This window comes from Sorex araneus, chromosome 5 (assembly GCF_027595985.1).
Source record: "Sorex araneus isolate mSorAra2 chromosome 5, mSorAra2.pri, whole genome shotgun sequence".
Taxonomy (NCBI): Eukaryota; Metazoa; Chordata; class Mammalia; order Eulipotyphla; family Soricidae; genus Sorex; species Sorex araneus.
Window position 1 is genome coordinate 16374939 of NC_073306.1, and position 144179 is coordinate 16519117.

Here is a 144179-nt window from a genome sequence, read left to right on the forward strand (position 1 = left end):
AAAAGACTGATAAACCACTAGCAAGGCTCACAAAGAGAGACAGAACTCTAATAAACCGAATCAGAAATGAAAAGGGGGCTATCACAACAGAAACCAAAGAAATTCAAAAGATAATCAGAGACTACTTCGAAAGGCTGCATGCTACTAAACAAGAGAATCTAAAAGAAATAGATAATTTCCTGGATTCCTATCATCTCCCAAAGTTGAACCAAGAAGATCTGGAATACCTGAATAGACATATTAATACGAAAGAAATTGAAACTGTAATCAAAAGTCTTCCAAAAAACAAAAGCCCAGGTCCAGATGGATTCACTAGCGAATTCTTTCAAACATATAAACAGGACCTATTGCCAGTTCTTCTCAAGCTTTTCCAGGAAATTGAAGAAAGAGAAACTCTCCCAAACAGTTTCTATAAGGCACATATCTCCCTAATACCAAAAGCAAACAAAGACACCACAAAAAAAGAAGACTACAGGCCGATATCACTGATGAACATAGATGAAACAGATGACAGGTTAAGGAAACTTTGGTACATCTACACAATGGAACACTATACAGCTGTTAAAAAAATGGAGTCATGAAATTTGCATATAAATGGATCAACATGGAAAGTATGTTAAGTGAAATGAGTCAGAAAGACAGAGATAGGCATAAAAAGATTGCACTCATCTGTGGAATATAAAGTAACAGAATGGGAGATTAACACCCAAAAGTAGTAGAAATAAGGATGAGGAGGTTTGCCCCACAGGTTGGAAACTGGCATCACATGCTGGGGGAAAAGGCAGCTGAGATAGAGAAAGGAACACCAAGTAGAGGATGTTGGGAGGACGAATTCTGGATGAAAGATGCGTGCCGAAAGTAGACTAGACACCGAACATGATGGCCACTCAATACCTCTGTTGCAAACTACAACAACCAAAAGGAGAGAGAACAAAAGGAATGCCCTGCCATAGAGGCAGGGTGAGGAGGTGGGGGATCAGGTAGGGGTGGTGGGAGGGATACTGGGAACATTGGTGGAGGAGAATGGGCAGTGGTGGAGAGATGGGTAAATGATCACTGTGTGACTGAAATGCAAACACGAAAGTTCATACGTTTGTAACTGTACCTCACGGTGATTCACTAATAAAACATTAAAATTTTTTTTAATAATTAAAAAAAATTTTAATTATAAAAAGAGGGTAGGGCTGGATGAGAAAGGGGCCTAGAGAATGAAATGTTACAATATCAGGCCCTAAAGCTAAGACTTACAACACAGATGTTCAAGAGAGAACCATGTTGACATCCTCCTTTCATCAAGATCAAAGTGATTAGCTCTGCCTTGTAATCAGAATCATCCTAAAAACTAGCTGTACCTACACTTACTAAACAGAGAACAGAGTCGTTGTAAAATACAAACTAATATTTTTTCTTGACTTTTGGAGTTCATTCCAGCTATCATCTAACTTAGGTAAAAATTGTTTGCTGGGGCTGGAGCAATAGCAAAGTGGGTAGGGCGTTTGCCTTGCATGTGGCCGACCCGGGTTCAATTCAGTTCATAAGTTTATAACTGTACCTCACGGTAATTCACTAATAAAAATTAAAAAAACATATTATAGACACTTTGTTAGCAGAAAAAAATCAGGAATCAGCTTTATTCTTCTTTCTCATGATTTCTATGTCTATTTGGAATACTTTGTGGATCAGCATAAATTTTAATAAATTTTTATTAGTTAAAATCAATGCATTGATATTTTGCTTACTTTGAGTAGAGTGGGCATAATAATAGTAGTTATTTGTGTCACAATCACAATCATGAAATCCCTTTAATCACCGATTTCTCGGGCGGGCTCAGTAACTTCTCATTTAGTCCTTTCCCTGATATCTTAGAAGTCTATCTAGACTCAGCCTTCCCAGTGATGTCGCACTGGGGGCTCTTTCAGGGGAATGAGATCCAGCTTGTTACTGGACTTAGCATATGAATACACCTGGGAAGCTTGCAAGGCTGTTCCATGTGGGCAGGAAACTCTCAGAAACTTGCCAGTTTCTCCCAGAGGGAGAAGTAGGCTACAAGATATCGCACGGGCGGAGCTTCTGAGAGCTTGCTTTTAAGTCTCTCTCTGGATGTTGGCCGTTGATGGGATTACACACACCTGGGTTCCTCTGCCGGTACCTTCATGCATGAGGCAGGTCGGAACGTGTGGAGGGGGACCTCGAGCATGGCTGTAGCTAGGTTCTGGTGGTCTTTGGCTGCCGGGAGCTCTGCTCCGGGTGGGGAGGGATGCTGGAGCCCATCCCCTCTGAAGGGCCCCGGGGAAGACAGCCAGGCATGAGGGCAAGAGACTCCGTAAATTTGTGTATTTACTAAAAATAAATTACCAAAGGGGCCTCATGCCTCAGCTCTCTATCTCTCTCACCACTTTCAGTAGTCTCAGGCCGCTTCCCCCACCCTGGGGAGGTCGATGGCGATAGGCAGCGAAGGAAGGAATGAGGGCCAGGCTGGTTGGTCTCAGTTGCAGTTTATTCACTCCCATCTCCATTCTACTCTGATTCTCCTCCTGCTTCTTCCTCCCCCATGCTACTTCCTTCTCCTTCTCGATCCCACTTCATTCTCCTTCTGCCTCTCTCATTCTTCTCCTCCTGGCTCTGAATCCCCCCAGCTCCTTCTTAAAGTCTAATTAAATCCCCAAGCATGAGGGGTTGGGGCTTACACATTGATGTGGTCACAATTAATAGGGGTAAAGTTCTTTCCCTCAGGAGATGCTTCTTTTAGGACAGATCCTCTTTCAGCAGGATGACCAACCCAAGAGCAGAATCCCATGGGTTCGTTTCTTCTCTCCTTGTCCAACTAACATGTAGGCATTCATAATATTAATTATTTTGTATGGACCTAATAAGACATACACTAAGCTTATAGAATTGCTCTCCTGGGGTCATCTCGATCTCAGACTACAGTGCTCAGGCCAAATTAGTCTTTCCTATCCCTAGGAGGGTCCTTATCTCGTCCTTACTCTTGGATCACGACAGCATTTGTCCATGACCATGATCTCAGAATATAGTTGAGTATCGTGGCATTTTGGCCTGGCTCATTTAGATGCCAGGGTAGCTCACAGCTTGCCCTGGGTCTATTCAGTCCCTCGTCGGGACCCTGCTTTGAAGTGCTAAAGGCAACTGAGGCTTAAGTCAAGGAAGCAGATGTCCCAGAGTGCAGTGTTTGGAGGCAATTTACTCCCAAGTTTCAAAAGCAAAATATTAACTGTTTTCCTGTGTCTATACAAAAAAGACATTGCTTTAAAGTAAATTATTCAAAAGACATAAGGAGAGGAGAAAGGCAATATTTCACTCATACATATAAAATCATAGACTTCTGAGGAATCTGACCTTACAAGTTAACAGAGTCTTATTAGGGGAAAAAGCTGATTAACTGGTTGGTGAAGAGAGCACAGAGAAGCGGTTACAGATTAAAAAAATGAATGGGAGTGACTCAGGAGCACTGTGATGGATGCAACCCCAAAAACCTAAGCTCTCTGTAGCAAGGGAGAAAGGACAAACCAGTGTTAACCTACAGTTATTGTCTAATAATTAATGTCATATGTTTTTCTATTTATTTGTTTCTAATTTCATTTCTTTCAAACATAGTTATTTGCAATAAGGTCTTTTGTGTCTTTGAATTTTTGTTCCTATGTATTTTGTCTTTCTATTGTGTAACTAGTTTTATTTTATTTTTTAAAAACAAAAGATATAAAACAAATAAGATAAACAAAAAAAATAAACTATAAAACAAAGCTCCTGGAAGCCCGTGGCCGCATTTGTGGCCTCGCGAACTCTTATAGTCTAGCCCACTGATGTACCTAAAGTAGCAAATATGTGTTTGGTTTTAACATACTTTCTTGTATTCTTTTATATACATTCTCCATCCCTCTTGGAAAGCCTGGCAAGCTACTGAGATTGTCCTGCCTGCATGGCAGAGCCTGGCAAGCTCCCTGTGGTGTATTCCATATGCCAAAAACAGTAACAACAGTAAAATTCCCATGACCCTAAATAGTCTGCAATAATGCACTATTGGGAAGGACAAGTAAGGTAAGGCTGCTAAAATCTCAGGGCAGGGACGAATGGAGACATTACTGGCACCCGCTCCAGCAAATCGATGAACAATGAGATGACAGTGATATAGTGATAGAGTGATTGTGTAACTAAACATATCTCTAATAGAAGATGAAATTGTTATATAAACCCTAGAGATTGCACACACAGCTTAAAAATTATCAAAACTAATAGGTGACTGCAGCTAAGTTGGAGGGCATAAACATGAACAATTGTGTTTCCACACATTAATAGCAATCTGAAAGAGTTTTAGGATTTTTATCACTCTGGCAGAATATGTTAGTGTATTGGAATCTTAATACTTAGTGATTGTTGACAAATTGATATACTTAGCTATACATATATATGTATATATATATGTTACTGTTCTCTATTCACTATTCTTGATTTTTGTTTTCTTTTGTATTATTCACTCCTTTTTCTGCCTTCTCTAGTTTAAACAGAGCATTTTTTTTTGCTTTTTTTTTGGGTCACACCCAGCGATGCTCAGGGGTTACTCCTGGCTTTGCACTCAGGAATTACTCCTGGCAGTGCTTGGGGGACCATATGGGATGCCGGGGATCGAACCCAGGTCAGCCGCGTGCAAGGCAAACGCCCTACCCACTGTGCTATCGCTCCGGCCCCTAAACAGAGCATTTTATATTGTTCCATTTTTTCTATCTTAACATATTAACACCAACAAGATGGTCAGACTTCTTCGTCAAAACCCTGAACGAACAGTTTGAGGCTCTTCCTGTTCCTGGAGCAAGCAAATATCATTGGGCTACACTAGCACTCGACAGGAACAAATGGAGATGTTTCTGGTGCCTGCTTGAGCAAATCGAAGATCAACGGAATGACAAGTGATACAAGTGACAAGTGAACACATTAATTTTATTTCCTTTTTTACTTAATTGGCTGCCCTGGAATTTCCAACATTCATTCCTAACTAGCCCAAACCTACCTTCAGACAAATGTGTGACTTCATTCGTCTTGCAAGTTTGTTATAGATCTTTCTCTAATTTGCCCCTTTTTATCCCGACATTCGCATTATTTTCATTTTTTATTCTTTTATAAGTTCTTTCATAATTGATTTTATGTTTTTTTTGTCTTCAATTCTATTAATAATGCTTTCTCATGAGCATAACCCCAACAGAGCACCCATCACCAGTGCACCTTACTCCCTCCCCCAAAGCTTTTTAAAAATGAATGATTACCCGTTACCTGCAAATGGAAATGAGAGACTAGGATAAAGAGATAAAGCTTGGGGCGTGCAGTCCTTATGAGTTCACAGTCACTGCATGAAACTTCTGCACTCACCCCCAACCCAAGTCCCCAGCACTGCAGTCTGGCATTGTGGGGTCATCGCCCCTGCACAACTCCAGCTCCTCAGGCCCTGACACTGAGCAGTGAGTCCCTGAGTCTTGCTTGGGAGCTGCCTAGTCCCTAAAGTAAAAAAAAAAGTATTTGTTTTTATTTTAATTTTTTCTTCTCTGACATTTTTCTTGTTTTTATTTAGATATGAATTCCTGACATACATTTTCCTCCATTCTGATGAATTTCTCTCAAAATCTCTGTCATACAGATCTGCTTGGCAATAATATCTTCAGTTATACTTAAAAAAAGTTCTTCCTTGGCTCTTTTAAAAGCTTAGTAATATAGAATTTGCATTTATAAAAACATGTTGGCAAATATCAAAATGACGGTTTAATTGTATAGCATGAAAACAAAACAAACTATCCGACATGAATAACATACCTCTTCAGAACTGATTCTTTTCTTCTTTTATATTTCTTACTGTGAATTGCTCAGCTTATTTTTAAAAATTGTTTTGGACACCATGGTTTATAAACTGGGATCAGTAAGATTTCACACACGAGACTTTCCAGCACCCAGCCTCCACCAGACGTCAGTTTCCTTCTCGAATTGTCCCAGGGGACCTTCCCCTCCCTCAGTTCCAACCTTCAGAACTACTGAAAGAATTATTCTCAATTTAGGTTGCCTTTAGGCATTTGTTATTTTCCTATTCTGTTTCTTCCCCTGACAACCTGGGCTTTCTCCCTGGTGCCATGAAAGGTAGCCATATATCACTGTGGTCAACCCTTCCATCCCTACCCCCAGGACAGTCAGTAATAAACCCTGAACCTCTCAGGGCTGACACTGCTCCCTACTTTCAAATATCAAAGTATCCTAATTTTTACAAGAAAATTTCAAATAAATCAGTATAGCTGGTTCAAAAGTATGCCTTAATTTCATCTCAAACCTCTTTATCTAAATTACTTTTTAATATTTACAGAGTGTTACTTGTCTAGATAGGCATGTTTTGCAAAACAGGTTTTCATTTATGTTGGGAAAAAATCACTTGATTGCTATAATTAGAATTACAGTTGAAATTAACCTGTTAATGAATTATCAATTTATTGAGGAATTCATGTGGCACATAAGTCTTAGAAGGAGTGGTATTGTAATTTCTCTCATGATGTAATTAATATTACATTTAGTTGCTTTAAATTTCCTTTGTGGTACTTGATAGAAAACTAATTTGTATATAATGTCACCTCTTCTGTCCCTCTCCTTCTCTCTCTCTCTCATTTTCTTTTCCTGTCTTCCTTTCTGTTCTCAGAATAGGTCAGTGAACCCAGAGAAAATAAGAAGGAAAAGTACAAAGTAATACTGAACACCAATGCCAATATTCACCTATTCAGTGATAAACTTTTGTGCTGTTTTCCTTTAGAACAAAAAATCCAAACCATTCCTTAAACCCTAGGTATGCGTATTATATATGCACCTCCCTGCAAAATACTTTTCATAAATTTTCTTACATCTAAAAATATTAACCCAAATGCCTCTGCTCATTTGCATTTTTAACTTAGTGGAACTGAACTTCTGTTTGGGGTTTGTTTTCAAGATTTTAAGCCGTGGAGCGTGGTGTGTGTGTGTGTGTGTGTGTGTGTGTGTGTGTGTGAGTGTGTGTGTGTGTGTGTGTGTGTGTGTGAGTGTGTGTGTGAGTGTGTGTGTGTGTGTGTGTGTGTGTGGTGTTTCCAGATCTAAGTTATGTTTCCATTTATCATCTGTGGTGAGATAGAGGGAGGCCTGCACATGATCGCACAGGCTGTGGGAGGCGGGAGGAGGAGTGAAACCCCGGCGGATGGTAGAAACTAGAGTAAGTTTGGGACTCAGAGCTCGTAAAACAAGAATCTCAGCAAACCACTGGCAGGAGGAAGCAACGCCCTTCCCTGTTAATTAAACCCTTCCCAGGCCCAGGCTCTCTGCTAGGAGCTTGGAAACATTAGAGAGACGTTTACACGGCCAGGGTTTGTTTATAACCCGTGTATCTGGTCCTCCATCCCGCTGGGGAAGGACCCAGAAGAGCTCATGAGTCAGAGGGTCAGAATGAAGCAACACCACTTTCTGCTCATCCAAACGCCCAGAAACATCTGGTGCCTCAGAAACAAGGAAGGCGCTGGGAAGTCCCCGAGTCCAGGAAAAAAAAAAAAAAGTGTTGCCCAGACTTGGGCGAGTTTTCCTAGGCGCCCCAGCGGCAGGGGGGCTGTGGCGGCCGGTGGGCGCCCAGGAGCAGCTGGAGAGGGTCTCGGGTCTGGGACCCAGCCGCCGCGCAGCGCTGGGACCGGGGCCGTCTGGGCACGCGCACTGCAGAGCCAAGCTCCCACGGGGAGCGGAAAGGGGCGGGACAGGGAGGGGCAGCAGGGTGGCTGTGACAGCAGGGACTGTCCCCTGCTCAGACCTCAGACAGAGAGCAGAGCCACTGGACGTCGCAGGCGCGCGCCCGGCCATGGTTTCCCTGGTGACCGCGCTCTGGACCGTGCTCCACGCGCGCACCCTCCTGCTGGGCGCTGTCGCCTTCCTGTTCTTTGCTTATTTCTTCAGAAAGCGGCGCCCCCAGAACTGCCCACCGGGGCCCCCGCGCTGGCCCATCCTGGGAAACTTCTTCCAGGTGGACTTTGCGCAGTCGCACTTGCACATTCAGCAGGTAGGAGCCGCTAGAGGGGGAAAGGGGACGCGTCTTGGCCTTGACCTGCAGGGCCAGGCTATTCCAGGGTCCCGGGGCTGGAGGATGCAGCAGGTGCTAAGGCCGAGACCTGCTGACCCAGGGGGAGCCCCACCCTGGCTGGCAGAGTCTTTGGAAAAGTGAAATCGGACTAAGCGGTAACTTCCTAATGACGAACGATGCAAGCGTGCCAGCCTTCTTTCACTCGACCTGCTCTCTGGAAACGTCCTTTGCTTTTAATTTTTATTGACCTGATTACACTGTGGGCTTTTGTTGGTTGGTTTTGGTTTTCCTTTTTATTTATTTTTCTTTTTGGGTCACACCCAGCAATGCTCAGGGGTTACTTCTGGCTCTGCACTCGGGAATTACTCCTGGCGGTGCTCGGGGGACCATATGGGATGCTGGGAATCGAACCCGGGTCGGCCCCGCGCAAGGCAAACGCCCTACCCGCTGTGCTATTGCTCCAGCCTCTTGGTTTTCCTTTTTTCTTTTGGTTTTGGGGCTACACCTTACAGCATTCAGGGCTTCCTCTTGGCTTAGTGTTCAAGGGCCACTCCTGACAGTGCTTGGGGGACCCTCTGGGGTGTAGGGGATAGTCAGGTTGGTCACGTGCACAGCAAGTGCCCTATCTGCTGGACTATTGCCCCTGTCTCATTGCTCTGTCTGTGTATTTGTTGATTGACTTCATTCACGAAATAGGATCTGCAGGGAGTCTTTTACCAAATTTGAGAACTCATTGTTATTATTTCTTCAAATATTTTTACTTTATACTGTTTCTTTGAGGACGCTTTGCACCCAAATGTTAGAAATATTAGGCCCTTGGTTTCTCTTACCTGAGTCCTGCGGATCCATATCTTCCCCCCCACCGTATGTTTTATCTCTTGTTTAGATTAGATACTTTCCATTGATCTGTTTTCATTGTAATTAATTCTTCTTTTTTTCCCCGTTATTACTAAACTACAGTTGAGTTTTTGCTTAAGTTGCATTTTTAGTTCTAAAACGTTTCTTATATTCTTATGCACATATATGTAGAAAGTTTTGCCTTCTTATGAGTGTGTTGCAGTTGTTCATCAAGACATATTTAAACCACAACTTTAGCACCTTTACAATTCCAACATCTGCATCACCTCGGGACTGGTGTTAACTCACCAGTAATTCGTAAGAAAATTCCTAAGCTGGAGTTCCCCTTGTTCTTGCTGCAGCAAGTAACTTCGACTATTTAGAGAACAATTTTTATGCTGTGTTATCAGACAAGGTGTTAACTTTTTATTCCATCAGGCAATCAACCTGCATATTTCCGAATGCTGGAGGTCAGTGTAGGCAATAAAGTATCCCCTCTGTCTGGTCTTCGCTTTCTCGGTTAGCACAGGCTGAAAAGATGGAAAATGGGGCTAAATGGCAGGGATCCCTCTGGATACTGGAGTCTCTTCCTTACTGCCAGGCAGATAGAAGCCACACCCCTAACCGTATCTGTCTTATGGAAAGGAATGCACCCTTATTTCTTCTGTGTCTGTCTTTGTTTGGGTCTACGTCCCAGGTCCCAGAGCTACACTGGGCTCAGTTTCAGGAATCTGAGAGAGAGCACTAGAGTGGCCATATGGAGTGCCAGGGATCAAACCAGGAGCAGCTGCAATGCCAGGCATTCATCTTAACCTCACTCCTCTCTCCCCCTCTCTCTCTCTGTTTCTCTTTCTTTCTCTCTCCCCTTCTTCCTCTTTCTCTCTTTCTCTCTCCTGCTCTCTCTCTCTCCTCTCTCTGTCTCTCCCTTCCCCTCTCCCTCCTCCTCCCTGATCCCATCTTTATTTTCAGATATACAAATCCAAATTATTCCCCATTGTCCTCCAGAGAGGCTCTTTGCAAAGTTCAGGGGTGGATGCTGCTATTCAGCTCTCAGTCTCGGGAGGGAGAGAGATCAGCTTGCTGCTGCAGACTCTGGTGTGTCAGGTTTTCACCCACAGGAGCTGCAGCCCCAGGAGGGTGAGGGAGACTTCTTTTTTATGATGTCTGACTCCAGAGGGGTTAAACAGCTACGAAGCTCTGTAATATTACATCATCTCTTTTGCATATTGACTAAGGGGTGGGCTATATTTCCTAGAGTTTCTTTTGTCTACACCCATTTATATCAAGAGTAGGAAGAGGAATAAAATAATTTGATTCAATCTTGTCCGGAATAGAAAGTGTGTTGTGTTCTCTTATTTTACCACCAACATAGAAATGACTAGACATAGAATAGACTAGTGATGAAACCAAGGCTGGAATCCAATACCCGGCTCAAAAATTTTCATCAGAGATGTTCGATTTTACTTTACATAGGATGGCCCTTAGTATTTCATTGGCAGTGTTATTGCTATGGTTGTCATTGGTTATGTCCACCCACAGAGATGAGTTGGGGGTCACTTGACATTGAGAACCAGGCAACGGCCTTAACCCAGACCTCACTCATGCAAAACTTCACCACTTGAGCCAAAAATATTTTTTTTAAGTTTTTAAAACACTGTGTGATTTAAAATACTTGTAGTGGAATGAGTTCACTTTGGTTACCAAATGTGAAATCGAAAGTTAGTAAATTGGAAACTCTGGGGATTATTTCTTGTGTGATTCTGAAGTAAAATGGGTGGCATGAGGCGTAGAACAGAGAGATGGTGGTTACCTTATATGTGTCAGGCCTGCTTCGATCCCCAGCATCACATATGGTCCCCTGAACCCTGCCAGGACTGAGTCCTCAACACAGAACCAGAAGTAATTCCTGCGCATGGTGGGTGTAACAACAAAACAATAGAATAAAAGGGGGAAAAGATTTGGAATAAATTGGACTGAGCTTGAAAGGAATGTTTGGCAAATAGTTAGGGGAGTAAAGTTTCAAATGGGACAAAGTGTCATGAGCTAAGACAGGGACAGCACAGTGAAGAAACAGGCCCCTTTTATGCCAAAAGGAAAGTTATTTTGTATTTTCCACCTTCTACACTCTTATATAACTATATGACTTAGAGGATTTATTTAAATAAGAGAAAATATTATTGGACTAAAGTGGAAAAAGTGGAATAAAGCAAATAACCATGCTAGTTGTTTGTAACCAGTTATAAATAGTTTACAAATAGTTATATAAGGTTGCTTGAAGAAGTGACCTCAAAATTCAGCAGTGTAAAAGAAATGTTTGAAACTTAATTCTCTCTCACAAATGAATCCACATGTAGGCAGACAGTCCAGCTTAGTGTAAGTACTTATTCCAAAAGTTTTTTCTAAAAGCTCCAGTTCCTTTTGTCTGATCCAAGGGTCCTGGGGACACCATTATATGTATGTTTTTTTCCACGAGGAAGGGAAAAAGAAAGATAGTAAGAAATACACTTTCATTTAAGGATGTGCCCTGAATATACACGTATCCCTATCACTGATGTTTTTTGATCACATCTGGAAAAACTGGGAGGTGTTTTTTTTTAATTTTTTATTAGTGAATCACCGTGAGGTACAGTTACAGACTTACAAACTTGCTTGCCTGTGTTTCAGTCATACAATGCTCAGTACCCGTCCCTCCACCGGTGCTCATTCTCCACCACCAATGGTCCCAGTGTGCCTCCCCCCACCCTTACCTAATCCCCCCCACCCCGCCCGATTCTGTAGCAGGGCATACCCTTTTGTCTCTCTCTCTCGCTCTCTCGCTCTCTCTCTCTCTCATTTTGGATGTTGTGGTTTGCAACAGAGGTATTGAGTGACCATCATGGAACTGTGTTTTTAATTGGAAAGCACTTTGCAAGTCATTTGAGCTAGTACTTAGGAAGTATCATCACACATATATGTTAAATAAAGAGCATAAAATGTGATAATGAGAATATGAATTATAATAACAAAATAGTAATGAGTTAAAGGTTTATCGATTGTCTGAAGGCTCCATTAGATTATGAGCTTCATTTCTTCTTAATATTTTTTTGTGGGGGTGGATGCAGAGCTCAGGACTTACTCCTGACTCTGTATTTAGAAATCCCTCCTGGTGTTGTTCAGGGATCCATATGTGTTTCCAGGGAACAAAGCCTGGTCAGTCCTGTGCAAGCTAAGTGCCTTCCCTGCTGTACTATCTCTCCTGCCCCTACGTTGGGACGTCTTAAAGTGCAATTTCATGTGTGAGTTGTATTCTCTTTGTATGTTTACTCCTAACACTGCAGTTCAGGCTCTCTTTCCCTCCACCCCCTCCCCACACCCAGCAATATATCTCCTGGACTTTGATACATGCCCTATGGACTCTTTTGTAATAAAATATAATCTGAACCATTTGTTGAACTCCCTATTGATAGAAATCATTAGAAATAGAACCAGGAAATTTAAAAATACAGCATTCATATTGGGGGAAGAAGTTAAAGCCCTAGTGAAACATAAACACACATGCATTCTTTTTCCTGTACAATGATAAATGTGTACACCCCCACACGCATACACTGTTTCTCTGTTCTAGTGATAATACAAAGGAAACTACTGCTGGATAAGAATTTGTAGACTCTTTTTTTTCTCTCTTGTTTTTTTGTTTTCTTGACACTCAAGCTTAGGGACTTATGTAGAATGCTCTTAGTAGAATCAATCTGAATTCTATGTCTCTGGTAACCATGGTACTATCATTAATATCTCTAGTACCTTACTTCTAATTTTTCCTTATTCTAAACCTTTGTTTTACTAAATTTTATGTGTTAAATGCCAGCATGCGCTGGATTTGGTTTCTTAAGATGAAATTTGCTCATTACTTTTGTCTTTCATAGCATCTATGTCAATTCTTTTTCCATTTTCTTTCTGATGTTAAGATTGATTTACACACTTGAACAATTAAATTTTGATATCCTTGTTCCCTTCCATCATTCTTTTAAAGGACTATATGTTAACATGCTTTCCCAGTATATTTTACTGTACAAAGTCTTCTCAGGTGTTCTCTGAGGATTAGATTCATGTACATGTCAAGCAACTGGCAAGATGAATGGCACAGTACATTAAAGAATTGGGAGACAGCATCAATGTTCACCAAGGAATTCACCAAAATTTAATCTAAAATATCCACTTGACTCATGGGGATATCTTCCTGATTTTTTAAGAAAAAGAAAAACAAGGGCATGCACTATAGAGACAGATCATCTTGAGTTGGAACCTTGACTCAAACCTTCCTAGGAAGACAGACGTACTATCCTTAGAAACAAAACATATTTTTGGCAGAGTCTGGAACAAAAAACAATGGAAGGATTGAGGTCAGGTTTGGTTTTGGATGTGGGAGCAGGATGGTGTAATGAGATTGAAGTGATTTTGTTTGCTCTGATGGAAACATTGGAGTTCTGGGTGCTAGAACCGACATGGGAAAGTGTCTGTGCTTGGGAATAGAGATGGGAGACAGAGATATCTGGCCAGGAAAAAGAATTCAGCCGTGTCTAATCACTGTTTGCAGGAAAAAGCCCATATACAAAGCCTATAGACAAGCCCATAGAGAAGAGTTTGCTCCCTACCTAGTCACTCTCAGCAATCCCTCTTGCACCTAACTGCATGCTTAACTGTAGTTCGGACACACTTTTCTTCCTCTTCCTCTTTCTCTCTCATACTCTTCTCCCGCTCCCTTTCATTCTCACTTAGCTTGCACAAGCTCACTAAGCACCAAGAATAGGGAGCAACATCACATGCAGGTCCTTGGCCTCAAATCTTTCGTAAGACCTGGCTTACTGCCTCTGACCCTCAACTCTTTGGCCACTTTGGCTACATTTCTCTGGCTACCACTCACTGCCTTTTTCTGAAAAACAAGAAAAGCATTGGTGTCCCAGGGTGGTTGCGAGATTAAATGAGATACAAAGTGGAGGTGCTCAACAACATGGCACCCAGGGCCATCCTGACCACTGAGCCTTCTTCCATATTTTCTACCATGGGGTCTCATTCTTTGTTGCCTTCAGCGCGTCCACCTCCTTGTGCTCACAGGGCTTGTTCCAGAGATGCATGTGGCTGTGTGCCAGGCACCAGAAAACAAAGTGCCTTTCACTTTCTGCTCTCATTCTTCTTCACAGAACCCTTTCATGGAGAAAATATTTTAGCCTTTTGTGGCTAGGGAGCAATGGTTCAAAAGGAATGAAGCAACTTGTCAAGACCCCACAGCTAGTGCCCCCAGGCAGCCAAGAGTCGCACATACTCCAGACCTAGATTCTTTACTCCAGTGCTCATTCCTACACTATATTTATTGTCAACTCTTTATTGTATAGCACCTATGTAGCCCAGAGGAGCATTTCTTGAGATTAAACAGAGATTGTTTACTGAGAAGTTCCTTCTTGCTACACCATACTTATATGAAACTTAGCTGAGTTTTCCCAGGCAAGGACCTGCACTGAATTCTTTTTCATTCACCTTCTCTAGGATGCTTGAGGTTATAGCTTCCTATCTCATTCTAGGAAAATAGGGATCACTCAATTCTTTGTTTGATTACATGAATAGATAAGTTATAAAGAATATTCATGCTCTGGAGCAAGATTAAATTTGGGTCAAGAGGAAAAGGGGAGAAAGGATAACAGGGAGAAGTTTGTCCTCAGATCACGGTGTAACTACACACCAACACACACAAGAATCCCCTCTCTACAGTCCCTTTCATCCAGCCACACCCATGTAGACATGGGCATGTTCAACTCTGCCTACTGACCTGTTTTTCAGTTTGTGAAGAAATATGGGAATGTTATTAGCATGGAATTTGGCGACATGTATTCAGTCCTTATAACTGGACTGCCCTTGATCAAAGAAGCCCTTGTTGAGCACGACCAGCACTTCAGGAACCGCCCTGTGACGCCTATCCGAGAGCGTGTCTTTAAGGAAAATGGTGAGTGCCCGGGTCATCGTTAGATGTGTTTGATATTCTAATGGTATGTTTAATAGAAGCTTCGTGAATATAGTTCTCTCAAACTCCCAGAAATGAGGCTCATTATAAATTCTTGTCTACAAAAGGATATCAGAAGCCTCCTCTCAGAAGATTTCATAGAGTTTGCCTTATGGTGAGAGATAGGGAAGAAACTGTCCTGTTTTCTCACTCACTCAGGTTGTTTCCATAACCCTATGGCTACCTCTCCTCAGTGGAAAAAGGAATGATATTGAGCTTCCAGGCTTTTTACTTTAATTCTCATGCCCAGGAAAATGAACGTGGATCTGTTTCCTTCTGGCTTTATACAGGAATTTCCTGCCATTCCTTGAAAATGTTGTTATTGCCACAGAACTGCATAGTTTCCAATACTTGATCATTAATACTGTGCCCCACAGGGTATTTTGAGACTGATGGTCCATATTAAACTGGTTTCCACACTAATGAAAAATTTTAAAAAATGGTTTTGCATGAATCCTTGAAGTTATCGTGAAATAGAATTCTAAATGAAAAACGTGAATCTTTTCCTCTAGCGAAGCATAAAATCTTCAGATTCTCCCCAATTTCTCTTGGAAATATTTTTTCCATCTGCTTTTCATATACTCATGATTTCTTCTGTGCTGAAAAATCACAGTACTAGGCACAAATGATATAATGTCAAACAGAAACTATAAATCCATACTCTTACACCACTTCCATTCTACTCAGAAAGACAATTCCAATTAGTTAAAATAATTGAGATAATGGGTGTTACAGTAAGTGCCAAGTGCATTTACTAGGGTGTCTCATCTACTGTTCTTTCTGTTGTTAAAGAAAGCTACCATAAAATAGGCAACATGATTTGCCCCTGGACTGGAGCGATAGCACAGCGGGTAGGGTGTTTGCCTTGCACACAGCCGACCCAGGTTCGATTCCTCTGTCCCTCTCGGAGAGCCCGGCAAGCTACCGAGAGTATCTCGCCCACATGGCAGAGCCTGGCAAGCTACCCATGCTGTATTTGATATGCCAAAAACAGTAACAACAAGTCTCACAATGGAGATGTTACTGGTGCCCGCTCGAGCAAATTGATGAGCAACGGGATGACAGTGACAGTGATACAGTGAAAGTGACAGTATATAAATAGAACAGAACATACCACAACAGAATAGAACACAGCAAATCAGAGGAAAGCTACAGAACAAAATGATAGAATGGAGGACATAAAACAAGTTATGACTGGAGTGGGACGAAATTCAATGTATTTGAGGAGTTGAAAGTTAGCTAATGTCGCAAGCACAGGGTTACAAATGGAGATAATCTAGAGCGGGGGGAAGCTGCTGCAGTTGGTCACAACTAGTTGGTTAAAGTGCTCATTAAGCCTGTAGCTTTTTATCATACAAACATCAAAACTTTTGATTGGTTTTTAACAGTAAAAGAATTATCATACTTGACTCTACTTTTTAGAGGCTTATCTAAGATGTATTGTAGACATTGGATTGTAATGTTGTAGATTAGAGATGATGGTAGGTGGGATTAAGGTGAGGTCAAGAAATGACAATCCAGTAGATTAGAAGAGGACTGTGACAGAAGATTCATGAATTTAGAATGTTTGGGATGCAAATCCAATAAGACATAATTACCTCAGCGGAGAGCTGGAGCGATAGCACAGTGGGTAGGACATTTGACTTGCATGCAGCTGACCCGGGTTGGATTCCTCCATTCCTCTCTGAGAGCCTGGCTACCTAGAGTATCCTGCCCACAGGGCAGAGCCTGGCAAGCTAGCCATGGCGTATTCGATATGCCAAAAGCAGTAACAAGTCTCAAAATGGAGACGTTACTGGTGCCTGCTCGAGCAAATGGATGAACAACAGGATGACAGTGACAGTGACAGTGACCTCAGTGGGAGTAAAATGAGATATTGAGGTACCAAATAGATAGAGGATAGGGATAAGGAATATTTGGAGAAGGAAAAGGTTTTTAGTTTCAATTGGTCAGTGATTATTTGGAGAAAATAGTGAATGCAATCATGGTTATGCTAAGTTTGAAATGCCGTTAGACCAATAAAATCAAGTATGTGTCTGGAACTCAGAGACAGATGATCACAATTGATAGGACATTTTATCAAAGTTTAGCACTTGATGTGATTTCCTAGAGTTATAATAATAAAGGGTGACAAAAGATGAATTAAGACCTAAACTTGAACTGCACTGTTTAAAATGTTGGTAGAAGTTGAAGTAGCAAAAGATATGGGATCTTCCTTACTGTCAGAGAATTAAAAGATTACTCAGTTTTATTTAATTTTCCATGGAAAGACCGTGTTTAAAAAGTCTTGTGACTGCAATGTAAAAAAATGAAGTTAAAAAGCATCACTTGCACATATGCTTCCTGAGCCCGTGTGCTGCTTGAGCCCTGTGGCTGAGCACATGTGGCACCCAAGCACATGTGTCATCCGAATCTCCCCTCTTGACGTGTGTACCTTCATGTCTTATTCTGGGATGTGTAAAGGGCTCCCTCCACCTTTGGAGAAGCCTGAATTCTCTCTTGAGCATGTTATTCTCTCTCTCACACACCTTATCTTCCCCTTCCTAAAACTCTCCAAATAGAATCTATTTTATTTCAAAGAAAGTATCACTTAACAGCAAGGAGGATGCTTTCTTTGAGATGGTGAAGGCCATGGTACATTGCATATACCATGATATATTTTCCCCCTTTTCTTGTATTGCTCTTTATGAAAAGATTTATTATCTCTTGAATTCATTTTTTTTTCTTTTTGGGCCACACCCAGCAATGCACAGGGCTCACTCCTGGCTCTGCACTCAGGAATTACCCCTGGCGGTGCTCAGAGGACCATATGGGATGCTGGGAATTGAACCTGGGTCGGCCGCATGCAAGGCAAACACCCTACCCGCTCCAGCCCCTATCTCCTGAATTCATGAGTCACTCCTTCAACATTAAGGACCTGCTTGCAAAAGATCTCTCCTTTAGATATTTGCTCCTTTAGGAGTGTAGATTTTGTCTTACCTATGGTTACTGCTTAGTATGCCGAAAACATAAATACTTAAATACACTTATATTTCTAGTAGTAAAATCATTAGTTTTAAAATCACTCAGTCACTGAATTTTAATGTTGACCAGTAATTTACTATGACTTGTGAAATTTACTAGATAACTAGTACCTCTAATTTCTCATTAGAAAAATGGTGAAAGGAAAGGAATAATTATACCTACCTCACAGAGTTTCTATGAGTGCTAAAAATATAATGCATAAAATAAGGCCTAGTATTGGTATTGCAAGCAATCAATATATACAAGTTGATTATATACTATATATGTTGATTATATATAATATATATTTGATTATATATATTGATTATATATATATATAACCATCAGTTGCTTTAGGATTATTTTTCTGAATAGTTGTTGATTTTCACTGTTCTTTAGATTATATTCACCTGATGCATATTTGCAAAGCACCCCCATACCAGATATGCATACTATAATGCCATAATTTCAATTTTTCCCCAAGGGTTGATCATGTCCAATGGTCAGACATGGAAGGAACAAAGACGGTTCACCCTGACAACACTAAGGAACTTTGGTTTAGGAAAGAAGAGCTTAGAGGAACGTATTCAAGAGGAGGCCTACTACCTTGTTGAGTTTATAAAAGAGGAGAATGGTGAGTGTTTAATAGAGCAAGTGCAGGAGGTGGCACTCACTGAGCCACCAAGTAGAGGCTTGTCAACTGCCTAAACGCTTTCCCTGTGCCCAGTGCTGTGTAAGGCATAAGAGCACAATAGTGACCTCTAACTCTAATTTGTCCCTATACAATTCTGAAATTAAGCACAAGAAGAAAGACATTTTCCACATTATTGACTTAAATTCACTTTTACCTCTTAGACATTGATTCAGTGCTTGTCAGTCCCATACAGGTCAAACCCTGTATGGGATGCATTAGTCAGAGTCTCATGTATGATTTTCATTCCGTATGTCATAAGACGTATGGATATGTGAACTCTTTCTAGAAAATGAAGAATCCACTGCTTCTTTAACCTCCAGGACAGCCTTTTGACCCTCAATTCAAGATCAACAATGCAGTTTCCAATATTATTTGTTCTGTCACCTTTGGGGAACGCTTTGAGTACCAGGATGAAAAATTCCAGGGACTTCTAAGGATGCTGGATGAGGTCATATGTCTGGAAACTTCTATATGGTGCCAGGTAATGAAATTCTTGTTATATATCTTAGTTAAGATACTTCATCAAATAGCAAGCACATATAATTTCTTCCATTTTGATAAGCTAAACGTTAGAAAATCATTCCTCATTGTTGGGCCACACCCAATAGTAGTGGGGTCTAATCTAATCTGTTACTCAGGTGAACACACAATCGAAGTGATCAAATAAGATTTTCTGCAGCAAAACCTGCACAGTAGACCACTAAGCTATCTCCCTAGCCCTTAAGAGCAAGCACTTAAAATTTATTTCAACTCAAACCATTTCAATTCATCTGCTCACTTTAGTATGTTGAATAACATTGTCAAATTATTTTCTATAGCTGGAGTTAAATCCTTAACTGACTGAAGGTTTTGGGCCATGTGTGTGACTACTGGGCTTTCGGAAATACAGGGAGATTTGGGTAGGAGGGGAGATAACTCATCCCCAACCCTGTGAAAGCTGGAGATTTCAGTCACAAAAACCCACATACCTGAAGTTTTCAACAAATTAATTTCTGGATGATGCTCATCCAAGCAGTGGAGCACAGCCAGGAGCTTGGCAGCAATTGATTGTGGAGTGTGAAAGTTTTTAGCTTTGGGGGCCATGTTTGGGTGGGCATGGTTCCTCAACGTTCTCCCTCTACACCCAGTTAAGAATTTTGGACACCCTGAAGCACGATGTTCCAAATTCTATAAACTGACAAACCAGGAGTAGCACACCAGATTGGATGGGATGTAATGCAGAAGGCAATGAATCTCAATTAACAAAATATAGAGATGGAGGGCTTAATCTGTAACAACATCTTAGTTATCTCTTATGCAAGGATTAAGGGATCCATGGTGAGATACAACTAATCTTCACTAACTTTCTTCTAAGGAATTATTTTTTGATAATCCTTTTAGCACAGCGGGTAAGGCGTTTGCCTTGCACATGGCCGACCCGGGTTCAATTCCTCCACCCCTCTTGGAGAGCCTGGCAAGCTACTGAGAGCATCTTGCCCACTTGGCAGAGCCTGGCAAGATACCCATGGTGTCTTCGATATGCCAAATACAGTAACAAGAAGTCTCACAATGGAGACGTTACTGGTGCCCACTCGAGCAAATCTATGAGCAATGGGATGACAGTGATATGGTGATGCAATCCTTTTAACAAATTATTTACAACAAGCAATGTAAACTAAATTATTGAGCACCTTCTATTGGGGCAGGCTCCAGGAGCAGTTGGAGAAAAACAAGAAATAATGGAGGTGGGAAGGTGTGATGGTGGTAGGATTGGTGTCGGAATATTGAATATTAAATGATAAAAATAACTTAATAGTTATTTTTTAAACATTTACTATATACAAAGTCAATTCTTGCCATGCATGCAAAGCACAAAACTTTACATGATGTGTACCTACTTACAGACGTTGCTTGATTTTAAAGTTAGAATACTGCCCTTGCCTTTGAGTCTTATCTCTCAAGTATCTCTGTCCTCCAGTCCTTCCAGCTCCATTCTCCCTTAAAAGTACTTTTCTGTAATGAATTCTTATTACTTTTTCTTTTTTTTTTAAAGCACAATATTTGAAGTAGTGTTCCATTGTATGTGTATACTACTCTTTGTTGTTCTAGTCTTTACTGGTTGACATTTTTGTTTCTGGTTTTTGAATTTTATACATAAAATTGCAGTTGTTCATTTGAACATACTCACTCAATTTTGCACACGACCTTGATGGTTAAATATTCTTAAATCAGTTGTGCTTCTTGTGGGCCCATTAATTACAGTTGATAGATCTTTGGAATTCAAATTTCACCCCTTTATTTTAGTTTATTGAATCACCGTGAGATTCACAGTTACAAAGCTTTTCATGATTTGGTTTCATTCCTTTCTAAAAAGTCTCTATTCTGATTTCCTTGAAAAATGTGAGTAGTCTCATTAATTATGATGAATTTCTTGATATCTCAGCTAACATACTGGATTTATAAAAGATTTAATGAATCTTTTAGGGGAAAATTTGTCCCATGTGGTGTTATATACAGAATTGTACTTATTTTATTTATTTCTGTCAAACATCTTGAACACCTACCTAGAGACGTGTGGATTCATAATAGCAAAACTGTTAAATCAGTCGAGTTCCTTGCACAATATCAGTACATATGAATTAGTATTGTCAATTTTGTCTTTAATTATTATTTGTTCTTGCTCACAATCATGGTGCTCCCCAGTTAAGGGATTTTATTTCTTTATGGGCTGGAGTGATAGCACAGAGGATAGGGTGTTTGCAGAGGGAACAGAGAGTTGGTATAAGGGTTGTCGGGGTTCAAACCTGTTCAATCTCTGGCACCACATGGTGCCTGGAGAACCACCAGATGCAGTCCTGGTGGTCCCCAAGAACCCCTGTGTACAGTTCTATAGCATCACCAATATTGCCCAGGAAACACAGGTTTCGAGAAGCACTGCATTTTCAGACCCTCTGTTGAATCACCAGGAAGTTGACCAAGAATAATTGAAAGAAGCCCCTGCAACTCTTGAGCATCAGTTGGGAGTCACCACCAAAATACTCAATAGAGAAGGGTCCAAAGAGATAATACTGAGGGTAGGGAGCTTTTTTTGCATGTGGCCTGAGTTTGACTCTTAGCATCACATGTGATCCTCTAAGCCATGCCAGGAATAATCCTTGAGTGCAGAATCAAGAATTATCCCTGAGCACCTCAGGGGGTAGCACAAAGACAGAGAGAGAGACAGAGAGAGACAGAGACAGAGAGAGACAGAGACAGAGACAGAGAGGAGAAAGCAGTTATATAAAATATCAAGAAAATAAGAGAAAGGATAAATGAATTTTCCCTTTTCAGAAGTGGATTTTCAGAATTTTCAGAAGGGATCTGAATTTTCAAAGGAATCAACAAACTAAAAGACTTAGATATACTAGTGAGGGCAAAATAGAGAGATACTAAGTGATCATATTAGATAGTAATTATAGCAGATACCTAAAAAAAAACCCAGAACATTGAAAAAGGTTACAATGAACAATTTTATACCACTAAGCTGTAGAATATAGGAGAAATGTATGTCATACATCTTTAGAAAGATACAACCTCCCAAGTCTGAATCAAGATAAAAAGAAAAACTGACAAATCAATTACAAGTAAGGAAACACAGCTATACTTTAAAATATTCTCTTGAACAAAGCCCAAATTCAGATGGGTTTACTAGTGAATTCTATAAAATTTCAAAGAATATATACATATGTACTCCTGAAACTCTTGTAAAATATAAAGAAAAGAGTAGAATACTTCCTCACAATTTATCTGAAGTCACTATTGCCTTAGAAATAATGTTGAAGGGTGGCACCAGCCCCGCCTGCCGCCAAGATGTGATCCCGGGGGCCGCACGTGTGTGCGGCCTCTCCGCAGCTGCATGAGCGTGACTCCAGATGCCAGCTAAATTTTTCAGCATGGGCAGCTCCTCGCAGAATGTCTCCAGACTGAGAACTAAGCCGCAGCCCCATGCCCGCCCAGGAGGGGAAAGGTGTTTCTTTCTCTTGCCTCTTCCTTGTTGGGGGTGAAGGGCGTGGTGACCGCCATATTATGAGGACCACAGATGGGGTTTACAAGCTTGCAATGATCCAATATCTGGAAGAAATCTCCCTGGACTTAGTTGCTAAAGTACAGAAATCCAAAACTGACCTCATATCTCTTCACAACAGGTCTGACTCTAGTGGGGTACTCCTAACAATAATAGTGAGGTTTGTGTTGAAATATTGAATGTAACCAAAGTAAATAGAAAGTAAAGTGAAATTTATCAGTTACAAGGCGGGGGGAGGGGTGCAGAGGGATGGGATGGGAAGTGTACTGTGTTTTTTTGTTTTTTTTTTGGTGGTGGAATATGGGCACTGGTGAAGGGATGGTTGTTTCAGCATTGTATAACTGAGACTTAAGCCTGAAAGCATTGTAATTTTCCACATGGTGATTCAATAAAATAAAATTCTTTAAAAAAAAAAGAAAGAATGTTGAAGTGTTCTGCCAGTAGCATGCAGAGGTGGGAGAGAGATAAGAAGAGTAAATGATCACTCAAACTTAAACCGAGTAAGTTAAATAAACATAAACCAAATGTTTCTATTTTCTTAAAGTATGAAAATATTATGCTACACTGTCTCATTGATCTTTTTTTTCCTCAACTAGCTCTATAATATATTTCCAAGGATAATGAATTTATTACCTGGATCCCATCAAACACTCTTTAATAACTGGGAAAATCTGAAATTGTTTGTTGCTGAAATTATTGAAAACCACAAGAAAGATTGGAATCCTGATGAAACAAGAGACTTTATTGATGCATATCTCAAGGAAGTAGAAAAGGTGAGGAAACCAAAGTTGTTCATAAAGAGCAAGTGGGGCAAACTAGTTTTCTATTTATGTGGCACCAAATTACAAATTACCACAAACTCAGTAACTGAAGACACTAATTTGTTTTCTTATAACTCTGGACAAGAGTCTGAAACAACTTTACAGAGCTAAAGTTAAGTTGTTGTAGGAATGGGACTTGAGAGGACTTTAGAGGAGAGTTTGTTTTCTGGAATTTTCTGTCTTCTAGGAACCGCCTAGGCTTCTTCTTGTATCCTCAAATCAGAAGCCCTCTTCTATCATACTTGCATCTGTCTTATGAAAACTCTTGTGGCTGGATAGGTATTTATATAATCGTCTTGGGTTATTAAGATTACCCAGATAATATTCAAATGCTTTATCTAAATCACACCTGCTAGGTCCTTTTTATCCATTTCATCTGATATCACCAATTCCAGTGATTAAGGCAGGAGACTGAAAAAATAACAAATATTTCATAAACAGGTGGCTGAAGAGGAACTCAGAGAGAAGGAAATTACAGGAAATTGGAGGGACCGATATCAGGGACTGGAGGAACCAGTGTTTCAGATGATCAGACTTCCCAGAAGTACTGCAGTGCCCATGCTTTATACATGATTGAGAGAAACAGTTCTGGACCTCAGATTGGGCTTAGAATTCAGATATTGAATCCACTCCTGGTTCAACCTTTTTCACTTGTATGATAGAACAGCAGGTAGGCCATTTGCCTCGCCCATGACCTACCTGGGTTCAATTCCTCCGTCCCTCTTGGAGAGCCCAGCAAGCTATCAAGAGTGCCCCTCCCGCATGGCAGAGCCTGGCAAGCTACCCGTGGCGTATTTGATATGCCAAAAACAGTAACAACAAGTCTCACAATGGAGACGTTACTGGTGCCTGCTCGAGCAAATCTATGAGCAATGGGAAGACAGTGACAGTGATACAGTGATTTCGTAAACTGTGGGCATGGCATTCACTTGGGATTGATGATACAAACAAAAATACATTGGAGTTTAATTGTCGATTTCAGGTACAGGAATGCCCAAACACTGATTGTTTTTTCATCTTTTGTCTTTGTTAAGACTTGCTATCACTGAGGTAAAGTGATTTATCTTGCTATTATGATTTATGCCTTAGGTATGCAACATTACTCTACTACACCTATCACTAAATTGCTAATATCCCTTTACTACAGTTCATATGTCTCTGTTATTCTCCCATTTCCACCCAATGCCTCCTCCCCTCAGTGGGTAACTTCAATTCTGTAAGAGCACTAAGGATTTGTTTTCACTACCCATCTTTATCTCCTTGCTTTGTTTCTTTATATACTACATATGTCTGACATAATCAGGTGTTGGTCTTTCCCCATCTGTCTTACGATACCTAATATGACACTATCTAGTTCTATCCATCTTTCTTACGACTAACTTGTATTTCATTGTACAAACACATCATAATTTCCTTGCCTACTCATCCGGTGTTGGGCCTGTGTGTTGTTTGTATCATGGCTACTATAAACAGTACTGTAAGGAACTTCATTGCGCATATAGCTTTTGAATTATTGTTTCTATGCTTTGGGGCTAGATTCCAAGGTTTGAAATCACTGGATCATATAGATAATTTTATTTTCAATTTTTAGGAGGGACCACACCTAGCTGACTCAGGGCTTTATGCTGAAGGAACACTCTTGGTGGTGCTTGGGGGACCGTAGTGCCTATGAATTCTCTCCAGGTTCCATTTTCAATTTTGTAAAGGTCCTTTTACTGTTCTCCACAGAGAATGACCAGTTTATTTACAAAGAATAAATGAGTGTAACATTTTCATCACCCCCACCAGTACTAGTTGTTTTCAGATTTCTGAATATGGCTTCATCTCACTGGTGTGAGATGATATCCCACTGTATATTGATTTACATTTCTTGATAATCAATGATGATGGGCATTTTTTGTTTGTTTCCATTTAAAATGTTGTTTCTAGTTAATGTTTCCATATATATGCATATATATATACATATATATATGTACTTGTACGCGACCAACCCGGGTTTAATTCCTTCGTCCCTCTCAGAGAGCCCAGCAAGCTGTGGAGAGTATCCTGCCCACATGGCAGAGCCTGGCAAGCTACCCGTGGCATATTCAATATGCCAAAAACAGTAACAAGAAGTCTCACAATGGAGACGTTATTACTGGTGCCTACTTGAGCAAATTGATGAACAACAGAATGACATATGTATGTGGAAATTCTTCCCCTCCCCTTTTTTAAATGGAATCACCATGAGATACAAAGTTACAAAGCTGTTCATGAACATGTTTCAGTCATACAATGTTCCAACACCCATCTCTCCACCAGTGTACATTTCCCACTACCAATATCCCCAGTTTTGCTCCCACCATCCCCACCCCACCCTCAGCCTGTCTCTGTGGCAGGCACTTTCCTTCTTTCTCTCTCTTCTACTTCCTGTGGTTATTTTGAAACTTGTATTTAATTTCTGTCTTTAAAATCTCTTTCCTTTTGGGTATTATGGTTTGCAACACAAATATTGAGAGGTTGTCATGTTTGTTCTTTTACCTACTTTCAGGATGCCATTCTTATCCAGAGTGATTATTTCCAACTGTATGTCAAACTTCTTAAAACCAATGATCTCAAATAAGATTATGAAAGTCAATTTGAAATGGATATGACAATCATTCTCCCCCTTTCAGTTTTGCTGCTTTGTACAACTGTGATTGACAGAATATTGATTGGCACATGCTGGGTAGAAGATATAACCTATTTAAAGAGAAAAAAAAAAGATTCAACCACAAGTTGAATGCGGTCTAGTTTGTACTTCGTGTCTGCAAAAGAATTTTCAATAGCTAGTTGCTTTTGCTTATTGTGCAGAAAGGCACATAGGACCAAGATGATGTGTCTATTGTGCTATATCTTCTTTAAAGAAATGTGTGAAAATACAGTGAGAGAATATTTTCTATCATTCAGTAGATGTCTTATTCTATATATCATCACACACGGTGATGATCAGTAATCACTCTTGGCTGTGCGCTCAGGAGTTATTCCTGGTAATGCTCAGGGGTCCATATGGGATGCTGAGGATTGAACCCAGGTTGGATGCATACAAGGCAAATGACCTATCCACAATACCTGCAATACTATCTCTTCAATCCCCTTTTTATTTTAACCACAGTACACATGCTTCGTGGCTTGATATAATTTTGTTTGTTTATTAATGTTTTGATTTCTTAGCTAATGAAGTGGAATCATTGACTTATTTAATATTTACTACATCTATTCTCACCTATAGGAGCTGTACATACACACAAGGAAAAAATCAATTACTCTAAAATCACTTCTTTACTATTAGTTATTCATACTATGGTTTGCAACACAAATATTGAGAGGTTGTCATGTTTGTTCTTTCACTGGGAGATGTTCTTCATATCCCAGTGAAAAACATAATATGAGTCATATATCACAGTTGAGTCTCAAGATAATCCACCATTTTCTCATTAATTAGGAGAAAAAATCCAAGTTGGATATCTACCCTAAAAATGAAGCGTCCCTCAGGCTAATATACAAGCAACATAGTTTTAAATATATGAGATTACCTGTTCTATGGAAGTTTGCTAAAAACGTTAATTTTCTCATCTCCCTTTTACTTTGCTTTGCTAACACCATATTAATAGATGCATTAATATCTCAACCGTGGATGATATTTCACTCAATATCTAGCATGCAAGCATGGGATACTTTATAGGAAACATGTTGAAAAATTGAAACTTCCAACAGAAGATTGTAAAGATGATGGGTTTTATGAGGTTGGATTATAGAATCCAGGAATCTTATCTAAAAAATGATTAATGTAAAGATATGAAAATGGTAGGACATAGGATAAAATCAGTTTAGTTATTATGGACTAGATCCTTATATGTATAGTATTTGCTCTGCACCTGTGCATCTTATATAATTTATAAATGTCATCTTTGAGAGGTGTTTGTGTCTACACTTATTTTTTATTAAATAGGACATTGAAGAACAAAGCATTTATGAGACTATTATTAGAACTCGTCTATCCTCTGCACTAACAATTTCTGATTCTCCTGTACTAATATCTACAGCCAAAGAAAAGTCATAAAAATAGTTGTTTGGAAGAACCTGAGAGAGTACAGGGGTCAGGGTGCTTGCATTACAGGTGGCCAACTATTTTTCAAACCCTGTCACCAATTGTGTCTCCCAAACAGTGCCATGAGTAGCCCCTGAGTGCAGAGCCATGAGGAGTTGTCTTGATTTTCATTTGCCCAAGCTAACAAGTGTCCTTCTCTTGAGGTGGGATGGAGCTGCTGTTGTCACTATAGCCTAGTCTTTCTGGAAGAACAGAGAAAAATTGTTTTCTCCTGGGGCTGTTTCTTCCCATGTTTATACCTAGGATAAAGACCCTACTATTGTGACAACAAAGATCCCTATAAATTAACCATGAAGTATTGTGTTTTTCTAGCATAAAAATGACACCTCTTCTAGCTTCGATGAAGAAAACCTCATCTACACCACTCTGGACCTCTTCTTTGCTGGCACTGAGACAACTTCAACTACACTGCGCTGGGCTCTGCTCTACATGGCCCTCTACCCAGACATCCAAGGTGAGCAGGAGTGAAAGGGCACGTGGGCCAGGACAGCAACATGCCTCCTGGGACAGAAGAGAGCCTGGAGGAAAGGGAAGATAGCTCATTAGGTCAGGAGACCATTCATGCAGACTTGAGAACAACCACATTCCTCAAGTTTTAGGTCAGGATTTATTTCTCACCTGAGATCTCTTTCCTTAGGAAAATCCATGTTCAGTAGAAAAATTAAATCGGCAGTGTGGGGCTGTGTATAGGTGATTTCCTTGCACAAGGCTGACCTAAGTTTGATCCCCTGTATCCCATATTGTCCCCCACATTCCAGCCAGAGTAATTCTGGAGTGCAGAGACAGGAGTTACCTCTGAGCATTGCTGGGTGTGGCCCCAAAATAGCAAAAAGTAAGAAGGAAGAGAGAAAGAAATAAAAAAAAAGAGAAAGAAAGAAAAAGAAAGAAAAAAAAAGAAAGAAAAAGAAAGGATAAAAAAGGAAGGAAGGAAGGAAGGAAGGAAGGAAGGAAGGAAGGAAGGAAGGAAGGAAGGAAGGAAGGAAGGAAGGGAGGGAAGGAGGGAGGGAGGGAAGGAGGAAGGAAGGAAGGAAGGAAGGAAGGAAGGAAGGAAGGAAGGAAGGAAGGAAGGAAGGAAGGAAGGAAGGAAGGAAGGAAGGAAGGAAGGAAGGAAGGGAGGAAGGGAGGGAGGGAAGGAGGGAGGGAGGGAAGGAGGAAGGAAGGAAGGAAGGAAGGAAGGAAGGAAGGAAGGAAGGAAGGAAGGAAGGAAGGAAGGAAGGAAGGAAGGAAGGGAGGGAGGGAAGGAGGGAGGGAGGGAAGGAGGAAGGAAGGAAGGAAGGAAGGAAGGAAGGGAGGGAGGAAGGAAGGAAGGAAGGAAGGAAGGAAGGAAGGAAGGAAGGAAGGAAGGAAGGAAGGAAGGAAGGAAGGAAGGAAGGAAGGAAGGAAGGAGGGAAGGAAGGAGGGAGGAAGGAAGGAGAATTGGCATTATAAGAAGTTCCAGGAAACAGTTTCATTCTCATGAAAATTGGGTCCTAGCCTTTCTTCCTTTTGTATAATAACTCCCCGTTGTCTTGTAGACAGTTATCTTGTAGACAAATCTCTTAGTCTAATTCTAAGCACACATCCTCTGGTGAGCCCCTTCCTGAATATCTGACCTCTGCTTGACCCCGCTGCATGGTGGCCTCCCTGAGCTCTCTCTCACCAAGAGCTACTGTGCCTGTTCTTTCCTCTACTAGCTCAGCTTGAAGAAGAATCAACTCAAACATAATTTCTTCTAAAATGTTTCCTCAGTCCTCCCGGAAAGACTGGCATTGTCTTCTTCTGGACATTCCGTAATGCAGCACTATCGTGCTCTTCATGCAAATTATACCATTTCCAATCAACTGCAGCATGTTCAAAGATGTGGCAGTTAACAATTATTTGTTGTTCTCCAGTTTCCAGAACAATTTGAGCACTTGAGAGATGGAATCTCTTAGGTTTAGTTGAGGTCAGTTAACTTAGACTTACTATGTTATTAATAACAGTAGTATTAATGGAATATAAAATCAATTCTGTGAATCAATGTTAAGGGAGGAGGAGACGGAGAAAAATTAGCTGGAAAATCAAGTGTCTAGTGAAATAAAATTTTAGTATAGGAAAAAAACACAGACTTGAAGGCACAGTTAGCACTTTTATTGTATGATTGCTCATCTAAATCAGCACATATAAATCTGAAATCATCCTTAAGATAAAGGTACATTCATCCTCACAAGAGAAACATATTCTTAGAGTTTATATAATTTGTAGTAGAAATATTGTCGAACAAAATTTACCCGGGTCTTATACCAGGGTCCACTTTCTACTCTTACATTCCTCCTGCAAAATTTGGGGTCTATATGGGATACTATAATTGTAGCCACTCTGATAGATCCTAGTGATTCTGGCTCCTAATGTAAGTAGAATCAAGGGTAGTTATAGAGTTTTTCTAGAATAAGAGAAACCTTCTCTTCCTTTCCAGAAAAAGTACATGCAGAGATCGACAGAGTGATTGGCCAGATGCAGCAGCCAAGCATGGCCCTTCGAGAGTCCATGCCCTACACCCATGCAGTGGTCCACGAGGTGCAAAGAATGGGAAACATCATCCCATTGAACGTGCCCAGGGCAGTGGCAGCAGACACAACCCTGGCTGGGTATCACATGCCCAAGGTAGCTAGAGGCTCCCAGCCTCATTTTTCAAGCTCACCTTTTTATATACTAATAAATGAATGTTAGATTCTTTGTCTAAAATGTCACATAAAAAGGAAGATAGATATTTTATGAAAGATCTAATACTGGAGGAGATTTTGTACACATGTGGCTTAAAACACGAGTTAACTTTGTTATTAATGACTATTACAAAAGAGAAGGCGATTCCTAGGTGAAATGTTTAATCAAAATTGGATTTGGTTAAATATTGGCTTTCTTGGCTATGGAATTCTTCAGGATTTCCTGTCTAAAATTACATAATACTTGGCTTGCATAATCATGATATAGTTCTAGACTGTTGGCGAACTTGGTCTTTAAGGCACTTTTTGGGTGTGTAAAGTGGCCCGTTGCAGTTCATTTTCCGTTTCTTGGAATTGTTTGCAGTTCCGTGTGCCTGCTTTAACGGGACCCTTGGAGGTATCACTGTTGACCCAGGGCCCGTGGATGTGTTCCCCTCCCCCTCCCGCTGGACGGGTTCCTTTTGTGATCACTGTCCCACCCAGCTCGAAATGCTCAATTGTCTGCAGGCTTTGTCAGTTTGGACTTTTGCTTTGACCTAATACCACTGAATACTAGTGAGTGATAAGCTGTTTGCTACCTTAAACTGTTTTGCTAATTTTTCTGTTGCATAATAATTATTTTGTAACTATAAGGCCATAAGATGTCTAGTTCTTCGAGGTCTAGTTCTCCCTCTTGGAGAACCTGGCAAGCTACGGAGAGTTTCCTGCCCTCATGGGAGAGCCTGGCAAGCTCCCCGTGGCATATTCATATGCCAAAACTAGTAACAATGATGGGTCTAATTCCCCTGACCCTGAAAAAGCCTCCAATGAGGCATTGTTGGGAAGGACGAGTAAAGAAAGGCTTCTGAAATCTCAGGGCTAGGACCAATGGAGACGTTACTGAGACCACTTGAAAAAATCGACAATCAACGGGATGATGATGATGATGATTCCTGTATGAAATATGTAGGTGAATCTTTGTGAAATGCAACAGACAGAATTCTCTGTCTAGTTTTATGATGGAATCTTTCTCTGTGACTTGGGAGAATATCTTATGATACATGGAACCTATCAGATTTATCGTGCAAAATTCTTCTGCACAACTCTATATTAATACAGGAAGGGATTTTGCTGAAGCACGGTGGGCAGAGCATTTTCCTCACATGAGCTCGAACTAGGTTTGATCCATGACAACATCTTTGGTCTCTTGAGTCCAGGAGTGATCTCTAGGTGCAGAGTAAGATCTAGGAGTAAGACCAAAACACTGCTCAATGTGGACCAAAATAAAAACTGCTTAGAATTGAAAAGATATTTGAGACCACCTGTACCAATTGAATATGTGTAGAATTTCTAAAAAGAAATATTACAGCTTTTTTCCCCCAGCTTTTCCATAGATTTCCTTAATCAGTCTAACCCACAGGGAAAGCAATCCAAGTGTGTGCAATACTAATTATTAGAAAGGTAAAGAAAGCAACTAACAGTTACAAAGCAGTGATTATGCACCATTGAATATACAAAGTTCTTTACAAATGTGTTAACCAGTGCTCAGAATGACTACTATGCCCATTTTATAATTGGGAAGTCAAAGCTCAGTGACATTAGCCTTGCATGATCCCTTCACTATACAGTGACAAGAGTTCTAACTCTCGTCTGTTATATTCTGTCTGCTGGAGCTGCGTTATTTGACTTTAAAACATCCAGCCACCTTTCTCACTTGGTCTGTGTTAACTTCCCTGTCCTTAGGAAATTCCATTCCCCCACTAACCATCGCCTGTATGAGCAAATGGCTTTCCTCTGCCCCCTGGCGGCTTCTCGGTACACTGTACAATCACAGCACTACTTGATCTCCATCTTTGTGAACCTCTGTGATTCCTGTTTTTCTATAGCACAGCGGGTAGGGCGGCCTACCCGGGTTCGATTTCTCCACCCCTCTCAGAGAGCCTGGCAAGCTACCGAGAGTATTCCTCCCGCACGGCAGAGCCTGGCAAGCTACCCGTGGCGTATTCGATATGCCAAAAATATAACAAGTCTCACAATGGAGACATTACTGGTGCCCGCTCGAGCAGATCGATGAGCAATGGGATGACAGTGACAGTGACAGTGTATGTCCCTACTTGGGGTTGATGTCAAGGGACAGAACCAGGTGAAGACACCCATTGGACACCGCTTGGTCAATATTCCTGCAGAGCCAGACCAGCTATTGAAGCCACTATTGTATTCACGTAAAAAAAAAAAAACTTCATTATGTATAAATATAAAGGACAAGATTGGTGGGAACACATTCAGGAAGGTGGGTTATATACGAACCATCCCATCCTGGACAAAGGAGCGAGGTGCAGGGGTCAGGACTGTCAAGGGAAAGTAGATAGTCCACAAAGATGAGAGAGCAAAATTATTAAATAATGGTTTGCTTTAGAATATCAAGTCATTCCACCAGAAGGATTCAGTTGACCTTAACCAATTTCCTTTCATAAAAATCACTTTTTGAAAAAAACAATTTATCATTGGTTTACAATATTATAAACTTTGAGTTGAGTAGCTTCCAACTGAATATATAGCTAGCCCTCACCACACCCAGCAGTCATTAAAATTCTTCTGTCACCACACTATCAAATTCATTTCCTCTATCTATTCTTCCCACTTTCTGCTTCCTCTATCTCGGATAAGCACCATATTTTCCATGTTCTATTTTAGTGTGTTTTGTCAATTTGTTTGCATTGGTTGTTCAATAGATCCATGAGTCATAAACCATCTGGAAATTGTCTTCCACTTCCTGAATTTTCTCATTCAGTATAATCACTTCAAGTTCTATTTATTCCACCCCTGTCACTGTCACTGTCATCCCGTTGCTTGTCAATTTATTCGAGCGGGCACCAGTAACGTGTCTATTCCTCCCAGCCCTGAGATTTTAGCAGCTTCTCCTTACTCATCTTTCCCAACAATTGGAGGCTCTTTCAGGGTTACTGTTTTGGCATATCGAATATGCCATGGGGAGCTTGCCAGGTTCTGCCCGTGCAGACGGGATACTCTTGGTAACTTGCTGGGCTCTTAGAAAGATATGTGTGTGTGTGTGTGTGTGTGTCTATATATATGTATATCACTTGTCATCCTGTTGATCTTCGATTTGCTTGAGTGGGTGCCAGTAACATCTCCATTTGTCCCTGTCACATGCTAGTGCTATTCCACCCCAAATGACACAAAGTCGTGTTCCTTATTGTGTTCCTTATCACTTAGATTTCTTGGAGGGAGTAGACAGACTATAGTGTCTTTACATAATCCTCCTGATGTGGGTATTTAGGGTAGTTTCTGGTTCTGCCTGTTGTAAATAAAACTGTATGAACATGCGGTGGTTATATCCTGTCCAACGTACCTGACTCTGTGCATTTTCTCCAGGGGACCTTGGTCTTAACCAACCTGACAGCTCTGCACAAAGACCCTGCGGAGTGGGCCACCCCTGACACATTCAATCCGGAACATTTTCTGGAGAACGGACAGTTTAAGAAGAGGGAAGACTTCCTGCCTTTCTCCATAGGTGAGTTGTAATTCATTACAGAAGGATCGTCCAGAGTTCACCTCAGCCCTTCCCTGGTCTCCTCCCTGGGACCCTTTGGTTTAGTCGGAGTGTGTCCAGAGATCTCAGCCCAGCCTGACTCCTCATGGCTTTAGGCTGCCTGACTTCCTAGGCCCTCACTTGCCTCTGATGTGGATTTCAGTCCCACTATGTCCAGTTGTCCTAAACTCTGGGAACACAGACTCAGACCTGATCTATAGTACACAATAAAAACGGGACACTTGCCATCTTTAGAGTATTTCAAAATGTAGATCTAGAAGACTAGGGAGCAAGAGCCATTATTTCTCATTCTGAGCACTCAGAGTAACTTCCAGGGCTTATCTACATTGGATTTTCTCTATACATCTTCTCCAAAAAAAGTTATTTGTCTTTTTTCACATTAATCCATTTCAAAATTCTATTTAATATAATGACACAACTTGAAATTAGCAAAAGAAAATTCAGTGGAAACTCTTCTATGTTTAAAGTAACCACTTTTCAAAGGAGAGCTTTATTTGTATTAGAAAACAAGTAACAGAACTTAGTCATAAATTGCAGGTATTGATTGAGATACATTGCACAGCTTATTTCAAATAATTGTCCAATTTCCTCACTCTATATTTCCTGGTATTCATTCTGTGCCAAGCACTCATTTCTGAGGACCTTACAATGAATAAAATAGAAAGGAAAAAATTACTACTCTTATTAAATATGTTTCATGTTTCACAAGTTTCCAATTTTTATCAGTAAAGACAAGGGATTTGAAGGTGATTAACCATGGCTTCTAAAGACATAAAACTTATGCAGCAGAATTAAAAGTCAGTGTTAACCAGATTTATCAAAAAGTAAGCCAGTAGAAATCTTTCCTAAAAGATATAACAATAAAGAACCTATATTGTAGAATGTATAATAGTTTGCCTGTCATTGAATGAATATACTTTTTTTTTCTAATACAGGGGATGTATTTGTACAATGATGCATGCACAGCTCAGAAAGGAACCAGAATTTAAATCCTAGGTTCTGTGATCCAAATTTTTGCTATCCCATTCACTGTCACTGTATCACTGTCATCCTGTTGTTCATCAATTTACTCAAGCAGGTGCCAGTAATGTCTCCATTCGTCCCAGCTTTGAGATTTTAGCAGCCTCTCCTTACTTGTTTTTCCCAATGATTGGAGGCTCTTTCAGGGTCAGGGGAATGAGACCTGTTATTGTTACTGTATTTGGCATATCAAATACGCCACAGGGAGCTTGCCAGGATCTTCCACTCCATAGATATACTCCATGAATATACTACTAAGCACAAGTAACTGTTCTATGCAACAACAGATCTCTCAGAGAATAAGAGGGACAGACAGAAATCCAGCTCTTACAGAATTTATATTCTGGACCACTCAGTGAGATTAAAGAAAAAATCTCACTTTTGGTTATAGCATGGCATAAACATGAGATTATTGGTCCTGCTAAGTGAAATAAGACAGAAAAGTATGGGACCATTTAGCCTGTATGTAGCATAGAAGGAAACAAAACCAAAAAACCCAGCAAAAATAGCTTAGACTCTGGCAGTGGAAATGTGGTTAGGAGACAGTGAGGAAAAAGAAAGAGAGGAGAGAGAGAGAGAGAGAGAGAGAGAGAGAGAGAGAGAGAGAGAGAGAGAGGAGAGAGAGAGGGGAGAGAGAGGGGAGAGAGGAGAGAATGAGGAGAGGTGCAGTGGGTCTTTGACGATTATAAATGGTTCTAGAACTTTGGTCTCCCATTATGTTATAGAATTCCCATCCTGTTGGTTGTGATTAGACTATGTTTGATTTTTTTCCCCTGGCTCATTGTCACACTGCATAAGTCAGTTTCTAATATGGCCGCTGATATGAGACCTAGGAATGCCTTTAGTTCTGTTTTAACTTAAGTTTTGTGTTGCAGCTCAAAGTTTCAGCTGTATATTTCAATTTTTATTACTGATGCTTTGCCGCTGACAATTATGTTATTCCATGTGAGTCACAGACTTCATTTGCAAGCAAATTACCTCATTCACCCTAATGGCAGCTTAGTTAGAGCTAAATAGAAAAAGGGTAGGCATTTCTTTACTTCATATAAGGAAACTAAGAATAAAGTTATTCATCATGCAGCATCCTGTGACGAAAGAACAGGCAGATTAGGTCAGAGGACTCAAGTTTTCATAGTACTGGTCTAGTAAAATTAGAATACAACTCACCTTGCTTTAACACTAATACTTAATACCATACCATAACTCTTCCACTTAATAATCACTGAATTAAATATTATGCACCAGTTAACATATTGCTGTACAACAAACCTTTATACCTGTTAGCTTAAAACTAAAATACAGGGTCTCAGAGATATTATAGGAATTAAGGTACCTGCTTTGCAGAGTCACTGTGTCCAATCTCCAACATCCTAGGAACACCACCAGGAGTGATCCCTTAGTACAGAGCAAGAATAATCCTTGAGCACGACCAGTTGAGTAATCCTTGAGCCCTAACCTTCTCTTGAATAAATAAACTAATTAAATAAATCAAAACAAAAAATATAGATGTGTATATTGCTTCAAAATCTACATCTCAGCTATGTACTTCTGCTAATCTCAATCTCATTTGAGCCTAATAACCAGCTAGTGTAAACACAAACAAGAAGGTACAAGTTTCTTGTCATTTAACCTACAACTTGACAACAATACTTGCATTTTTTGAAGTTTTCTAAGTGAGTTTTTTAAGTATTTATTAATGTTCTAGACTTTTTACAAAGGAGACATTACTTAATTTCCCCAATCCAAGGCAATTAGCATTAGCCCCACTTTGGCAAGGGAGTTTGAGACTGATATGATAATGTATTATTCAAAGTTGTACATGTGAGCTGAAATAATAAGAAACATTACTTCACCTATAAAACTAGAAAAGATGAAAGAATGAGAACGCCTACCATTTGCAAGTCTCATCAAAGTTGTGTTACCAGAGGGTTGAAAATCTAAAACCTTTACCCCATTTATGAGTCCAACTTGGCAGTAACTCTCATGAGGTTTTATTTTTTTGTTCATTTTTCATTTTTGTTTTTCTTCTGAGGAATGTTTTCAGGGTCTGTTAATCTTTTGCATTTTTTCTTCCACCTTTTATTTCGACACCATGATTTGTAGTGATGCTAGTTTCAGGCATACAACATTCCAACTCCACCCCCCACCCCCAGTGTGTCTGTGTCCCTCCAGCAATGTCTCAAAGACCCCTCCCACACTCCTGGCCCATCCCTTTAGCAGACTCAGTTCTGTCGGTTGATTCTCAGAATCAATTGCCGTCAGCCACTTGTTGTTTCCTTACTTTGTTTATATTTCACATGATAGAGATCATTCTGTATTGTCTTCCTCCCTCTCACTTCACTCAGCTTGGATACCCCCTAGCAAATTGCACTATTTCATCTTTCATCATAGCTGAGTAGTATTCCATTATATATATAATTATATATGTATACACTATATATAAATACACATTTATACATATATATACATATAAACCACAGTTTCTTTACTGGTTCTTCCTGTAACCAAGAGCATGCTATTAGTAAGTTCATTGCCATAGAGCTGAATGCTTAACCCTTGTGAAATCTGAGGAAAAGTCTCTCTCCTAATTATGTTACGTAGTAAAAATACCAACACAACAGCTACTAGGAGATTGCTTATTTTTTTGTTATTTTTGGTTTGGGGGCCACACCTGGTGGTGCACAGGATATGTTCCTGGGAATTTGAATCTGTGTCTGTCACATGCAAATCAAGAAGCTTATATCATGTATTATCTTTCCAGCCCTAGTAGATTGCTTGAAGTATACTTTTACCTTAAAAGCATTTAAAGTATTTTCTGTTCCAGGAAGAAAAAATCCACCCTCTGTAAATCTACCTGCCTTAAGTGAGCAAACAGAAATGACACCCCCCGCTCCCCTCTTTTGCCTCCCCCCACACACACACACACACTCAGGATTTATGGATCATCTGACTTCAGAAAACAGCCCCCAAACTACCAGGGACTACTACTGCTGTCGGTGATTGTTCCGGTACTCCTCTAGGGGGCAGTATTGCCCACTTTGGGAAACACTGAAGCAGACCCAGGCTGGTGGGGAACACGGACACAGAATGCTGGAATCAGCTGGAATGGTGGCTTAATTAGGAGCATATTTACATTTTAAGTACTGTTTGCATGTATTTGTGCCTTTTATTTCCTCCACCACCCGTTTCAGGGAAGAAACAAGTGAGGCAAGCACACATATCTCGTTTTGCAAGAATACTTATTTATGTGACAAAAACAAAGTGAAAAGCACACATGGAATTAGCATTAAAGAGTAATTCTCCCCATCAAGGTACAGGAGACTCCTGTAATGCCAATGAGGCAAATTGTAAATGTTAACAAGGGTACTGTCAGGGATGAACAACTGTTGTTGTTGTTGTTATTATTATTATTTTTTTTTTTTGCATTTTACTTTTGAGTGATGCTCAGAGGTGCTCAGAGCTTGATTCCTACTTCTATGTCCAGAGGAGACCCTTGCCATTGGTCAGGGGACCCTCTTTGGTGCCTGAAATCACACCAGGGTGGCAGCCACCAGGGTGCACAAGTAAACCAAGTGCCTTCTCTCTTGTACTATCTCTCTGGCCCAGGATGACACACACCTTGTCCTTCTTACACTGCTACATTTAATTTTTCTTTTTCCTACCTTCTGTTTCATTTCTTCAATAAACCTGCACTATTCAGGGAGAAATAGGTTATTACAACACACAGGAGAGATAGTAGCCAGAATGGGGTGCTGTAGTCCAGGATGTGGGGACAGTGAAAACCTGGAGCAGGTACGAGAGTAAAAGTGGAGAGGGGGGTCTCCACAGAGGGCCCCTGGCAAGACAGAAGCTGAATTCCTGAATTCTCTGTAAGGAAGATGGATCTGGTGTAGGTCTCCTGAATGATTCCCCAAGGAGGCTAGTAGCGAAGTGGGGAGCAAGGGAGGAAGTGGCCTTGAGAGAGAAATACTATCGCTCCCTTGCTGGAGTGGCGGTTGGGAGGCTAGGACTGGTCCAGCTTACCATGAGCACTTGCAAGACATTGAACTAGAGTCCCACCAGTCCCACGAGGCAGCCTTCAAGCTGTACCTGAAGGCCATTTGACCTGTCAGCACAGCACTGGATTCCCTTTCCAGCAAGGAGAGATGGCCTTGGGCAGGAGCTTGCTCTTTCCAGGAAAAGGAAAGTCAGTCCTGCCCGGTTTCACAAATTTGTGAAAGAATTCTCAAAGAGAAGAAATTTTGTAGCAGTCAAATCACTGAGTCCGTATCACTGTCATCCCGTTGCTCATCGATTTGCTTGAGCGGGCACCAGTCATGTCTCCTTTATTTATTTATTTTTTTGAGACTTGTTGTTACTATTTTTGGCATATTGAATATGCCACGGTTAGCTTGCCAGGCTCTACCGTCTGTGTGAGATACTCTCGGTAGCTTGCCGAGCTCTCTGAGAGGGGTGGAGGAATCGAAACCGGGTTGGTCACGTGCAAGGTAAATGCCTTACCACTGTGCTACCGCCCCAGCCTGGAGCAGTCAAATAGTGAAGTAATTTAGTGTTATCTAGGGACCATGAAGAGGGAGAGAGCAAACCAATGAGAAAGAAGCCAGTGATGCATTTAAAAGAGAATGCAGGACTGTCCAGAGAGAAGAAAGTGCCTCATAAAGCAAAGGAAAGACGTACACACCCCAAGTTGAATTGCCAGCGTTTATTTTCCTTTTATTTCAGAGGGGACCTCATAAAAGAAAGGAAGTACACAGCCCATGCTGAGATGCAACTACAGAATGGGGAAGCACCGCACTTTTCTATAGAGTCTGTTTTATAGGAGTTTTCCCAAACACCATCACACGGGGCTCTCCATGCAAATGAGATTTGCTAGAGTATGGTCAAGGAGAAAGGCATGGAACTCTTGGCGGTCTACTTTCACGTTCTTTCAGGACTTTTGGTTACCGCTGAAGATTATTTTCTTCAGGGGAGTTGGCGGGGAGGCGCCCTTCTCTGATGCAGGTACCTGAGTCTCTTACCAGGCCTTAATTCTTGTATCCATAAGGGGATCCATACTTCATGCCTTTGGTTAATTTAGGGTTAGTGACGGAGCGACTCTTACCACATCCTGAGGCTTCCTATCTGCCTATATGAGATCGGATAAGTGAATAAAACAGGCAAAACGCATGAAGGGAAGTAGGGAAAGGGAGAAAAGTGAGTAGTTGTGGATTCGAATCAAAGGTCATGGGAGGAACTCAGGTTTTAGATGGTAGACATATAATAGTCGTAGGGACACAATACATAGAGAGATACAGAGATAATAGACATACAGAGAAAAGATTCCTTAAAGAAAATTAAATGGAGGTTACATCAGATTCAGCAGTAATGTTTAGTATTTCCAGAAAAATAATGAAACACTTATCTGAAGAGATGTTCTTCTGCTTTCCCTCTTCTCAGCATGCTACAGTGATTCCTTTTGCGGTCCAGTCTGCAGAGATGTGTAAGGAGCCATCACTGCCTTGCTGTGCTCCGTCCAGGCACTTACAAAGATTAGAAAGCCATTTTGGAGTTTGCTTGTCAGCTTTTGCTTTGTTTGATGCTTGATATCCTTTCAGCTTGAAATCTTTTTTTAATTTATTTTTCTTTCTGGGTCACACCCAGCGATGCTCAAGGGTTACTCTTGGCTTTGCACTCAGGAATTACTCCTGGCGGTGCTCAGGGGACCATATGGGATGCTGGGAATCGAACCTGGGTCGGCCGCATGCAAGGCAAATGCCCTCCCCGCTGTGCTATCGCTCCAGCTCCTCAGCTTGAAATCTTTTTGGTCAACGTCCCGCTCTGGTCTCACACCTTATACTCGGTGCCTCATGGCCAGGCCCCATGGGCTTCAGAGTTGGGATTCTGGACTTCCGCATTCTGTCCTTTGGTCAACCCAGGTGGTTGTCAGAGTCCCTGACACAAAGCCTAGAGCAGGTCCTTCCTCTCGCAGGACTCACAGGAAGTGGTGGAAGACTTGACTGAACCTCACTTGCCTTTTGCCTTTGTCTTGCAGGAAAGCGGGCGTGCCTCGGAGAACAGCTGGCTAGGACTGAGTTGTTTGTTTTCTTCACTTCACTCATGCAGAAGTTTACCTTCAGGGCCCCAGACAGCGAGCAGCTGAGCCAGAAGTTCAGGATGGGCATCACCATTGCCCCTGTCAAATACCGAATCTGTGCTCTCCCCAGGGCCTAGAGGCCCAAGGGCGGGAGGAAAAGGCCCTGGGAAGGGGTGACCGCTGAAGGCTCACTTCTGTCTGCTCAGAAGCCAGAGCCACAATCAAAGAGGTGCTGAAGGAAGATGGGGAGAGTGGACTCAGAGAAACACCCACCCCCAACCCAAATCACAGTTTTTCCAGAGTCCCCACCAGTGCAGCCGTGATTTTCTCACAGGAGATGAAAGGAGGCCACAATTCTCTACTGAAAAACTGATGGAAGGATCTGAACATGTCATAGATGTTAAGGGGGCTGAGAAACCATAAAGCAGTCTAGAAACGGACAGCTGGAACCTGCTGCTTCCTTTCTTGCACGTTTTCACTGTGGGCTGTGAAGATGACTCAGGTCTTTCAGGGAATAGAGGGATGGGAGGAGTTGGAAGTCAGACCCTCCCAGGGCTGCCCCCCTTGATGTTGGCCTTGAAAGGCCTCACACTATGCCCTGGGTGCTATCTTTCTTGCTCCTGCTTCAGCAAGGCCTTCAACAAAGTCAGGGGTTTTATTTCCAGCTTCCATGAAGTAGCCATTTCTGTGGTTCACCTAAGGAACCATGGTGAGGTCCAGGTAGTGGGTGACAATTAAGCTGACATAGGAAGTCAGCAGAACTCTTTTGTTAAGGAAAACCCATCCCCATTAACACTCTATGAGCCTTATAACCCCGAACTGTCTTGTATTGTATTGTGTGGTGAAAGTGATCTTTTCTTTGAAATAAAATGTAAGGTTTGGGGTGGGGTAACAAATATTAACAATTTAAATCTATACTGAACCTTAAGAGTATTTGAGTATTTTATTACACAGGGAACCAGAAATTTCAGAATTGTCCCCAGTTTTTTCTGTGTGTAAGCACTCACACACACACACACACACACACACACACACACACACACACACACACACACACACACACACACCCCCCAAATACACTCCTACCTGGCAAGGGAAAGGAAATAAACCATAGAGATCTTCCCCACGGTGGTATGATCTGAGTCATTTAAATAGTTAAGAACAAAAGGGGTCATGAAATCCTGGAAATCTTGGTTTTTCCCTGTCTTTGTTGGTGATTCTGAAAAATCACAATTCAACCGACACCATTAGAAAGTATAATGGAAACAGGAACAGAAGGAGAGAGAGGAGTAGTGGAGACAGAGACAGAATGAGGAAGGAGAACATGAATGAGGGGGAAGGAAAATAGCACACTGAGAGAGGGTGCAACAAGGAGAGGAAAGAGAAAGAGGGAGAGAAGGGATGCATGAAGGGGTGAGTGAAAGAAAGGGAGCTAAAGAAAGAAAGACATGATGGAGGAAAAGAGGGAGGGAGAAAAGGAAAAGGGGGATGGAGAGAGAGTGTGGAGAGAGAGACCAGGTTGTTTATAAGTCTCCCCCCTTTCTCAAAGCTCTGAGAAAAACATATCTACATATATATTTTTTTCATTTCATTTTTTCCCCTTCCTGTCTTTTTTTTTTTTTGTACATTTTAGATACCAAGGATCTTTAATTTCAATCTAGGTATTGCAATCTTAATGTTTTTTGCTTTTAGGACTTTGAAGATGTCCGTCCATTATTTTCTGGTTTATGCTGTTTCTAATTAGAATCCCACATCAGTTCTTGTGTGTGTGTGTGTGTGTGTGTGTGTGTGTGTGTGTGTGTGTGTGTGTGTGTTGGGGCAGGTGGTGGTTGGGGAATTATATCCAGTGATGCTCAGGGCTTACTCCTCTTTGTTCCGGGATCACGCCTGGTGAGGCTTGGGAACGATACAGGATGCTGAGGATTGAACCCAGATTACCACATGCAAGGCAATCACCCTATCCACTCCGTAATGTTACTCTAGCCCAGTTTTTCAGTCTGTTTTTTTTTAAGTATTAAAAATACACATTTATAGTTATTGATAGAATTTTATGCATATGGTATTCCAGCATCAATCCACATCACTGTCAACTTCATATGGCACATGGACATCAATAAAGTTGTATAAACTACGATTTGTGATGTGACACCGAACATTCTTAGAGGTATGAGCTCGTGAGTGGTGGGGATAATGTTAAGATCCTAGTCTTATGATTTCTTACTTATTCAGAATCACCTTTCGGAGCACTGAGACAGCATTCCTAAGAGATGTTTCATTCATCATTAGTAAATTTCATCCTATAACTGTTAGGGTTGTTTCTGCTTTACCTCTCCCTCGGACACACCCATGCATTTGACACTGTATCTTCCAAAGTTGACAAATATGTACTAGAGGTTTGCTACTGATGAATAATTTGGGAGAGCCCTCACAAAGTTTATAGAATAATTATATAACAAAGGTTGTGAAGGAATGGGGGAGATAAGCATTAAATAAGAGTAATCTTAGTTTGGGGAGATAACAGGGGTCTACCTAAAGTGAATTTTGACTTCACATTTGTCTTCATCTTTACCTATATAGCCTATTCACTCCTGTGATTACTATGCAAATTATTCATTGAATATCCATGTCAGAATTAAACCTTTCAAAAAATGTTTCAAGAACACAGATTTCCTGTACTTTTAAAAAATCTAGTTTTACTTTGGAAAAGTTTCTGTTCATTTCATCACCCCATTTTTTGATTGGGTTGGCAGTTTTCTTCTTGTGGAGTTCAAGCAGTGCATTGTATACCCTTGTTATCAACCCTTTATCGGATGGGTACTGCATAAACATCCTTTCCCATTCTGTAGATTGTCTTTGTATTTTGGTCACTGTTTCTTTTGAGTTGCAGAAGCTTCTTAGTTTGAGATAGTCCCATTTATTTATCTTTGTTTTCATTTGCTTGGCCAGTGGCATGTCAGCTTTGAAGATACCTTTGGCTTCAATGTCGTGGAGGGTTTTGCCGACCTTATCTTCAATGTACCTTAGGGATTCTGGTCTGATATTGAGGTCTTTAATCCATTTAGATCTGATTTTTGTACATGGTGATAGATGGAGGTCTAAGGTCTAAGGTCTGAGGTCTAAGCCCATGGCTGAGAGGCACATGAGAAAATGTTCAACATCACTAATCATCAGGGAGATGCAGATCAAAACAACAATGAGATATCATCTCACACCACAGAGACTGGCCCACATCCCAAAAAACAAAAGCAACCGGTGTTGGCGTGGATGTGGGGAGAAAGGGACTCTCCTTCACTGCTGGTGGGAATGCCGACTGGTTCAGCCCTTTTGGAAAACAATATGGACGATTCTCAAAAAATTAGAAATTGAGCTCCCATTTGACCCAGCAATACCACTCCTGGGAATATATCCCAGAGAGGCAAAAAGGTATAGTAGAGATGACATCTGCATTTCCATGTTCATTGCCGCTCTGTTTACAATAGCCACAATATGGAAAAAACCAGAGTGCCCGAAAACAGATGATTGGCTAAAGAAACTCTGGTTTTACACAATGGAATACTACGTAGCTGTCAGAAAACATGAAGTCATGAAATTTGCATATAAGTGGATCAACATGGAAAGTATCATGCTGAGTGAAATGAGTCAGAAAGAGACAGACATAGAAAGATTGCACTCATATGTGGAATATAAAGTAGCTGAGAGGTACAAGCTTACAATATTGCGATTCCTGGCAGACATTTCTCTGGACTTAGTTACTAAAATACTAAAATACAGAAATCCAAAACTATGCTGCTGCTAGTGTCGCCTCCTGAACTCATATCTCTTCATTCTCAGCAATGGAAAACAAATTACCAAATGCTTTCTTTTCAGCAGATCGACTTTAGGGGGGAGAAACTCCAAATCAATAATAGTGAATTTTTTTGTTTAAATATTGAATGTAATCAAAGTAAAGTGAAAGTAAAGTGAAATTTACCAGTTACACATGCGGGGCGGGGGGCTGGGGAGGTGGGGGGAAGGGGGGAGGTATATCGTGATTCTTGGTGGTGGAATATGTGCACTGGTGAAGGGATGGGTGTTTGAGCATTGTATAACTGAGACTTTAACCTGAAAGCTTTGTAACTTTCCACATGGTGAATTAATAAAAGAATTAAAAAATAAATAAATAAATAAATAAATAAATTTTCCACTGACCAAAAAAAAATCTAGTTTTACAAATTGACTGGAAAAATTCTGAAAGAAATCAATTTCAACTAAATTAGGTTTAAAAAGTGATTTGGAATAGGGGAAAGAGTAAAGGGGCAAAGATACTTGCCTTGCATGAGACTGACTCAGGTTCAATCTCTGGCCCAACAGATGACCCTTGAGCACTGCTAGGAGTGATTCCTAAGCACAGAGCCAGGAGTAGCCCTGAGCTCCTGAACGTACCAGGTCTGGCCCCAGAAAATAAAAAATATATATATAAAATGTGATTAAGCAATTCAAATCTGTACAGGAAGTCTATAGTTGACATGAGTACAGATGACTGCAGGAATCCATACTCCTTTTTCCCAGTTGTTGCTCTGCTGTCTCTGAGGGCCGCCCTCTGGCATGTGGCAAGACTGATCTATCGGGCTGGAAGTGATGTAGTACAGCGGGTAGGGCATTTGCCTTGCATGCGGCCGACTTGGGTTCGATTCCCAGCATCCCATATGGTCCCCCAAACACCGCCAGGAGTGATTCCTGAGCGCATGAGCCAGGAGTAACCCCTGAGCATTGCTGGGTGTGACTCAAAAAGAAAAAAAAAAAAAGACTGATCTATCAGCAGACATCACTGCTGTGTGCACCGCAGGACCTGGAACGTAGTTAAATGTAGCCACCCTCACCCAGGATGAATACAAAAAAAAAAAACCAGAAATGGAAGGTGTGCCTATTATTAAAGAGAGGAAGAAGAGATATTCAAAGATAAAAAACTTTCACCAAAGAAAACCCAGAAATACGGTGGAATCTACAAGATTTAGAATTGTCTAGATTCCAGGAACAAAATTGGAGACATACAAAAGCCTGACAAAAAAATAATTTTTACAGATCTTGTTTTCACCAATGAAAACAAGTCCTGAATGAAAACAAAATTTGAAGAGTTAACGTGATTATTTTTCTTACCAGCGTACATATTTTAATTCCTTTATTCAAAGCAGCAATGAAATAGTTCTTATTCCAATTTAAAAATCCACTATAAGTATCAGAATTTTACTTAAAACATGTCACAACTACTATTAGACAATCATTTATTTAAAATAATACCCTAATTATAAAAATAAATCAAATATTGCTTCTATTTTTCAAGTGTCAAAGTCTTTTCCATAGAAAATAGAAAGAACCTTTTATAAACTAAAGATTCCACTTAAGTTACATCAAAGTTTAACAACACACTTTTCTTTTACGGTTATGTCTTACAAATTTTCAAACTTTTGTGCAATGTACAGGTTCACAACAATAGTGCGTGCATACAATCATGTACACACATTTTCACTTGGGAATGTTACTTATACACAGACAGAGACCCAAACAAGAATGACCAGGTGCCCTGAAAGTCACTCTCCGGGCCAGATATGCAGCTATACAGAAACAAGGGTAAAGAGAAAATCATCGTTTCATATTCCAATCACCAGTATAGTTATGGGACGACAGAATCTTAAAAGAGACAACCAGCTTATAATTTTTGTAGACAAACATTCATTCTTAATCTACACTAAATCAGAGTTCAAAAGCATTAGTCATTGGGAAAATATTTAAAATATTCTCAATACATTAATCTCAGAATAAACATTGCTGCTTTTTATATATATATTTTATTTCTAGTAGGAAGAGGATTTGTTCAAATTGGTCTGTGGTTTGACTTTACTATCAATAGGACATTCAAATCATTTATTGATAAAGCTTAATTTCTCTTCCATTGTTTGTGCAAATCAAGTCACACAGGCAACACAAATATGTATCAATCATGGCTCATGATGAATATTTATAATGCTTTCCTATCCTCAGGGTGCTAATCTCACTACATTAATCAGATGTGGAAAAGAATCTCACTTCTGATCAGTTCATTTCATTGTATGTTCATCACAATAATACAGAACTTTTTATTAGTTTTGTATAAATACTTATATATTATTAGTATTTTTAGTTTTTGTGTGTCAACCAGAAAAGTGATAAGTTATAAAATATTCTTTTTTCTCTATTAAGAAAAAATGAGTCTAGTATTGTTTTTATTCATGAATTGTTTCAAAATTCCAATTATAACATCAAAATTTGTGAGCAGTAATAACTGTGAAAATACTAATTTATTGAAATTGATATTTCACAATAAATTTTAATAAAAGGGGGTTTGAAGTACTTATAAAACCCCAACTGTAATCACATGGTAAACACTAAAGGAACAGATGTGTTACACTGCCCAAAACATACTAAAATGGCTGGATGTGTAGAAGACTCTAATCACCATGCAAGACTATCTCAAAACTTATTTCACAACACTAAAAATCACAAGCAGAGACTACAAGAATATACGAAAATAAAAACTGACAGTATAATCACAATGATAAAAACACCAAACTCTAAGAGGTAGTCACCAGAAGAAATCCTGACAAAACAAGAGTCAAACGCATTCTGGAACCTAAGAAACCCAAATACAATATAAAATTCTTATATTTTCAATGATTAAAAAGTTTACTGGTAGAAAATCTAAAATCCAGGTATTTAAATGAATAATACTGCAAATGAAACAATACTCATATTTGCAGAGAAAACTTCGACCAGGTCTATCGCCTACAAATCCAGCCTCCCAGCCATTTCGGAAAGTCATAATCGCAACAGCCAGGTCCATTCTGCTCACAGATGTCCGGCTGCTCTGCCAGACGTAACACAAGTCAAGTACCTGTTCCGGATAAATGGTCCACAAAGCCTGAAGTACTTACTGACATGCTACCTGTTTCTTCCCAGAACGTTCACTCACCCCTGGTCTAGACATATGCTGGTAAGTGTGCAATGAATGATTGAACAGCACTACAAAAATTAACTTTGTAGGTCATAATCTAAGGCCTTCAGCCACAAGGAATGCAAGATAGTAGTTAGGTCAAAAATTACTTTCCTTTGTATACCTGAAATGGTCCCAACATTTCTCTCCTTTCCATTTTCCAGAGTCTAGTATCAGAGCATTTGCAAGATTTTATTAAAAGAATTAAGGTGCTGTCCAAATGAACTTTCTGCAATATGGAAAGAAGTCTATATTGATATTGTACAACACTGTAGCCACTAGTTATATGATGTTCCTCAGCATTTAAAATGTAATTAAATTTTTATTATGGCTACAATATTCTACAAGACAGACTGAACTCAACTAAATTACTATTTCAAAGTAGACTCTTAAAAAAGTCCCCCCCCCCAATTAGAGGAAACATATGAGAAAGATTTTGGGGTAGAAATGGAGCAAATTCAGCTCAAGAAAGATTACCTTAACTAGTAAGCAAAATAGGCTCCCAAATGCTTCATTATCCTTCCATCTTCATTCAAAGAAGATGTAAGATGTGAAACTATTCACTTTTTTTCTTTACCAGAAGCCCTGATAATTTTGCTTATATAATTGTCATCTTCACTATGCTAGAAATCTAGATGAATTACATAAAGTGTATTTTTTAGTTTGCCTTCCTTCAGAATGCCATCTCTTACAACTTTCAGTTCATTTCTTCGGACATTTTAAAAATGCTATACAGATGTCCAAGGTATGAAGGTACATAAGACTTCCATACAAAAGTCCTTAATAAGTGGGTACATAGAAAAACTATAATCTCTTCTTAATCTGCAAAATTTTGTCACTTTTATTATAGAAAAATCATTTCAATAGTCAAATCTTCCAAATGATATGTCTTCAATCACATGATAAAACATACCCAACTCACCTACCGAACTAGTATTAGAAAATGGAAGAAAAACATTTTAAACTTTAAGTCAAAAAAATAGAACTCTCCTATGGTTTGCTCTGGGTACATACCAATATGGGCCCAAATAATAAAGTAAATACTGATATAATTTTTCAATTACATATTACTAATTACACACTGCAGATCAACCAAGTTCCAAGTTACTTGCATTACTGAAGACACTAAAATATACACAGTTTGAAATAATACTCTCAAAAGACCCATGTTTGCTTGAGATGAGTGCCTCACTACATTTTTCAGTTATTTAAATGTGCTCCCTCAGAGAAATCGCCAATTATATATGTGTTTAAAGCAGCTGGTCAAATAAATTTCATGCGTTTTGATTTTAAAAGAGCTGATTAATAAGTGTTACAAATTTCTTTTTCAATTGGTAGTTAGTTGAAAGATAAAAAATAGTTTAAGGGCACTTCTATTTAGGTTTTTCTTCTGCAGTTTAATCGGTTGTTGCGGCAGGAACTTTAACAGAGAGGTTCCTTCTGGTGTTGGTGATGTGCCGCTGCTGTGCCAAGAATGAGCGCGCCGGGGGAGCGCCCGCCCCGGACTCCTTGCCCACGCCGCCGCCGCTCACAAGCCGAGACTCCATGCCTAGCTTCTGGAACGCCAGACTCTGAACGAAAACAAAGGAGTGACTCGCATGACTATGTAGGGTTGCAAAGTGCTTTTCACAAACACAGTGCTTTTCACAATCCTCAAAATGATCATGAGCGGAGGGGAGAAGGCAGATGGAATAGAGAAGGGATCACTAGGAAAGTGATGGCTGGAGGAACCAGCTGGGATGGGAGATGTGTGCCGAAAGTAGATAATGGGCCAAACGTGATGACCTCTCAGTGTCTGTGTTGCAAGCCATAATGCCCAAAAGTAGAGAGAGAGTATGGGGAATACTGTCTGCCACAGAGGCAGGGAGAGGGTGGGAAAGGGGGGTATACTTGGGATATTGATGGTGGGGAATGTGCACGGGTGGAGAGATGGGTGTCAATCATTGTGTGACTGTAACCCAAATATGAAAGCTTGTAACTATCTCATGGTATTTCAATAAAATTAAAAAAAAAATCCCATAAGAAAACTGTTTTCCTTCTTGTGATAGGGCCCAAATAAGGGTCGCAATTTGTTAGCGGAGGCATGGGAGATGGTGAAACAGGGATCGAGGAGTGAATGCTTCTCGTGTGGGAACCCTGAGTTCTGTTCCCATCACTACATGGTGCCCCCAACCCCAGCCCCCAGAAACCACCAAGTTTGGTCTAGAGACAAAAAAAAACAAACAAACAAAAAACAAAAGCAGAAGCTAATTCATCTGCACGTGGTAAGGCTAGTTAGGGGACAGCCATCAAAGCATAAAACCTAATTTCTCCATTCCGAGACACCGCTAAATGTGAAGTCATTAGAAATAGTAGCTAAGACTAATGTTCTAGTATTAAGCTTATTATAAAAATAACAAAGTGTCAAAGCACGTTTTTGTGTTTGGACCGCCGCTCCACTCATGATGAGGAGGCAAAGCACACCAGCAAACCTTAGATCCATCGTCCTCAATGTGGTCACTGCATTAGGGATTTGTCGGAAGCACAAATTCCACCCTTGGACTACCTGTACTTACTGAGTCAGAATCTTTGCAGGTGAATTCAACCATCTGTACTTTAACGTGTCTCTGACACACACCAATTTTTGAAAAACACAAGAGTGCTCAAATATGCTATTATTGACCAACATACTGATGTGTGACAAATTACTGTCATAGCTGCTGGGTTTCTTAGCGAGAGGATTCACTGTGTCTCTTATTTGACCACAGGACATACTTTTACCGTATGACCACCGCTATTAGTGGCTGTACAGTGCAGAAAAGCACTTAAATCATAAAAATACGCAGCTAAAAACGGAATAAGTCATGCGATAATTGGCTTTAATCTCTTTGATTCTTTATATTTCGAAAGTGGTGACAGAAGAACAAAGGTCTCAACCAGGATGACCAAATAGTGTGGGGATGCGGCAGGGGGACAATCTACAAACACTTCAGACACAATTTCCTTCAAGACCTGGCGAAATAAAGCCAGATTTTATCAAACAGAGAAAGTGCCAGGGAGGGCAGGAGGGAGGGGTAGATGGAAGCGGGGGAGGTGAGAGGAGGAAGCAGGGGAGCACAGACCAGAAGAATTAGGCATGTTTGGCATTCTGTGTGCTGATATCTCCCTCAGAGTGAATAAGCAGCAGCGAAGATGAGGTCAAAGCTTTATTGTCTACTCAAAGTGCAACCCAACAGATCTCTGCATTCCTTGGAATACCGCTACTTTTGAAAATATGTGACTGGTACTAAGAATGAAAAAAATAAAATTCATTTAAATTTTTTTATACAGGGGCCAGAGAGATACTACAGGGGTTAAGGCAGGAGGCTGTTCCTGCTTAACATCCCAGCACTACTCGGCCCTCTGAACATTGCTCGGTGGAGCGCTGGAGCACCACTGGAGTGGCCAGCAATTCCCAGAACCTGGGGGTCTGAGCAGCATCACATCCTGTGGCCCTTACAATGAACCACTGACCCAGTGGGCTGAGAATAGCCAGCCGAACCCCCAGGCCACCTGAGCGCCACTTGGGAGAACCCCACCAATTTTTTTAAAAAAAAGAAACTTTTATACTATTTTCATCTTTTCTCCTTACTAGGATAGAAAATTATTGGAGTATTTCTGAGTAAACAGCACTATATTTAAGGAGATATGAGCTCAGAGGATATTACAAGAAATGTGCAGTTTTCAGACGCACTTGATTTGACATTACTCAGAACAGAAACGTATCCACGTTTCTATGGAAATCCTTTATAGAGCTGAATCACTTGTTTTAATTAGCTCAAATGAGGGAAAAATATATTTCTCAATTATTATGTGTATACTTCATGTGTAAAATTTGATGAGTCACAAAAACATTTTCTAGGGACTATAAGCATCAAAATGAAATGATAATGTTTAAGGACAATGCATACTAGAACTGGTTTATGAACATTTAAAAAAAAAAAAGAATGTAACAGAAAATGCCATAATACAACACACATAATCAAGGTAAGTCCTATTCAGTTTTTTTTTTACTTGTTTGGTGGCCATATTCGGTGGTGTTCAGGGCTTATTCCTGACTCTGCACTCAAGAAATTATTTCTGGTGGGCTCAGGGGACCATATGTGGTTTTGGGGATTGAACCCTGCAAGGCAAGTACCTTACCCACTCTCCTATCTCTCTGACCTCTTTAGTTAGTTTTATATGTAAATATTCCAATTTGCTGATTTGTGGTATATTTGAAAAACATTGTTATAAACTTCCTGTCATTGGACTATTTCAACTCACCTTATTATACCAGGCAGAAACAATGAGTTTTTCTTCATAATCACGGAATTTTGCTACTTTACATTCACTCTGGAAAAAAAAAAAAACAAGAACAATGAAAATTCTGCTAATTGCAAGTAATTTTTCTCACTAAACCCATTAACTGAAAGCATTTGAAAAATCACTGTAAGAAATATTCAAAATGTAAACTGATTTGTGGAGAAATAGGCACAACAGCTTTAGAAAAACGTAAGACTAAAACTAGTAAATATTCCAGGAATTTTATAGGTAAAACAGACATTAAATCACAAAAAGACTAGTGATCCTTATGATATGGCTTTAATGAGAGGAAAAAGCAACACATGCTCCAGGTCAAAGCAGATTTGTCCTATAGAGGAGTTAAAATCAAGGCAAGACGTAGTTGAAGAAATCCTTTACAATTTCTTATAAAGGCCTAGTATGAACTGCTACCTCATTTCTTGGTGTCCTGTACACCAAGAATTTTTGTTGAGTACCACATCTGACTTATGTATGAAATTATAATCTTGAGGCATATGAGTGTGGCCACAGTGGGATGTTGTTCTGGCAGACACCCACTCAAGGCAGAGGCTCTCCAAGAAAGAGGACAGAATTCCCTGTGTTACTTGAACTTTCTCCCTGTTCACAGGGTGCACAATGAACACATCAATCAGTGGCCCGCAGGCATGGTGAGAGGGAGCGCTCTGTCACACACTTGTTAGAAAGGCACGTTCCCAGCACCCACAATCCTGGGCATTCCCGTCACGTCCCACAGTGATGAGAACAGCTTAGATGTCAGACATGCAGGCAAAGTTTCATTGTGTTACAAATGAGGAGTATCTTGGAGGAGGGGTACCCGGGTCCCATACAGTCATAACCCTGGCCTCTGCTGTTTATGAGACTTCCTACGCTCCGGCTCTACCCTCATTACTCTGAAACATGTCATCAGAGAAACTTTGCTACTCCAGGTGGGGGTGCCTACAGCTGACCTCACCGGGCCTACTCTGGAGGGGAGGCAGAGCCCCTCCCTACTGGGTGGGTGCCAGCTGCCTCCACACCCAACCTGTGCCGTATTAAGGGCCCATACCACGACTCCTGAAGTGTGGGGCCTTGCAACAGGTCCACCCAACAACTGTGCTGCTTACGGTCATTCTTCCTACAGTTCTGTGAGGATGGACAGAGAAAACAGAGAACAATCTCCGTTTAATCCCTCAGCATCTTCAATGGAGGGTAACTACAAAGATTCACCCCTAATGCAGCAAGAACACTAGAAAACCAATAGGGAAAATGTGCAGAAAACCCACCAAACTCGATAAACTAAAATAAAATCACCAACGTAATTAACTCCAGAAAATCCTCAGTGTATGACAATATAAGAGTAACCAGAGTCCCTGAAGAACAGGAAAGCAAATGTGATGAAGAAACAATAGTCAAAGAAATCGTCATCATCATCATCGTCATCATCATCATCATCATTATCATCATCCCGTTGATTGTCGAATGTCTCCATTCGTCCTAGCTCTAAGATTTTAGAAGCCTCTCTCTACTCGTCCTTCCCAACAATGCCACATTGGACACTCTTTCAGGGTCAGGGGAATGAGACCCAGCTTGCTACTGGTTTTGGCATATTAATACACCATGGGGACCTTGTGAGGCTCTCCCATGTGGGCAGGAAACTCCCGGTAGTTTGCCAGGTTCTCCTAGAGGGAGAAGTAGTCAGTGAAATCATCAATAAGATTCCCCAGAGCTCAAGATTACAGGCACCTAGATGGAAGAGGTCCAAAGGTTCCCAAGTGAAAATAGACCCAGTTAGGAAAACTCCAAGACACATTATACTCAAAATTACAAAATCCAAAGATACAGATAGAATACTGAATGTAACAAAATAAAAAAAAAGGAATTTATAAACACAGGAAAGCAGATCAACCAAGTGAGACTCTGTGAGCCTGAAAAATATGGAAGAATGAAGCACAAAAATTCAACGAAGCGAATACCTCACAAGAATACTCTACCCAGCTATATTATCATTCAGACTTGCAGGAACTACATGGAGCTACATGGACAGGCGACAGCTTAGGGGACTCAGAGCCTTAAAACCAGTTTTTAAAAAAGCATGAAGAGTTCTTATTACTTAGAGAGTATCATGCTAAGTGAAATGAGTCAGAAAGAGATGGACATAGAATGACTGCACTCATGTGTGGAATATAAAATAACATAATATGAGACTGACACCCAAGGACAGTAGACACAAGGGCCAGGAGACTCGCTCTGCAGTTGGGAAGCCTGCCTCATGTGCTGGGGGAAAAGTTAGTTGGGATGCAGAAGCGATCACTAAGTCAGTGATGGTTGACAATGATGTCAACCTGCTCATCAAAGTCAATGATGTGCAGGTCTAGGGGTGGGACGAATCCTGAGGGCATTGGTACTGGGGTTGGTGTTGGAATGCTGTCTGCCTGAAACAACTCTATTACAACCAACTTTGTAAATCATGATGTCTCAAACATTCCTGAAAAAAAAGAAATCAATGGTTGGAGAGATAGCTCAGGATGGGAGATGTGTGCGAAAGTAGACTAAGGATCAAACTTGATGGCCTCTCAGTACCTGTATTGCAAACCATGATGCCCCGAAGTAGAGAGAGAGAGTAAGAAGGAAGGTGCCTGCCACAGAAACAGGGTGTGATGGGATGTGGGTGGCGGAAGGGATACTGGGGATACCGGTGGTGGAAAAAGCGCACTGGTGGAGGGAATGGGTGTTAGATCATTGCATGACTGAAAGTCAATCACGAAAGCTTTGTAACTGTACCTCATGGTGATTCAATAAAAATTTTTTTAAAACACAGAGTTCTTATTAAGGACAGGAGAAACTACCCATCATGTGCCAGAGTCTAGCACTCACTAATGGTGCATAGAGTTGCTCTCTACTAGATTAAGAAAGATTAAAATCAGATAAGCGATCATCAAAAACTGACCTGTACTCATTTATTATCTGATAATGCTATCTGTCATTCCTTTCGAGTTTTATTGGACCAAGAGATATGTAAAATTGTTATAAATATGTGAAGGGGGCAGGTTTAGGGGTGGGAGGGAGCCTGAGGGCATTGGTACTGGGGTTGGTGTTGGAATGCTGTCTGCCTGAAACAACTCTATTACAACCAACTTTGTAAATCATGATGTCTCAAACATTCCTGAAAAAAAAGAAATCAATACTGCTGTAAACCATGATACCTCAATAAAACAACTAATTTGGAAAAAAAAAAGAAAGAAAGAGAAAAACTCTGCTATTGGAGCAATGACTTAGTTCAAAGTACATGAACTCTCTATGGAGAGAGAACTGTGCCGAGACCGCGAGGAAACTTAATACAGGAAGGAACATATGAACAGACTCTTAAAAATGAAGAGTATTTCTTCAGGATACCCATTTCTACCTTTTTAATACCAGCTTATAGGCCTGCATGCACAAAGTTCACATAAAACTGGTGATTTAAGTCTTTTATAACAAAATATTTCTGCCACAGCCCCTGGTATTCCAAACTTCCTGTGAATCTCGATCATTAATATCAAATATACTTTATCAACTACCAAATTTCACAGAAGAGGAGATGCATTAATATGGAAGATTTACCTCCAGAATTTCAATTCTTCTTTCTTTCTCAGCCAACTGCTTTCTAAGTAGCATTATTTCAGCTGAAGCCGGATTTAATTTTGGATCTAATGTTTTTATTACCTAATTAAAGAAAAAAGAAATACTTTTAAATTTAAATTATTAATACTGAGAAATAGAAAGACAGGCCATAAAATTTTCATTAGGAGGAAATTTCCTAGATATACGAAGAAAAATCATTTTTTCCCTATTTTTAAATGGCATACAAATTCAGTGGGAAATGAATTATCTCGAAAATCACATTTCCCTTCTCCAAGACACAGTAAGTGGATAGTTAATTAATTTTGTCAAATTGGCACACTGAATTTTTGAAAGAATTCTTGTTATACTTACATGAATTGAGTTCTGAAAAATTAAAACAAACTCTCTAAGTTTATGAAAGCTTGCTGATTGTACAAAGAAAGTGTATATGTCAAAAAAGTCTTCACAACTGTCTTACTGTCACAGTCTAGTTAATGCAATTCAATATATATGATCAATATTAAAGGATTCAGATATTTTGTCTGTTAACACTTGGGTGCCCAATGATATTTATGTGAATTACTAGAATTTGGATAAAAAGGTATCATTACATTGTTGACCCAAGAGATACTACCTATAGTCAGCAGTATAATAGGATATCAACTTGGATATGAGTTATAAATAAGCAAAAAACTACATTTCCAATAAAGTTGTCTATATGACAGTTACACATCTACCTTTAAAAAAAGGGGGAAATGTCTTTTATATGCACAGAGGTAAAGGAGAAAGACTAGAAGGCAATATGCCCCCAAATAACTGCATCTCATCTGAAACTCCTAAGTGTGATCGTGCAGGACAAAGGTGGGTGGGATGCAACAATATGAAAAACCTGGTACTTCCTGCCAGAAACGGAGATACAGCAAAGAGCTTAAGTCACCATTCAACTATGAAGAAAATATTGTAATATGTTACCTCTAAGTAAGATTAAAAGTATGGTCGTGAGTTTAACTTAGTAGGCACTTAATATACATTAAGTGACATTTTATAACATGAGAAAATGTTCTACAACCACAACCATCGCTATGATGTGCAGTGCTAAAATGCACTATTACCAAAAAAACAATTACAACCAAAAAGTAACAGCAGTTGTCTCTGGGAGTCTTCCTGTGTTTCATTTTTTCTACTAAAAGAATTTATGCTTTGTAACTGAACGACAAACTGGACTGCTTGGATGCTTGCCAAACCCCGCCTGCCCCCGTGGAGTCCTGTGTAGCTGAGTCTGTGCGAAATGAGAGTTGGCATGGTCAGCGTCCTTTGCAGACCTGACTGGTGACAATACTCCCAGCTAAGCTATGCTGCTGTCTTCGTCTAAGAGTCAGGCGATGTCCAGTGACCTAGGAAACCTTGGTGAAGAAGAGCGAGCCTTGGAAAGAGGGCTCAGCAGAGCCCGCACAGCCCCAGAGTGGCATTTCAAGTTATCAAGAAGCAAGGTTCTACCCAGATATCCCTAGGATCTTGGCATTTATCTGCTGCTGTACAATTATTTTCAATTAATGTAATTATTAAACATATTAAAAAATAAGTAGAAAAATGACAAATGCCTTAGTCATATTTTACTTCCATTTATAAAATTACCTCCTACAGTAAGTAGAAAAGATTGTTTGCATTCTCTAATACTTAGTTTATTAAAAAATAAAATGCATGCTACTCATGGAAATAAAAGACTTTCTAAGACTTGAACTTAATAGATACTGCAAAAAAGGATGAAATACAGGGAAAAATAATTTTTCTAGTAATAACTCTGGTAAATTATTATTAATAATAAGTCTAGTAAACTTAACACCTAATCAACACTAAACACTAAAACAATTTTGCAAAGCCAAACTTTCCCTAAATATCTGTTTACACTCTGAGAACAAATGATTCCGTAAGTTGTTTTCTTCTAATGGGGTCACTACAGTCCCTGATGTAACCGGCCCCATCAGGCCAAGTGTGTGTTTTATTCTGAAGATGATGAGCTGTGAGGAAAGAGAAGGATAGCCCACAGGTTGCTGACAGGCGAGAGTTGGGGAGGAGGGTCACAGGGTCCTGACACCAGAATAAGTGCAGCAGGGGACAATGGGCCTGATTAGAATGCAGGTCAAGGAGGTCTAAGTTAGGAATGACGAGAGACTCACGTTTCTAGCTTTTTCCAAGTACATTTTATATCTTTCCTCCATTGCTTTCATATCTTCGTCTTTCTTCTGAAGAGCCGCTTCAAGTTCACTGATCCTTTGGGCTGTTATTTGAAAACAAAAATCGGACTTGAGCAATTATTGCCTATCTAAAATATACCATCCTCACACAAACACACGAATGTATTACTCAGAGTTTATTTCCTAAAGATCGTGAGAATTTTTAAGAAACCTTTAGCTTATTCCTTGTACTGAATTTTTAAACTTTTGAGCAACCAGTATGTCAACTGGTTCTTGACCACATTTTCCCTATATTTTAATCTATAACCTGCTGTGACTAATTTTCTCCTATGGGATATTTCAATAGGCAAACATATTTCATAGTGTATACACAGCCATCTTAAGAAAAATATAAAGGATTCCTTCTACTTAATGTTTAAAGTTCATTTTAATCTGATTTTAAATCATTTGTTACAATTCTATAGTATTAATTCTACTACATCTTACAATGTTTGATACTCCTATATATCAATTCATTTTTTAAAAAATTGCTTTAATATTAGATAACTATTGATTAAATGATTCAAAACTACGATGATTCTTATTTGCCATATATGTATCTCTGCATTGTCCAAGACCATAACTATAGTCTGACGCAGGCTAGTAGAATTACCTACCATTCTGATTCACATCTGGCTGAAGATCTTCGATAAGCTCTTGTTTCTTCTGTAATTCTTCATGGACCTCTGTTAGTTTTTCCCTAGGTAGTGGAAAAAGCATGGAGGCTCTGAAGTTGAAAAAGACTTTGGACTAAACGCTGGCTTGTGCCACATAACATTCATGGACTGTGAAGAAGTCAACTTTCTGGCCCTCAGTTGTTGTTTTTTTTAAAAAAACTGTGAAATGGGAATAAATACCTGCCAACCAAGGGGTGGATGAGAAAACATACACTGCTGGCACATGGCAGGTGCCAAAAATGTTCATTTTCTTGACATTTGCCATGCTCACTTCTCAAGAAAGTAAAAGGGTAATGTCTTATAACATAAATAAACATTTCCACAATACCCAGTTGTGATAGCTGTCTGCTCTGTCAACTTTTGTAAGTAATATCAGCAACTAAAAAGTATAGATATTTGGGATCAATGGCAAACAGACTGGACACTTTCATTATTTGGTGGCAAAGCTAAACATACAATTGGCACCACTGTACTTGCTTTTATAAACAAACCAGAAAATACAAAATTAACTCTAGGAGCTTGTAAGACCCTTCCCTTTCATATTTGAAATGAAGAATCAGTTTTACTTACATATGAGCTTCCAACTTCTGCTTTAGTTTGCTGGACTATAAAAATTTAAGAAAGTTACTATAAGATAATTGTAAAGATAAGGTTAAATTTTCCAGATATCAAAGTTTCTTTATCCCCCTTTGAGAGTATACTGCTTGAAGTGATAAATATTTTTAAATGCAAAGAAAACATTCTTGCACTTATTTTACTCAACGAGCAGAGAGTGGGAGGATAGGAAATAAGTTAAAAGCAAAAAGAAAAATACTTTATATATTTGAAAATATGTATTGAAAATAAGCATTAAAAATAAAAAGCATGCTGAAAGTAACAAATGCAAGCTGACTGTGATATATCAAGGAGTATCAAACATTTAAATACCTAAATGATGAATCATTTATTCAAAATACAAATTTTTTACATTTTAAAGAGAATAAACAAAGAATAAAAGCAATATTTCTAATAAATTTTTAATTATAAACCTGAAAGTTAACATCAACAAGATGAAGTAACATAATTTTGCTTAAAACTGAAAGATTTCCACTTACTTTAAAATATTTAAATTAAAATAGCTGCTCTATATTATATACAGAATAAAGAATTTAAATCTGAAAAATAATTTGGATACTAATACAAATGTTTAAAATTATAAATTTGAAATCTTTAAACTCTGCGAAGCTAAACTTACTCCCTTCCCCCAAAAGATCCCATTTTAGGAGCATTCCCTAAAATGACTAAAAAAAAAAAAAGTTCGTATTAGAGAGGTTACAATACCGTATATATGCACATATGAGATGCCGCCATGCATGAGACGATTTCTATTTTCCAAGCCCCCAGGGAAAAAAGAGAAAATGATATAAAGCACACAAAAGACAGAAAAGAAATACGACCCTTTCAATCTTCCTATCATCTCTTCACTTACTTTCCCTAGTTTCCTTCCCTATCAACATGAGTCTAAATCATCTATTAGCCTATCTACGTCATCAGTATCTAACATTAAATGATTACAGGATGAAATTCCTATCTTTGTTGCTGAGTTAAATTCCCTCCCTCCCCATTAACTATTTTTCCCCCTCTGCAAACAGACTGAGACTACCAGAAAGTAGCCAGGACATTGAAAATTAAGATCTTCTCTCTCTCTTTGAGGAAACACCAATAACAGGGTTCACTCCTGGCTCTGTGCTCAGGGGTCACTCCTGGCTCTGTGCTCAGGGATCACTCCTGGTGGTGTCCTTTCAAGGGACACATCTGGAGTTGGCGGCATCCAAGGCAAACGCCTCAACCTCTGTAACTGTCTCTCCAGCCCTGAGAATTTTTCCGTTAAGTTCTCGTCTCTGCCCTCACAAACCATTAGACATGGGCAAGGCTGTGATTTAGTGTGGAAATGGGGAAGAAATAAGGGGTAATGTCTTCAAGACTGCATTTAGATTTCTGTCCTTAAGAGAGTAGAACGATCCACTCTTGAATGTTCTTTTGGTAGAAATCACCTTCTCATTCTCTCTTTCCCTATTTAGACTTCTTCAGTTATGACTGTTAATGACTCCTCCAGGATGCTGCTTTATTTCCTCTAAGGCCAGCCTCAGTTAAGACACCAGCAAATGCCTCAACCACAGCACGCTCTCCATGAGGAATTGCCCTAATCTTAGGTGCCACTGTTGAAGTAGGATAGAAATCACCTTTCAAAACATGATTATAGATTTCAAGTTGGCAAAATCACTGCATCTGCTATGCATATATATACGGTATTTGGTGCATGCTCAATGATGAGGGCAGCACTTTTAAATAAAAAATTATTTTGAACCTCAGAGCCAATTAATGAGCCCACACACAAGAGCACTATGAAGCCTTTTGCTACTTACACTTTCTCCTTCAGGCCTGGAACCTTGTTCCTGCAAAGATTTCTGAAGGTCCTCAATCTGCTGCTGCAATTCTCGGATGCGCTCTTTGCTCAACCTGTTGTATAATAAATCAGGTGTTGTTTGCATTAAAATACAGAGCTGCCATGATGCAGTTATGCAATGTAAATGCATAACATATAATAAATAAGATATATGTGGCATGATGGTATAACATATAATAGACTATTATAAAGGATTATAAAGAATATTATAAAGGAACTTTTTTTTTCTTTTTTTGGGTCACACCCGGCAATGCACAGGGTTACTCCTGGCTCATGCACTCAAGAATTATTCCTGGCGGTGCTTGGGGGATCATATGGGATGCTGGGAATCAAACCCGGGTCGGCTACATGCAAGGCAAATGCCCTACCTGATATACTACGTTTCTAGCCCCTAAGGAACTATTTCTTAAATGACAATTTTATCCAAAATTGATTCACTATTTCCCTACAGCTTAGTTTTTATGAATACTTATTTTAAGTGCTCAGGGTTTACTCCTAGCTCCACACTCATGGATCACTCCTGATTGTGCTCCGAGTACCAGGCATGGTGTGAGGGACTGAACCTGGGTCAGGTCCTTGCAAGCCAAGGACCTGATATGTTCCCATTGTACCATCTCACCAATTCCAAGAGGCTCTTTTTTTTTAATGACCAGAAAATAGGTTTCCTTCTCCTATCTTAGATTCCACAGACTACTGGATGAAGAGTACTATATTTTTATAATCCCTATATACCTATCATTAACTTCATGGCTTCTTTCTAAAATTTTCTGTATGTCTTTAGTTTTCCAGAAGCCTCTTTTCTAGTATAAAACATTTTCAAATGGTGACTGAGAGTACATATATGTTTCTTTTGGTGAGGAAGGGAAATTTTATATTTTTCCTTTGACTGTATTAACATATCGAGAAAATAGAGAAGTGCAGAAAAGTAAAAATCAGTAGTAACCCTCCAAGTGAATCACTTCAATAGTTATTTCTTTTTTTTTCAATTGAATCAACATGAGATACACAGTTCCAAAACTGTTCATGATTGAGCTTCAGTCATACAATGTTCCTTTTTAAGTCTTGATCAGTTCTTCCAGTCCCCAACAACTCACCCCTATATACACTCACATTTTTAGAAAAATTGATTCATATTGTGTTATCCCTTATTGTTTAATTTAATAATTTTTGTTATTAATTTTTTTGCTATATTACATATTTCTATAAACCACTTCACTGCCCACTCTGTACTTATCATAATTTTTCTCTTTATGGATTTCTATTTGAAGAGATGAACTAGTGACTAATATGAATTTTGAACTTTGCAAAACTCATTCTTTTAAACCATGCTTAGGAGTTACTTCCTCTGGAAGTTACCAGCAAGTTAATATTGGTCTTACTTTCTCTACTTGTATCTATCAATTTATATGAATAGTCACATTTAAAATGTAGTAATACACAAAACGCCAATCTACTACAATGCCCATCATTATAGTTATCATATAATAATTATCTATCCACATGCCTTTCTATACCAATTTGTTAAAGTTGAAAATAAACATCTCCAGGACTAGTAACTGGCAATAAATTATAAAAGTTTGTAATGTTAGGTGCATTTTTTACACAATGTTATTAACTATAGTTAGTTTATCTGGGGGTATTTCCTAAGTCTTTCTGGATCTTAAAGTTTGGTTAAATGAATTCAAATACCTTTATTGCAAGCATATTATCTAGAAGAGGTAGGTTAGCATGGTGGTTAGAAACACTGATTGGAAATAAAGATTGATGAGGGAGAGATTCAAATGCAGGATGAAGAATTTATTGTGTATCAGTAGACAAGTTAATTAGCACTCTTGCACCACAGTCTCCACAGCCGCAAAAGAGATAAGCACAGTTAATGCTTCACAGTGTTAGACTGAGAAATTTCAGCTAATAACAAAAACAGGTGTTTGGGAAAGTGTCTGGTATATAATTAGAACTGCAAAAATAAATGGTTTCTCTTTTTCAGTATGATGATTTTTAGTAAAACCATTGGTACCAGAGAAGTACATCACATCTTTAAATACAGCTGCAAACTTCATAACATCTGTAATCTTCATAACAACCTGAACAAGAGTATCTCCTTCAATTTCTGTCCTTAGACAAAAGTAACTTCCCCAGAACCAGTTAATAATTTAAGGAGAGGTGATGTGCAAATTTGGCCCCACTATTTGGCCCTTTTTATGCAGTAGGAAGATGTCAGTAGGAAATCAGGATGTCATTTGTCAAATTTTCAGTCAATGATAAAGGCCCTTAAAGTCATGAATAGGCACAAAATAAGGAAATAATAACTGGCCAAAGGCATTTGTTAATTAACCTAAGAACTGGTCTACAGAACCAAGCTTACTGTGGCTGGGAGAAGGAGAGAGTAAGAAGAGGGGGAGGGGAGGGAGGGACAAAGGCTTGGGGCGGAAAGGCTGTCTCTGGTGGAGTTACGATGCTGGAATGCTTGATGCATGAAACCCAATCATTAACAGGACTGTAAGTCACAACGTCTATTTTTTTAATTGAAAAAACATTAAGCAATCAGGTAAACAAGGTCTCCTAAAATCATTAAGTTGGAAGAAAGTACCAAAAATCTTTAACTTCTTCTGAAAATCATGAGTGTCTTAACGGCAATATTTCCTGTGGTGTGGTAATGAAGATACTAATTTCCGTCACAAACCTTTGTTCGGTTTCTAATTCATTCATCTTGCGGTGCTTCTGCTCCAGCTGCTCCTGCAGTTGCTCGATACGTTCGTTCTCCGTACCTTCCTGCTGTAAGCGAAGCATCTTATTTTCATGTTGCAGTCGAATAAACACCTCCCTGATGTTAAAAGCAAACAACCATTTTAAAATACCAAAGGTTTTTACATGCTCAACTTTTTTAGCAAAGAACATTCTTATCTACTTAATAGTTGGCATTTTAAAATGCCACCAAGGCTAATAAAGAGTTTTAAGAAAAAACTTACCAGCATACACTGAAGTACACTGGGGTACAATAATCACATGGCAATTTTTAAGATACAGGGTGCATGATATAAGGTTATATCATATGTCACTAAATATTTAAAATGTAAGTCTCTAGATAAGATGAATTATTACACTATGAAATCTAGAATCTACTTACTAAAAGTAATACACAGTCTTAGGAAACATGAAGAAAAATAAACTTTTCTGATAATGAAATCATGACTATTTTTAAAGGACTGTTTATACAAGTTTTTTAAAATGATAGCAATGACATCAAACAGAGGTAATACTCTGCTACCTGTTAAATCCCATTCTTAAAAGGCAACTAATCTTATTAATCCCAATTTTTATTTTAAATGCCTATAAGCATCACTGTAAATAAACACTAGTTTTTAAACAATGTTTATATCCTGGAATATTAATAACAAGTGCAAGCGAACTTCTAGTAAAGCACCAAAGGTAATGTTTTAATAACAAACATAAAACTCAGTAACTTTGAAAATATTATGGTTAGTAAAAGAAATAAGTCACAAAGGTCACGTGCAGCACTATTCCTCCTATGTTTAATGTCCACAACACACTGCTAAGAACAGAGCTGAAGGAGGAGGCAGCATCTCTTCCAGGAGTGATGGAATGTTCTAACATTAGAGAGTGGAAAGTACTATGCTGAAACCCACTGAAACAGATTCGAGGAGGGAGAGAGACCCCCAAATAGCATTCAGGAGGCTCAGAGGCTACTCGAGCTAATACTCAGCCACTAAACAGAGTGAGGCTACTTGGGTCAGTGGGTGACTTCGGACCTCCAGAAAGGCACCAGGTAGTGCTCAGGAGCCTGTGCAATCCTGGCAATGGACCTGCAGCCTTGTGCATGCCAGGGACACAAAACAGCCCTTGAACTGCTGATTTTTAAATGGGGGGATTTATATCTCAGCAAAGCTGAGGGACGAAAGAACAGAGTCTGAATAAACTGTTGCCACCAAAAAGGTTAAAGAAAGGCATTAGGATGCCACACTAGTCAAATGTATGATAGTAGTCAAAGAAGTAAAATATGAAAACATAAATTAATTTGGGCTGGAGAGACGGGAGAACAGGTAAGGTGCCTGCCTTGCATGTGGTGGATGCAAATTCTATCTCTGGCACACATAATGGTCCCGGAAACCTGCCAGGGGTGATTCTTAAGCACAGAGCCAGTATTAAGCCCTAGGCACAGAGTAAGATGTGGAGGGAGGGAGGGAACCCTGGGCACAGCCAGCTGTGGAGGAAGGAAGGATGGGAGAGAAGGAGGCAGGGATGGAGGGAGGGGAACCTCCCCCAAATGAACAAAAACAAAACAGAGAGAGAGAAAGAGATGTGCAAATCTCTAAACTTCATATTTTATTTAAAATGCTTAATTCTTCTTTCTTCTATTATTGATAATTATTCTACTGTTTTTCACCAATGTGGATCCAAATGCAATATAGAGAAAAGATTTACATTAAGCTTAAGGATAAGAAAATTAGTTTAACACAATAAAGCTCATCCTATGAAACCCAGAATATATTCCTCAACTGGAGTGCAAAATATTACTTCTGGTCGATTTGAAACTACTAGAGTAACAATAACAATCATGCATTTTGATGTCTATGACTCATAAAATGAAATGTTCTGAAGACTAATAAATTTGCAAAACACAAACCGCAATGCAATAACAGAATAAACAATTAAAAACAAATCACCTATATTCTACTGGCATAATCTCTGCAGCAAGATTCTCATAACTTTTTGTAGCAGATGCATCTAAAGAACAAGAGAAAAATGTATTAACCTTTTCAGTATTGTTACCACCTGCAAAATACTTTTCTAGAGAGATTGAGATTCACCTGTTTGGCTGAGGTGGTCCTGTTGTACTTGTGAACATCGCAGCTCTTCATTTGTTTCCTTCAGAGCATCACGCTGTTCTATTAGTCTCTTACAAGAGAATTGTTTATGTCAGCAAAATATTACCTCTGGCCATAGCAATGTACTTTTAACTTGACAGTAATCTCACTTAAACAGTTAATTTGATGATTGTTGCTTATTCAATTTTTAACGCAATAATTTACTTTTAGAATGAAGGAGCAAATTTTCTCTTGCAGAAATTGCTTAAAAAGTAGACCTTATGTACTACATATCAAAAAATAAATGCTTGTAATTTTTCCATTAGTTTATCTTTGAACAAAATGACTATAATTATGCATCAGAAATGCAATACAAAGTATAGAGTAACAAAACATTAAACATATGCGCTTGGAAGCAAATTGATCTTTTGTGAATTATAATTTAATTGTTATTTTCTCTCATCTCTGCTATAAAATTCTACTGAAAAAGAATGATGGCTTCATTAAGTCATTTCATTTTTATTGTTGTTTTTTATTGGGGAAGGAAGGGGGTTGAGGAATATCTTCTGGTACTCAGGACTCACTCCTGGCTCTGTGATCAGGGAACACTCTTGGAGGTATTCGGGGCCCATATGTGGTGATAGGAACCAAATCAAGGCCAGCCATATGAAAGACAAGTGCCTTAATCCTGTACTCTTTGACCCCATAATCATTTTAGTTTTAAAGCCTACAAGTTTTAATTGTGGTAATATTTGTACAACTCTGTGAATGCACTTAAAAAATACCAAATTGTACATCTGAAATGTGTAAAATTTATGAAATATAAATTATAGCTTATGACTGTCTTAATAAAGTTAATTTTAAAAATTATAGAATAGAAAAAGATGAACAGAGATATAGAACTTCTACCGTGACTACTTCTTTCCTGGAGAAAGAAACTAATAAAAATGTACAGTGCATTTTTACAGGTCTATCTTTCACATGGACAGCCTGAATTTGGAGAAACAGAACGGTGGCCACTGCCTACATTCCTGGTACAGTAAGAATAGTACTGGAAGCTGAAATCTGAGAGATGTTATTTGCCAATTATATTTAATATCGTTACCTCCTTTTCCTTAAGCAAAGCTTCATGTTTTTCTTCAAGTCTCTTCATTTCAAATGCTAGTGTGTCTGCTCTTTTGGATTCAGAGGAAAGCTTATTATGAAGATCCTGGACCTTTTGTGAGAAAAGTTAAGCAAAAATATATATATATATATATATATAAAAAGTAACCAATGATAGCTTCTGCAAGTTCAGGAAATAGACTGATTAGCAATAACACACATAAGAATATAGTTCAATGATTTTTATGTGTATGGCTATTCTATCTTTAATCCTCTTGATTTCAGCCAAGAACTTAGTTGTTATAATTTATTTTATTCTGGTAATAAAGTGTTAAGCATAAAAGAAAAAAATACAATTTATTTCTAAATATCCATGAACATAGCATGTAGATAAGAGTTGACACAAAATTGAAATTCCTCAAATTATAATTTGGTCAGGGGCACACCTGGTGGTGCTCAAGGCTTAATCCTAACTCTATGCTCAGGGATCACTCCTGGCGTTCAGGGGATCATATATGGTGCTGGGAATTGAACCAGGGTTAGTCGTGTGCAATATAAGCACCTTCAACTATGAAACATCTCTGAATCTGCATTATAACTTAGCAAAAGATAATAACCTCCTGTTATTTCTTTAAGTTGTTAGAAAAATAGTGAAAGAGAGTAATTAAGGCTATAAGCAAGCATTTTAATATCAATTACCAGAAATATTAGTAAAAAACAGAATTCACCCAAAATGCAAGATCAGAGATCACTGAAAAATTAAGTAACCTAGATAACACAAGCTCAATTATTAACCTGTCAGTTAACATTACAGAGGAAAAATATGTATCATGGCAAGGATCTAGCAAGCAATGTTTCTGCCCTTCTTTATCATTTTAAAGCATCAAACAAACTAAAGAGTTGTGCTCTTTCCAGTTCATGGATTAAAAATGCTCTTTGTTTTTTGTTTTATTTTAGGATCACACCTGGTGGTGCTGTAGGACTACGCTTGACAGTGTTTGGGGGTGACGGCAGGGAGCACTCAGGGGACCGTGCAGTGCCAGGGTTCGTGCCCGGGATGCAGCAGGAACTCGAGCTGGCCCTGGGGAGTCTCTTGTTGATTGAAAATGCTGCTAATCTCTTACCTGCCGCTTATACGTTTCCAGCTGCGTACGCGCTGCATTTGCTTTCTTCAGCTCTTCTTCCAAGCTGACTGTGTTATGCATGTACATCATGTTTGTTTCCTGCAAAGTCTTCACTTGCTTGCGAAGGTCATTCAGATCTTGTAACTTCTGGCGATAGACCTCAACTGTTGACTCCAATTTGTTTGCTTTATCAGAGGTAGTCCTGGAACAGTAAGGACCGAACGTTACTGTGCGAAAGATAATAAATGGACAAAACAACATTATTCTGGCTGAACAGGAATCTGCCAAATAAATTATTAAGCAAATGAAACAATGGGGAGGCGGGGGGGGGGAAACTCAAGAGAAGAGAGAAGCATAAAAACCTTGGGAGAACTTTGAAAACACTGAGGCTCTAAAGAGTTCAACCTTGGGGCTGGCGATAGCACAGCGGGTAGGGTGTTTGCCTTGCACACGGCCAACCCGGGTTAGAATCCCAGCATCCCATATGGTCCCCTGAGCACCGCCAAGGGTAATTCCTGAGTGCAAAGCCAGGAGTAACCCCTGTGCATCGCCGGGTGTGACCCAAAAAGCAAAAAAAAAAAAAAAAAAGAGTTCAACCTTTCTGTTTTTCAGAACATCAAAATAAAACATCTTTAAATATAATATCCTAAATTATTAAACTGCACAATGCAAGCACAATATCTGCTAAGAATGGCTTGTCAAGAACAAATCACCCTGAGCTACGCTGTGACTTAAAGAACAGTGTGCTCTGGAAATAATATACAAACAACTTTGCTTTGAGTATCCTATATACTTAGAAAGCAGATGCATCATTTGTCTGGCAAAGCCACTTTCCATATAATTTAATTTTGTGCTACCGGACCAACTGGGTTAGAAAAAAAAGAAACCAAATCATTTGAATGCTATATGCAGGTTCAAAGTAAAAGAAAGGCTGCTTCAAATAAACATGAAATATTGTATAACAAAATGGTCAATCAGAAAAATGAGCAGAAAAGATCATATGTATAATCTGCCTGCCTAACTTTGGGTTTGTTTTGGGGGGTGGGGCATGGGGGCCTACCCAGTGGTGCTCAGGGTTCACTCCTGATGGTGCTCAGGAGACTACATGGGGTGCCAGGGATCAAACCCAGGTAGGCCACATGTAAGGCAAGTGCCTTAACTCACTGTACTATGGCTCCAACCCTGCTTAACATTTTATATGCAGAAGCTAAATATAAATTTTACATTATCAAAGACTGAAAAGAATCTGAGATAACTGAAATAAATGTTAGAACTCTTATCTCTATATAGCTACATTTTATCCAATGCCAAATGTGAATTATGAGTTTGCCTTTCTTTACATAAAAATTTCACAAGATACTAAAGACTACATGATCAACAGATTTAAAAGTAACTCAGCTTACAAAATTATAAGAAATATGGTTTAATTTGGCTTTTATGTGTTATATAATATACATTTGATCTACCAAGAATCAAATGTTATCTTTTAACTCTAATTATTATCAAATAAGCATAAAAGTTTATGAATCTGGATAAGCAATCTGATCAGTATGTTACTGATAGAGATAATTCTAAGAGCTGCTTATTTAAATGTGGAATACTCTGGGCCTGGCCTATAGAAGTAAGGATGAGGAAGGAAAGGAAATGAAGAAAACAAAAGAAGAGATGGGTGGAGAGTAACAGGCAGGGGCCCCAAATACGCTGGTGGGGAAGAGGTATTAACGTAGCTATGTATCTGAACCGCAGAACCAACAAAACTGAAGCATCCAATTGGAACTACAATACTTTACTTTTATACTTTATACTTCCTGTTGCTCATCGATTTGTTCGAGCGGGCACCAGTAACGTCTCTCAATTGTGAGATTTATTTGTTACTGTTTTTGGCACATCCAATACGCCATGGGTAGCTTGCCAGGCTCTCCAAGAAGGGCAGAGGAATCAAACACAGGTCAGCTGCGTGAAAGGCGAATGCTGTGCTATCGCTCCAGCCCTCCAAACTACAATAACCAAACTTAAAAGTGTCTTGTCAAGGAGCCATGCCTGGGACTGGGAGAGCAAAGGGGGTCACTGATGGAGGGACATTGAGAGTGGTGATATGATAAACTGAAAAACTGTTTACCTGAAACTCAACTATGAATAACTTTTTAAATCAAAGTATCTAAATTTTTAAAAGGTGAAATACTAAAATGACTAAGAAATAACTCAGTAGAAACAGAGTTATGCTTAAATATGCCATACCTAAGAACGTCTATTTCATCTTTCAGGGCCCTTGTTTCTTCAGCCAGACTCGTCAATTCATCATTCCTGTGCTGAAATTCAATTAGTTGCTTTTCAAGTTCTTCACAGTGAACGCGGTAATCATCTTTGGCAGCTTCAAGCCTTATGTACAATAAGAACAAGTACTTTTAGGTTATTTTCTTTTTTACAGACTTTTAATTAGTTAATTATACAATGGAATTTCAAGGATCTAGCTTCAAACCCCCCTGTGTCTGACCAGTCCCACCACCAAAGTGCCAGTACATTCCCACCATCAAAACATAACCCACTTCCTTACTCCCCCCACCTCCCACCCTTTCCTTCTGTCAACCATCAGGGTTTACACAGGGTCTAGGAGTTCTTTTTCCTTGCCAGTCTGAATAAATTAATATTTGAAATGAAATGTCCATCCTTTCTTATTGACATGATAGTTCAGCAATACTTCCTTCTAGGTTTTTAAAACTCCACATTCAAAAGGAAAATTCAAAGACTAGCCAAAGAAGTCCTCAGCTCCTGAATTTGAAAGAGACTTAAAAAATAAATTGAATGCTCTAAATTAATTTTATTTTTATTTCACTTCTGAAGGTATGTTTGGTTGAACTCATACATTCAAATGATGAAGATAAAAATATATAAATGTCTTAAAGTAATTTTAAAGTACACAGCATGTAAAGTGTAATTAACTCATGTAGACTGTGATAAATAAAAGATGGATAATTAAAACATTGTGGTGACAAAAAAATACCCTAAAAAGACAAGTGATTAAAATCAATATTTAAAAAATTATATGACAAACCCAGAAGAATGCAGAAAAGGGGGCAAAGGATATGAAATTTAGCAAATATATAGATGTAAATGTACCTGTGTAAAAAAATACAAAAGCAAATGGATTAATAAACATACCACTTAAACAGAATAAGAAAGAATGGACAAAAATTCAAAGGCTCAAACTTGTATTCTTAATGAAAAACAAATAACACATGATCCCACATCTCATGCCATTTTCAGAAAATAAATTCAAGATGGACAATATATCTACATGAAAAAGTCCAACTAAAAATATCTGGAAGGTGACAGTAGGGAGTATCTTCATGGTATGGGAATAGACAAAGATTTATTCAACAAGACACAAAAATGTTCTAATCCTAAAAAACTGATAAACTATGTCCATCTAAGAACTTGTACTATTTGGAAGACATTTAAGTACTAACAACATATACCAGAGAATAGGTTGAAATATTGCACATATATCTGAAAAAGGATCTGTACCCAGATTATATTTAAAACTCCTACAACTCTGTCACTGTAGTACTGTTGTCTCGTTGTTCATAGATATGCTCAAGCGGACACTAGTAATGTCTCCATTGTAGGACTTGTTGTTACTGTTTTTGGCATATAAAATACGCCACGGGTAGTTTGCCAGGCCAGGCTCTGCCATACGGGCGGAATACTCTCGGTATTGCCGGGCTCTCCAAGAGGGACGAAGGAATTGAACCTGGGTCGGCTGCATGCAAGGCAAAAGCCCAACCCATGGTGCTATCGCTCCAGTCCACAACTCAATTCTAATAAAATCAGATCTACAAATAAGCTAATGTAAAGTGACATTGTAAGATATATGACCCATAAGCCATGAAAATGGGCTTCTCACATATTCAAGTGATCAGAAAAAATACAAGGGCAAGTCAGATCTAGATAGATCTAGATCCTTCCACATTCCCTGGAACAACTGAACTTAAGACCACCAACAGGACTGAATCATGGTACATATAGGTTGAACATCTAGTGCTATTTAGCACCAAATACCGCTGCTAATAGATACGCAAAAGAGTATAATCACTTATAAACAAGGTTAGCAACATCTCTGTCTTTTTTTAAATGCTTTTTCTTCAATTTCCTTTTGGGTCACACCCGTCAATGCTCAGGAGTACTCCTGACTCTACACGCAGTAATCACTCCTGGTGGTGCTCAGGGGACCAGATGGGATGCTGGAAGTTAGCTGCTTACAAGGCAAATGCCCTCCCCACTGCTTTATTGCTCCAGCCCCCAGCATCTTTGAAGATTAAACACAGACCACCTGCATAACTCAGCAATACTTCTATATGATTTGCCAGTGAGAAAAAATGCCAAGTTGACCAAAATGTTATATTTTCATGTTCACACTTTTATCTGTTATCCAAAATCTGGAAACTCACATGCCCATCTAAAGGAAAATGGATAAATAAAATTAGGTGTACTACGACATGATTAATATAGTGGACTACTGCTCAACAATGACAGTTGATTACTGACACATTAAAAAACATGGGTGATCTCAAAAACATGCTGAGTACAAAGGCTGTCACCAGAAAATCATAAGCATGATTCAAGTTAAATAAAGTCCTAGGTCGAAGGAAAGGAATCTACAGTAAAAAGCAGGGAAAAGGAGAGAGGAAGGGAAACTAAATTATTCCAAAACAGGAACAGAAGTGAGAGTCACAGGAGTATGCCTCTGTTAAAGCACCTTCAATTATACTTAGTATTTATTCACACAGCAACATGCAAATGTTATCTTGTTAGAGAAAGAAAAAAAAAACTGTAAACATACTGAAGTCTAGTGTTAGAGTTTTTGGCAGAGGTATCGGTTAGCAATTCTGAAAGTACTGTGTGGATTTGAGGACTGAGAAACTGAATAAATACTTTGTGGAAAAGAAAGCCAGAACTCTCCCTGAGGGCAAAGTCACAATTTCAGAAATGGAGACGGTGAGACTGACCCCTGCTGACACAGCGATGTCAATAGAAGCTCTTTGTTCATAACTGCAGACACAAAACCAAACAAAGATCTGTGTAAACACACGAGGACATACGTGGGCAAGTGTATGTCCTGGTACTGGGCACTAAGGTAGCCTACAAGTAATGGGAGACAAAAATTCTCTGGAACACAGATATTTGTTGCCTCCTATAAAAGAAGTTCTAGGTTCTACCCCCAATCACATAATAAAAGCAGTGAATTAAACTGAATTAAAGGGATCAGGGTCCTAAGGGAAAAACTGATTTGAAAGTTGGGAAAGAGTTAATAAAAAAAAAAAAGATGAATCTGGGACATTTTGTTGTGGTAAGAAAAGTCAGAAAGTACTCAAATATGTTTGCAACAGGTTGAAAGGAACACTGAGATAATAATAGAGTGATTATCTGGTGGTAAAACCAGGACATTAGGTGCACAAAAATAAATTAGTGAGAGTAATGGATTTACCGTTCCTTGAATAAGAATCCATTACTAAGTAAAATGCATAATCCTGGGTTAATGGAATTTGAGTATGATTTGTATACTAGATAATAATTTTTATCAACAGTTTATTCCCTAATTTTGATCGCCACCCTCTGATTTTAATGCATGCCCTTACTCTTAGGAAATTCACAATGAAGTATAAAGGGACGTACCTCTAAATTATACTCAAACTAACTCAGATATAACACTGCGTATCTAATCACTACTCACAGCAAATACTAAAGCAAATGGAGAAAATGAAAACAATTGTTGAGAAAAGGCATAAAATAGATATTCATAATACACCAATTTTTTTGTATGTTTGAAATTATATATTTAAAAAGTAACAGAAAATAGATACAGAAAATTAGAACACTGCTCTCAAAAGTCTCAAGTGTGCAGCCACATTGGTTCAGTGGTAACACAAGAGATCTATTAACGGTCAGACATTTTTTAAGAGAAAAATATAAAAAGTGAAAGTAAAAGCATAGCTTTTGGTGATAGGCTTACATGAGTTTATTTGGCGACCGGAAGTGAGGGGACACACCCAGTGTTAGTCAGGAATTACTCTTGGCAGTGCTCAGGTGACCATTAGGGATATAGCATTGAACCTTGGCCACATGCAAGGCAAATGCCCTACCCTCTGTACTATCTCTCCTGGTTTACACTTTTATTATAATCAGGGTTTCCCCTTTCACCTAAAAAATTCCTTCCTTCTCCCCCCTGGCTCAGCACACTTACCTTCATTTGGCCCTTATCACCTGAGATCTGAATGGCTGTATAATTTTTATCACACTTGCTCCAGATAACAGGCCAAGCAAAGGCAGAAACTAACATATGCCATTATTTTAGTAGCCTAATTGGTGCCCTAAGCACACTTTACAATGTTTGATCATTTGTTATTGACATTCTGAGTTTTTAGCTACTTGCTTAATATTACTCTCGGAGTAAATGTTGCTAAAAAAATAAAAGCTACCTGTAGTTTTCTTCCTGTAATTGCTCTAGTTGCAACTGTGCATGAAAATACTTTTTTGCCACCATTGAATTTGGATCATCAAAAGATCCATCCAACTGGTCAAGTTTTTCATTCATCATCTCATTCTCAGAAACTAGTGAATTCTTTTCATCTTGAAGTGCTGTCACCTATAAAACAAATAAACAAATGTGAATATGCAAAAAGCCTAGATGGAGTCAAGAATTCAGAACCAACAGATACTCTTGTCAATCAGTTTAGATCATTTCTAAGGTTCTCGATAGCTCAAATTCTGGGTCTATCAGGTGTGGGTCAAGCAAAACAAATGTAAGAAGAAACAACGTCTATAAAAAGACTATTTTCAAAATGTCATGTCTGCTTGGTTTGTTTCTAAATCTTTAAAATTTGATGTGCAAATGAACTTCAGAAAATTAGCTCCCCTTTCAGGGTACAAAATTACTATTATTTTTTAACTGAAAAAATCGTTGCTTTATTGTCAACCAATAACAAATCAATATGTTACTTAAAAACAGTGTTCATCGCAAGGCGAGTGCTTCACCTGATGCACTATCTCTCTGGCCCCATATCTGCAACTTTTAACCCCTTTTAATCTTTATTCCACCTTTCTGGCCTACGGTTTGGTGTTTTTTTCTCCTTTTGGGGGGTCACACGGGTGATGCTCAGGATTTACTTCTGGCTCTTCCCTCAGGCAAATGTCCTACCAGCTGTACTATTGATCCAGCCCCTACCAATCGTGCTTTAATCAACTTATTGTACAACACAAAGCAAAAATTATTTTTTTAACTTAGCGATTGTCTTTTATGTTTTTATCTCCTTTTTGCTTTAACCTGTAATGCCTGCATAGATGTCATATTTTTATTCTTCTCATCCAGTTCAAACTTTAATGTTAGCCATCATGAAATCTTTCTTGTTCCCAGGATAGACACATGAGTGAATGGCTTCCCGTCGAAAGTAAAATAGTACCCTTGCCACTTCTGTATCCTATACCGCTGTGAATGGTCAGGAAGTGGGGAGAAGCCAGTTAAAAGAGTCGGGCAACATATTCACACCAGGGCTACTAGGCTTGCATGTCTGAGAAATTTCCGTACCATATTTAGGGTGGTGAATGTGCATCCCATTCCTCTGAGTACCAGACTGTTTCTCTACTCTAGAGTCACTGTCACTGTCATCCCGTTGCTCATCGATTTGTTCGAGCGGGCACCAGTAACGTCTCTCATTGAGAGACTTATTGTTACTGTTTTTGGCATATCCAATATGCTACGGGGAGCATGCCAGGCTCTGCCGTGCGGGCTCCATACTCTTGGTAGTTTGCCGGGCTCTCCGAGAGGGGCGGAGGAATCGAACACGGGTCAGCCGCGTGAAAGGCGAATGCCCAACCGCTGTGCTATCGCTCCAGCCCTACTCTAGAATGTATTCACAAAGAAGTAGTTAAGTAGCATATTTTATGTCTTGGGAATAAATAGTACTGAAATTCACAGTTTGACTGTCCATTCAAGATTTGAGCAAATCATTTAACTGTTTTATTCATGACATGAGAGCTTAGAAACACTTAGACAGTTAAAATAAAACTTTTAAAAACTTAAAGAGGACATTTTCTTAGATCACAGTTCTTTTCCACACCTGCATATCTAATTCTTGGCATCTCTGCTTCAGTTCTTCTTTTTCTCCCAGTGCTTCCTGAAGTTCTTCTAAGGCCCTTTTAAGCTGAAATAGAAATGTACCAATTCTTAAGAATTATATTTTAATACCATTTGAAAAATAAACTTTCTTAATAAAATATATGTTGACATTGGAAATAGCTTTTAAATTTACCTAATAACAACTACATTTTACCTTAGAGGTTTATATAAATAATATTTATGGGCTCATTACACTTAAGGTTAAGAGAAATAAAACTTTATGCAAATCATTGTGAGCTTTTTTTTTTATTTGCAGAGAGGTGGGTGTGCCACACTCAACTGTGGTGGCTGGGGGTCAAAGATGGTTTGACCCCCAAGACAAGTGCCTTACTTCTATTCTATCTCTCTTGCCCCTTTGTGGAATATTTAAATAAAAAAGCATTCGAAGAAAGTGTTACTAAAAAAATTAAGACAACCATAAAACATTTTTGGAGAAAAAATCGTTTTAACAACTTTTAACCTAAGAAAACTGGCAACACTCATGAAAAATATACCCATTAAGAAAGCTCTGAAGTCTTTCCCTCTCTTTCCTCTTTCTTGCCACTACAACCCAGACTAAATTGCATAGGGGACAGAGTGGAACATGCCCAGTGGAAGGTGACAAAACAGAAGAGAGAGAGGAGTCTGAAGCAGAAGGGCTTTAAGCCTCGATGAGAGCAACTGTGACGACAATTACATCACTTGGTTTAATAAATCAGAACTTGGCAGAAGTTTTGAATTGCCTACTATTTTACTGTATAATCACAGAGAACATATATCCTGAATGTGTGTCAACAAAAGCTCAAAGTCATTCAACTCTTTAAAAATGATCATAAGAAACTTCAGGGTTCAACACTATATAGATTTATGACAAATACATGATAATACTCATTTCAGATCTTTGTTAAATTTCAAGGAAGAACATACTCTTGTATATGCTCTCCTAAGTCAGTGTTGTGACAGTAACTGACAGAATTGTGTCATTATGAGCATTTTCCTCATATACTCAAAACACTCACCTGTTGTTCTAATTCACCAACGGTATCACTGGGAGGAGCACTCAATATTTCTTTACTCATCAACTAGGAAATTAAAGTAGAAAGGTTTTAACACAATAAATTAACGCTCATGTGGTTAAAAAAATACATTTATCTGGAAGTCAGCAAAATACTGGACAGTCTCCCTGCATATATTTGGTGATCTTAGATTATCCAAATAAAATTATACTGGAATTTAAAGTTAAACAACACAATGTTCAAGTACTTAACTAGTAAGAATATTATAAGTATGCTTGACAGACATGTAGATGCATTTTACATATTTGGGTCGCTGAGAAATGACAATCCAAGTTCAGAAAGATCAATTACTAAATACAACCCAAGCATTAAATAATTGTTTTTAAAGTCCATAGCAGTAGCACTTCAAAATACAGTCCTTTGACACGTGATATGGAAAGGTTCCTCATGTAAAAGGCCAATTTAAAAGGAGGAGTCAGGCATTTCGTTCAGGAGTCACCCACATCCCTGCTCTAGATTTTTATGTTACAAGGCCCCCTTTACGTACGGGGGCCCCCTCCCCTCCAATGCTGCCTACATTCCGAGTCTAGCTGTGTGATGACTTCTTTACCTTAGAGACGAGCTTCCTATTTTTTAAATTTTCACTGGAGTGCCATGATTACAATACTGTCAATGCCGGTGTTTGGTGCATACAATGTTCCACCACCAGTGTTGTCCACGACCTTCCTCCAATGCCCCACGGTCCCCTGCCATCCAGTTCCCCTCCCTCCCTGCACGTAAGTCAAAGGACACAGCCCCTATATGGGTGCACAACTACGTGGACGGGTCATGAAAAATTCCTGAATGCTTCTGAATGCACAACTGAAAATTAATTCCCAATCCAATACATAATGAATCTGTGCTGTGTTTCTAGCAGTGTCGGCCTGTGGCATCAGAGAACTCAAAAATGGGTGAGAAGTGGGAGAAGCCCAGCTTTGGAACGCAGAAATGAGACTGCCAAGGAGGGCGAGAAGGGAAGGGGCTGTGGGTGTGGGGCAGGGGGACAGAGGAGAGAGACTGGTGGTAACATAGAGGCACTGGGGCACCGGTGAGGGGGGTCCTGGACTATTTGGTGGTTTAGGGATGAGGTAATGACAAAGTTCAAGTTTATGCAGGAAATATGTTTCCATAAAATTTATGCTAAAAGATTTCTATAATGTGGTTTAGGATCCTCAAAAACGTATAGTACATGATAAATAAAACTTACCTCTTGAATAGCAGTCATGACCACGTGTTGAACAGATTCTTCAAGCGTCATTATATTTTTAATATGTTCTATGATTAAAAAAAATAAGATCTGAAAAAAGTCTATCAAATAGTACTTTACTTTAGCCACTAACTTAACATAATAAAATTAATTTATTCAAAACAAATTTTAGGCAAAAACATCTCTCTGGAAAAAATATATGTTGAAAATAAATAAATATTAAATACATTTAATACAGTTAAAAATTAATTTATTTCAGTGAAGATGAAAATAATTTATAAGAAGAGATGTTGCAATGAATCTTAAAATAATATTTCTGCCTTATTAAATGTTTGAGATATTGGGTAAATTCATTTTTATTCAATCAACTTCTAATATCTTAAATATGTGAAATTTCATCAGCTACTTAGTTCACTTCATGCAATCTCTCAAAGAAGAGGCACACAGACAGCATGTGGAAACACCTCCTCATGCACCAGGTCTCATGTGAAGAAAACTCCCAGACCTTCCCACAAACACTCAGGCAATAAGCTAAGTTGATTCTGCCCCAAGAGAAAATTAGAATTACTTGACTATTAAAAAAAAATAAAAGAGGAGATACAGCAAATTCATGGATAGAATATGAAGATATTATGCTAAATAAGTCAAAGATGCCAATGAAAGATCAGATTTGTGTCAGGGAAAGGAAAGGACAAGGACAGTAAACAAAACTTCTAGATAAGTTTTGTTATCTCTAAGGTATATAAGGACTAGGGAAGCAATTCACACCATGACTTATAATAACATTTCCAAATCATATTTATGCTACTATATTATATAGTTACATATGTACATTAAAAGAGCTGATTCTTGGTTCTCATACAAGGAGATTTTTTTTTCATTTTTTTATCACTATGATGATGGATGCTAACTGAACTTAACATTGCAATTATTTTACAATACATCAAATAGCTATGGGGTATTACCTTAAAATTAGACAGTGTTGTGAATATATATCAATAAAACTAGAAAAATTTTTGCAAGAGGAAATGATGAAAATACTCATATATTTGCTAATTTAAACCCATGTTAGCTGAATGTTCTTCAGATTTAAAAAAGCTTCCAAAAAATTTAAGAACTTATCATTTTCTAAAAAGCTGTTTAATCTGGAAAGTTTCTATTACTTCTCAAAATTTTTTATCAGTAAAGCCACGAGGTGGCCAAATTCTGTTATAAACCTGACCATACGGTACAGTGGTCAGGGAAAGGAAAGAATTACCTAGAAAATGCACAAGAGGAGTACAGTTTCCTTAATGGGGTTTCTAGATAAGGGTATCTCGAGTCTGCTGAATTCTTTATAAAAACTGCCCTTTCTTTATTAAGAGAATCAAGGGACTGTGGGGCTGGAGCAAAAGCACAGCGGGTAGGGCATTTGCCTTGCACGCAGCCAACCCAGGTTCGATTCCCAGCATCCCATATGGTCCCCTAAGCACTGCCATGAGTAATTCCTCAGTGTACAGCCAGGAGTAACCGCTCTGCATTGCCAGGTGTGACCCAAAAAACAAAAAATAAAAGGAGAATCAGGGGACTGTTATTCAAACTTGTTAAAGACAGAAATGCCACAACACCTTAATATCATATTAGAATTCAATTTTGCAATGTAGTATGTGTAGAAATTATTTTATATTCAAGATTCAAAAAAAATTTAAGTTACTAAATTATATAACTTATCTGTTTACCTATATAATTGACCTACCTATTTCCAAAACAAAATTCAATTAGATAATCCTGATTTTTAGAAATTACTACTTTGTTTATATTTACTACTCACTTGACATATCTAGGAAGTAGTTTTTAAACTTTACATATCGAGGAATTGATTTTTTAAAAATCTGAGAACAAAGGGCTAATGCTTTTAACTAATTAGAATACAAGATATTATTTCAAAATTTGTCAAAGGCTATAAAAAAAAATCATAAATTTAAGCTAAAAAGGACAGCCTAAAGTAATATAGCTTAGAATGTGAGTAACATTAATTCACAAGAAAATGGGAAAAATAGTTTTAATAACAAATACTAAATTCTACTAACAAAAAAACCAAAGTCAAAAAGACTACTGAAACAAATATGCTAAAATTAGGCAAAAAAAAAAAATGTTCTAAATAAGACAGTAGCTGAAACAGACCAAAGTCATAATCAAAAAGTTAAAACGATACCGATTACAGAAAATTACTAAACTTACACATGAATTGCTATTTGTTATGAAAAGCATGACAGTTTTATTTGTCCTTGAGAAACCGATTCTGATCTTTATTAAAATAATCATGTTAATCTTTGACAGTACCTGTTTAAGTGACAAAAAATTCCTACAGAGGACTGACTTGCTCCAGGGGAAAAAAACTAATTAAGGGAAGAAACATCAATTCTCTAATATTGTTTTTGTTTTTTTGCAGATAAATGACAACTGATTTTATGAGTTTTCTTTTTTCTCTCCCTTAGTTTTTCATTAAGCTTCACTCCGCCTCGTGTATGTGTTTGTTTTGTTTGTTTCAGTCAGTTAGATATACTGATCGTGTTTGCTATGGATTCCAAGTTTTTAAAATTGGTCATCCAACATTCTGTTATAACTGAACGCGACATAGTTAAGACTAAGTTTGGACAAATCATACAAAAAGCATCAGCATCAAAGATCACAGTACCCAGATGGATTCAAGGCCTTTCAACAAACACATTTTGATCTAGTCCATTCATCACTACCAAACATGATGCTTTTGTACTCAGCAGGTAACGAGACACTGTATGGACATCCCAGTAAAAAGCACCAATCCCATGTATATCAGCAGTTCCCTTATCTGGAACTTACATGGGAAAGGCATTCCTCTGAGTAGAGCAGAATATCATCTGAAGAAATCTGGAGTATAATAGATGTGTATTTATTATTAAAAAAAAAAAAAACAGGGTTTTTCAACCGTCTCTCCTCAAGATATTCCAAGGGAAACACAAGTAAGAATTCTTATAAATGGGGGTCACGGAATGAGATTAGCAGGCCAGCCAGTAGTGTCGGGGAGGAAGGCCAAAGAATGAAAAAATGTTAGCAGAGGGTATGGCTTTGCCTTGAATGTGGCTGACCCAGGTTCCAGCCCTGGCACCCCAGACAGTCCCCTGAGTATCACCAGGAATGATTCCTGAGTGCAGAACCAGGAATAACTCTGAGCATCTCCAGGTGTGGTCCAAAAAAAAAAAAATAGTGGAAAAAAAAAGGCAGTAAAAGGTTGAAAATTTGTTGTATTAAACAGTGACAACAACTGAGACAAGAACTATAACAACAACAACAACAAACTATGACAGGAACAATACACAACATGTGTAGCTGTACTGGCAGAGCTAGAGTGAAATTCAGATATTCTGATTTATATTCCATAGTGTTTACTGCTAAGCTTTAAAGTAATCTCTAAGCTACTCTCTGTAGCAATTCAGGCTGTTTCTAGAAAGTGGATATAGTGGGTTGAGTCAAATTCACTTACCTTGCTTCTTTTCACAGTTGACTGCACAGCCTAAAATAAGCTGAAGCAACCTTCCAAGCTCCAGAGAATCTGAATGTTCAGTTATTTGGTTTAGATCAGGGATAAGATCTTCAGAAATCTGTTGACCCAGAAACTGTGGTATCAAAACAGTAAATTAGGTGACTAATTTAGGAAGGTCACAAAGCATTAGCTACATTTAATTACTGTAAGAAAAATTAAATGTAAATCAGTTCATAAAATAAACTAGATAAATAAATTACAACCCACAATTAATAACTACAATTAATAACTAAAACCAGTTAGCAAATTTTAAATACTCTCCAAAATTTTTAAATATATAGAAGCAATTGAAATAGTTTACATCAAGTGTTCTTTGAACCCATGGTCAGAAAAAGATATTTTTAAAAGGCTCTAGGCCTTACCTATTAAAACATATCTTTCCACTAAAAAAATTAAGTAGGCTGGTTAAGCTGAAAGATACTCAAAATTATTTTGATATGTGACTGATTGGGCTGGAGCTATAGCACAGCGGGTAGGGCATTTGCCTTGCACACGGCCGACCCGGGTTCAAATCCCAACATCCCATATGGTCCCTCGAGCACCACCAGGAGTAATTCCTGAGTGCAGAGCCAGGAGTAACCCCTGTGCATCGCTGGGTGTGACCCAAAAAGAAAAAAAAATGCTTCCAAAAATGAATCAAAACTTAATATTAGAGAACTTGTTAAGAATAAGGAGAGACAGGGATCCAGCAAAGTCATCCCCGGTGGGCCCTGTCTTTGAGCCAGATCTCTGGAGCCATCTTCGGATGGGGGTTCTGAATCGCTGCCCTAATGAGGGGCCCAGTGCCCAAGCCACACCTCACTTCTGCTGACAGATAAATGGCCCAGCTGCTGAAGCATCTCAGTTCCATAACCCAGCTGCCCCTGTGATACCTCCAAATTTCAAAGTACTAAGCACCACATAGGAGCACAGCAACTCAGATGGGAAGGCTGCACAGAAGCCACTAAGCAAAACCAGTTAACACTGAAGCCTCAGCTAGCCCCTAACAGCTCAGTAAATTGTCAGACAATGACTTTAGTAACACTAACGTGAGATATAAGTTGTAACAAACAATATAAAGTATTTTGTTTCTGCTATGGGAGTAGGTTAGGGGGTGGGTGGGAAACTTGGGATGTTGGTAGAAGGAAGGTCACCTGGTGGTGGGACTGGCGTTGTAACACTGAATGCGGAAATAACTGCATTATGAACAACACTGTACCTCACGGTGTTTAAATAAAGTTTCACACATTAAAAAAAAAAGTAAAAAATATCTCTTTAAATATAATGTCTGGTGCGATAATAATATTATTTTCACTTAACATATATCTCCAGTTCACCTATGGAAGCACAATCTCACAATATATCTGTGTTGCTGTTCACACTGAAATGTCCAGTGTTTCAAGGAGGAGTCTATTTTCATTTAAGTATAAGCTCTACGTTATGGCACTGCAAAAATCAAATCATAAAATGGAAATTCTGTTCTTAAATATATAAATTAAAGAATATCAATGAATTATTTTATACTATGTATTCCATTAAAGCCTATTTGTGTTCACAAAATTTTAGTGTTTTTGAAATGGCAAAAAAACATACAATACTGCAATTATTACACTTAAATAACATATTATTTTGTTATGAACAAAACCAAGCCATTCTTCAGGTCAATATAATTATCACAAAGCATCTTATATTGAAACAAAGCCATATATTTTTCATACCTCACTGTAGTAACTCATAATTCCTTGAAGCACCTTCTTTAAATTGCTAGCCTAGTGGAGAAGTTATAATTATTTCACATTAATAATGAAAGAAAATACATGGCAAGATGAAAGACAATAAAAACACCTTTTAATGAAATGAAAGGAGCATGCAATAGAGTTCTACACATGCAAGTACAGGATATACTATAAATACTCTTTAAGTGTAAGAGTTCTTCTTCTGTCTAAAAAAGTTTAAGTTTTATTTTTAAGAACCAAGTAGACCTGGGCTGGAGAGAGAGTACAGTGGGTAAGACACTTGCCCTATATGTGGCTGACCAGGGTTCAATCCCCAGCACTACTATATAGATCCCCAAATCCCACCATTTTTGCATTGGGCCACTTATCAATCTCTGAACACAGAGCCTAGAGTAAGCCGTGAGAATAGCTGGGTGTGGCTGTGGCTCAAAAAACAAAACAATAACAACGAAAAACAACCAAATAGACTGTCACTGCATTTTTTAAAGCATAAATGTTAGGGGGCTGGAGCGATAGCACAGTGGGTAGGGCGTTTGCCTTGCATGCGGCGACCTGGGTTCAATCCCCGGCATCCCATATGGTCTCCCAAGCACCACCAGGAGTAATTCCCGAGTGCAAAGCCAAGAATAACCCCTGAGCAATGCTGGGTGTGACCCAAAATGCAAAAAAAAAAAAAAGAAAAAGAAAAAAGAAGCATAATTTTAGATGTCTCCACTAAGCACTGTCGATATAGACATAGGTTTTTGATGTTTTAATAAAAATATACAATTATCCCTTTGATTAAAGGGCACAGATAGGCATTACTAATCAAACGGGCAAGAGTTTGGGAGGAGGGCAGGTCCCAGGCATGCATCCCAGAGGGGGACAAGGTTACAGACTCTTCTTTGATTGGCTGCTTTGCTTTCCCTTCCGTTTGTCCCCACCCCAGGCCTTAGCGCAGACCTGTCAGATGAAGCCTCTCCCCGCCGCTGGCACTGAGTGCAGGGCTGAGGGCTCCCCTGGCGGGATGGGAAGTGCGTGTTCGCGTGTGTCTGACGGTAGACGTCCTTTTCTAACTCTCTACGCACTTGGTGGTTCTGGCTGAGCCTTTTTAATACTGTTTCATACACATTCTAGAAAAGGGAAGGAACTGATTTCCCGCATTAACTCAGCACAAAGGAATGTTAGACCCACCTTGTCATGTGCGTCATTTGCATGTTCTGTAGGGAGGCTGTTGGAGGGATTCCCCTGAATTACGAATTACGGAATTAGCCTAGCCGTGTTGGGGCTGGTGAGTTCTGCCCAGGGGCAGGCACTGTGCCTGGGGCCCACATCAGAATGGGAGAGCCCTTGAGGCTACCTCCATCCGGGAAGGAGGAACAGGAGGTGACAGACAGAGGGGCGGTGAAGTGGGAAGCAGGCCTGGGGCCCTGGGACACCCAGTCTAGGAATCAGGCTCCGTTGTCTGAGATGCTGGCTTCATGCGCTATGGCCAGAGCCGAGGGTGAGGAAAATCTGGGAACATTAGCTACCTATGTATCCTGATCGTCCCTAGAAGGCCCGCTCCACTTGCTCTCCAGATCCTGTAGGCTGTCCCGAGTGTAGGTCCATGAATAGACCACAAAAGACCCCTGTGGGTGGCAGATCTCCCAGCACAGAGGGGTGGCTGGTTCAGGTTGGGGCAGGGAGAGGATTAGTCTTTGTTGAAAATGTTTGCTGTTTCCTCATTCCTTTTCTGCCTTAACTTTGGCTCCTTAAAGGCTCAGCTAAACCCTTCACTCTATAGTGAAGTATAGTGACCGCTCTATAGCGGTCTGTACCCAGTGAGGTGAGTGGCGGGTGGACTCTGCCCTGGACAGAGCCTCTACACCTGCCCTGGCCCCGACTCCTGCCCGGCCTCGCCCCCTCGCCACCAGTTGCTCCCAGATCTCACTTTCTCCTGGGCAGAAGACCACACGGGTGTTCACCTAAACCTTCCTTCTCTGTCACCTATCTCGCCTCAGAGTGAGGTGCTTGGAAGTCTGCTTGCAAGCTGTCTGAGGCGTTTTCTTATTCTGTTTTTTTATCCCCCTTCCCAAGGTGACACAATGACCTTCTTCCAAATAAAACCCACCGCCTGGCCAACCAGGTCGTCCAGAAGGCCCCAGGCCCCGCGGTGCCTCCAGCTGGCCCCTGGCTTCCCTTTGGTGTGCCTTCCTTCCATATGAAGTTCTGGGTTCGCTCTCCTGTTTGGGATCTTACTCAGTGTTGTTAGGTTGAGTTTCACCGTTGCCCGAAGCCGCAGAGAAGTGTGTAAATGCCAACTTGCCATGTGTGTATACATGTACGTGTACATATATAAGCTAAAAGTATATATTAGCAGTTTGCCATGAGATAACACAGTGTGTGCAGAATACATGCCCTTAAATTATGACATCTATGTGTTTAAGTTCATTGTCACTGTAGCACTGTCATCCCCCATTACTCATCGATTTGCTCGAGCGGGTACCAGTAATGTCTCCATTCTGAGTCTTGTCGTTACTGTTTTTGGCATATCAAATATGCCACGGGTAGCTTGCCAGGCTCTGCCATGCGGATGAGACATTCTTGGTAGCTTGCCGGGTTATCCGAGAGGGGCGGAGGAATCAAACCTGGGTTGGCCGTGTGCAAGGCAAATGCCCTACGGCTGTGCTATCACTCCAGCCTGTTTTTGAGTTAAATTAAAGTATTTGAATATTTGGGAAAGACTTGTGAACATACGTAAAACCAAACTACACTATACCAATTATAACAACAAATATACATATACATACGTATGTAGACAGAGAGATAGAGAGCCTAAAGAATAAAAAAGACTGAAGCTGGAGCAATAGCACAGCAGGTAGGGAGTTTGCCTTGCACACAGCCGACTCGGGTTCTATTCCCAGCATCCCATATGGTCCCCCAAACACCGCCAGGAGTAACTCTCGAGTGCAGAGCCAGGAGTAATCCCTGAGCATTGCTGGGTGTGACCCAAAAAGTAAAAAAAAAAAAAAAAAATAGAAAAGACATGCTAAAACAAACAGAATCATAACTACAGTGTCTAAATGACTACTAAAATTACAATTTCAGAACAAAAAATATTACTGGGCAAAGAAGCTTTCCCTAATAAAATTCAATAATCAGGACATAAAAATCGATTTATATATAAATCTACTAACAAAGATTCAAATTATATGACCTGAAAATTAACAAGACTTAAAGAAATTGACAAATTCCCCAATAACTATTAGAGATTTCATAACTTCAGTTTTTCATAGTTGAAAAACAGAAAAACAGTGATCCCGGGGGCCGCACGCATGTGCGGCCTCTCCGCAGCTGCACAAGCGTGAATCCAGACCCAGCAAAACCTCTTTCGGCATGGGCAACTCCTCGCAGAATGTCTCCAGCCTGAGAACTAAGCCTCGGCCCCGTGCCCGCCCAGGAGGGGAAAGGTATTTCTCTCTCTCGCCTCTTTCTCTCCGGGGATGAAGGGCGCGGTGGCTGCCATATTAAGACGACCACAGATTGGGTTTTCAAGCCTGCAATTATCTAATATCTGGAAGAAATCTCCCTGGACTTCTTGTTAAAGTACAGTACCTTATTTGTCTTCACAGTAGGTCTGAATCTAGTGGGGTACTCCTAACAACAATAGTGAGGTTTGTGTTGAAATATTGAATGTAACCAAAGTAAACAGAATGTAAAATGAAACTTATCAGTTACAAGGTAGGGGATGGAGGGGCGGGATGGGAGGTGTACTGTGTGATGTGTTTTTTTTTTTGGTGGTGGTATATGGGCACTGGTGAATGGATGTTTGTTTCAGCATTGTATAACTGAGACCTAAGCCCGAAAGCATTGTAATCTTCCACACGGTGATTTAATAAAATAAAAAAAAAAAGAAAAACAGAAAAACAATAGATATAAAAGATGTAAATAAAAAAGATGTAAATAGCAGCATCAACAAATTTGAAAGAATCCTTATCTTTTGGAACAGCTGCAGAACATATTATTAAAAAGTAAGCTTGGAACATTCAGCAAAACAGACCATATGTTAGATATGATTACATAAATATAAAAGAATTTCTTAATATAGATGATATTCACATAAACAAAATGGAATTATATTGTGTAATCTCTCTTTTTTTATTTTCTTTTTTGGGTCATACCCAGCGATGCACAGGAGTTATTCCTGGCTCTACACTCAGGAATTACTCCTGGCGGTGTTCAGGGGACCAAATGGGATGCTGGGAATCGAACCCGGATTGGCCACAGGCAAGGCAAACACCCTACCCGCTGTGCTATAGCTCCAGCCCCTATACTGTGTAATCTCTTGAGGACTAGGAAATGCCCGCTCTCTCTTGCTGACTGCGTTCAGTGGTCTCAAGCCACTTCCCCACTGGGGACGGCTGATGCCATGGGCGGACAAAGGAGGAAACAAGGGCCAGGCTGGTTGGTGATCAGTTGCCGTTTATTATGTTCTCTCCACGTGCCTGTTCCAGTCTCACTGATCCCCTCATTCTAGTCTCACACTGCCCCTCATTCCCGCCTTCTCCTGTCTCTCCTGCTCATCTCTCCGCGCTCCCACTCACTGCCTTGGTCTCTCTCTAGTCTCTCTCCAACTCCCCAGCATTGGGGGCAGTCACCACACTCTGTCCTACCGCACAATCAACACATGAAAACCCTTCTTCAGCTTAAGGGCAAAATACCACCTAAGGTGTGTCTCCTCTCCATAGTCCAACAACTTAACATCTTAATTCTATTTCTTATTATTAGTTATTTTGTATGGACACAGTAAGAGACACATGAAGTTTGTAGGGTGGCTCTCCTGGGGACAACTCACTATAGATCTCAGACTACAGTGCTCAGGCCAGATTAATCTTTGCTAACCCACTAGGTTAGTTTGCAAATCTAGTTGTTACTTTTTGGACCATGACAGAATTTGTCCATAACCATGCTCTTAACTTATAGTTAAGTATTATGGCACTTTGGCCTGGCCCATTTCAATGCCAGGGTAGCTCATAGCTTGCCCTGGGTCCATCCAGTCCCTCATTGGGACCCTGCTTTTGGGTGCTAGGAGATAAGGGCAACTGAGGCTTAAATTGAAAGAACAGATGCCCAAGAATGAATATCATTCAGAAGCAATTAACTCCCAAGTTACAAAAGCATAGCATTGACTGTCTTCCTGTGTCTATACAAAAAGGACATTGCTCTGAATTAACTATGCAAAGGATTTAAGGAGAAGAGAAAAGCAATATTTACAAGTTAACAGAGCCTTAACTTGATTAGGAGATAAAGTTAATTGACCAGTTGGGGGAGCAGAGCACAAAGAAAGAGGTTACAACTAAACACAGAGGAATGGGAGTGCCTTGGGAGCACTGTGATGGGAGTAACCCAATAAACCTAAGTTCCCTGTGGCAAGGCAGAAAGGACAAACCAATGTTATCCTACATTATATAAGGAATCAATACATAAAACAAAGGTGGCTTAAATATCTGTAATCTGAACAATCTACTTTGAATTTACCCATGGGCAAAAGGAAATATAAGGAAAATCACCAAATACTTTGAACTGAATGAAAAAAAGAGCATAGAATGTCGAATATGTGGGATGTGGGGGTGGGATCTACCAGAGCTTGCACCCGGCATCCCATATGGCACCCCAAGTACCACCAGGAGTAATTGCTGAATGTGGAACCAAGATTAACCCCTGAGCATAGCCAGGTATAGCCCAGATCCCTACACCCCTAGCCCTCAAAACAAAAAATGTGTGGGGCCGGAGCAATAGCACAGAGGGTAGGGCGTTTGCCTTGCATGCGGCCGACCCGGGTTCGATCCCCGGCATCCCATATGGTCCCCCAAGCACCGCCAGGAGTAATTCCTGAGTGCAAAGCCAGGAGTAACCCCTGAGCATCGCTGGGTGTGACCCAAAAAGCAAAAAAAAAAAAAAATGTGTGGCATGTGACTAAGGCAGATGCTTAAATTTTGGTTCGTTTGTTTTGGGGCCACACGGAGTGAAGCTCAGGATTTCCTGGCTCTGCACTCAGGAATTACTCCTAACTGCTTGGGGGACCATATGGGATGCTGAGGATGGAACCTGGGTCAGTCATATTTAAGATAAAGGCCCTACTTGCTGTATTATCGCTCAGGCCCTATTTAATAATTTTTTAAGAGCCAAAACTTGATTATTTAAGCTTTGATCTTAACTTTCTATCTTAAGAAAATGACTAAGGGGGAAAAGGATAATAAATACCAAAGAATAAATCAACAAAACAAGGGGAAAAAAAACCACCTAGTTCTTTGGGAGAAAAAAAATCAATAAAATTGAAAAACTTCAAGCTAAACCTGCTAAGAATATATAAAATACAGAAATGATCAATACTAGTAAATAAAAAGTCAACACCATAAAACCACAGATAACCAGTATATCATATTGCTAGCCTAAAACTGAAAAATCATCTGCCAATGAATTAGGCAATTCACAGAAAATGCACAAATGCCCCAACACAACAAAAGAAGGGGGGAAAGTATCAGTTATGCATTTTCTGCTAAGGTAAAACATATACTCATACTATTCTGTAATTATACTCAATAATTTTGGGGGGAGATGGAAACGGGGTGTTGTTGAGAGATACAGCAAGTAGTTATCAGGGACTATTCCTTGCTCTGTGCTAGGGGTCACAGGTTGTGCTTAGGGGGATCACATGTAGTTCCGGATCCAGCCAGGGTCAGCTGCAAATCATATATTTGTCTTAGGCCCTGTACTATTTCTGTAGCCCCTTCACTTGGGAATTCACCCAAGAAAAATTAAGTGGACCCAATGCAAGGTTTAGTATACATTCAACATAGCTATAATCAAAACAGACTGGACATATTCATTGTAGTTGCGATCATTAACAGCCAAAATCTGAAAAAAAATTCAAAGATGTATCAATAAGCTAATGATGTTTAACAAACTGTTTATACAATGTCCTACTCAGCAGAAAGAGAGATAAGGCAGGCCATATAGATAAGACTCAGAAACATTACACTGAGTGAAAGATGATAGTCACAAGGAACAACAAAGAGCATAAAGTCTGATTCCATTCATCTGGAATTCTAGAAAGAAAATGTGGTAGAAAGAAGATCTAGGGCTATCTACAGCCAACCTCAAAGAGGAGAGTCAGGGAGAGAAATAGGGGGACAATTTGGGTCAATGAAAATTATGTCAAAGCTCACAATATAGGGGTCAGGGACGTGGCTCAGTGGTGAAGTACTTGCTCTGCATATGTGAATCCCTGAGCTCAACCCCCAGAGCCCCCAAAACACAATGAAACCAAAAGACGCCCCTCAAGCTATACACAATACATTGCAACCTAGGGCTAATTATATTTTACAGAAGTGCCATACCCAGCGGTGCTAAAGCAGCGAAGGGAGTTAGCCCAGTGATACCTGATCTGCTGGTACACGTACAGAGGACCCATGCTTGGGCCCAGTGGGACTGGGGCCTACCAGAAGAGGCCAGTTGATCAGAAGGGCTGGGGATAGAACTCCAGGCCTTGACTGTGCCAGGCGTGTACCCCTCCCTATCAAGCTATACCCATGGCAGATCCAGGTTGATTTTTTTTTTTTAAGAGTCAAATAAAGTTAATGCTAATTACTAGAACTACTGTTGATCCTGGGTGCTTTATCGTTTTCATTCAGCATACCTTTATTCTCCAGTTGTCCCCGGTGTCTTCTTTAATTCGGCTTAACCAAGATTCGTTGAACCAAGATACATCGCTAAAACAAAAATACAAACGTTAAACATGAAACCATTTTATTAAGTGAAAAAGTACCAACTTGAATCAGGAGTGGAATTGTTTTGTAGTTTAAATCTTGTGCATTAAAATAACATGAAACATTTTATGAATTAAACCACTTAAGTTTCTGTGACTTCCAAGATTTCTTTCAGAGTTTCTCATAATAAATTATTTAGGTCATTCATATCTTCAATTTAACAACACTTGCATCTACTTACAACACAACATCTTCTATCTGGCAGCAAGAAGATGTAAAAGCCCAAATCTAAAGGGGAAAAACATGATTTCCTTTCTTATGTGTCTGCTATGTATCAGGCACTGTGCTTGACATTTTTCCATATTCTTTCACTTAGACATCATAATAACTTGGGCAAGGATCTATTATTATCCCAAACCTTACTCTCAGAGAACTGATGGTGAGAAAGGCTGCCCTAAGCAACATTAGTAGAAGGCAAAGTTCAAAATAAATCTATCTGAAAGTAAGCAGAATGTCTGACGTGAGACATCCACAACGGCAAATTTAGCTTTAATCCTACAAAGTTCTGCAATGACACGGAATAAAAAGACAAAACATATCTATGTCACAAGTTTTGCTACTGAGAGTATCTCGCCCGCACGGCAGAGCCTGGAAAGCTCCCTGCAGTGTATTCGATATGCCAAAAACAGCAGCAAGTCTCACAATGGAGACATTACTGGTGCCTGTTTAATCAAATCAATGAGCAACGGGATGACAGTGACACAGTGGTAATCTTGGAGAATAACACTTAAACTAATATTAGTGAACGACTATGTAATTAGATTTTACTCTAAACATTAAGTAAAGAATTGAGCAAAATGAATATAAAAAGGAATAAATTACCATTCTCTTAGAAAAATAGCTACTAAAGGGGAAACGTGAAGAGCACAAATATTATTATGCTCAAAGACACTGTGACAAATGCTATATGTTATGCTATATGTAGTCAAAAAAAAAACTACATAAATTACAATTAGTGCTCGAGGAGGTTTTAACAATCTCACCTAAATTTTGACATTAAAAACAAGTAAAATGAGAGAAGAAAAGCAAAAATTACTTTCCAGAGTTATATTTTGATTTTATGAAAGCAAATATGAAATAAAGTCATGTTTAGCTTTTCAGAAATAATTTCATCTAAGACATAATATGGCATATCTGACAAAAAGTAACCAAATTTCACTTCAATTTCTAATTTGTCTTTTGGAATTTTAGACCATTTTCTTCAATTAATGTTAATTTTCCCCAGATGCTAAGTTTATAATTACCAAAATAATTTGACTACAAGCATAAAGGAGACATTTCTAAAGCAGGCCTGTACCTGAAAAAAACTTAATTAGTGAATAAAAACTGTCAAACTACTTCATATTTTGACACAGTGTTAAGAAAGAGAGGTATTCCAGTTGTGATGGCTAACTACACGTTTCAACCTGACAGCCACAGTACTCATCTATTTGGTCAAACAGAGTTGGGTGTTACTGCAAAAGTATTTTTTAATGAGGTTTACATTTAAATTAATATACCCTGAAAAGAGCAAATCGCCCTCTATAACTTGGGTAGTCATTATCCAGCTAGAGGCATTAAGAAAAGGGCTGACCTCTTCTGGAAAAGGGTGACTCTACCAGCAGACTCTCTGTAGCCCTGGCTACACCAGCTCCACCCGGACTGCAGGTCTACCGGTCTATCCTGGAGATTCTGAAGCTAAATCTTCATGTGTGAGTCACAGATAGTTATGATACTGAATACACATATTTATAGTATAATTCTATACCACGTTATTATCACCTATAAAAAAAATGGACCTAAAGATACCCTCTTGGTTTTGTCTCTCTTGATCGTGCACACCCCCTTGCCTTCCGTTCTATTTCAAACCAACTTTGGCACTGCGTCATAGCTCTAACTGCCATAATAAAAGGCCACAGACGGTGGCATATAAGAAATGACAGTATGAAATTTCTCACTCTTCTGGAGGCTGGGAAGTCCAAGATCAAGGTGTTGGCAAGGAAATTTACATTCTGAGGACTCTCCTCTCTTGGCTTAAAGGAACACGCCATCTGTGGGCTCACATTACTTCCTCTTAGTACATCCGAGGACAGAGAGAAAGCAAGTGAACCAAGTTCTCCGCTGTCTCTTCTCTAAGAACTGCAATCCTGTCAGATAAGGAACCCCCTTTCCAACCTCATCACACATAATCAATTCCTCAGAGACATCCCACCTTTTCTCTTTGACTTGAAGTTGGGGCTTCAACTTTAGAATCATGAGAATACATCTCCTGCTTTCGTAGAAACAAATGTGCTCTCTCACTATGAAACCTGATATCCAACGTCAGAATACTTGGATATATTCTTTTAGTTTTTCCACATTACGACAGTTGCATTACCTTACCTACTAGACTCAGCCCAAACAACTAGCTCCTTCTATTCTATTTCCCAGAGATTCAGTAAAATTAAAGAGGCACTAGGTAAAACAAGCATAGAACAAAGGAAGCAAAATATGGGGCAATTTCTAATAAAATAAGAATCACACGATTTTGTTTTGTTTGGGGGCCACACCCAACTGTGCATAGGGGTAACTCCTGGCTCTGTGCTCAGAGATCACTCCTGGCAGTGCTCGGAGGACCTTACTGGCTGCCAGAGACGGAAGCTGAGTCACCCACGTGAGTCCTACCTGCTATACTATTTCTCTAGATCCCAAGAATCATGAATTTTAAATCCATCCTGATGTTCATATTCAAAATTTACCTATTAATAAATACAGGCAAAATTGATACCCAAATATTGCTATAAACAACATAATCATGTTGCTTTAATGAAACACCCCGACACCGAATAATCAAAAGAACTGTGTTTAACACATCAAACGTGATCTGTACTGGTATTTAAGACCCAAAGTAAAAATCAATTATAAAGGTTCCAGGACACAAGATTTCAATAATTATAGGGTTGAGAGCACTAATCTTAGAGTTGGGATAAACTGACATAAATCCCGGTGTTACTATTTTTCACTTTAAGATGTCACTAAACCTCTAACAACTTTGTTTCCTTATCTACAGGTTTCGTATAAACATACCTCAGAAAAGCAAAAGTTGAATAGCATATATATTATGATAAACACTCAGATGCTGTCTTTTGTGACCAGACATTTCAAGCACTCAAACACTGAGTGAATAAATAAATGATTACCTGAAACTTAAGGTCTTTAGATTCCTATGTTCTCTGTCTCACTCTTTCCTTTGCAAAATATTTACTCCACATCATCAGAAACAAGCACAGACATTATCGGGTGCTTAAAGTGCCAGAGCTATGCCTTCTGTTCAGAGGGGGGGCATGCAATATTTATAGGTGCTGTGGATTGAACTGCAATCCTCCCCCCATTCACCCACCAAAAAACAGATGTTTCTGTCCTAGCCTCTGGTACCTGTGAATGTTACCTTGCTAAGAAAGAGGATCTCTGCAATCGTAATCAATTTAAGATGAGGCCACTGCAAATTTGGATCAGCCCTGATCCAACACAACTGGTGTCAGAATGGAAAGAGAAGAGACAGACACAGGAACAGGAAGATGACCACACAGAGACAAAGTAACTCTGCCACAAACCAAGGGAGGTCTGGGTTTCCAGGAGCTGGAAGGAACCAGGACAGCTTAACCTTGAGGCTTCAAGGAAGTGAGGCCCAGAAAACACCTTCCTGTAGGATTCCTGGTCTCTCGGTGTAGGAGGAAATGCTTCACTGTTTCCATCTGTAGACATCTGCTATCTGTGGACTCTCACCGCTATGGTGGCCCAGATACAACTGTCGGCAGTAAATCCCCTGTGCCTTTTTGAAATACCCACCTCTTCCACGTAAATATATATATATTTTTTAAATATGGGAGTAGCACTGCACTGTACCACGTTGTATTGTTGTTCATTGATTTGCTTGAGCGGGCACCAGTAACATCCCATTGTGAGACTTGTTACTGTTTCTTGCATATCAAATACGCCACCTCTGCCGTGTGGGCGGGATACTCTTAGTAGCTTGCCGGGCTCTCTGAGGGACGGAGGAATCGAACCCTGGCTGACCAAGTGCAAGGCAAATGCCCTACCCACTGTGCTATCGCTCCAGTCCAACAAAAATTACTAGAGGACAAAAAAAAAAAAAGACTAGAGAATAAAAAGAAAATCCGTAAGTCAGAAAGAGGAAGGCTGAGAAGTAACAGCACAATGCAACAAATTGCAGAAAACGGGTTGCTGATAAAGGACATGGCTGAACTAAAATGAGCTGCTCCCCCTAGAATGTCAAGTACAGTGCTAGACATCATCAAGGGGCTTTTACAGTCATCTCCTCTGCTATACAAAACTACTAAAACCATCTCAAAAAATACATGACTCTCCGAATGGCAGTTAATCCTCACCAACCAGGAATATCAAAGTGAGAGCCCTGTTCAGGATACTTGGCTCCAATTAAATCACTCTGAAACCAGTGTCTAAGCATGTTAGAAACATTTTGAAGAAACCAGGGGATCAGGCACACTTCATACTTCCGAATGACTGCCTTCAAAATGTTAACATGTTAAGTTTGTCTATTAAAGTGTTAATCTTGAGTTATCCACAAAATCTGCATTTATATTAATTTGAAAGATTGAAAATGTCGAGAATTTTGATACTGTTTTAAGTTACTGTTCTGGTGCTTTTGTCTCGGTTTGGTTTGGTTTGATTTTTTTTTGGGGGGGTGGGGGGACATCCAGCAGTGCCACGGCTTATCTTGGCCCTGTCCTCAGATCACTCTGACAGAGCCCAAGGGACCTTATGTGGTTGGTGCCTGGGATTAAACCACATGCAAGGCAAGCACTACACCTGTTGTATCGTCTCTTTGGCCTTAAGTTATTTTTCTATGTATGATGAAAGTTTTTTGCTGTTAAACCACCTAGTGAGTCTTCAATGCCAAGAACAATAAACCTTCAAAAGATAATGGTAACCATCTCTTTCTCAAAATAATGTAGTATAACTAATATCTGGCTCTCACTGAATGCATATTATCATGAAAGTATGCTAATTAAAAATTCAGTGAGTGGGCCCAAGGGATAGAACAGTGAGTAAGGGTGCTGTCTTGCACATGGCTGACCCAAGTTTGATTCCCGCATCGTACACAATCCCCTGGGCACCCCCAGGAATAATCCTGGAGCACAGAGCCAGCAGTAAGTCCTGAGCACTGGTGGGTTTGGCCTCCAAACAAAATCTATGATGTATTTAATGGATTAACAAGACTCAACAATTGGCCCTCTTTGCCCTATTAAGAGTACAGTTCTTACTCAAAACATTAATTCTAATCTTTGCCCAAATTCGGCAAAAATTTAGGAAAAAATGATAGAGGTATCATATAATTTGATACTGTATATTTATAAACTGTATATTTATATATACTGCCACCATGCTCCAGGCCACTTTTCCAGATGCTCGAGCCAAGCCACACACATGAGCGAAGTCCCACAGAATCATGTAATACAGAACTTTGTGATCTTGAACTCTAGGCTCAACAAGACCTGGAAACAGAGATCCTCTGCCTGTTTCCACCAATCTCCAGCAACCCAGGGGTCACAGCCATAAGACCCACCCTGCAGGTGCCAGACAAATTTCTCATCAGCTGACCTCCACTACCCAACTGCCACCAAGCTCCAGGCTGCTTTTCTGGACCACGACTGCTTTTCCGGACCACGACCGCTTTGTGGCCGCACAATGCATCTTAAACACTTCCTACCCAATTTCCATCATACTGCACCACATTTGCTGGGGTTCAAATATGGCGTGAGCCATCCGAACACCTATAATGGCAATTGGAGGCCGCCCTAAAAGCATCCATCCCTCTTGGAGAACCCGGCAAGCTACCTAGAGTAGCCTGGACGGCAGAGCCTGGCAAGCTAGCCGTGGCATATTCGATATATTAAAACCAGTAACAACAATGGGCCTCATTCCCCTGACCCTGGAAGAGCCCCCAATACGGCACCATTAAGAAGGATAAACAAAGAGAGGCTGATAAAATCTCAGGGCCGAATTAAGCTGCCAAAACGAAGAAGGACTAAAATGACTGTTTACAGTTTTAACGCACATATGCTGGCACTGGAAGCATCCATCAAGGACCTGATGGTGCAAGTGCAGAAGATCAAGTATGACATCATTGGATTGACTGAGACAAGAAGGCATTGAACATATCACACCGTTTTCGACACTAGGGAAGAACTATTCTCGGAAGATGTGACAGTAGAGGCATCAGTGGTGTTGGTGTCAACATGAACTTAGCCATGAGCATTGATTTGTTCGAATGCCTAACAACCTGAATTGAATGATTATGCCTAAATAGCTTCGGTTTGTTTCTGGCAGTTTCTGTCTTCGGCATTTAAGTACCAACATCCAATTATGATGAAGAAGAAATTGAGAAGTTTTACATGGAGCTGGAGAAGTTCTATAAAGAAGACCACACCTTCTACAAGGTCATTGTCGGTGATTTTAATGCCAAGATAGGACTTAGAAGGTCGCCCGAAGACCTCCACATTGGGACCCACACACTATAAATGAACAGGGTAAGAGACTGAGTACATCATGTTGACCAAGATCATCCATGGTAACTCGCAGTTCCAGAAGGCCAAATCTAAACATTGGATATGGGAGTCTCCCAGTGGATAGTTCCACAACCAAATTGACCACATCACATTCAATCAACGGTTTTGCCTGACCAATGTCACTATTGTCCAAAATTCCAAATGGGATCAGACCACCATCTCCTTCGTGCAAAATTCTACTTCATGGAGCAGGGAGAAAGGGCTGAAAAGTTTAAGAACGAACTCCCAGAATGACCACCAACTAGGAGCTCTTTGGCACCACTGCAGCAATATGGGAAGATACTGTCGTTGACAACATCGATGAGGAATACGATCAACTGGTGCAGAACCTCCATGACTGTGTGAATGCAGAGAGAGAGGAGAGAAAGCAACAAAAAAGTTGCCTGTCTTCGGAAACTCTCGAGCTCATTCTCCAACATAGTCTGGCACGAGCTTCAGGCAATCACAAGCTAACATCCAAGCTCGAAAAGCTGTGCAGAGAAGCAATAAGGGAAGACCTCAAAGAGAAGAGCAGCAGTGCTGGTCGATGTGGCAGAAGCTGGGAAAAGTATTTGTAACACCAGCCTCTCCTTCGCCAACTATAAGACCAAGATGACTGCCCTCCGACGTCCTGACGGATCCATCACATCTTTCAGAAGAGCAACGGAAAAGGTTATCCACAACTTCTACTCGGATCTCTTTGATCCACCTGCCCACATACCAAATTCTGCAGGATGGGGTATGTCATTCCCAGTATACTCCCTTCTGAAATCCAACACGCCATTTCATCGATAAAGAAGCATATAGCACCTGGTCCAGACAAGGTCAGACCCAAACACCTGAAGAATCTGCCACCAGTACTCATCAATACACTGGCTCGGCTCTTCACACGCTACCTGTCCAAATGCAAGGTTCCATCCCAATGGAAAACCAGCAGGACCGTCTTGTTGTATAAGAAGGGAGACATCCACGACATCAGCAACAATCACCCAATCTGCCTGTTGTCCGTCGTCTACAAGTTATTCACTCGAGTCATCCTGAATAGGATTGGCAGAACACTAGATGAAGGACAACCATGCAAGCAAGCCGGGTTCCGAAAAGGATTCAGCACGATAGACCATATCCGTTTGAGGTTTCGCGAGAGTTCAAGATGCCGCTCTGTCTAACATTCATTGATTTAAAGAAGGCCTCTGATTCTGTTGAGACTGAAGCAGTCATTGAAGCCCTAGCCAAACAGGATGTTCAAACTCAATACATCAAGATCCTCTGTGAGCTGTATTACGGATTTGTAGGATAACATAGCCTCAGGTAGTTTAGGTTTATTGAGTTGTTCCCATCACAGTGCTCCCATTCCTCTGTGTTTATTTGTAACTTCTTTCTTTGTGCTCTGTTGACTTGTAAATATTGTTTTTCTCTTCTCTTGGAGTCCTTTGCATGGTTTATTCAGAGCCATGTCCTTTTTTATGGGCACAGGAAGACAGCAGCAAATGCTATGCTTTCGTAACCTAGGAGTCATTTGACTCTACATGATATTTTCCTCCTGGGCATCTGTTCTCTGGACCTAAGCCTCAGCTGCCCTTACTTCCTAGCACCCCCAAAAGCAGGGTCCCGACGAGGGACAGGATTGACCCAGGGCAAGCGGTGAGTTATGTGCTACCCTGGCATTGAGATGGGCCTGGCCAAAGTGCCTAATGTTTAACTATAAGTTAAGAGCTTGGTCATGGACAAATGCTGTCATAATCCAAAAAGTAATAACTAGATTCAGACCCTGCTAGGGTTAAGAATGATTAATCTGGCCTGAGCACTGTAGTCTGAGTCTGTGGCAAGACATTCCCTGGAGAGCTGCCCTATAAGCCTCAATGTAACTCTTACTGTGCCCACACAAAAATAACTAATATTGAGATGTCAATTAAGATGGGAGGAGGAGGGGAATGCCTCTAAGTGGTGTTTCCTTTGAACCTGGTGGGCCTTCAGGAAGGGCTTTCTTATGTTGATTTTGCTGAGTATGACTAGGGCCCAGAGAGACTAGAGAAGAGGGACAGAATCCAGAGAGCTGGGATGGAGGAATGAGGAGGAAGAGTGCTGGGGGAGAGAGAGGAAAAAGGAGAAATGGGGAGCTCAGAGAGACTGGAACAGGCACATGAAGAGAATGGAATAAACGGCAACTGATCAATCAACCGGCTTGGCCCTCTTTCCTCTTTCATCTGACCCAAGGCCTGGGCCTCCCCAGCTGGGCAAGCGGCCCAGGACCGATCCCCTGAACCCGGGTGCAGCTGACGGGAAGAGCTGCCAGAGCTCTCCCCTGGCAGCCTCCCTGGCAGATGTTTTTTACATGGATTCACTACCAGGATCTAACCATCTACAAAGAAGTGATCAGCGATGTAAAGAGAGGGGTTTGGCAGGCGACCATTTCACTGAAATTCTTCAGTGCCACCCTCGAGAATGTCATGCGATGAGTGGAATGGGAAGGAATGGGAGTGAAGATAGACAGCCGGCAACTACACCACCTCCGCTTCGCTGGTGACATAGTTCTCATAACACCAAATATCAGCCAAGCTGCACAAATGCTGGCCTACTTCAACTGTGAGTGGGGAAAGGTCGGACTGCAGTTGAATCTCACAAAGAGAGATTCACTAGTTCATGAAAAATGAACTAGTCCCTGACGTTCCATTTGCCCTCAATGGAACAAACATCTCCAAATGTAGCAGTTACGTGTACTTGGGTCGAGAACTGAACATGAGGAACGACCTGGCACCTGAACTGCGCAGGAGGAAGCAAGCAGCATGGAACGCCTTCAAGTGCATCAAAGAAGTGGTTAAGAGGAAGAAGAATCTCTGGTTCTGGGCACATCTTTTCGACTCCACCGTTCTTCCTGCACTAACATATGCCTCAGAGACCTGGGCCCTACGAAAACAGGATGAGAATGCTATTCGGGTATCCCAAAGAGGAATCGAAAGAGCTATGTTTGGAGTATCATGTCTCACTCAAGTGAGAGAAGGAATCCAGAGTTCTGACCTCCATTAATGATAGAGAATCAGGGACGCTGTCTTGTTTGCCAAGGCGTCAAAAATCAGATGGCCAGACCACAACAGCTAATTAGAGAGAGAGAACAGAAGGGAATGCCTTGCCACAGTGGCAGGGTGGGGTGGGGGGGAGATGGGATTGGGGAGGGTGGGAGGGACGCTGGGTTTACGGGTGGTGGAGAATGGGCACTGGTGAAGGGATGGGTTCCCGAACTTTGTATGAGGGAAGTATAAGCACAAAAGTGTATAAATCTGTAACTGTACCCTCACGGTGATTCTCTAATTAAAAATAAATAAATTTATAAAAAAAAAAAAAACAAATAAAGAGAAAAATTTTGCTGGTGTATATACATTAAAAAAAAAAAAAAACTTTATAGAAAGTGAGCACTGTAGAAGGTGTTTCTGTTTCCCAAAACCCAATTCCTCATAAAATAAATGCTAATAAATATTTAATGAATAGATCTATAAAAAAAAAAAATCAGATGGCCAGAGACGTAATACGATTTGGAGATGACCCTGGACTAGAGCTGTTACTGACTGGATTCCACAGGACATCAAAAGACCACATAGCCGCCCACCTACAAGATGGTCAGACTTCTTCGACAAGACCCTAAATGAATAGTTTGAGGCTCTTCGTGTTCCTACAGCAAACAGACCCCATTGGGCTACACTAGCACGCAACAGGGACAAATAGAGATGTTACTGGCGCCTGCTCGAACAAATTGACAAACAACGAGATGACAAGTGATACAAGTGATATTTATATAAAATAAGTTTAATATAATTTTCATTAGTAAAGATTCCCTATTATGTATGACTTCAACTAAATTAGAAATAGGTTTAAAATTTATTTTTTGTGGGTGTCAGACATTGTATGACTAAAACTCAATGATGAAAAACTTTGTAACTGTGTATCTCACTGTGATTAAATAAAAAAACTCTTATTTTTCAGGTTAATAGTATTTTATACTTTATCTTTTAATGTAAGAATTTCTTGCAACAATGCTTAAAATGACAACATTATAAGCAATTATACCATTCATTTAACCAGTTTCTTTTATAGTTGCTATTAACTTGCAAGCATGTCCAAGCAAAGTTAAAAATTAAAGGATCCAATAAAGAAGATTCCTGATGGCTTATTTAATTAAGACACATTTCTATGAATAAGCAAGAAATAATGAGGTGGTAAGTCCCTAGATGCGATTAGGCCTGGGTACCATATGCCTGTCGCCACTAAAGAGGATAGAGTTTCAGTAACCCTAATACGAGTCTAGGTTTTCTTCCCTGGCATTGCATTCGCCATTATTCACAAAGAGTCAGGTCTTCTACTTACATCTGATTTAGAACTTGTGCCATGGCAACTCCGTTAGTCAGCTGTTTCACATCTTGACAAGGTGCAGAAGTATTGAATGTCTGCAGCTAAAACATAAAACAAATGATTTGAATGCCTTTTTATAATGACGGGGGAGCATTACCTAGTATATATGCATCCATTTATACATATAACAGCAATGCATTACATGTGCTATGACACATATCTTTACATGCATTTTATAGGAGAAAGGATAGAAACGTCCATCTAAAATATACTTGGTTTACTGATGAGCTTTAAAATAAGACAAGAGGGCAAGGGATGTAGACGACATTGTAGGGCACAGTTTGTGCATGTTTGAATCCATGAGCTCAAACACTGGCACTTCATGTTTCCCCAGCCCCAGTCAGAATCACTGGTATGATCCTGGGGCACCCACGCACCACCTCATAGAACAAATCAAAACAGACAGGCAGGCCACCAAAGAAAAAGTTGCTCTGTGTATGGCAGAGTGATTTCCAATCCCTACACTACATATGCCCCCCTGCACTCCTTTGGGAGTAACCCCTGAGCACAGAGCCAGGAGCAAGTCCTGAATGCATCCCCATAATAGCAATAACAAAAGAAAGCATACATGCATACGTACATACACACCGACACAAAACAATAAGGCAGAATCTCAGCTGCTCTTCTTAGTTGGCCTGGAGACGTGAATGGCCCAGGACCGTCACACCACGCCAAACAAGCTGGTTCTTTCCAGTCTGACTTTACATAACACAAACAACTCTTTGAAAACATACTTTACTAAGCATTGCTCTACATATTAAAAAGAGAAGTAGGATGGCGACATCTTTTGTCCAATAAGCAGAACAAGATAGAAGAAAAATTTAAAAGCAAATTATGACAAAGCTAGGATGATGCAGTGACTTAAAATTAAATCCACTACCCTACCATTTTCTTTTCCCCCCACATGTTTATCTCTTTTGGAATCAGATCTTACTTCCTTATTTTACCACTCATATCTTAATCTAATAAAATTCTCCCCCCGCCCCCACTTCACTCACTGTACTTCTATGAAGACTCTACTAATCTGTCTCCAAGCTCTACAAAATATGGAAGAATGATGCAAACTAAATCCAGCTACTGAATCTAGTCTCAGTTTCTCTGTGATATAAAGGATCTGATTGGAGACTCTATGTGCGCCATGGCATGTAAAGACGGCTTGATAAAGGAAACCCACCAAGTTTCAACTCTCAATGTAGCTTCAGTCAAGAGTTAAGGAGAGGTCTGTTCTACTCTAGCCCTTACTCTCTCTTACTCTCTCACTGTCTCTCCCTCCCCCTCATTTTTCTCTAAATTTCATTCAATAAAAGCTATTTTGCCTTATTTAAAAAAAAATTTCCACTTGAGGAAAGCCCATAGTTTAATTTTAGAAGATACCATTTCAAGTACCATGATTGCAGTAGGCACAAATGTCCTGAAAAAAAAATATACCAAATAATCTACTTAGGGCATTAAGATTTCTAAATGGAAGACCTTGAATAAAGAAAAGGTCAGGAAAGGGAAAATGATGAATGAGGAACACAATAAAAATACACATATGAGAAGGATGAAACATATAGGCAACATGCATTCAGTATGATTGTGTTTTCGGTTCAAAGAGGAATGAAGGAAAGACAACAAGCAAGGAGGTTAAAAAGACAGGGTGGGAGGTGGGCTGGAGAGAGAATACAGTGGGTAAGGTGCTTGCCTCGCATGCATCCAGTCTAGTTCTACCCCTAGAGCCCCATGTGGTCGCAGGAGTCACCAGGAGTGACCCCTGAGTACTGAGCCAGCAGTAAGCTCTAAGCACTGCTGGGTGTGTCCCCCAAAATAGAACAAACCAAAACAGACAGGCAGGCCACCAAAGAAAAAGTACAGTGGGTAGGGGGACTGCTCTGTATATGGCAGAGTGATTTCCAACCCCTACACTACATATGCCCCCCTGCACTCCTGTGGGAGTAACCCCTGAGCACAGAGCCAGGAGCAAGTCCTGAATACATCTGCATATGGTCCAAAAGCGAAACAAAACAGAAAACAAAAATGGACCAAAAGAACAGGCAGAGTCAAGACTGTAGACAGCTATGACAAAACTTACCCTTAGCTTATCATTCACATAATAAAAAACAGTAAAATAGCTTCTAGTTCATAGGGTCCCCAGAGCACTGTCAGGAATAATTCCTAAGTGCAGAGCCAGGAGTTACCCCTGAGCATTGCCAGATGTGCAACACACACACACACACACACACACACACATATTTAACAGAGTGTACTTTATATAGAAACTCCATAGCCGTGAGCATATTAGCTGAATCAGGGTTTCTCCAAATTTCTCCAAGGGGAACCTTAAAACAGTATGGATCATAAATGACCAACTGTATTAAATCAGAAAACCCCAAAATGATTCTTATGCACAGCAGTTTTATTAGACTAGCTTCTGGTGATGATAAATCAATGAAGACAGGTGGGGCATCGTTACTCTCAAAGGCACCGACAGTGTTTTACAGAATAGTAAAGAGCAGGTGTAGCTCCTGCACTGGTCCTGCTAAGAAAATGGAGAACTGAGATGAATAGGACAGGAGTTACAGACACAAAGGACAGGATGAACTCACAGAATGTTTACAACAGAAAATAAGAAAATGATTGCAACTGGGAAGATGTGCAGCAAAGATAAATCCCAGGGCTAGGGCATCTTTAAGAAGGTGGGGTAGGAGGGGTGGTACCGGCCTCGCTCTCCGCCGAGACGTAACCCCGGTGCCCTCTCCGCTGCTGAACGAGCATGATGCCAGAGGCCATCTAAACTACTCTTGGTACCAGCAGCTTCTTGCAGAAATGTCTCTAGACTGGGAACTAAGCTGCGGCCCCATGCCGCCCCAGGAGGGGAAAGGTTTTTCTCTCTCCCCATTTCCTTGCTGGGGGGCACGGCGTGGCGACCGCCATCTTATGAGGACCACTAATGAGAGGTACGAGTTTGCAATGGAGGTACGAGCTTGCAGTGATGCAATTTCTGGCAGAAATTTCCCTGGACTTAGTTACTAAAATATTAAAATACAGAAACCCAAAACCACATGGCCGCGATAGCAGCCACGCGACCTCATATCTCTTCATTCTCAGCAATGGAAAAGAAATTATCAAATGTTTCCTAGTCAGCGGGCCTGTTTCTGGTGGGGAAACTCCAAATAATAATAGTGAGTTTTTTGTTGAAATACTGAATGTAACCAAAGTAAAGAGAAAGTAAAGTGAAATTTATCAGCTATACAGGCGGGGGAGGGGTGGGGAGTGGGGGGGCAAGGTATGGAGGTGGAAAGTATGCTGGTATTTTTTTGGTTTTTTTTGGTTTGGTGGTGGAATATGAGCACTGGTGAAGGGATGGTTGTTCGAGCATTGTATAACTGAGACTTAAGCCTGAAAGCTTTGTAACTTTCCACACAGTGATTCAATAAAAAAATAATAATAACAAAAAAATTTTAAAAATAAAGAAATAATTAAAAGTTGGGGTAAATCATATTGCCTATTTTCAACCATTCCTATTTAAATTAGATCACTAACTTTTTACAAATTGATCTGATTAATCTGTGATTTCAAAGACAATTTTAGGGGCCTGAAATCATATACCAACTAAAGGAATACATAAAAGGGGTATGTATGCTTAGGGGCTGTCATATTATCCCCTCTTCCCCATGCAGAGATTAAGATCAATTTCTCCTCCTTCACAGTCAGGGAAAGTAGAGTTCCTCTTCGAAATTCTTTAACTAGCTACAAAATAAACTAGATTGTCTTTTAATGCCATTTCAATGCAGTTAAGTCAAAAGGTATTAGGATCAGGAAGATTGACTAACTGGCAAGGCTCAGAGGACGCAGTGAGAGGAAAACATAGTAAAGGAAAATGTCTCCCTTCATCCGACTTCTCATGGAAAGGAAGAGACAAGTGTGTTTTTTTGTTAATGGTCCCAAACAAGGCAGATGGAGTTTCCATAGTTGTTCATCCCCAAATACAGAGTCCTGGCAAATAGCCATCTCATTTTCTTCTCTATTTTTAAATAAAGTTACTTGTACTCGCTCCGCCAAGATTCGACCCGGTGGCCACACTTTTGTGTGGCCGCTCTGCTGCTGATCGACCATGATCCAGAGGCTAGCTAGACTACTTTTGGTCTCAGCAACTGCTTGCAGCCATGTCTCTAGACTATGAACTAAGCCATAGCCCCATGCCGGCCGAGGAGGGGAAAGATCCTTCTTTCTCGGTTTTTTTCCCTTTTCAGGGAAAAACGGCATGGCGTCCACCATATTATGAGGACTATTAAGCAGGTACGAACTTGGTGGCTTGGGAAGGAGAAAAAAAAAAGAGTTATGAACTTGAAACAGTGGGACGTGTGGGCAGTCTTGGGCCGGGGGGAGAGGGGGGGCGATACTGGCGTGTGCTCCGCCGAGATTCGACCCGGGTGGCCACACTTTTGTGCCGCCACTCTGCTGCTGATCGACACGATCTGGAGGCCAGCTAGACTACTTTTGGTCCCAGCAACTGCTTGTAGCCATGTCTCTAGACTGTGAACTAAGCCATTGCCCTATGCTGCCCCAGGAAGGGAAATGATGCAATTTCTAACATAAATCTCCCTCGACTCAGTTACTAAAATACTTAAAATCCAGAACTCCCAAACCGCATAGGTGCGATAGCTGACTTCCTATCTCTTCATTCTCAGCAATGGAAAACTAATTATCAAATGCTTCCTTGTCATTAGGGCTGTTTTTTTGGGGGGAAACTCCAACAACAATAGTGTTTAGTGTTGAAATATGGAATGTAATCAAGGTAAAGAGAAAATGAAGTGAAATTTATCAGCTACGCAGGCGGGGGTTAGGGGGTGGGGGGTGGGAGGTATGCTGGGGTTTTGGGTGGTGGAATATGGGCACTGGTGAAGGGTCGGGTGTTCGGGCATTGTATAACTGAGACATAAGCCTAAGAACTTTGTAACTTTCCACATGGTGATTCAATGAAATAAATAAATTTAGAAAAATAAAGTTACTTGTAAGTAAGGTGAAAATGCTGCTTCAAGGTATCTGTCATAGAATCAGGGAAGAAAAGAATCTTTTCACAACTGCCAACAGAAAAAGAGAGGCAACTGTCTTTTACACTCTTCTGCAGCTTCTCATTTCAGAAAGATCATTTCTTCCAGACTTAAGATCTTCATAAAAATGACTTTTCCTTTAATAATTTCTGAAATGTGGACATATGTATGTAATACATATAGTCATGCATAGTTATACAGACTACACTTATATATAGTCATGCAATGTAAATTATTAGTAGCATTATTAGTCTGTCTTCTGTCTGACAAAGAACTTAAGAACTAAGAGAAGCATTCAAAAAAATTTTCCTTTATCACTGAAGACAATCCCCCCAAAATTTCTGTAAATCTAAAAATATCATATGTCCAGGGGCAGGATCAAAACTTTCCTTACACAATTACTTCAAGCTCTTACACATCCCCTTCATTATGAAAATGAAGCTTAAATTGGTCCTTCTCTCCTGAAGTTTTCTCTCAAGAGCACTCAACATTTCTAAGAAGTAATGATCTTAAAATGAATTAAAATCATTTTTAAAAAGGTCTTTGGAGGCTGGGGAGATAGTACATCAAGTAGAGCACTTGCCTTGCATGTGGCCAACTGACCACAAATGGTCTCCTGAGCCCTGCCAGGAGTGATCGCACAGAGCGAGGAGTAAGCCCTGAGCATGGTCAGTTGTGGCCCAAAACCAAAAAAAAATAAACAAACAAAACGCAGAAACAAAAGCTGCCCTGGAGACACCTCTTCACCTATCAACTTGATGACAGCTTTACTTCTGCTAATGACAGTCCTACTGTCTTCCAAGGACTGTAAGAACAGTATACTTCAGACAGTCTTTATACTATCATGACTGTGGCCCTTCATAATTTTATCATCTCTTTAATTACTTCCCCCTCAACACAGAACATGATTAGTTAGCACAGCAGAGAGCCTACTAAGAGACCAGCGATCTCGTGACAAACATATCTTCCACTCCCTTCTTGGAAAACTCATTTTCCCTAATCTCTACTCGCTGAAAGCCATCAGTCCTCTATCAGACAGTTCAAAAAAATCAACCTGTTCCAGTATTGTACACTTCTACAGCAACCCACAGACATTATGGCAAAATACTAAGCTGCAAGGTCAGGGCCAAAACCAGGAGCGAGGCTACTATCTCCACTTTGGTTCAATGTTGTCATTTTGGAGTTCCTTGCCAAGTCTTATTCCTGGGGACAGAGGACAGAATAGGTCCATCAACAGGCTCTCTGACATTAAGAAATCAGTAAGATAACTTCAAGAAATGTTACATGTTTTAGACATGACAGGAAGGGGTTAAATGATTATGATGGTATAAGAGTGGGAGCCGGGAAGGTCAGTAACTGTCACAATCTCTCAAAGGTGAAAACAGACCCACCAACTGAAAGGATAAGAAGTCAAACAGTCAGAAGAAATAAAATTGTACATCAAACTAGGATATTCTAGTTGGAAAAATTTCTCAAATAAACAGAAAGTTAATGCAGCATAGAGGGCTAAAGGAAAATATTGGGGAGGGGGGAAGGAATGTGAGGGTGAAAGGCGGGAGGTGAAGTAACAACAATGCAGGCCTGGCAACAGCAAAATAACATCAAAAACTTCCCTAGGAATGGCCGAGAGAAGTCACTGAGAAGAAACCTAAGCTGCTCCGAAAAAAAGCACCAACAAGATTAGTCAATAGGCTATCAAATCCAGTTAGTGAACACTGAAGAGAACAGAAGTGCAAATTCTTGGGCTTACAAGTAAATTAAAGTTCAAGTACAAAGAGTAAGCTAAAACAAACAATAAATCTCCTGGGCATGGTTCAGGGTTTGGCTCAGAGTCATGTGTGAGACTTTGGGTTTGAGTCCCAGCACAGCCAAAAAAAAAAAAGGAAAGAAAGAAGGGTTGGTGTGGTAGTACAGCAGCAGGTAGGTCATTTGCCTTGAAGTGGATGACCCAAGATAGATCCCCAGCACTTCAGGTGGTTCCGGAAGGAAGGAAGGAAGGAAGGAAGGAAGGAAGGAAGGAAGGAAGGAAGGAAGGAAGGAAGGAAGGAAGGAAGGAAGGAAGGAAGGAAGGAAGGAAGGAAGGAAGGAAGGAAGGAAGTTTTAAAAAGTAAAATACAAAGTGTAAGTTTTAATAAGGAGCAGAGTGGTGGCTTCTTTCAATCCATTTTTATATGGAAGCTTTGATCACATAAGAAGCCATTGGAGAAGACTTGGAAATAGAAAATTTTTAGAAAAGTGGAAGGGCCAGGAGCTAGTGCCAGAGACAGGGGAGGCAGCTATTTTCCTGGGACAGTGGAAGACACAGAGTTCCAATAAAGTTTTGCAAAGAGAAATGAGAGGAACTGTTATGTTTACTCTCAGTCACAAATCATAAAGCAGGGCAGTGTTATGGAAACAGGTGGTTTTGGATTTGGTCATGGCAGTTTGTAGAGAGACGTGTGCACAATAATTCAATCTCTTCCAGGGTTGCAGCAGCTGAAGAGAACTGGGGAAGTCAACAACCAATTACACGCCAGCATCTGTGATTCCTTATCACTTGGTTCATGGCATTTTTGCTATTTTTGAGAAACATAGTCTTTCACAGTAAAAAATGCGCAGCTCTGCCTATCACTCCAATTCAAATAGAAAAGTTACTGGGTCCTTCTCAATGTCTTCCTGGGTGCCTTTATCCAGTCACTCAGTATTTCTGAAAAATCCTATGCTGCTCTACTACTTCCTTCATTACAGGAATGATATCATAAAGACTAAGTTAATTACTGAAGTCAGGTGCTTAACGATCAACAATGTAACAGATCAGGATACATACACCAAGTATAAGCAGTGGCTTATTTTAACAAAGCACATCATTGAAAGCAATGTTTTCTAGACCCACAATAGTCTTAACTACACCATCTACACTATAATATTTCCCTTAAATGAAAAAAAAAACTTCATTGCTTTTAACTAAAAATCCCTAACTTGCATTCCACTTAAAAAAACTATGACCTCCATTATGTGAGAGTTGCTTGAAACTGTGGTGATTTCCAATAAACTTCGTATATTTTCCAGAAACCTTCCTTGATTTCTCATTCCTTGCTCAATCACACACATTTGGATCTGTAGAGAATCTCATCTACCAATTACAGCCTCCTGATCCAGTCGGCTTACATTCCATTGTGCACACACTCCCCTACAAACAACTCACCAACTGGTTTGGAGATCCACGGTACCTGGTGGACCACGGCGCAGCATCCTTGCCCAATACGGCTTAGGAACCACACCTGAACGCCAGCTCGTTGAGAGCTGAACAACTCCAAAAGGAGAGTCATCCTTTTGCCGACTGCAATACTGGGGGGCGGGGGGTTGGGGGTAAGGACTTGCCTGTCCAAACACAACACAGAGCAAGAGAACTACTAAAGCTGGATCCAGTGTAAACGAAAACACCAAGTGGTTTATTTTAGAAGAATATTATCAGGTCTGAGGACCTGAGGATGGTGCGGCCAACTCAAGTTCAACCACAGTCATCCCTACCCCTCCCGACACCTCAGCACCACCAGGCGTGATCCCTGAGTGCAGGGCCACAAGTCCTGAGCACAGGCAGGTGTGGCCGCAAAATAATAATAATTATATATACATATATGTGTGTGTGTATGTATATATATATATATATATATATATATATATTAAGGTCCACTGTGAGAGGAGCAAGGGAAAGGAGGAGAGAAAACACCAATTCCACCCCGTCTAATTTATTTCCTCCATACAGGAAATACGTGGAAACACTTCTAAGAGATGTCTACATAAAATCGGATGGAGCCCTGGAGGGGGCCTGCTGCCGCCACTACTGAAACTGCTGAAACTGCTAGCTCTTGAGCCAAGAGCAATAGAACGGCAGGGAGCGCGCTCGCCTCACACGCAGTCCACCCGGGTTCGACCCCCAGCACACCATATGGTCCTCCGAGCACCGCCAGGAGTGATCACCCAGCGCAAAGACGACAGGAAGCCCTGAGCACAGGCAGGGGTGGCCAAAACAACAGCAAAGCATCGCAAGCAGCCACCTCTGGACCACCTGTGCCCGGGCTCGGCAAGTTGGCGAGGGTGCGCGGGAGGTGGGGGGGTCTTGTCGCTCAAGGAGCACTGGGGTCCCGCGGAAGGCAGTGAGTGCTGCATGAGGCAGGTGGTCCACAGAGTCCAGAGTTTGGGACGGGCGGACTGGGGTCAGCAAACTGGGTAGGGGGGGGGGGGGAGAGAAAGCCGGGTCCCTACGATCAGTCTGCGGGGAGCACGGTGGGGCAGGCGGGACGCAGGGCAAATCTCGTCCCGCACCCCAGCTCCCTGGACCTCCCCACCACCCCCTACAGCCACACACTCTCCCACGCACGCAGCGCCCCGAGACCCCCGCAGGTGGCACGCCACGGCTCAGGGCGACCCAAGTCGCGGCGGGCAATGCAGCGAGTGGTCAGCGCAGGGAGCCCGGGGGTTTCCCCTCCAGCTCTCCAGGAGGGAGCCCCCACCCCGCCGCCTCACCCTGCGCCCCCGGCCGGCCTCGCCTCGCCACGACCCCCCCACGCCCCCTCGCACTCACCCAGATGATGAGGCTGTCGCACAGCGGCAGATCGGACTGCGGAAGCGGCTGCGTCCCTTCCATGGCCGGGGCCCCGGTCCGCGACGCGGCTGACCCCGACACCTGCCTCCGCCCCGCGCTCCTCCCGGAGCCGCCGTCCGTCGACGACCTGCGGCGCAGGACAGCTCGGGAGCCAGGCCCAGCGCCCCGCGCGGCTCACGCGCCCCGGCCCCGGCGCTGCGACGTCGCCGGCGTCACCCCCTCCCCGCCCCGCGCCGCGCCGCCGTTCGCCCCCCGAAGTCCCGCTCAGCCCGGCCCGCGCCGCGGCGCACCTGAGCCCCGCTCCGCCCCCTCGCCCCGCCTCCCCGCCGGCCCGCCTACCCGCTCCAGCACGCCTCCCCGCCCGCCAACCCCGCGTGAGTGACCGGGGCGCGCACCAGTCACAAAGCAGGCCGGGGCCCGGGCTGGGCGGGCGGGGAGGCGAGGGGGCGGGAAGAGCGGGACTAGGTTGCGCAGAAGATGTTGCTGATTGGACGCTCCCGGTGGGGCTTCAGCCAATCAACGTGAAACAAGACAACCTCCGGGAGGGAGGGCGAGCGAGGGGACAGGGGTTTATGACCTGGCAGGTGCACCGAGGGCAGGGAGTTGGCTCCCGGAGAGGGGGGCGCGCGTGCGCCGCGGGGCGTTGGACCGGCTCTCCAGCTCGTGCAGCTCCCTAGCTCAGAAGTAGAAGCGGGGGCGGGGGTTGGGGGGTGCAGAGCATTTGGAGATCCTGCATTTCCTCCCCTCCACCCCACCTTCATCGAGGTGGACAGCTCCTGGCAACACCTGTGGAAACTCACACTCAGAGCTACCCGTGGAGCAAATCCTCTCCAGAGAGGGATACTTGGGGGTTTGGGTTTTTTTTTTTGGGGGGGGAGGGTTGTGGTTTTTTTCAGGAGCTCCTTTGGAAAAGGGTGTCTTGATTTGCAGACGTGGCAAAAAAATATGTTTCCTAAGGGGAAGGGGAGATGGAAAGGACAGGCTGTAAAGCTGCTGAAGTCAAATAAATTTGCAAGATCACAAGTCAAGGGCAATTCACTTTAAACTGGATAATAGGGAAGGTCACTTTCAGGTAGGAAAACGTTTATCGTATTTGGAGAACACGAAAGAGAGACATGAAAATATACTATTTTCCTCTGGCATTGAGGAAATTTCAATTCCTCTGGATTGAAACCCCTGTCTTGTCAGAATTTTCTGGGGTAAGAGGGTGCTAAAATTGGAAACTCTCCAAGGCACTGATATATTGAAGGGGGCTAGAATATAACTCTCTCTTGCTCTTGATTTTCATCAATTCTCTCACTCAGACTCATCAATTCATGTTCTGTGTAAAAGTGCAGCTGGCTGATTTATATTGCTGCGTCTGTATATTTAGACATTGAACGTTTAAAACTGATGGATGACTGCAATTAAAAGCCCCCAAAAGTAAATCAGTCTCGTTCTAAAAATACAGTATGTGCATTTGCTATAGAGTCGTAACATTATTCCAGAACTTCCTTACCTCATGTGGAGTCATATTTCTGAACACAAGCAGCATCGGTTATATGCTGAATGCAAAGTTTAAAATCTAGAAAGTGAAGATCTGCCTGATCTGTCTTGTCTTCACTATTCATAGGTTGTTGAGAACTTTTTCGTGTGGAATCCCAGCCCACGTTCCTAAAATGATGGTCATAGCATTAACTTGCCCTGTTTATCCCCCCCGGGAATAAAAAAATGATTCATGCAAGTGTAAAAGTTTTATAAATTGAAAACTCCTTTGAAAATATAAGTTTGCTATAATTATAAATGCTTAGAAATATGTAAAAACGTTATCACTAAGACCCATCTGCAGTTGAGCTTTTATAAATAATTAAAATAACTGGAGGGGGACAATTGAGTTATCCTTCTAGGCACTTGTACAAGCAGAGAATAGATCCTAAAAGAATGATGCCCAATTCTCTTCCCTGTAGTAGAACTAATAGAAAAATGTGCAAAAAAACTCCATGAGTAGTGAATTCAAATGAGAACACTAAAAAATCATGAAATAAAAATTTTTAATTACTTCCAGAAGAATCAAATTTTCATACAAAACTTGGACCAAAAGGCCATTTTTGGTTTTTCATCAATTCTGTCATTCAGACTTGTTGTTTTTTGTCATCAAGTTTTTTTATCAATATCTATTAAGTATTAAAGTATTTTTAGGCTTGTACAACTTAAACCATTTTCCTTTCATTATATTTTGGTCATAAATCCTATTAAAATAGAAAGTCAAAGTTATATGCAATTCTATGTAAAGCAAGTAATTTCTATATACACTGAACAATATAAAAGAAAGATTTACTACATGATAGCATACTCACAATAGTATATTTGGTAATTTATAAAAATAATGTTTTGGAGAATATTTGATAATATTTTTATGATATGCAACAATTTAACTTGTAGGTATAAAATTATGAGCCATATTACTAGAGTTATAAATGTTATGTATTTACTACATACCTATAAATTAAACAAAGCAGTGTTTATGAAACTATCAATTCAGTTTGTCATCACATTTATATCTGTGTGCTATAATTTATTTTCTATAACAATTTTTGGGTATTTCTATAATTGGCTTATACTACTTTATAAGAAAAATAGTTTAAGAAATGTTTAATACAATGTAGCTTATTATTTTCCAACTAGTGGCATTCATTTCTAAAGTTATGATTCATATTTAGAGAGTTGAATTAAAAAAATTTTTTTTCACTTCTGGGACATGGGTGGTAGTTCCTAGAGATCACTCCTGGCAGGGATCAGCAGATAATATGTGGAGCCAGGAATCAAACCAGGTCCGTTGAGTACAAGGCAAGCACCCCACCCACTGTACTACCCCTCTGCCTCAAATTAAATTAATTTTAAACACTATGGCAGTCCATAAAAGTCAAGTGCAAAAAAAAAAAGTCAAATGCCTAAAGCAAATTCAGACTGCATCATTATGTCAAGGTATACAGGCAGCTCAATGCAACAGCACTCAATTCTAGTCTGTCTAGTCCAATTTCAAAATCTGAAAAAAATCTAATAGTAACGCCCAAGTCCAAAGAATTGAGATTTAAATCCCAAAGCAGAATACTAGGGAACAGAGACAGTGACAAAAATTGACATTTGAAAATATTTTGTCATTTTTTAAAAATTTTATTCTGTTATATCACCATGTTTTACAAAGTTATTCAGAGTTGAATTTTAGATGTACAACATTCCAACACTCATCCCACCACCAGTGTCAACTTCCCTCCACCAATGATCTCAGATTCTCTCCCATGACCAATCCCCCTCCCAGCTACCCTCTTGACAGGCAAGTTTTAAAGTTCAGTTGTTAAAGCTTGAGTTTCACGATTTCAGTGTTTTTGACTCTGTGGTTTGGACATTTAGGTCTCTCATTCCTTAGCGCCACCAGTACACCTGAATCCCCGTGATGCCTACCCCACCTCCCGCTGCTTCTCATCTTCTCATCATCCATATCAGCATGCACATTTTTTTCTTCCCCTCTTCTCCACTCTTTTTCCTTCTCTTCCAACAACATGGATGGAACTAGACGATATCATGTTAAATGAAGTAAGAAAAATAGCCAGAAAAATAAGTATAAACACAGTATGATATCATTTGTACGTGATGTTTAGAATAACTAGGTGAGGGAAAGCAATGATTCAAAGAGGGAATCATCCTTGGCCCCAGAGTACAGGGAAAAGAAAGAAGAAATACTTTGTCATTCTTAAGTGATCAAAGTGAATACAAGCACCTTGGTGTATTAATTCTTGAACTGAATTCATGGAAGCAAGACTACTCTCTGGATGAGTTGTAGACCCCAATAAAGAGACAATCATGCACATATTAACTTACTCCATCGTTCTGAAACTTTAGATGAGAGGATTAGTACAAACTTTCTCTTCACAGATGTTGATGACTTGAATGACTATTAAGGTAGAGATGAGAGAAGGCATAAAAAAGATGAACTACTTCCCAATGTGGAAAAAGAGAGTATTTATCTGTTCCTCACACTAGCAGAACTAACTCCTATTACAAAATTAATGCTCATTTGGAGACTGCATGACAGGGATAATCTTGATTCTTTGGATTTTACAACCTTAAGTACAAGAGATTTTATGTAACTTAATGAAACTGCTTTTATTTTAGTTTTATAGAGGCCTCTATAAAAGTGAAGCTCAGAGCAGACTCCCTAATTGTGCTCACCCAGTGTTTGGGATTATCAGAGTTAGACTTGGGGATTCATAGGGGGGATTCATAGGGTTCATCTGGTGCTAGGGTTTGAATCCAGACTCTCATTTTACGCCTGCATTCTACCATTAGAGTTATCTCCTGGGTCTCTGAAAACTGCCTTTTAATACATTTTAGTTCCTTGCAGACAATTTTTGGCTACCCAAAGAAAGCTTATTATAAGGTTTCAACAGAGAAGTTCGAACTAAGTTCAAGGTAAAATTAAGTGTGAAGGGGTCCTGTTACTGGGGTGTAACAATACCTGTGTATAAAAATCATTGTGAAAGATATGTTACACTATAAGCAAATAAAAATGTTCAGGAAGTAGACTCTGGGATTGTTATTAGCATGCAGGATATTAGATAAGTACATATTGGCTTGGGACTAACAGCTGTGGAAGTAAAAGAGAGCAAGCAAAGGGGGAAAACAAGTATGACACAGTTCTCACCGAAGAATTAATTGCTCCAGGAAAGCCCTGAAGCTGGAATGATGACCCTAAGTTGTCCATGTCAGCATGAAAGATTCTTCTTGCCTCTATGTTAACCAGCCATGGGATATGGAGCTACCCTGAAAGAAATGCAGGACAGACGAGATTGGGCGCGTTCGGGGTGGTATGGGACTACACTCATTTGTGGAATATAAAGTAACATAATAGGAGACTAACACACTAACACCTAAGGGCAGTTGAAATAAGGGTCAGGAGGACTGCCCCATGGCTTGATAGCTGATCTCATGTGCTGGGGGAAAAGGTAGCTGGGGAGAGAGGAGCACTAAGTAAATGATGGTTGGAGGGAGGATAGTAGATGCATGTTAAAAGTAGACTATGGACCAAACATGTTGGCTGCTTGCTACCTGTATTGCAAACTATAGCACCCAAAAGGACAGAGAGAGTAAGAGGGATTGTGCCTGTCACAAAGGCAGGAGGAGGGAAGGGGTGGGGGTAGGGGAGGGACACTGGGAACATTGGTGGTGGAGAATGGGCACTGGTGGAGGGATGGGTACTTGAACAGTGTTTGACTGAAACGCAGTCATGAAAGTCTTTAAGTCTATAAATGTATCTCACGATGATTCATTAAAATAAAAGAACATTTAAAAAAAGAAATGCAGTACAGCCAACAAAATTCAAAAGGCTATCGTCTATCTTCCAACAGCGCTCACAAATAGCACTGGTATTTGGGAGTTGCACCACAGAAACCTCTGCACAGCGGGAGTGCCCACAATTGTTTTGGATACACGGGATGCCATCAGCTCAGAGAGATAAAGTTGAGGTATCAGGAAAAGCCTAGACAAATAGCTCAACTGGTGGCAATAATGCCATACTCCCCAATGTTAAATGGTCATAAGGAAAGAGTATTGGCACCCTTGGTTCCTACACTGGAAGGCTCCACAATCTAGCCACAGTAATGATAACGTCATGGAGGGATGTGGTATTAATAATTGTCATATGTTAACAATAAATAATTGTCACTGAGGGCACCTAAGACAAGAGTGCCTGTGATGGAGAGACATTACAGTGCATAGAGTTCCTGCATTGCACACAGTTATCCTGATTCAATCCCTGCCTGCACCCCAGCAGAGTGATTCCTGAGCATAGGGCCAGAGTAAGTCCTGAGTACATCTGGGTGTGACCGCCAAAGCAAAAACAGACAGAAAGGCTGAGGTGCCTGTTAGAAACAAAAATTACACCAAGGGAGAATCATAGCCCAGCTATATTAACAATTCTGTTTTAAACTGATGTAAAAGCATGGTTAGTTTTCTACTTAGTGAAAACAAATAAAACCATATCATTTATAATGTTTTTTCAACTTGCCCCAAATCTTTCAAGCAGATAAGAATGGACACATTTATTTTATCTTGTCTTAAATAACTGAGATAATAGATACTCTATATGTACAAGGCATATGTACATTTTCTTCAAAGATTAGAAAACAGCAGGAAACAAAAACATCTGTTTAGTAAAATGTACTGCTAATATAGGCAGTCTAAAGGATTTGAGCATAAAAATCATTTACTTTACATCTCAGCTTATCTAAGGGAATCATAAGACATGTCACTATCTCATACTCTTTAGGAGAGATGTGCCATGATTCTCATTCTGTTGGTGACCTATTTTCTATGTACAGTAGTCCTGATCATTGTAAGCAGACTTCAAAAACAAAGGACAAACACAGATACATAGAGGTTACTTATCTAACTCACAGATACTTGGTTCTAAAAAGCAAACACATTTACTCTTTCAATACCGGCATCCAAGACATCTGACCATTTAAAGTACTTTAACAAAACTTGTTTATTGACTTATATTATGTATGAGAAGCAGATAAAATTACACTTACATCAGATTTCACCAGTATAATGAGAACACGATTACTAAAGAATATAGAGAACATTGTGTTAATTTTATCTCATATGCTTTTATAGCTTGAGAAAGTCATATTTGAAATCATTATAGGTAATTGTAATCTTCTGAAGTCTTTACACTTATATAAATTAAAAAAAAACATGAAAGTGATGTTTGTCTAAGGAGATCTGATGTCTTTCTCATTGTTGACATGTTACTGTAAAATATAACACATTTCAAAATACCAAATGCTAAGAAGAATTTAACAGATCGTGTAAGAACAGAAGTAGTGGGTGACTACCTACACATAATTAAAACAAATTGGATTATATAAATGAAGAAGAATGGAAATGTCAGGGAAAATAGATGAAAGATGATCAATATAAGAGTATATAGGAAATACCTAAAAATCCAGCTATAGTTAAGGAAATTTGTGAAATTTGTTGCATACTGCTGGCCTAGGTTTGATCCCTGGTACCTCACGTAGGTCCCCAACCCTGAGCATGCCAGTAGTGATGCCTGAGTGATCCCTAAGCACAGCTGTGTGTGCCCCCACCCCATAAAGTAAATACTTCCAAATATGATTTGTAAATATTTCCCAGAGACCCTTAAACTACATCAAATATAAATGTTTTCTTATGAAAAGGAAAACAAAAGTGATCAGAGCTTACGCTTACACAGAAAATAGAGGAAAAATTAAAAATATTTAACTAAAGGCAGTGACCTCAGACATGTGACATTGATTTTTGTCCTGTTAAAATAAAAGACAATTCTTTACAAATGAAAATATTGAATCTAACAGGCATCTACACCTTAGTATTGAAGTATTGTCAGTCAATGTATTTTCTATGAAATTTGAAGATAGGAGTATAAATTTCTGACAACCTGAGAAATGGAAGGGAGAAAAAAGTGAAAGGGATCTATGGAGGAACCATGGATGAATAAAGAAAACTAATATTGGGGTTGGAACAATTGCACAGTGGGTAGGGTGTTTGCCTTGTACACAACTGACCCAGGTTCGATTCCTAGCATCCCATATGGTCCCCGAGCATAACCAGGAGTAACCCCTGTGCATTCCCGGGTATGACCTAAAAAGAAAAAAAAAAAGAAAGAAAGAAAACTAATATTTTTTTCTATTCCGGGTGCTCTGCATATTAAACATAATTTTAAAATCAATCCTCATAATAAACCTTATTTTTGCAAATAAGGAAGGAATTAACTTGTTCAGTTGCAGTGTATATGGCCAGTCCAGGATTTAAGCCCTAGTGACTCATCTGTGCCTTCTACTTAAAGTCTGCCACCGTTCTTCAAGCCAAGCAAGATGGTCTTGGGGTTAAGAAGACTCGATTCAGCCACTTCTCATTTGGAAAAAAGGTACATTGCAGTCGGGAAATTTCCCCTGCAAAATATGTAGCCAATCTTTGTGACTTCCTTTCAGAACCACCCTCACAAACGTTATCCCTTAGTCAAGAGGAAGGTTCAAATGTTACTCACTACTGTGGAAAACAGTTGTGTTTTATTTGCTCTCGGTGCTGATTGAAAGAGAACAGATAGGCATCTCAAAGGGAATGCTTTCTCAGTTGGATTACTCATTACAAGTTCTGTCTGCTGCCAAAAGGTAGTGTCAGTAATGGGTCTAGCTGGTTGCAGGCATGTAAGAGATAACCGACAAGTTCCTGAACTCTGTTGGTTCTCAGTTTTCCCATTTAGTAATAGATGGCCTGAATAAAGGAAGCAAGATACCTAATACATCAACAGCTACACATTGTGTCTTTTATAGACACCACATCCTTTGACAAAAGAAAAGTGGGAAGTTCAAAAAAGGCAGAGTCTGCACCCATCTAATTGCAGGTGCAGGACTTGCATATTGTAAAGGCAATATAGGGGGCCAGGGAGTTGGTTTGCAGAAATGGAATGCATGAATATAGATGCAACAATCCTCAACAAAACACTACCAAAAATTAATATATATTAAAAGGATTACAACCCCAAACCAAAATCAACTACCTTGGGATGCAAAGTAGTTCAGTGTGGAGAACAACCAATACATTATATCACATTAATAAAAGGAATGAAAAATAAATCATCTTAATTAATATTTCAAAATTTTTTACAAAGTTAAAAAAACTTCATGATTAAAATGAAAGGAATACATAAAAACCCTAGGAATAGAATTCAACTTAACCTCATCTGGATTAAGGCATCCATGAAAATTCCAAAGCAATTTTAAAGAATAGAAGTGTCCCCTCTCCAAGCTAGGAGATAGTATAGCAGCCACCAACACCACAGGATGGGGGTGGGGTGAGGTAGTGGTCTAGATAATCCACTGCTTCACAAAACATGAATAGTATTGTATCCTTGGGCCTTTCCATTGAACTGCTGGACCAGTTAGTGCAAAATTCCCCATGGACCCACTGTTTAGGTTGGGACCTCTTAGGTCTCCCACCTGTTAGGTTGATTCCTAGGAACTCGATATTTTTGGACACTTTTAAATGGGTTAGATTCTTTGACCTTTTTTTGTCTGATTCGTTATTTGTACATAAGAATGAAACCAATTCTTGTATATTGGCTTGTTAAATGGCCACTTTTATTTCTTGGTCTATTGTTTCTAGGAGTTTTTTTAAAAATTTTTTTTAATTGACTATCCATGAGATAGGTCTCATTCCCTTGACCCTGAAAGAGCCTCCAATCATTGGGAAAGACGAGTAGGGAGAGGTGCTAAAATCTCGGGGCTGAGTGTAATAGAGATGTTACTGGTGCCCGATTTACTCGAGTAAATCAACGAACAACGGGATGACAGTGTCAGTGACATCCATGAGATAGACCATTGCAAAGCTGTTCATGACTGGGTTTTAGTCATACAATGGGTTTCAGTCATACAATTGGGTTTCAGTCATACAATGATCCAACACCCATCCCTCCACCAGCGTACATTTCCATGAAATTTTCCATGAAAATTTCAAAAGACTTAAGAAACGCAAAAACATTTCTTGCTCTTGGATTGGAAAAATCAATATTGTCAAAATAACCATCCTACCTAAACTACTATATAGATTTAATGCGATCCCTATTCAAATGCAGACAACAGTAGCACTATAGCATTATTGTCTCATTGCTCATAGATTTGCTTCAGTGTGCCCCAGTAACATCTCCATTGTAAGACTTGTTGTTACTGTTTTTGGCATATCGAATATGCCATGGGTGGCTTGCCAGGCTCTGCTGTGCGGGTGTGATGCTCTCAGTAGCTTGCTGGGCTCTTTGAGAGGGACGAAGGAATCGAACCCTAGTTGGTCATGTCCTACCTCCTGTGCTATAGCTCCAGCCCAATGCGACAACATTCTTTAAAAACAGAATATCAATAAGAAAGTTTGTATGAAATAATTAAAGACCCTGGAAAGCCAAAACCACACTGAAAAAATAAGAGATTGGGAGGCACCTCGCTACCTATTCTGAAACTATACTTTAAAGCCATAGTGATCAACGTAGCACGGTAGCATGGAACTGGAAGAGGACAGACTCTCTGACCAATGGATCGGAATAGAATAGCAAACGAGCTGAAAACATGAAACGGAATGAAGACAGACCCTTCAAATAAATGGCTCTGAAAAGACTGGATGACTGTGTGTAAAAATGGAAATATCTTTAAATTTTTGGATCTGTATTTGACACCTTACACAAAAGCCAAGTCAAAGTGGATCAGACTGGAATCTATAAAGTACATTAGGTAGAACGTTCCACGGTCTGGACCTCAAAGGTGTCTAGTGATATGATGCCATTGGCAAAGCTACAGAATCAAAACTAAACAACTGGAATGACATCAAATTAAAGATTTTCTATATGGTAACAGTAAAACAGGCTAAAGTAAAAAGACAGTGAACTGAATGGGAGAAAATATTTGAAATCAACATATCAGCTAAAGGGTTGATATCCAGGATATATAAAGTTCTCACAAAGATCAATAACAAAAACAAATCCAAAACCTTATCAAAAATGGGGATAGAAAACGAACAGGCACTTATTTGAGAAAAAACAACAGATAGCCAACATGCACATGCACAAATGCTCATTATCACTTATTATCAGGAAAGTCCAAGCCAAGGTGACATTCTCACCTTACACCAGTGAGAATGACACATATCAAAAATACTGGGAACAATCTGTGTTGTTGGGCTGTGGTGAAAAGGAACTCTGCAAAGAGAAGAGTATGATTAAAATTGGATAAGTAAAATGCCTTTTAAAATTCTCTTTCCTTGGGAGGGCAGAGCATTTTGCTCTTTAGAAAACACTTCCTCTGGGATTGTTAGAAATTAAAACAAAAAAACCCAAAGCAACATAGCATTGTACCTATTTTCCTATGATTATAAGGATGAAAAGAAACTTCTAAACCACAAATTCGTTTCACAGAAACCTGTTTTTAGGTAAAAAAAAAAGTAACTCTTAGTCACTGCTGGTTGGAATGTTGTCTAATTCAATCCCTGTGGAAAACAGTATGGAGAGTTTTCAGCAAATTTAGATTTGAGCTCCCATATGACCCAGCAATTTCACGTTTGAAAATATATGCCCCCAACGATAGAAAGAACTTCATTAAAAAGGCATATGCACACCATTATTCATTGCAGCATTTAGTACAATAGCCAAGATACGGAATCAACCTAGATGTCCAACAATAGACAAGTGGATCATGAAGACTTGGTATATATACACAATGGAATACTATTCAGCTCCAAGGAACAATGAAATCATGCAATTTGCTAGATGAGCTAGAAGACATGTTAAATGAAGTAAGCCAGAAGGACAAACACAGGACGTCCAAACAAGTATGTGTAGCAAGATGAGTAACTGGATGAAGAAAAGCAATGTAGTAAAAGAGGGATGTGTAGATCACCTTTGGTCCCAGAATACAAGAAGGGGGCCAGAAAAAGAAAGGAATTGAGTTGGGGCAGGGGATAGACACAGATGGGAGCAACACGGGCCAGGGATGAAGGGTGAATGAACAACAGTGGTGTAAAGGCATGAAATAGCTAAACATCCAAACCACAGAGTCAACAACACTGATATCATGAGACCCAATCTTAAATAATCAAACTAAAAAGCTACCTGTCAAGAAACAGGCTGGGGGTGGGGAGGATGATGGGCGTGAACCTGGGAAAACTGGTGGAGAGAAGTTAACAGTGGTCATGGAGAAGGTGCTAGAACACTGTATGCCTAAAACTCAATTATGAATAACTTTGTAAATCATGGTGTTTTAATTAAAATATTTTTTCTTTTAAAAATATCATCATCATCATCATCATCATCATCATCATCATCATCATCATCCCGTTGATTGAATTTCTTGAATTTCTCAAGCAGTCTCAGTAACATCTCCATTCATCCTAGCCCTGAGATTTTAGAAGCCTCTCTTTACTCATCCTTCCCAGAGATGCCGCATTGGAAGCTCTTTCCGGATCAGGGGAATGAGACCCAGCATTGTTACTGGTTTTGGCATATGACTACACCATGGGGAGTTTGTGAGGCTCTCCCAGGTGGGTAGGAAATTCTCCGTAGCTTGCCAGGTTCTCCCAGAGGGAGAAGTAGGCTATAAGGACGTCCAAACTGGAATGAGGACTATATAGTGCCTGGGGTTAAATCTATGGCTCCACATATATAAAGCAAGTACTCTACCACTAAGCTACATCCCTGGTCTTGAATGAAGCGTTTAGCATGTTTTCTTATTCTACTTCCTCTATGTAACCTTCTCTAAAACTCTTCTGAGACAAAAAAAGTGGCTACATTTTGTTTCATCATCTGCTCAGCCTTTTTCCTCAGCTTCTGAGATTTCGGTGCTTTGTTTTTCCTTCTACATTGATCTCCTTTTGCTTTGTGGCGTGTTTGCCATCTTTCTTGCTTTCTAAGTTACATGCTTTTTAAGATCAGGTCTCTCCTGTGTTATTGTATTTCTGGACTCTGGAGTATTCCTCGGAACAGAGCATAGTCTCAATAAATGTTTTTTTTCTTTAAACTGGCCACCTGGAATTAGTTCCTGTAAGTAAACTATAAGAATGGTTCCTGAAATAGTCATGGCTGTTTGATTTGCCTATGCAACACTCAGCATCCATTTCCCAGAATAAAAAGTAGGTCACATCTGGGACACATGAATGGTTTTAAGAAAAGTTCTGTCTAAAACACAAATGCTGTAAATGAGCATCAAATACAGTAAAGCCAATCATACTGCTCACCCCCCCCCACACACACATACACCAAAATTGTCAAGGATTAAACTTCATTTCCTCATTACTTTTTGTCTTTGTTCTTTTGCTTCATTCATTGAGTTTTATAGTAACAGAATGCTTTGTACATGTTGAAAAGACAGCTTGGAAGTAGGAAAGGAAAAACAAAAACGAAAATAAAAATATTTCACCTGATGATTCTTTTCTTGGTGAATTATTCCCTATGCTGTGATTTATTAGTTTATTTATTCTGAGGAGTCTCTTGCCCCTGCGCCTGGCTGTCTTCACAGGGGCCCTTCGGAGGGGGGCGGGTTGAGTTTCCCTCCCCGCCCCGAGCAGACCTCTTATAGCCTAGTTCTCCTTTTCGGAGAACCTGGAAGGTCCGAGAGCATCCTGCCTGCACGGCAGAGCCTGTCAAGCTCTCCGTGGCGTGTTCAATATGCCAAATACAGTAACAATGATGGGTCTCATTCCCTTTACCCTGAAAGAGCCTCCAAAGCAGCACCGCTGGGAAGAATAAGTAAAGAGAGGCTGCAAAAATCTCAAGGTTAGGACAAATGGGGACGTTACTGGTGCCTGCTCCAGGAAAACGGGATGACAGTGATACAGTGATTCTGAGGGGATGGTACTCCTGAGCAGGTAGGTACTGAAGAGAACTGCAATTCTCAACCAACCGGGCTGGCCATTCAGGGCAAACGCCTGAGGAGTAGCTGTTGCTGAATCTCTCCAGTGACAGGGATTACTAGGACCTTTCCCATTGATACTCAGGGCCTCCACGGCCATGCCCAGTGATGTCAGGGAACATGGAGTGTCATAATAGAACAAGGGTCATCCACATGCTCGGTATGCACCTTAACCCCTATATTATCTCTCTGGCTCCTGCTGTGGCTATTTTACACAAATTCTGTCTATTTGGTTATGAGGACAACTGAGTTGTCCTCATAACCAAATAGACAGAATTCAAGAGAACTTCCGCTCTTTTGAATTGAGGACAACTCAAGATGAAAAATGATGAAAAAAGATGAAAGATGAAAAAACAAATATCAATTAATAAAGAAGTTTGAGGAAGAGGGCCTCTCCTGACACCTTCTGCAGAAGCACCTGAGCTGTCTGATTTTTGTTTCTAAGAACAACAAAAATGCATTGGTTGCCCATAATCTTTGATTGTGCCTGTGCTAAATACTATGAGTAAATGGTGTAAACACTAGTTACTTTAATTGTTAGTGAAACAACTGGGTGAAAATTACTGGTCTAAATCATCTTGAATGGGGGCTGGAGCAATAGCATAACTCCAGATGCTATTTGGGGGCTGGAGCAATAGCATAACTCCAGATGCTATTTGGGGGCGGGAGCAATAGCATAACTCCAAAAGCTATAGGGTGCTTGCCTGGCACATGGCTGACCCGGTTCGATTCCCAGCACCCCATATGGTCCCCTGAGCACTGCCAGAGGTAATTCCTGAATGCAGAGCCAGGAGTAACCCCTGTGCATCGCCAGCTGTGACCCAAAAAAGAAAAATAAATCATCCTTAATGTTTATCCTTTTCCCCTATCTTAGTTGATTTATGAAAAGGGGCCACATGTGTACTTTCAAATGTCACCGTCACTGTCATCACTGTCATCCCATTGTTCATCAATTTCTTTGAGCGGGTATCAGTAACATCTCTCTTCCTCCCAGCCCTGAGATTTTAGCAGACTCTCCTTACTTGTCTTTCCCAATGATTGGAGGCTCTTTCAGGAACAGGGAAATGAGACCTATCGTTACTGTTTTTGACATATTGAATACACCACGGGTAGCTTGCCAGGCTCTGTCCGTGTGGGCGGGATACTCTCAGTAGCTTACCGGCTCTCCGAGAGGTATGTCTGAACTCCATCAAATATGGTGTGATAATTATTGAAATGGGTAGGAAGTGTCTTATAATGTGTCACGCGGCCTCGAAGTGGAAGCACAGTCTGGAAAGTGACCTGGAGCGTGGCGGCGGTTGGGTAGTGGAGGTGGCTGCCGGGGCCGGATCCCTTGGGGCGGGGAAGGTTCTCACCTGCCCCCCTCCCTGGGGCGCCCCCAGAAAACTGCCTGGTGCAGAGTCCCTCAAATGTCACATCATTTGAAAATGATAAATCCATCTGAAGACAATTAGGTGAGTGAGAATCCTTGACATTACTTAATGATATCAGATTCACTTGCCTCCACCCAACACCCAAGTAAAATCACTGGTTCTTCGACCTATCACTTCTCTTTGAATTTCAATAAAATTCAAAAATTATTGCTAGTTTTTTATTGTTTAGGTTAACCCAATGGAATCTCCTGATTTCCCTTCTGTTGATTTTTCTGTTGGAGGGGAGGGGTCCTCTGTCTGAGTCCCGTGTCTTACACACTTATGAAATCGTCTCTCTGCTTCTCTATCTTCTACTCCTTTCTTCAGAATGATCAGCATTGATTGAGAATATATGATAAAAAAAGTGTCCGGCTCAGTGTTTGTCCTATAATAGCCAATTCAGAAACAATTCTCTCTCTCCTCCTTCTTCAATCATGTTATAAATATTTATTCTATCGGTTAAGGGCCTGGTCAGACAAAGAACACACGCTCAGGCTGATTTCTATGAGCACTGAATAAGAGACTCTCCACAGAAGTATGAACAGAGTGAGGCGCCGAGTATTCTGGAACAGAAGGGAGAGCAACATTAAACACAAGTTGCTGCCATGAAGTCTAAGGTGCCAAGGAAGCAGCTGACTTAGAGCTCCCTGGCATTTGCTCATATGGAAGGTAGCTAGCTGCCCAGCAGGAGAAAAAGTCCTGGAGCCAAGAAGGGAGCAGCTTCCCTTAGACTGTAGGCATGCAGATAATGTGCAGGGGTTACTGCATCCTGTCTGAGTCAAAGAAGAAGCCAGAGGACCTGAAGATGCAGCTTTCTAGAGTGACCTTCCAGGGCAGGGCAGAAAAGTGAGGGGAATGGATTTAGGGAGCAAAAGGAAAACAACAAAGAACACGCACAATTCGGAATTTAACTTTAGGGATTTTCACACAGCTGCCATTGCTGTTCCTATACTGATGAAAACACAGAGGGAGGGAGTGGAGTTTAAATGCTTTGCTGAAAGTCACCTGGGTACTAAACAGCAGACTTGGGCTTTAAATTTAGGTATCTTTCGGGGGCTGGAGCAATAGCACAGCGGATAGGGCGTTTGCCTTGCACGCGGCCGACCTGGGTTTGATTCCCAGCATCCCATATGGTCCCCTGAGCACCGCCAGGGGTAATTCCTGAGTGCAGAGCCAGGAGTAACCCCTGTGCATTTCCAGGTATGACCCAAAAAGCAAAAAAAAAAAAAATTAGGTATCTTTCATTCCACTTCTATTCACTGATTGGGAAATCTCTGTTTTACCCTTTCTTATATGAACAGCCTTAGATATTTGAAAATGTGAATCCTGTAAATGATGTGACTTCTCTTTTTAATTTGACTACTTGGAAATTCATAGCCAAATGTTAGCCCCCCTTGGGAAAGTGTGCAGGAGTTTATGGTTCAAATTTCTTGCCAACAGAACCTTACTATTTGATGGTACTTTTCCTTTTCCCAGAGTTCTTCACCCTTTTTATGTTTTATATATTTTCATCCAACTCTATCTTAAGGAAGTTAAACCAATAACTCAATTAATAACTACCTATCACTGTACTTAGGTCTAACCAGTCATTTCTTTAAGACTGAGTCATGACTCTCACTGTATAGGAACGGATAGTTCCTTACTTCTGCCTTCAAATGTTTCCATAAACTTTGCTTTAGCATTTGTTTTGCCACCACAGCCTTTTTCAGCAAAGTGCCCCCAATATTTTGTTGATTAATATTGTAAGGAAAGTTGAAACCTATTGCTAGGCTTGGTGTAATAGGAGCAGTAAATTAACTGATGATACTACAGAATGCCACTTTCAAATGGAAATGTCCTCTGGGGAGAGTGGCTTCCCTGTTTATAGTGGACATCCTGAGAGCCTTTTACTGTACGTGATAAGCACCATTAGAGACTATTTCCCATGCTTCAAGCACTTTAGCAAAAGGCAAGATTAGCACTATTTGAATATACTCCCTCTCCAAATAATTAATTTTCCCTTTCTAGAATCAAATTTGTGGCTTTATGCCAAGGGAACCTCAGTGGTTATGTAAAAAGAAAAATCCCTGCTCTGCTAATTGTTTTTTATTATCCTTGGTTAAGATCTATTTGGCCTTATTAACAGAATAATCTCTGCAGAAGCTTAAGGATCACGATTCCACTGTCTAACATATGGACGCATACTGCAACACCATTCAGAAGAGTGGAATTCACTTAAACAATTCAAGACTTGGATCCCATTCAAGATCATTTAGTGAATGTTCCTGAAAGACTGTTGTTAGGAAGCTTTATCCATGAGATTATAATGGTGTGGAGGATAATAACTATCAAAACATAAAAGTTTCTTAGGATTTTTATTTGTAGATTGTAATGTATTATAATGTATTTGTAAAGTATTTGTATATTGTAATGCTTCACACATTTTATCTCTAATCCCAAAGTAAATTTTTTTAAAATTTCCTTTTAACACACTTATCTTTCTATGTGAATTTAAATAAGTATACCCACTGGTTGGCATCATTGATACGTTCTTTAGTCAAATTATTCTCCTTTTATTCTATTGTGTACAAATCAGCTGCATTGGTCTTGAAGACCTTGATTATGAGAAATTATCATTCCTTTATTTGAACTGACAATTTGAGTACTTTCTCTCCCTTCCCCAAGTCAAGTTTATGAGACTTCAACATTGACAACAAATATGGCTATTTCTGCTTCAAAAGAATTATATGATCTCTTCAAAAATCAAAATTGAGAAAATGTTCAGCATACTGGACCTTTCAATATAGAATCTTCCTTGATGTCCTTTTCTATTTTCATTACTCCTTCAACTGCTTCATACTTGAATAATGAACACTTTGATGATTCTTTTACAATTAAAATTGTTTCCTTAGATATTATATACTTATAGTTCCAGATCATCCTGTAGTAGTGATCATGATTCACATATTATCAGTCAAGATAGTGTTCGACATTCAAACCTAGATAAATTCTAGGCTGGTCAGATGATCCAAGGATGTCATAGTTATAGATGGCCAACACTTACTGTCAATTAAAAAGTATTGTTTGTATCCATCCATGTGAACAACAAAATAATAGATTTTAAGAGATAACAGAACGCATGCCCCCTAGCTGCCCCAAGTAACTTTTAAAATTCCATACTTCTTTCTACGTCCAGAACTTATCAAGTGATATTTATTCTGCCTACAAGACTCTTCTTAACTTTCTTAACTCTGTAATCTCTATAACTCCAAGAGGTGAGAGAGTCTCTTGCCCGTGGCCGAAGACCTCCAGAGCCTAGCCACAGCCATGCTCAAGGCCCCTCTCTACACCTTCGGACGAGCCTCACGCATGAAGATACGCATGAAGGCAGAAGAATCTAAGTGTGTGGGACCCGGAGCTGAGACCTCCAAGCCTGCTCGGATTGGGACTGGGCCTCTTCCGCCCAGATTTCCCACCTTCCAGTAGCTAGACATCTTATAGCCTACTTCTCCCTCTGGGAGAACCTGGCAAGCTACCGAGAGTTTCCTGCCCACATGGGAGAGCCTCGCAAACTCCCCGTGGAGTATTCATATGCCAAAAGCAGTACAATGCTGGGTCTCATTCCCCTGACCCTGAAAGAGCCTCCAATTCGGCATCCTTGGGAAGGACAAGTAAAGAGAGGCTTCTAAAATCTCAGGGCTAGCATGAATGGAGACATTACTGAGACCGCTCAAGAAGATGATCAACGGGATGATGATGATGATGATGATGATGATGATGATGATGATGATGATGATAACTCCAAGAGGTAGGAATCAGTTCTGTGCTTACCGCTGAGCTCTCTGTCACTTACACAGTGCTGTGTCCATGACAAATGCTCTTTCAGTCTGTGTTGACCGATGGTTGAGCTCCACATATTCCTTGTCTCTGTAGTAAATACAATTCCTTGCTATTCTGTTGTAACTGCAGCTCACATTTATCTTGCTCTTGGAGTCCTTACTGCCATCTCTACCTTTCTTGTTGTTATTAAAGGGTGGTGGCACTCCTGGGTGTTGGTTCCATGGTCTCCTATATGCAACACATGTATCTGTACCACTGGTGACACCCAGCCCCTTAACATTTCTGCTTTTCACTCTGAAATAAATTCCAGGAAAAAAAGGTTCTGTAAAAGGTCTCAAAATTCTTTCCCTGTGACAATTTGTATTGAGACACTGTCGAGGTCTATTGTCAGAAAAAAATAGGAAAAGTAAACTATAGACAACATTGAAAAGTAAATATAAGCCTGATAGTTTGCCAGTTTTATCCAAAATTAACCAACTTGTGATTTTTTTATCCTAGAGATAGTATATTCATAAATTATATCCTATTTATATGTCTAAAGTTTCTACTGCATTAGCTGCTAACATTCAACTATAACATCTATAATACAGTATAAATACTTTTTTTCCAAAATGAGTAAAATATCAAAACACATTATAATGCCCCAATGTTATTATGTAGCTATAAGTAAAATTACATTTTTAACCTATGAAACTTTTGTTATCAGCTTACCATGCTATTTTATTCAAACGTCTGTGCATTTCTGGCATGAGCACTGTGCCTAGCATGTGGTGAGTGCTCAGAACATACATCTCATTAGATGAATAAGCATATAAATTATGACTGATACCTAATAGGAACTTTATGGGATACAAAGTGAACAGTGTTCCAGACATTATTACAGTTGAACTTCCTACCCAGAGTTAGGTAGCAGAATGATGATAAACTTTATTTTTCAAATGGACAAAGGGCAACCTGGAGGGAGAATTAATTTTTCAGGTTCACACACAGATAATCTATGGTGCAGTTGCCATTCAGGCCCAAGTCTTGAGACTTCAAGTCCCAGTGAATTCTGGTTTGATTTTCAAACTTAAATGTATGAAAAGTAGAACGACTTTGAATTCCTTAGTCAAATATTCCTTAATATATATTATATGTTTAATGTATGTATAAAATATCAAATTGGAGTTAGTCTCTTTTTCTTTAAATTAGAGACTCAGTAATCTAAATTGAGACACCATTAAAATAAGTTTAGAACCCCAAAATAATGGACCATTCTGTCTTAAGACTAAAATAATTGAACACCACAAGGCATGTGGAACAAAACAACCATGTTGTTAGTAAACTGTCAGCATCTCTTAGCCTGAAGGAGTGAATAATTATCACGAGGGAATAGAAAAATAAACGGTAATTAAGCGCTGGTTGTAATAGTATTCCTCTGGGGATAATTATTTCCCTTTATTACTTTCAAACAGTACTACGGCTCTACAGATGCTATAGAACCTCCTACTTTCATTTTGATAGTTATATTTGATCCATGCATTTAAAAATTTATGCTTTTAGTAAAAATGTTTTCTTAATGTTTATAGTTAGTCAACCTATTGATTTTATGTGAGACATTATAAAAATTTTGAGCAACCATCACTTCATTATTTAACAAAACAACAGAGCATTGTTGATTCATTTGGCCTAACAATCAATAAACCTCTTATAATTCTGTAATCATTAGAGCTGTTCACAGAAACACAACAGCCCCAGGAGTTTCTTATTACTGGAATCCTCAGGCTGATGCTGATTATGATACTAAAGAGAAAATTCCTGTATAGAGTGATAGGTTAGCCTTCTTGCATATTCCTATATCTTTGAAAATTAGAAGAACATCTTAACTTAAAAAATATCTTCAGTTTGTTTACAATCAAAGTATAGGTATAATTTTAAAAGACCATTCTGTTCATTCACTAAATGCAGCCACCCAGTTAAGAATCAGAATCTTTAATCAGAATTCACAACTAAAGAAAGTACTATGGAATGTAAATAAAATACAGTCAAGAGCTTCTTAGCAACTGAGGAGATGAGATAATCATTAATCTTAATATTCAGAGTCTTGAGTTCTGTGAAGCATTAAATACAATTCTAGTCCCAGAGAAGACTTGAGTGGAATAACAAATAATGTAAATAAGAACCCACTTCCTGGCAAAAATATAAGTACTGCTCACAGAAGTGCATTTTACAAAAGTGGCCTTGATGAAATTCCCAGAATCCCAAAGTAAGACAGTGTTGTCGACCATGGTGATATATATGATTAAGTGTAACGCTTGTCAGGGATGGGTGTCTACATAGGATAGAAGTGGGTCAGGAATTGCTAACTGTGTGTAGGAGTTACTACTTCATAAAGCCCTACATTTCAAGGTGCACTAGAATGCACCTTTCTCTCCACCATTGTTACAGAACAGACAAAAAGATAAAACATCGATACATCTACACTGGTATAAATGGCTGAATAGATGACTGGAGAAGCAACAAACACTTCAGAAGAATTTAAAATAATAAAATTGGTTGTTACTTCATAACGAAGGTAAAGAGCATAACTCTTCCCCCCATGAACATGAACTAGTCACTCACATCTAACATATGGAATATAAAAAAGATAAAAAATAGTAACCTTATTACATGGAACATACAACATGTGATATATCCATCTCAAGTAAATGACAGGTTATAAATCATTTTTATAGTATGCATCCTTGATGATAGGGCATTCACCTTTACATTATTCATTCAAAAACTATAACTCCACTCTAAGAAAACACAAGATAAACCCACATTAAGGAACTTCCTATAAAACATTTGACCCATAATTTTCATACGTGTCAAGGCAAGAAATAAAAAGGAAGTCTGAGAAACGGTCATGTTTTGGAGGAAACAAATCTGTTTCTAATCTACACTAATTACACTGTGGTGAACCTCATGAGTTCCTGGAACAACAAAGAAGAAAAAATAGTGGAAACACTGGTGGAGTCTATTAAAGTCTGTAGTTGAGTCAACAAGATTGAACCTATGTTAATTGCCCAGTAGTGATAACTGTGCATGGTTGTGTGAGTTGTTAACATTAGGGGAAGCACCACAGACTCAGGTTTAATGCAAAGTATTCAGTTGAATATATTTACATAAATATGGCTTGATGAGAAGTATATTTCTGGGTAAGTATAAGTTAAGTCATGAAAAGATTTAGTGACCACTCATGTATGTTTACATGTTTGGTATACAGGCATTGATACAGTACAGTTGCTACTTTATTGATGCAAATATGTCCCTGTCTTTGGTTAATGGATAGCTCTGTTGGCTCTAGATGATCTTAACATAGCTCAGTGGTCTTTGGTAGAGCTATCCAACATAAGGCTTTCTATAATAACTTATTATTTTATAAAATTATAAAATCCTATAATAGTATGTTATATTAGTATAATGATAATAAAACAGCATATATTATATTAATATAATTACAATATAATGTGCTATATAGTTAATAACACAATATAATATTATAATACATTATATTAATCAGATAACTAATGACTATTATTAGTTATCATTTGTAGGAGCACTGTCATTCTTGCAACTGAAAGTTGTATTGAGAAGTTTTCAAGTTTTAAAACATGAAAGTGTTAGTAGAGACCCATAAGGTGGTAGGGAAAGCAAAATAACCAGGAGAGGTTCAAAACATGTTATTCCACTCTGAAGCTATAGTCATAAAATTTTTTAAAAATTACTTCCTTGCCAACTCAGTTGCCTTTATAAGAGAGTCAACATTGTATTTATTTCCTGTAGATATTTGTATGTTCCCAGAAGTTTCCTGGTAAGTCCCTGAAGAGAGACTTATATGAAGCTCACTTCATGCCCCTGATGTAAATGGTAGCAGGAAATCTGTGAAGAGTTCATTGTGAGAAGAGTTCAATGGAAAGATATGTTGAATACATATAAGCACAATATGTTCTCCACAATGTAGTAGAACACCTGTGCCAAACAGCTAATCCATATGTTTGAGAAAGCATTCTTTAAAAATTACTTTGGATATTCAAAAGGGAAATGCACATTTTCACAAATAAACACCTTTGCTATTAGGATGACTCAACTTTAAATAGTACTTAGTTGTAATAAGTGCTTTTAGTTCTTCTCCACTGCCCCTCCCCCCGCAATCCCTGCAAAGAGGCTAGAGAGCCTTATAGATAGAAAAGCCCATAGGGTAATATTTTGGTCTGTATGGCTTCATATAGGCACTTTTTATTTAAAAAGCTCTTTAATTTTGTTGTTGTTGCTTGTCTCTCTAAAACATGTACTTCAGGTAGATTGCATCTAAAACTTTCACTTTTAATGTTGCCTTAAGATTTACTTTAAAAGAAGTAATTTTGCCTTTTACTCAAAAATAGAATTGTAGCCTAAATGATATAAAGAATTGGCATATCCAACCAACTACTTCTCGTCTCTATGTTTCTTTATGGAGATATCTGTTTTAGATTTTGATCTCCCTCTGGTTTTCAATTATAACACATCTTTATTATATATATGTATATATACACATATTACACATATATGTGTGTGCATAAACTTCTTTGAAGAGAATTGTTAAGATATAAAAAAAACTTAAAATCCTAGAATCCTATAATCAAAAGGAGGATCTTAAAATTTCTAAACCTGTTGGACTATAATTCAGCACAACTTTAATATAAACTATAAAATTTGGGTTAGAGTGACAGTACAGTGGGTAGGGCATTTGCCTTGCATGCGACGGACCGGGGTTCAATTCCCAGCATCCTATATGGTTCCCCAAGCACCGCCAGGAATAATTCCTGAGTGCAGAGCCAGGAGTAACCCCTGAGCATCGCTGGGTGTGACCCAAAAAGAAAAAAAACTCATAAATTTTAATATGAGAAATTTCATGTGTCACAAACTAATGTTATCTCCCTATATTTATATCCATCTATATCTGTATAGTTGTATTTCCTTAGGTATTTTCTTAGAAAGAGGAACACTTCTTTTTTTGCCAAAGATTGACTATTATGCTAAGGTTGTCTGTGCTATAAGTCTGTATAGTTTAGGGTTGGGATGTACATAGAGATGAGGTCTCAGGGATGCGTGTATGATATACCCTGCATGTGTGTCTATAGAGTTCTTTTTTTTTTTTTGCCTAAAGTAGATATGAGACAGATGTGCGATTTAAAAGACACAGAATATAAAATTTAAAACCATCTTAAAGAAATGCAACATTTTTATTATCAGTTTTTGACATTTTCTATATCAGTGCTTTGATATATGATACATCTAGAGCTATAATTTAACTGAAAAGACAATTGAATTAAACAAAATACTTATTCCAACAGTTTGCCAAGGGTTTCCTTTGAGCGCCTGTTTTTCCTGCCTCTTCCCTCTGTTGATGCTGTAGGTGCGATGACTGGGTAAATCCCTAAGAGGAGCACACTTGATTGTGCTGTGGCACATGTAACTGTGGTATGCACCAAGGGTCATATATCAGGTGCTGATGCTCACAGAGTCAGCTGTGGTGCTCACTAGACATCATTCTCCTTTAGTTGTGGTGCCTGCACACATTTGGGTTGTAGAGCTCAGTGGGTGGGTGGAGGCTGTGGACCTCACACACATGATCTGTACTGGGTGCACTGCTGGCCACAAACCTCCTACATCTTTTTTGTTGCAGTACTCACCAGGGGTTACACCCTCCAAGCTACTTCGTTTGCACACACCTGACCATGAGGTGGCTGGAAATTGCTTGCACTGCCAGGGACCACAGAAAGCAGAGTTTGCCACATGCAGATACAAGGCAGAAACTGGGAGCTACTAAGCTTTGTTCAGTCTCCATCTTTGAGCCTAAAATTTGTTATTTGTCATTAAGACACCAGTATTTACAAAGTTGTTCATAATAGAGTTGTTTTAGGCATACAATGTTCCAATACCAATCCCACCACCAATGTCCCCTTCCCTCTACCACTGTCCCCAAGTTCCCAGCCTCCCTCTGGCCTGCCCCCTTAGCAGGCATATAGTAAATTAATTTCATAACACTTGCTCTGACAAAACATAGTTCTGTTGGAGCCTTTTTAATGACTAATTTATACACTCATAATTAATAAGTCATTTAAAGATAATCTTTGATAAAGTAATGAATAGTATTTTGCTTCTATAATTTTGTTAAATGGCCAACTTTCATTTAGTAGCCATTAATTTGCTGAATAAACCCCTAATTCACAGACAACATGAAAGAAGACCATCATAAATCATAGATAACTTTGATTAATGAGAATTCAGATCACTGTGGGGGTCCTATATGACAGCAATACAACACTGTACAGAAATGTCTTTGATGAAATAAGTCTGGAAGATATTTCACATCTAATCACTTTAGGAGATTCATAATATGCAACACAAATTAGTATTACTGTAAAATATTCTTTAATGACAAAACTCATTTCAGTATTCCTAACCTCATTTAATAATTATTTTTAAAAGTAAATTTTATTATGAGGGCTGGAGAGATAGTACAAAAGGTAAGTTCAATCCTTGGCACCAGGTTTGATCCTTGGAAATTCAGGCTTAATCCTTGGCACCACATGTAATCTCCTGAGTTCTGCCAAGAGTGAGCTCTGAATAAAGGGCCAAAAGAAAGCCAGCTGTAGTCCAAAACCAACTCAACAACAATAAAAAAATCCAATATCTATTACTATTGTAGACCTTTATTGACTAAATATACACAGCTCTCAATGGAAATCAGACATCTATTTTACAAGACGTTAGTATCCAACGTAACTAAATTATGCAATGTAATAAAACACAGCCTAATCAAAAATTGGACAGAAGATGTTAATAGGTATTTTCCCAAATTGCCAATGAGCAATTAAAACAAATGTTCATCATCAACACTGATCGTCAGGCAAAGCAGATGAAGACTACAATGAAGTATGGTCTCATATCAGAAAGAATGGCATACATCTTTTTTTTTTTTTTTTGCATTTGGAGGCAGGTACAATTGGTAGTACTCCGGGCTTACCCCTGGCTCATTGCTCAGGGATCACTTCTTGAGGGCTCGAGGGATCACCTGGGATCCAAGGAATCAAACCTGGATTGACTGTGTTCAAAGAAAGTACCCTACTCACTGTAATATCTCTCTAGTTCTGTGAAGGCCTTACTCAGGGATCACTCCTGGCAGAGCTTGGGAGACTATATGAAATGCCAGGGGTTGAATCCAGGTCAACCACATGCAAGGCAAACCCCCTAACTGCTAAACTATTTCTCCAACCAAGAATGGTGTACATCTTAAGCAGCCATCTTTGGTGGCACAAATAAACTAATGGAATGTATCCTGAAAAAAGCAGTGATGGTGTCCTGCCTCCTCTGTGTATCAGGCCGGGGCCAGTGACTTCGATTCTTGTGGCTGTGGTTTTTGTAAAAGGAAATTCAATTCTGTGCCACGACTACCTTACAGTGGAAGAAGCTGTGCCAATGTATGTGCAATGATAGGGAAGTGTACAAAAATAAACATCATTAGGAAATCTGCCTTAATCCCAGGTATTAATGAAATATTTTTATTTCAAATGTATCAAAATGTTAGGACTAGAGCAATGTACAGTGAGTAGGGCATTTGTCTTGCATGTGACCAACCTTGGTTTAATCCTCAGCACCCTTAGCCCAACCAGGAGTGATCCCTGAGCACTGAGCCAGGAGGAAGACCTGAGCAGCATCAGTTATGCCCCCCTCAACAAAACAAAACAAAACAAAAACAAATATGTTAAAATTGTATAGAAGGAAGTCCGTGTCCCCTTAGACTTTATTTTACTTTTATTTTTTTAAAATTTATTTATTTTTAATTAGAGAATCACCTTGAGGGTACAATTACAGATTTATACACTTTTGTGCTTATACTTCCCTCATACAAAGTTCGGGAACCCATCCCTTCACCAGTGCCCATTCTCCACCACCCGTAAACCCGGCGTCCCTCCCACCCTCCCCAATCCCATCTCCCCCCCACCCCACCCTGCCACTGTGGCAGGGCATTCCCTTCTGTTCTCTCTCTCTATTTAGCTTCTACGGCCCGAAATAAAGGTGTTGAGTGGCCACTGTGCTCAGTCTCTAGCCCTCATTCAGCCCGCAACTCCCTTCCCCCGAATGGCCTTCAACTACATTATAGTTGGTGATCCCTTCTCTGAGTTTTATTTTACTTTTAAATTTGCAATTTATTTTAAAATTATTTACTGTTTTGGCTTTTTTGGGTGATTCCCAGCTGTCTTCAGGGCTCACTTCTGGCTCTGTGCTCAGGAATCACTCCTTGCAGTACTAGAGGACCATATTTTGTGTTGGAGATCAAAACGATGTTGGACCAAGTGCTCAAGGACAGGTGAGTGGATAAAGAATTTCTGGTACATCCACACAGTGGAATACTATGCAGTCACTAGGAAAAATGAAGTAATGAAATTGGCTGATCCATGGATGGACATGAAGAGTACCACGCTGAGTTGAAATGAGTCAGAGAAAGAGGAATAGATGTAGAATGATTGCACTCATTTGTGGGACATTAAGAAAACATACTTTGGCAATCATTCCTAAAAACAATAGAAAGGAGGGCAGGGGGACTGGCCCATGGCAGGAAGCTTGCCACAAGGAAGGAGGAGAACTGTTAGGTCAGAAAAGATCCCACCATGACAATGATAGTTTGAAATGATCACCCTGAACCAGAACTGTGTGCTGAAAGGAGGTAAAGTGATATGCACGATATGCTTTCAGTGGCAGTATTGCAAACCACAGTGCTTAAAAGGAAAAAGGGGGTAAAAGAGAGGGAGAGAGAAAAAAGAGTCTCTTCTAGAGACTGGAGTAGAGGGGGCTGCTTGAGAGAAACTGGGGAGATTGGATTACTGCGGGGAAAATGTTCAAATGGGTATTGAACATTGTATGACTAAAACTCAATCATGAATAACTTTGTAACTGTGTACCTCAAGGTGATCCAATTAAAACAACAATAACAAAAACAAGGTTGTCCAGCCACACGCAAGGCAAGAACCTTCAGTCCTGTACTATTTCTCTGGCCTCTCCCCTTAGATTTTAAAGCACTTTCAGTATTTTTTAGCACTTTCAGTACTTCTAATCAAGGTGTCAAGCCTGACCTCAGTAAAACAAAATAACAGTAGCAACTAACATTAAGTTCTTTGAAGCACTGATTCTGATCCCTGATTTTAAGTGATTTCCTGTGTGGAATGGTTATTTACCATAAAATTAAAGACTGCATTTATGATAGAGAAATTTGAATTTATCAGCAGTAATCTGGCTCTTCAATTATTGCAATTTCACACATTTTATAAAATTGCTATATTAAGAAATATTTCTTTCTTTGAAAATTTGTACGTTTTGAGTAATTTATCTAGAAAACAGAAAAAGAAAAAAAACTGACCCTGTGCATCAATCATTGTGCTACCAAAGACTCCCTCCCATTACTGCCAACAGCAGCTAAGTATATTTATGGAGAGATGAGTCAGCACAAAGTTTCTTCTGTAATTCATCAAAAGTCCCATCTTAAGGATAATTACATTAAACAGCTCCCCTCAGTTATTAGTTTCTTATTTAGCAACAATGTCCTTCATTAAAACCCTTTGATGGTAATTGTTTGTAATTATGCCCTTGAATCCTGAAAGCATGTACAGGGCAGCCTACTGAACAATGGCTACTTCTCAGTACCATGCCGCTGGGTTCCTGTAAGAGGCTGGAGAGGAAATGGCCTGTACCAGCACTGAAACTTTACAAAAGGTTATGGAACTTGACTACAAATGAGACATGCGGTTGTGTGTGTGTGTGTGTGTGTGTGTGTATGTGTGTGTGAATGTGTAAGAAAAGAGGGAAAAGCAACTTGCTGGAGATAAGACTTTCTTAACCTATTGTGAACATACCACATTTCAAAATTGCTTAAATTAAGGTGCATGAACATAGATAGATTCTTTGACATGAAAGTGTGGTATTTCTGGGATTTAAAAAATTACACCAGGGGGCCGGAGCGATAGCACAGCGGGTAGGGCGTTTGCCTTGCACGCGGCCGACCCGGGTTCGATCCCCGGCATCCCATATGGTCCCCCAAGCACCGCCAGGAGTAATTCCTGAGTGCAAAGCCAGGAGTAACCCCTGAGCATCACTGGGTGTGACCCAAAAAGAAAAAAAAAATTACACCAGTCTCCTCTGCAGGTCATTCTTTTGTTTTTATGCATTTTTCTCATTCGCTGAGCTTACATATGGTCCAGTGACTTTTCAATCCCCATACCCCATATGGTCCTCTGTGCCAGGAGTGATCCTTGAGCCAGGAGTACGCCCTGAGCACTGCCCAACAAGCAAAAGTACCAGGAACTGTCTGGGTGTAGTAAACAATGAAGAGGGTTGGTGTCCTCTAAAAGTTCATGGCCAGGGACAAAGGAACCAAAATACAAACTCCAGCAAACAAACATTAAAATCACATTCCTGGCCAGGGATGTAGCTCAGCAATAGAGTACTTGCCTTGTGTGGCCCTGGGTTGATTCCCTCCCTGTTACTGCAAAACACAAAATGAAACAAAAGCCCACAATGCTTCTTTGGGTTAGCCTCACCTGCTGACTTGGTACCTTCTCAAAGCTGTGAATTTGGTCTGGGTGTTCCCAAGGGAGGCCATTCCTTCTTAGATGACTTGTTTGGGCTCTACCAAATTCTGGCATCAGGTCCTGGGGGTTTTACAGTTCTGTGCTGTCGCCACAACTCCTATCCTTATCTTTTCCACTTCACTTTCCATTCTTATTGTTCTCTCAATTTCTGAAGCACTGGAGTGGAATGCATTGAGGTCTTCACACATGAGAAGAATTTTTGGTCCAAACTGAAGATCATCAGTGTGTTTCCTGACCCAATGACTTGCTGGGGATACAGTATCAGGGTTAAGAACTTGCATGCAGCTAACCAGATTCAATTCCTGGCCCTGCATATGGTTTTCTGAGTATTACCAGTGGTGATCCCTGAGCACAGAGCCAGGAATAAGTGCTTAACACTTCTGGGTGTGCCCCTCCCCCCAACAGAATTAAACAAATGAAACTTGTTGAGGGAGGTGGGCTTCAACTTGAAAGCAACAAGACTGCTCAAAAGTCCCATCAGACACACAGGATCTAGTCCAGAGGTCAGGATCTAGTCCACACAGGACTAGATCATGTGGTATTTCTTGCTCAAAGACGCTTACTATACTGATATGTGTGCAGAGAATAAAGCGTCCTTTCCCAGTGCAAGAGGTAAGTATTAGAGTCATTAAAATTTTATTATCAGGCCAAGTTCAATCCCTGGTGCCATGTGGCTTCCTGAGCATGATTTGGTATAGGCCTGGAGGCTGAGAGCATCACTCCACATGGTCAAGGGGGACCCTGTGCATCACTCCATGTGGTTATGGAGACCCTGAGCATCACTTCATATGATCCTGGAGGCCCCTGAACATCACTGAGTGTGACCCTTGAGGTCTCTGTGCAACACTGGGATGACCTTGAGGCTTTGGAACATAGCTGAGATAACCTTGGTGGTTCCCAGCACCATAGGACCCAAATAGTACCACATTCTTGGGACACAACATTGAACCACTGGCCCAGGCGGGTACCCAAGTCCACGGAGCGCTGCTTAAAAACCCGACCATGCCACCCCCAAATTTGAGATCAAACTACACAGCATTTCAGACATACATTCAAATATTTACATTTTCCTACAACACTGACTTTACAGTGGGAATCAGAATTGTTTTCTGAGGGATTTACTCTCTTTCCTGGCATCACAAAAACAATACAGTATAAAAACAATACTTGTTGGGGGCTGGAGCATTAGCACAGCGGGTAGGGCATTTGCCTTGCATGCGGCCAACCCAGGTTCGATTCCTAGCATCCCATATGGTCTCCTGAGTAGCGCCAGGGTAATTCCTGAGTGCAGAGCCAGTAGTAACCCCTGTGCATCACCGGGTGTGACCCAAAAAGCAAAAAACAAAAAAATACTTGTAGCATTCTTGATTTCCTTGAAGACTCCTTACCACCCACCTTTGGAGCAGGCAGTAGTGATAGTAAGCCACTGACAAATGGGGAGACTGAGGTAAAACAATTAAGTATCTTGCTTGAAGTCTTTCATCCCTTCTGTATGTCAGGTTAGTTCTCACTGTCCTTATGGAGTTTTATCTGGGCTCTACTTGATTACTTGGTGGAGCTTTCTGAGTCCGCTTCTTCAGGTGACATGTGAGGTTAAAGCTCCCCACCCCACAAGGCTATGAGGAGAATGGGAGGGAACATACAAGAAAGATGTGGCAAATACTGGTCATTATTTCTTCTCCTACCTTTGCTTTTCAGTGTATTCACATGATACTTGCTGTTTTGTATGAGCAGATTTAGGTCTTCCTGAGATTCTGACCTAGTGCTGATCAACGGAAGCCTGTCCTACTGTGGTCCTGACATCTGGACTAGCTCCTGTCATACCTGACTTTTGATCTAAAAAAGACTACTTAATCTCTCAGCTGCAAATCTGGCTGGGGTCCAGGTGAATGAACTGCCGACTGCCATGTTGGAAATCCACCCTGCACCATGCCCAAGACCTCAGGAGCCTTTGGATACTGTACCATGCTCTTTAGAACTGCTATTTACAACTGGTGCAGTCACCCTACTCAGGAATTTGTTTTATTATTCTCAGAATCCACTAGGACCAGTTTTTATATAAAGACTGGCATACACCAGGCAAGGGAGCAAAAGACTTTACAATATTTGTAAAGCAAACCTGTGTCAGCATATCATTATTTCAATCCTGTCAAATAGGTACTATAAATATGTGCATTATGAGGAAATGGCGAAGATAAAGATCATTCTCCAAGTCATCCAGGTAGTAAGAGGTAAAGACAGTACTGGAATCTTACACCAGGTTCCCAACTGACGCTCCACACTGCTTCCATCCAACTCCTCCTTCTCTGACTACTGGATGTGAGAACTTCTCTAGAGAAGGGAGAACTTGCCTCAATAGATAGACTAATTTTTGTGGTCATCAGACTTCCGGCTCCTTGGCACCATGCTAGAGTCACTTCTTGTCTGTCCCCATGCCTAGCAGCATTCCTGGTAGGGAATCCATACTACAAAAATGTTTGTCAACCTGAGTTGTATAGTTATTTTAACTAT

At 40.0% G+C, this 144179-nt stretch overlaps 2 protein-coding genes across 2 annotated transcripts; one reads left to right on the forward strand and one right to left on the reverse strand.

Moving 5' to 3' along the window:
• The first annotated feature begins 7810 nt into the window (after positions 1-7810).
• On the forward strand, positions 7811-41874 carry LOC101547951 (cytochrome P450 2J2-like). Its single transcript, XM_004607298.3, has 9 exons — positions 7811-8050; positions 14720-14882; positions 18427-18576; positions 18957-19117; positions 23275-23451; positions 27941-28082; positions 30063-30250; positions 33682-33820; positions 40911-41874. Exons 1-9 carry the CDS (start codon positions 7853-7855, stop codon positions 41087-41089), a joined length of 1497 nt encoding a protein of 498 aa, XP_004607355.3. The 5' UTR covers positions 7811-7852; the 3' UTR covers positions 41090-41874.
• A 5300-nt stretch (positions 41875-47174) lies between these two features.
• Positions 47175-112530, reverse strand: HOOK1 (hook microtubule tethering protein 1). The gene is made up of 22 exons (XM_055138696.1): positions 112299-112530; positions 102657-102742; positions 91623-91695; positions 83945-83995; positions 82188-82320; positions 78686-78753; positions 77443-77505; positions 76386-76469; positions 74748-74914; positions 70510-70650; positions 68272-68473; positions 67149-67259; positions 66047-66134; positions 65903-65963; positions 63901-64041; positions 61177-61270; positions 59342-59376; positions 58712-58794; positions 58038-58138; positions 55861-55962; positions 52243-52311; positions 47175-49529 (listed from the first exon to the last, which is right to left on the reverse strand). The coding sequence occupies exons 1-22, from the start codon at positions 112359-112361 to the stop codon at positions 49356-49358; spliced, it is 2190 nt and encodes a 729-aa protein (XP_054994671.1). The 5' UTR covers positions 112362-112530; the 3' UTR covers positions 47175-49355.
• Positions 112531-144179: the final 31649 nt, after the last annotated feature.

Coding starts and splice junctions, on each gene's coding strand:
- LOC101547951 (XM_004607298.3), top strand. CDS start 7,853: ATGGTTTCCCTGGTGACCGCGCTCTGGACCGTGCTCCACGCGCGCACC. Junction 8,051..14,719: donor CGCACTTGCACATTCAGCAG/GTAGGAGCCGCT, acceptor CCTGTTTTTCAG/TTTGTGAAGAAATATGGGAA. Junction 18,577..18,956: donor GTTTATAAAAGAGGAGAATG/GTGAGTGTTTAA, acceptor TTTAACCTCCAG/GACAGCCTTTTGACCCTCAA.
- HOOK1 (XM_055138696.1), bottom strand. CDS start 112,361: ATGGAAGGGACGCAGCCGCTTCCGCAGTCCGATCTGCCGCTGTGCGAC. Junction 58,795..59,341: donor CAGAAGTTGGAAGCTCATAT/GTAAGTAAAACT, acceptor TCCACTACCTAG/GGAAAAACTAACAGAGGTCC. Junction 52,312..55,860: donor GAAGAATTGAAATTCTGGAG/GTAAATCTTCCA, acceptor TTTTTTTTCCAG/AGTGAATGTAAAGTAGCAAA.